The following is a 113,541-nucleotide window of genomic DNA, read 5'->3' as shown; positions in this document are numbered from 1 at the left end:
TGCAACCTGACTCCCTAATTTACACATATGTAAGACATAGCCACTGACTCCTCTCTAAAGCATGCTACGTTTTTGACATCTTTAGACAGAAATCTAGATCCTTACTAACGATTAGCAAACAAGGAAAGGTGCTGCTTTTATACAACTACGGGTTCTGTGGAAAAAAATGAGGTGCAAATGTGGTTTAACTGCAGATCCTCTGTGCATTCACAGTCTGGCCGTTGCTAAGGCAACATGTGATTGAGAGACGTACGAAGGATAAACAAGAATCTCTCCAAGATGCGATATTGAAAGAGAACGGTAAGGAAACAACCCAAGTTCATCCCAGAGCGGTTCTCTGACCTTCTCTTTAGGAATACAGTGAAGCATTTAGTCTGGCTAAACTAAAGCTGGAACCTGTTATCAAAATACTCTAAGGATAGTTTTACTAAATACCAGTTGTGCAAACATGAGCATTTGATTCGCGTAGACAGCTACCCGGCTTGTCCGTGCAGTTGCACATGTGCTTTTGCAAACAGCTCAGCCATGTGTTAGCTTCAGTGTTGGAACGAGAACAGACTTCTCGGGTATCACGAGCTTCATAACAACAAGCAGGGCAGAGACGGGATGTTACATCGATGCTCACAGTAGAGACCTTCCAGCCATTCTGTGAGCAACACAGAATATCTTTAAGGACCACACACAATTCCTGAAGCAGAAGTTTCTGCTGCCAAGAGCATACCTTTGCTTCTACCAATCGTTCAGCTCACTCTGGTTTCTGTTTTGAGCCGGTGGGTTTCGGACAGAGAAGTGGAGGCCTGCCACGTGTAGTAGAAAAGAGCATGTTCCGTGTATTCAGGAGCAGCAACTGCTTTATGGGACTGCCAGTCTCCTCTGCATTTTCGGCCGCCGTTGCTAGGTGACAATGTTTAAGGCAAGATAAGTCACCTACTAAGAGAGGTGTTTGCAGCCACAGGCAGGGATAATTATAAAAAAGGTGTCAAGACGGTATGGTGATAGCACCATGCCCAACAGATTTGTTTTCTTCTTATTACAGAAGAAGACAAACCACATAATCTTCTTTTGGAAATCCTTGGCTCTCTGGTTAAGGGAATGCTAGTTAAATACTGGAGCTATTTCTGTGCTGCCAAGATTTTAATTCTCAGCTTCAGCAGCAGCTTAGTGGCGTACGAAATACTCCACGCTGCGCTCTTTCGGTTCCGTGCTTTGTGGCTCCATATCAGCTAAGCAGAAAAATCAAACTCCTAGTGTCCTTTAGCACAGATTTTTAGATGGAATAAACAGTCATATCTCTATTGAATTTGGGGGGGGGGGGGGGGGGGAAGGCGTGGGGGGAAGTTTCTTCAACTTTGGTTTAATTTACACCATCACACCAGCCTGAACAAGCTGCTGCAGAAATCTGCGCCGTGCCCCTGTGGAACCTGCAGGCTGGTGTGAGGGCTCTGGGAGCGCAGCGACTCTTTTACCCTGCCGCAAGGTAGGAGCCTTATTTTAATAACTGAAAGATTGCTGGAACAATGTCATAGGAGGTCCAAGCAGTACCAAGCTCTGCTGGATATCAGGCCATGGTGTTTACCAAGAGAAGGAAGTCCTTGCAGCTGTAGCAGGATTTGCACTGACTGGGTTTTTTTTTTTTGAAAACACAGTTGCACTAATTTTCATTCATCTATTTTGTTTCATTTTCTGTTTTAAAAAGAGAGCTGGAACATATTTGCCGGTTGGCTAGAAATGATATAAATGACTTCTGGTTCAGTCAGTAGGCTAAATAATCCATTATTTGCATGGGATAAACAGGGTGTAAAAGATTCTTTAGAACAAAAATCCTATTTAGATCTTTGTGACAGCAAATGGAGGAGAGAGGAGATTTATGAAAGAAATAGTGTTTTCTTTGCTGTCTTAGTGCTTAGTTCTTAGTTCACTTTGCTTTAGGCCCTCTCCCCCTAGGATCCTTATTATACAACTCCAGAAACATTATTCCTTGAAATTGCCACTGGCTTAAATTCTTTAGTTATTGCTGTTACTGCAGTGCTACGAGGAGGATCTTCCCACATCGCAATACTGCAGGCGTTCCAGGATGGGAATAGGCTGCGGGTCATCCAGTTCTCACTGGGCTCCTGTTCCTAAACACAGCCCCAGAGAGTGGTAAACACCGTTTCGTTCCCTAGCACAGGAAAGCACAGAACAGCATTTTAGACGCCGTAAGTTTTGACTGTCCTCACCTTTCTCAGTACTTTTCGCTTAGTGTCACATTTAGGATTGCTTTACATCTGAAAGCATTTCGCACTGATCTTGAAGAACCACGCAATTATTTTGGGGCTAATGGCAATGGAGATGACAGTGTATTGCCATCTGTTCGTCTACTGGGGTCAATATCAGCCGCCACCACCCACAAGAGGGATCATATTTGAGAGCATTACTCAGGAGCACTTGGATGATGGGTTACTCAGCCGTGTCAAATATTTTGTCAGCTACTGTTTTTCCAAATTTGGATTGGAGGTGAGAAAACATAACAAGAGGAGGAGTCTTCCTGGGAAGTGGATACCAGCAACAGTGTGCTGAGGCATTAAAACACCAGCAGTAAACTCAGTTAAAGAGAAGCCAATTTCTGATGCCGTAAGCGTACACAACAGCAGCAACATACAGATGTCTTGTCTTCCCTTGCTCCCTCCCTGTATGGTATCAGTGATATCAGACACTGCAGGTGCACACTGCCCTCAGAGGGTTGCACAACACAGCAGGAGGAGGATTACAGTATCTGGGGGTTCCCATCAGTTATCAGGGCTGTCACCCTCTTGTACAGAAAAGCAGAATATTCCTTTTAATGTTTCACTCTGTAAATAACAACATTGGTTTCTGACTTCTCTAAGCACAGGTCTCATCAATATGGCAAAATTTTGTCTGTATAGTTATACGGCTGTATTTATACAAGTAAACTCCAAGTAGAGACACTATAATTGCAGGAGTCTTTTTTTTTTTCTTAAGTGTCTCTTAAAACTGTTCTCAAGCTGCACAAGCCAAGTCAGGATAATTTTCTAAAGGACAGTACATTGTAACGTACAAAGCATGCCTTCTTGTTTACTTGGCTCGCTGTGTTCTTGCAGATGCGCCTTGCTGCTGCCATCAATGTTATACAGCACCATATGGATTTCTATGTGCCGCTCCATGTATTTCGGGCAATCTTTCTGCTGTGGCGCCAGAGGAGGAAAGCAGTGGCTGAAGTCTGGCCAAGGCATTGCTGTTTCCTGGCCACTGTCATGGCCTTCCAGTATTTGCTGTGTCTTGGCCCTTCTCCTGCTCTCTGCAAAGCTTTGTGCAGTGCAATTTTTAGGTTTAGAAAACTGAGACTGTAGAAAAGACCTAAGAAAGAACTGGGCAAAGCGTGGCAGAGAAGGGCTGGAGAGTTACTGCCCTTCCAATCCTGCAAGAGGAGAGCACCTACATGGCAAAGCAAGAGCAGGAGGTGGGATCGCAGTCACTAGTGCCCCTCGCTGTTCCTTGAGCTCCTGCAGGATGCTCATTCAAGAGCAGTGGTAGGCTGGTGAGAGGGCCCCACCAGCAAGCGGATGCAAACAGCCCTCCAAGCCTCAGGTCACCAGGGCTGTTTCCTCAGGGTTGGTTTTTATCTGCCCAACAGCCAGAAGAGCAATCAACTGTGTGCTGCACGATAATCACCAAAACCCAGTCATGCCCTTCAGGCAGCCTCCCCTCCCTTTCTCCTCTGCATCCTAAGCCCCCATGATTACAGAGGGGCTAATGCCTCATGGTAGAAAATCACCATCCAAATCAAAAGTTTCCAAAGCCAACGGCTAAGGTGCCCTCATACAAAAAAATGAATCAACGACACAGTATTACGCTCCTGACAACTTTATGGCCACAATTAAAAAGTCTCTTTGCACAGCACGTTCTGCTGGAAGCAAAGGACACATGGTGCATTTTGGAAACCTGTAACCCAAGTGTATAAAATAGCGATCACTGCTGTAAACCACTTTCCCATCAGTGGCTTTTCTTTCTCTCTACAAAGCAAAATGAAGAGCATGGGACTAAGTTCTGACTGTAGCACAGCTGACACCCTAAGTCCTCTCCTTGCCTACAGGCAGCCCGGACACCAGCATTCAATCACCGCTCCACAGAGCCCAGAGTGGCAGAAAGTGGCAGCCACTGCAATGAAATATTTAAACCAAGGAAGAATAAAGGGGGAAAGGATATCCCAGAGCTCAGTTAGCAATCAGCAGAGTTCAGCTAGTGCTAACTAATGACAAGAAGGGACCAGAAAGCATCTTGGAATAGGCCCCGATGAGCTCCTTCTGTTATATACCTAAATCACCAGTTGCTAAGCACCAAACCACACTCAGAGTATGCAGCTGTAAACATCCGTCTTCCATTACAAAGGCTCCTGTTGACTTTTCCCAGGGCTGAAGTTAACTCACATAGCATCTCCCATCACTTGTCACCAGCATTAGAGTCCTGTGAAGGTAGGTGCGTGTTTACGGGCAGCTCTGCATGTCTCGGACACATCTTTTTCCTTTAGCGAAATGTCTGTGTTCCTACACTACAAGTACCGAAACTGGTTTGAGGCATCGTGTGTGATGAGTGTCACCCCTCTGCTAATAGCTTACCCACCAAGGGGCTCTCACTGGCCCGTCCATTGCAACCTGGTTGAATAGCTTTACCTGCCTGATGTTGCAGAGAGACCCGAAACCACCTAGTGCGATCCTACAGCCCAAGCTAAACTGTGACATAATTTTCTGGCTCTTCAATCTTTCCAGACGGCTTCTGCTTTCTGCCTCCCTCCAGTGGCAAGTGCTCAAGGACAAGAGTAAAGCTCGAGTGAGAACACGGGCGCAAGGCAATGTGGAGATCAGTCATGATTTAGACCCGGCTGCTCTCAGCCACTGCAGTCCTGCACGTAACGCGGTGCCAGGGAGCTAGTACAGGTGGAGGGAAAGGATCTTTTGATACTGACTGAGGAGGCTGCAGAAGAGAAAGGCAAATGCTACCAGCTCAGCCAGGACTAACTCAGAGACTGCTGTTCTGCACAGCAAATGCATGGACTCTTCCATCTTCCATTCTCTCTCATAACATGTTTTTAGGCTAATTTTACATATTTTTGTGATTTTGTGTGGGCTTTTTTTTTTATTTATCCTGGATAACTCACCACATCATTTCCAGGGAAAAAAAAAAAATCAAGAACTGACCAATTTTCTTGAGATATTACCTTACATTTGACAGCTGTATTTTCAACATACAGTCTTAGCCTGAAGAAACTGGGAGACACTCCCATTTCTCTTGACAGCTCGCTCTACCATCTAATGGCTTTTCTCCCTCTAAATAATAAGGTAACCCAGAGTTGTCAAGCTCTTCTCCCAGACCACAATCCTAGTATTAATAACTCAGTAGGATGCCTGTGTCTTTCTTACTTTGGAAACAGAAAAATCACCATCTAATTATGTGAAGCCATAATATCAGAAAATGGGCTACCAAAGAATCCCCAATGATACATCAAAACAATAGACTGCACAAAAATTTTGAGGATTTTTTAGGTATAGTTCATGCTGCACGGGAAGTTTCCAAACAGCACTTTTCTCTATATGGGATGTCTACAATGAGTAGATAAAAATGTTTATGACATTTAAGCCATCTTTAAAAGCAGCATGCAAATCTTTGAACTCCTTTTGCTTGATGGTGATGCTGTCTTGGGATCACAATTCTGTAACTCTGAAAGGTGGAAGGGCTTGGCAAGCACATTGTGACAATCAGGAGTATATTTATGCATTTAGAAAACAGCAGAATTTAAAAAAAGGAAAACCTACTTCTGGGGACTGTTGGGGAACATCATCTGAGCCCTTCTACTCCTACTCCTGTGATTTACCACAACTTGTGCAACTTACTACAGGTCTGGTTCTTCCCTCTCTCCTCCTCCTACTCTGTCTTATTGGTAAAATCCTACCTGCTTGCTTCTTAGAGTGTAGCTGGCTCATCCCTGGTCCCATTTGTCCCTCTGACCTATCCCCACGCCGCAAGCTCTTAAGCTGGCATGGCAGCTCCTACCCCAGAAGTGCCTGTGCTCACCAGCGCCGTGTTTCTCTGCTGGGAGACACCTGTCTGTTCTGTCCAAAGGGACTGTGGTTTCTCCAGTGTTTTGCATCTAAGGGCGAATGACTCGGTGATCAGCTCGAAGCCATCTGCACCTTAAGGCTTTAGTTGATACCCTAACTGCACTGGTGCCAACAGCTAGCAACAACTCGCTGCATGAGCACAAACTGGGATTGATCCCTGTATTTTCTGTCACAGGCTCTCCAAAAAGCCCTGGCAATAGGACAGTAGGTTCTGTAGACATACCAGTGTGAAAGCCTCACAATAAACAGAGCTCATTAGAGTCCTCCACTGGAGATGTCTCTCTACAGATGAAGAGAAGCCAAAGTAGCAGAACTTCCCTTGAAGAGCGAGGGGAAGAGTGTTATATCTGCATAGTGACCCTGATCCATGGCCCAGCAGGGATGGAACTGGGCTGTCCTGACCTGTGTTTATCTGCCTGGGTGCTACACCGCCATTTCTTGGTGGACCACCACTAGGGACAGCACGTGGGCCTTCCACCTTGGAATAAAGAGGTACATTTTGATTTTACAGTTAAGACAGAGTGAAGCCTTCTCACTGCCTTTCTAGGTGAATAAAGATTGACCAAACATTTCACATTATCTGCTGCAGCATCTCACAGATGTTTCCTTGCAGAAACCCTAAGCAGAATACCAAATGTTTCAACATCACATACAAAGCTGGTCCAGAGCCAAGCCTTTACGATGCTGTTTTGTGTTTGCCTATAGTATTGCATGTGCCTGTCAAATCCGCTTCCTGTTTTGGATATTAGATCTTGGGATGGAGAGCTTCCAAATACCAGCCAGGTCCAAAGTAAGCCATGCTCCGCAAAAATAAAAACAATAATATCAGAAGAAGTATAAATACTCAGATGAATAATTGCCTCTATTATTTCCTGGCTTGCAAGCTTACATGTGTTCATAGGAGGGGGGCAATTTTAAAAGACATATGCTAAATTCCTGCTGTCCAAAGATATGAAAGCCTCTATTGCTCTCACAGCCTTTATATCTTACATGTCAAAGCGATATCCAAGAAAATATGCATTTAAGACCAATCCCGTCCCTTACGGTATTCATACAATGGGCTTTGGATTAGGTTTGTGAGTTTGTCCACTGTTAAGTCTGCTGAAGACAAAGGGAATGCTGTTTTGCTCTCACCGGCAGTATTTCCAACAGATACAAAGAGCAGCTAAATGTTATGAAATGGCTTGTGAAGTACAATTCAGAAAGAAGCGTGTTGGTGGGATACCCAGTCTTGTGAGAAAGAGTGTGACAGTCCGATGGGGAAGAAATTCATGTGTGTGAATGCGAATGCCTGTAACAAGCAACTGGTATTTTAACCATCAGACCTAGAGCCCATGTCTCCTTGGCTTTAGTCTTTGTCTTACATCTTTGGGAAAAATACTTTCAGATTTGCAGTCAGATTATTTATTAGGATTGGTTTGACAGGAAGTAAATACATTTGTAAAATATAGTAACACTATATCAATATAATAGAACTATTTAGTTAAAAATTAGAATAAAAATGAACATTTCTTATTTCTTAGGTAATTTGTAAATAAAATCTGAGTTTTCTGATCATTTCTATAGCACTGAAGTTGCAGACTCTATGCCGCAGAGTTGTCATGAAGAGCGAGTTTGCAAGATGCCTGTTTGGGGTTGGACTAGATGACCTCTAAAGGTCCCTTCCAACCCAAACCATTCTATGATTCTAAGATACTGAATTCAGATAAAGTGCACCCTTAATTTAGAGCAGTTATTGCCTTAGTTTTGTTTTCAACCAGTAGGATGAAACTAATCAAAATAAGAGAGAAGAAATGCGGGAGTTTGAAGCAAACCGCTAGCCCTGTGATCCCACCAGAGGAAGAGCAGCAGCTCCAAGATGCAGGTAGAACAGCAGCATCACGTGTCTCTGTCCCTGTTCTCTCCTTGGGCTCTGCATCAAAATGATGGCAAAGAGAAATGGTGGCAACCCTGGCTGAACCACACCTCCGGGAAGTTAAAAGCCGAGAGGCATTACTAGTAGGAAAGGGGATGTGTAAAAGTGGAAACACCACATCCTGCCAGAGACATGTCTGCACACAGCCACGACCTGCAGGAACAAAACCCTGCTGCTCTCCGATCGCTGCACCGAGAGCTTCCCTTGTGTAAGGGGAGTGTGTGTGCCTTAGCAAGACGCGTATGATTTTACACTCCGTCCCCCCCAAACACAACCATTGCCCAGCATACTTCAACGTATGTGGAAAATTATTTTCTTCCCAGATGTTCCCGTGCAGAGCTCAATAGCTGCCTTAAACTATATTAAAATTACATTAAAAATACTAATAAAGATAACAAAACCATTAACTGTATGTTCCATTATGCTATAGTTAACTTGTACTAAAAAGTTAAGCATATGCACTAGGATGTCCAACAGCACAGGCATAATTTACAGGCACAGTTCCTCTGGATTTTGAGGAGAATTGTCTAAGTCACGTACACAACTCTGAACTTCCCTGTTTTCAAATTGTTTCAGTGTGTTGAGCTGGTGGTTAACACCTCTTTGAGGTTGAGCGTGAAGAGGAGGACGACCCAGGGCACACAGGAAAGCGCGGGTGAGATAGTTGCCACTTGGCAAGAGCATTCTGTTGTCTCTGTCTAAAATTATCACCGCCTATTAATTTTTTTCTGATAGGTTCAGGGATGCTCGAAAGAACACATCTGAGCCACGATGCTGAAGTAGTAAGGGGAAGTGAAGCAGCAGAAAAGATGATTCTGTCTTCAGCAACCAAAGGCAAGATGCCAGAGATGAATTCTTCACCTGCTTCCTCTGCTCAGTTTCCCAGCCCAGAGAACTGTTCATTAGCTGCAGCAGATCATAGCCTTTCCCCATCAACTCAGAAGAGTGAAGAAGCAGGCAGGCCGCTAAATGGAGTTCCTGTTACGATCACTGCCAGTGAACTGTTCCTGAACAGGCAAGAGAAAACTAAAAGCAAACCCACCTGTTACAATAAGCAATCGGTGCAAGACATCTTAAAAAGAAAAACAAAACACTTAATAGTTTCCAGGCCTCCAAGAAGGACTTGACTCACATGTGGACAAAGAAGGTGGTGTAAATCACTTGGGCTAAATCAGCATTACTGCATTGACAGAGTGCGCGTGCCAGTCGTGAGTGCACCTGCCTCTCGGGATTACAGTCTCTGCCAGGGCGATCCGCGGTGCCACGTGCGGGAGCTGATGCTCCTTTTCACGCAACACGTTGTCTCTGTGGCCTTTTAAAGAAAATTAAAGTTTTGGCAAAGTAATCTGGCAACTGTTTAGTGCCTGTTTGATGTGTAGGTGTAAAGACAGCCTTGCAACTTACTGACCAGGTGCAATTTAGATGATCTAGCTCGTATATATATACATCTATATAAATCAGCCTAGTACGAATCAAGTATCCTGGATGGGATTATCAGCGACTGAGTGAGCAAAGGCTTTTGTGAAAGGCTTGGTTAACATGCTGTTCCCACCTCGCACCTGCAGTTCTTCAGAGGGTCCATTATGCCATCCCCTGGTATGACTCATTTACTCATCTGGGTTAAAAATGCTGTTTAGCAGTCTCACACCCTTCTTCCTAGAAAGCAAAAATTATTCGTTTGAACTCCCCCGCCGCCGCCGTGGTTCGGGCTATTTCACGACAATGACCTGGAGGAGTCAGAGAAGTATTATCGGTCTGCCTTGTGCTTTGCTTTGCGCAATGCTACGGTGGCCAAGGCAGAAAGACTTCGCTATTTCACAATCATTCTGAATCACAGGATTTCTGCTTCAGTTCTCACTTTGGTTCTGCCTCGGTTTTTTCTGTTGTTTTTTTTTTTTTTCTTTTTTTTTTTTTTTCTCTGGGTAATTTTATCTGTTCCAAGACAAACAAAATCCTTCTGCATGACAGCTATTATTTATACACAGGTAGGTTTTTCTTACTGCTGCTGAAGTTTTTCTTAGTATTGAAGTGAGTAACTCTGCAAACAAGACATTTTTTAAAGTACAATGGATGTCCTTTAGGACCAATGTTAGAGTGGATTAGCAAGGATATGACTTAAAATATTTTGTTCATGAACTGTAGACAATTCATTGACTTGAAAATGACAACTAAATTGAGTAAAAAGGGAAAATATTTATCCACCCTAGGTTTCACTGGCTTTCAGAGCAAGACTTGTTCTCCAGAGTTGCAAACCATTAAGAATGTCTGTTGGAACCATCCCCTATACTTAAAAGATCTGCATATCCCTCTGAGAATAATTATACTCCAAAATTCCAGCTCATTCCCCCCCCCCGCCCCCAAGATAACAGCAGTTGTCAAATATTTACAGGGCTTGGGTTTTTTTCCTGGACCACTAAATTGTATGTGCCATCAATGCAGAGGAACCATTCGTTCTGCCAGATATCGTTGGGATTGAGAAGGCGGCTGGCTACGTGCACTTTGATCTCATCCAGCTGCTTGCTTTGTTATTTCACAGGTCATTCCTGAAAGTAAATTTTTGTACATACAGAGAGGATTTTTTTTTTTCTTAACTCTGATGGATGTTTGCAGTTAAATTAAGGGTTCCTGAATGTATTTTGTCTTAATTTTTGTTATAAATCCAAGATTTTCTTCTTTTTTTTTTTTTGCTTGAAGGAACAGGGCCTCAGCATCCAAACTTGGATTTGAAGGTGAATTTAAGATCTGTCCCTCAGCTTTGTAAAAGGCTAAATCACACACCTGAGCACCGTTACCCCTACCTCTCATACTACATCACAGAGAGGCCTGAGTAAGGGATAACTAAAGGGAATAAAGTGTGACTGCTTTGCTTTACCACTAGGGACATGATGGGAGCTTCCTTCGATCCGCAGCCACTCTTTGTCTGCTTGATTTTTGATTCAGCCTTTACAAAGAGGCTGAATCTGTTACTTTTAAGTAGTCACATTTTTTTTTTTCTTCAAAATGAAATTCTCCAGAATACTCCAGAGAATCCTAGGCTCTGCTCGTTTCCAGGAGGTTTAACAGAAACCTTGTAGCTCAGCTTTGGTACTTGGTCAAATGCATCTATTTTGGTTTGTCAGACTATCAGATCAAGCGTGGCTCCAGCTCAGTCCAGTCCTAGGCAACATTCTGATGGAGATAAAATTGCATCAACCCTATTTCAGGGGTACGCACAGCAGTGACATTCAGCTTTTATAACAGAGTATGAAAACTGCAAGCCCAGTCCTACCCGCAAAGGAGCCCCCAGCACAGTCCTGCCGTGGTTTAGCCCAGGACATCTGCCATTTACAGAAACTACACCAGAAATTCTTTGCAGAAAACAAAACCAACGTCTGAATGCTGTCGTCTGACCCCTATATAACAACCACGTTTCTTACTGCTATGGTAAGCATCCCCCTTTCCTTCATGGAGGACCGGTCCAATTCTAAAGAACTCCTCCATTAATATTTCAGCCACATGGTCTCATTTCTGGCAGCCTCCCCTATGCTAAATTCTCTCTGGTGCCTGGAACAGCCGCTTATTCCTCCAGCTTGGGCCTTTGAGATGTAAATAGTGTAATCCGACTTCAAGAGGCAAGGAAATATTAGCAGAATTTAATGTAAATATTGTATAAATCATCCCAAAATAGCATGGCCATGGGATGAGCCAAAGACACTAACTGAAAGTTAAACAGACTAAGTAAATATAGACTAAATATATTCCCCTCCTGGAATTGCCGCTGGAATGAATCCAGAGAGGAAATAGGTTAAAATGCAGTCTTGTGGCAGTGATATTAAAAAGCCATTGGCTCATTTGGTGACATTTATAACAAATTTTATACTCTATACATTTTAAACACATGCTGAGTTAAATATTATCAAATCTATAAAAAGATTATGGAAAAAAAATGACTGGTTTCATATGGGTGGACACTGCCTGGAACTCTGTGGGTTTTGCATAAGAGACATGTTTGAAAGAAAACATGAAAGGGAAAGGGGGGGGGAGGAAACAGAAACCCCCAAAACCCCCCGCAGTACAGTTTTCAAAAACTGCTCCTTGCCCATTTGGAGCCTAGAAGTCATCACACATAGAGGCAACAGAATTTCCAGGGCACGAACCACAATTGGGACCAAGGAATGAGATGTATTAATTCCATCCCTTACACGTGCAAATGGAGAAAAATCAGTTTGTCTAGTGTGGCTTTGTGCAGCTTCTGACTCAGTGTAGTGCAAGTATAAAAGGACCCTTTTCTTGTAGGGATGCTTTTACAGCAGGCCCCCAGCCACTGCTGTAGCAAACGTGATTAATAGTAGTTCTGTGCACGGGCACTAGAAGATGAACAGATGCCCTGACTCACCTGGGATACAGGTGCTCGTCTTCATGACCCAGAGACTATTTTTCAGAAAGCTGCTTTGTCCAAATTACAGACAGGACGGCATTTCCATGCCTCCCGCTCTCGTACTGCGCCCAAAGAACGCAGTAACCCCCAGACACCCAGCGTGGCTCAGCTACCCAGCAGAATTCACACCAGAAGCTACAGGGGAAGTCCAACACACCCAATGGGAACCAAGATGAGTCTGAACTGACACAACCTTCAGCTCCTCTGGCTGGATCTGTATTGATATGATTTATACGCTAACATTTTCATTATGAAAGGCTGGAGAGACTCCAAGAAGATGAGCAACTCCTGTTGTACAATCTCTTTTCGCACAGACTGCTGAAACAGCTGTGGCAAATTAACTAAAATTTCCTTTCTTTGTGGAAATACCCTCAGCCTCCAGGGCAGGAGAGTAAAATGACTTTGAAATGTGGAATGGGGGAACTGCGTTATCCTCATACTGATCTGTACCATGTGGCTGCTTACACCATCAGTCCATGGCAGAGGAAGGCAACCAACCAGCCCCTGGAGGTCTCCGTCAGACTGACAAGGAGTAGTTCCAAGGTAAGGGGCTCCTCTGGCCGAAGCGTGACACACAACTATGAGTTCAAAATTCAACAGCTAAAAGACAACACAGGAGACAGTCCTTTACACTTCCTGTTAACTGCAGGCTGTTCAGTCCTACGTATCAAGCAACAGGGAGGAAAGTTTTAGAAAAAAGGCAAGGGAGAATGAGAAACGGGGATGCAGTGAGTCCCACGTAAGCTTCTCTCTGCCTTCCAACAATACAGATTTTGTTTGCTTTAGTAAATGCTGTCCCAGATGCAGGAGGAGGCATTTGCAAACACTCAACAAACAAGTTTACCAGAGAGGGCTTATCCTCATTGGCAGTCAGACCACAGCATCCTCCAGACTAGCTCTTTTCTCTGTATTTCTGGTAAGGGACTAGGCTAATTCACCTCCTCAAGCTACATGTAGCCCTCATGCTATAAAGGCTGCGCTTAGAGCACCCTGTCAGACTCTTCTCCAAGTCATCATTTGCCACAAGTTCTCAGCAGAGGACTTTGATGCCTGTTACTCAAGCAGCAACTCCCTGACAAATCACTACACCCTTCACCCAGTAAGTGCTGTCCAAGAACACGATACACATAACACACAAGTGCAGGACCCCTGCGTGATTTGAAGATGGGCACAGCACATCTCTGGTATTTGTGCATGGCACTGCTCTTGCTCCTCTACCAGAGCTCTTGCAGGTACATTGGTCCCGTACTCGACCTGGCTAACACGTTGCATCCAGCAGTGTACGAGACGCTGTGAGGTGCTGCAGCGGTGCATCAGAGGGAGCACACGTCTCTACGGCACCTTGTAAATGCTCTCCCAGGGTCAGTACTGCCCAGCAAGAGTTAATCCCTAAGCAGTGTTTTGGGTAGTTCCATCTTTCCTCTAGGGATTGAGCCCTCAGTAAAATTCTGGTGGCATGCCTGTCCCCAGTTCCCAATTCAGAGAGCATTTAGTACTACCAAAATGTGGTAAAATACACTGTTAGCTTAATTTGCTCCAAACAAAATGCAGCACAGCCCTGTGGTAAGCATTACAAGTTGAAGATAAATCAAAACATCACAGACAAGTCTTTCCCTGACCGAGCACATTGGTCTGGGACAATCTGTAAAGCACCAACTCCTCTTCACTTTAGCAAGAGAACCAGCTCCCTTATCCTTACCCTCCCTTCCCAAGCCTGCTGCACAAAGCGAACTACCCGGAGGACGTTGCTGTAACCAAGATAAAGAGCAGCACTGGTCTGCTGTGGACCATCAGCCCCCAGAGCCAGGTGGTCACAGCGGAGGAGTTTGCTGACTCACCTACTGCCTACCTCAGCCTCTACGGGGCCATCCTCAGGTATCGGCAGCCCAGCTCCAAGGAGGACATGAGGAAATTTCCTGGGGGTTGTATTAGCTTGTGCCTAATTGTCGAGCTCCTCTTAAAAGTGCTGGGCCCACAGCTGTAGTAATTTAAGCTCTAATTCCTAGAAAACAATGTAGAGAGGTGCCTCCCTGGCTTTGTCCTGCATGACCCTGCTCCATGTCCTGTGGTTGCCCAGGAGGCGGCCAAGGAACGGGAGGACATCTGGGAACCCGGAGCGTGGCAGCCCCCAAGTTTTAGTTCTCTGCTTAGATACCAAGGTGACCTTCAGCAGCTCACTGAGCCCTGTGCTGCTTCGTTATCTTTGAGGGGCTGGCCTGGGGTCCCTGGCAGCGTGGAGGTCACAGGCCCTCACAGAGATTTACAAAACGATGCAGGTGCACGCTGCCCACCGTAGCAGCATTTCTAGTTAAAGTTGCTTAAGTAGTGCCAGAGGATGCTTCAGGTGTAGTCACCCACATCCACTGAGGTCAGCCTCTGGTGTCTGGAACTGTTTCCCATGAATAACCGTGCTGCTTTGTCACACGGAGGGCACTGTAAAGCTAAACGTGGTGGTAATTGTGGAGCACTTGGTGAGGATGGCCACAGAGGCAGTAAGAACATCACACAGCTTTTGCAACGTGCTCCTTTCAGGCTGCACAGTGACGAGCAGAAGTGGAAAGCAGCTGCAGAGACCAAATCCCAGCTTTGCTGCTTGATGCAGGCTTATTTCTTTGGTAACCATCTCACATATTAAATTCTGACGTTGAGTCTCTGCTAATTCTAAGGCAGTTTTGGAATTGCGCCTTTTGCAGATCGCCTTCAGGTCTCATGCCAAGATGCCTCAGGGCAAACCCTGCAGCAGAAGCTAGAATTGCCCTTTCCCTGAAAGTAGGTAAGTAAATCCAGGTGACAGAAGCTGGTCTTGGAGGAACTGAAATTCTGCTCGCTGGGGGCTGTGAGCTTAATGGGAACGATGCCAGCACAAGCTCTGTGAAACACAGAGGACAGTCAGTCATTTATTTGGTAATTACAGCTCACAAATCACTGCCTTGTGTAGGTGCTCTCTGCTGTAGAGAACAGACCTCTTATCTAAACAGAAGGAAATATTAATGTACATCAGGAACAGCAAGAGATTTTATTATGGAATGGAAGTAAAAAAGCCTTCATTTTTATTTTTTATCTCAGAAACAGAGGAAGCATCAGACCTTTTCACTATTAGGTGTTGGACTGATTTATTTTACTCTGCTTAAGCGAACTTAAGCCAGTTTTCAGTTTTTTATTTCCTAAATATTTATCCTGTTTGCTTTTCAGGTATTTTGTATGAGATTTAATTAAAGACTTACTTAAATAAAGGCTTCTGTTAAGTGCCTTCCAAATTAAATCCAGCAGAATGATATGCTTTGAGACACAGCAAAATCAAAGAATGTGACGATCAGTCATCAAAAACTAATTTTCTCTTTATCTGGGCTTGCTGCATTCAGTGAATAACGTTCGGATTTAGCCTTATGCCACAAAACTGTAGGCTACTTTTTACGTAAATATCTGCCTCATGTTGGCAAAACACTAAATTTCAAAATTAGAATTGATTAATTTGAAGAGTTTCTACAGGATGGAGATTGAAGACTTGATTTCAGAGCACTGAAATGAGAGCATCTTGCTGTTAGCTCTGGTGGTCGGACTGAGTCTGTAACGACGATAACTCTTCATCAACACATTTCCCACAACAGTTTTTGGTACCAGTGTTTTAGACAGAGTCTAAATGACCAAAGGCAGAGCTTGTTTATGGGTGGTTGTCCCAAAACTGTGATCATGTGGAACAGGGAACCAAAACGGCAAGGGAGAAGCAAATCTAGGAAATAATGAAGTTCTGTTTTCTTTATAAAAAAAAAAAAGTTACATTTTGCCTAAGAATCAAATATAGCCACAAAACCAAAATGAAAAATGTTGTTTCTTTTCCCTTCTGTGTTAAGCTTTCCCTAAGGTCTTTAATCAAAAAGACTCATGCCTAAACCAGATGTGTACCTCACCGTTGGAACCCCATCTAAAACCTAGCGCCAGTTCTCTCCGGAGATCACCTCTGACACAGGGAAAGGTGTAATTCATCACAACTCAGCTTGACTTTATCTGCAGAGCAGCCAAAAGTGTGTGCAGGGTGGGATTTTTCACCAGCAATACTCTGGCTGAGACAAGACGTGTTTCCAGGGGCTGATGCTTGCACCACCGGGCAGGGCCCGGCGCCGATTACAGCTTGGTTGCTCCGTCCCCAGGTCTGCCCCCGACATTACATAAATGGGCAAGTCATCTTCCACAGGTGTCCAAACCAAACTAGCGCCCGAAAGCTTGTGACCGGCTAATGCAGAGCCTAATCCTGTGCATCCCTCATTACTGTTGAATCAAACAAATTAAGTGAATCAGCATAAGTGCTTCAGAACTGCCCCAAACCATTCCTGGAAGCTGTAACTCCATTAGGTCTGCTTTCAGATGTACGAGAGCTGGGAAAAGGAACTGCAACAGAGCAATGTCGCGCACAAACTTTGAGTACTCAAGTGATGTCAGAAATGTAAATAACACCAAGAAGAGCCACATGGGATACGTAAGCTGCTTTAATAATAATAAATTTATTAAGTGGCAAGAAGCCACTCTGCTTTGTAAACCGATTTTACTTAATCACAGTCCCTCTATTTTTTTCCTCATTTAACATGAATACATTCTGTAATTTGTATGTGAAAGATTTATGTAGAGATATGTTCTGGACCATTCTTGCTGACTTTACTGGTCAGAAAAACATTAAACATGCGGAAACAGCACCTTATTAAAACTATAGGCCCTTTCTCATTACATCCCCTTCGCTGCTATGCTAAACCATCACTGAATAAGCCAAGTCTACAGAGTTTTTTTCCCTTGTCCTGTGTTTGGAGATGTAGTGGGGCCTGTAGAAACGTCTGATAAAACCTCAATATGGTAAGTAATTCAGAAGGCTTTGTAAGCAATAGCTGCAGTTGCTTCTTCAGACTAGAGAGAGCTTCCCATGCATTAATGCACTTAGGTTTTGTGAGGAGCTCAGAGGATGTGCCCTCTTCCTGATACAGTTAGTTGAGCCTGGACTCTGCACCAGTGATACTGTTCAGCAACTGTGTGCACCAATAATTTAAGAACAAAAAAAAAAAAAAAAAGAAATCTGGCTGTTTTTATCAGAAACAAGTAATAAATCTTATGATGATAGTAAAAAAAAATGGCAATTTCTGATGTGTGACATTTTCATTGCTTGAGAATGAATCAGTGCAAAGTGAGGTAACCCATGCACCCCGTCACTTTGGGCTGGGGCGCGTTAAACCAGGCGCCGCCTTTTGGAATCCCTCTCCATGTCCTCAGTGGGAGAGTCTCCGTTGCAACCTAGAGGGGACACCATGTTTAGCAAAGGGTCTTCAGATGCCCCTCCAAACAGGGACAGCAACAAAGCCACGCCATAGCCAGTAGCTCGTTCACCCTAGAAAAACAAAACAACACACAATTCACACTTCATAATGTACAACTTTAACCTAGTTTTATTTTACCTGCTCACTCAAAAAGCACTGATGGCGCATGGGTGCAGCGAATACTCGGGGTCCCCGTCAGGCCTGCTCAGCTTGTGCTTCTGTACCCTTACTGCTACTGGAATCCATCCCAGTTACATTAGATCAACACATTGGTTGATTCACATGAGAACTGAGCTCACGCTGACTCGAGGGAGAATTTATACCAGCATTGTTCAGGGCAGGGAATGTTTCATCCAGCATGAGTGTGGATTTGGAGTATGAGGTAAGTTGGGTTTAAAAAAAAAAAAAAAAAAAAAAAGAGGAGACGAGGATGTAAACTGGCTTGTTTTTAGGAAAAGAGAATATACACAAGTTCCGTCAAAGGGGGAAACCCCCAAGAAGAAACAAAGGTTTTCTCTGCAGCAGGTCAACAGGCAGGATGATCAACTCTGGTCAATCATCTTAAAACAGTATAGGTGAAAATGGAAGGCTAGGATTATTGCCACGAACAGAAAGCAAGACAGACGTTGAAGTTTACCACGATAAAGATGTCGCTGATTAAAGTGACCATTAGAATATTTTAAAATCAAAATGAAAAACATGAACAGATGAAGCTACCAGAACAAAGAAATTCCCAACACAGATGAAGAGCCAATAGTCTTCAGAAGAACTCTTCACCTCATTCTCTCACTTTGAATTTGATGGCACAGAATTCAGAGTACCTGCAGGCACAAGCAGCTTTCTTTATCCAGCTTGCTCGCCCAGGAAAATGTCAGAAGTCATACGAACATACTCACTGCATGAACAGGTGCAGCAATGTCTATGTGGACCCAGACTCCAGGCCAGTCAAAGCCAATGTGAGAAGCAATGAAGAGCCCAGCACAGGAGCTTGGAGTATTGTCTCGGTCCTGCAGAAATGATAAAAATAAAGTTGGTCTTGCATGAAAAGAAAATGCCAATGTTTTATTTTTGCCTACAGAAAAGACAGTTGTGCAATTCTAGTTCAGAGCTTAGTGAATGCCCCTAAAACAGTCTTGCAAACCAACTATACGGTTAATCCTTTGACTTAATCCCTGGCCCTGCTCAATTCCTCTTCTGCCCAAGCTCCTTTCTGCAGTGTTTTTGCAACTTAATGACATTGTAACTCTCAAACGCAGCAAAAGCAGCTGCAGCAATCCCCGAGGCCTCCGTCCTCAATTTCCTGGTTTCTGTATTCCCACTTACTGTCTCTGTTGATTATATATGATCTAAGGAATATTTGTCTTCACTTCTTAAACGGTGCCCATCCAGGAATTTAGCATTCATCTTAGGGCCACGCTTAGAAGGCAAGCAGCCTAAGGATACCCTTGCAGCAAGCTACCCTGTTTAAAATTGATGCTAAATATCAACGTAGTGACACATAGTCCCCAAAACCCCCAGGTAAAAGACCCTGAAGACCATTACTATATGGCCCATTTCTAGGAGATTACAGCCCACATGGGGAGCTTTCAGCCAGCTATCAACAGGCCAGCACACTATCTAGAAAACACATATTTTTATGTAATAAATGAAATTTAAATGAAAAAAAAAATCTTACTGCCACAGAGTTCTTCATATCAGCTACAGCAGAGGTAAATTCACTGAAGTGGAGCTCAGGGCAATACACAAGAGGATGGACCAAGTCTCCGCAGTTCCTGCCAGCTTTAACGCAAGCCTTTTCCCACTCTTCATTATTGGTAAGGACAGCAGCATGATACTTCCCTGTAGCAACTCCCTAGTGAGGTATAAGACAAAATCAGCAAGGGCTCATCTTAACTGTGCCGGATAATTCTGTACTACTCCCTCTCAGCATTAACAGCTGCTTTCCATCTAACAAAACCACCAAGAAAAAAACATGCCTCAAACCCACTCCACAAGAAGGTAGTGTTACAAATGTAGACAAAGACATTGTAGCTACTGCTGAATCTTTAAAAATTTCTGAAAGTCCATTCTGCAATGAAATAGTCTGCATTGTCTGGCCTGTTCATACCACTGTTCCACAAAAATATTTCCTTATAGTTACTGAGCAAGCAAACTATAACACTTTACAATTACTTATCCTTAGATATAAAATTAAATCAGCAATGAATTATAAATAAAACATTTCACACACACACACAGAGGATACCCCAGCAACGCGTGTCAATCACACACAGTCTGAATATAACATCCGCAGGCTTTGGGAAGGTTGCTTCCTTCCAAATATACAAAACCCAGAAGCCACCATCACACCAGTTTTCCAGTAGGACAATGATGGAAAACTTTCGAAGGCCTGATGTTTACACCAACATATGCAACATTCATGCTTCTGAAATATGCCACCGTTTCTCCTCCTATTACAAAGACCAATGCATCTTCTACAAAATTAAACCACAAGAATCATGGCTCGTCAATATAACCTTCTATAAAACAGGAATAGATTTCAAAAACAATAGTGTTAAATTTGTACCCTTGTGTCATTCTGTGTATAACTTACAATGTAAGCCATTTTAAGGACAAGAAAATTTCTAATTCCTATCGTCAGATCAGTTTTGCTAATTATAAAGCTGATGAATTGCAGACACTGACTACTGGATCATTTACATCAGCCGCTAATGCCATCAGAAGAATTAAATTTTTTCTTTAAGTACACAAAAGCATAAAAGTTGCATAAAGAACAAAAAAAACCCCACTTGAGTAATGCAGTTATAAATGTAACACATTCACAGCACGTATCACGTGCACAGAGGATTACAGTTTACTGGTGTTGCTGCTGGCAGCTTTCTCTTGCACAACTTTTGGAAGCCACCATCAGTCACAATAGTTCACAGTATCTACCTTCCACCAAAGACTAGCAGGACAGAGCCAAAGAGGTCTACAATGTGCAGACAGTAGAAGGATGCACCCCGTCTGCCAGCAGATCTGTATCAGTACCTGAGCTCCAGTAAGAGTGGCCATATCAAGAATGATATCAGCTCCAAGATCTTTGCACGCATAAGCTACTCCATCAGCCAGTATCAGTCTACCTTCTGCATCAGTGTTATTGATTTCCACAGTTCTAGGGAGAAGAGAGGGCATTTAGTACAACAGTGCTTCAGGCTGCAAGTTAAGGCTCATCTGTCTGGACTAGAATACGGGATGAGAAAGCGGACTGAAACCTAACGTGCTTTCTCATTTGACCTTGCCAGTCTGTATGGCTGCTTGTTCCCCAGCTGCAAGCATCCAGAGCACACACGGAGGCGGGTTATAACAGTACTGTCCTCATGGTTAGGTCTACTTGTTGGGCCTGTACAACACCGAGCGTGTCAAGCTGGGATTATACAAATTACTGCCATACAAAAAGGTATGATGCTCTGCTTAAAACAAGAACAGATGGCATATATACATGTGTATATATATACATATATGTATACATATATTTATAAGATGGTAGCCTGACTCTGCGACTGAGACAACATAGACTGCAGAAAACCGGCTGTACTGGAAAAAACACCTAAACCTGAGTGGTTTAAGGAAACTTCAGCTGATGAATGATATGTATTTTGACGTCTATTTACATACCTGACAGGAAACTCTAAGCACACTTAAAAGTCACTATGATGGCTGGCTGAAATACTATTATCAATATTCAGGGAAGCTGATGAGGGACAGGTTCACAGTTTGCATGGTACTCAGATAAACAGAATCAAAGATGATGTTTCCTCTCAATGTTTCCGTGAGAAGGATAGATACAATCTTACTTTCCAGAGTAAAGAACATGAATGTCATCAGGTCTTGTTGCACGTGGTCCGACTGCATTCTCAGCCAAACAAAAAACAGCATGAAGATTGTCTTTAAAACCCTGTAACAACAATGGGAGAGAAATTAGCTTGATGTGAATCAAAAGCTAATTTATTGGGACTGAAATCAATGAGGGATTATGACTTCTTGAAAGCAATGCCACTAATTAGATGGGAAATCTGAGAGGAATGTCTTGTACCTTGAAGCTGAGGCCAAGAACTATAGAAAATGGGTGAGGAGGTAACATCTAATACTGGTTTTGAGTTCTCACTGGAGAGTGAGTACAAGCCTATATATGCATATGACAGACAAATGGGGAAGGGATCTAGAAATCCCTTGTCAATTAAGCAGTGATCAGTACAATCTCTCAGTGGCAGGGTATCCGAATTAAAACATCTTTTATATGCAGCGCACAGGTGTAACTGGAGGTTATGTTTAGTCAAACCTGATTCCCTAGGAAGAGCACTTTGAGCTCTCTACAGCCAGCTCCAGTAAGGTCTTCACAAGCACAACTCCAAAGCCCACTGAACTCGCCACAAATAATAAATGCTAATATGCAGCCATTTCTGAACTCTATACTTTCCCTAGAAAACCAACCCCAGGCAAACAGATTCCACCTCTGAGAATTTTGATGGAAAGTAACTTTGACCGTGACCATCCTGGAACGTGGTGGTACTCCATGTCCCAGTGGATCTCCCAGCTGCCAACAGCACATCGTGCTGCCTTTCAGCATCCCGCCTGCACCACAGGCCAGCTACATGCCACCAGGATCTATCCTCTCTCTTTCCATGTAAAACCAACAATATCCATGGTTAAGACAAATTTGGGTTGGGGGTTTTTTGGGGGGTGGGGTGGGTGTTTGTTGGATTTTTTTTTTAATGTATCATTCCTGCTGGGAGGCACACGGTATTTTCAAACTCTTTTCTTCCCTTAGCCTCCTTTCTTCTGGCATATCCCATTGTGGTTTACTTTGGTTTAAAATCAAGTGTTTGTATGGTTATGGATGATATTTTACAACGTAGGATAATTGTTATTTATACAGTGGCTGTATTGCATGGAGGGATCCTAGGAACAGAAAGGGAGACAGCAGCATTTAACAAATAAAAACATTGTTCCTCCTCAACTGGGGTATCTAGCCTTAAGAACATTAAATTCCTAGGGAAAACAGGGTCAGTTTTACTGTTAATCTCTTGATAAAAGTCCAGAAATCTGGGCTTGCTGAATCAGCTCATGTTCCGAAGTCTAAAGGGCAAATGCATCAATCAAAACCTTTCAAAGCAACAGGCAGCATCCAGAAGCCATAAAGTAACTCGCAGTTTCTAGTCCAGTCAGTGGGCAAACAGCATTGTTGATGAGATAACCCTTCATCTGTGACCCTTTGCTCTTCCAAAATCGTCTGTGCAGCAAAAACCCCACGCTCTTCACAATCTCTCAGATAGACTCTACCAAATTTTCCTCATTCAAGTGGGAGATGCAGTTAACCTACTGTCAAAGAGTGAAAACCCGCTTCCAGAATCAGTTGCCTTTTCCTGAATCTCATTCCATCTGTAGCTCTTCAAAAGCAGGACTCACTATGTTAACGTGCAGGATCAAGAAGGATTTCAACAACTTAAGTCAATTTTTTTCTCTTTTCGCTTGCGTTGGAAAGCTCATCACAGATGAAATGAATCTTTCTAGGAAAAAATCACTTGCTTAATTTTGCTGTCCAAAGCCTTTTTAAATTAACATTGTAAAATTGTTGAACAGCATGCGGGCAAATATTTTCTGAAGACTGGTAATAACCTCTGCCCCTCTTCCCACGGAGCTTTCTATGCAACACACGTTTCCAACTTCAGTCTCTGTGACAAAGCATAGCTAATTTAAACACCTTCCAGCTTTATATTATTCTTAGAAGCATTTAAATGGGAAAAAAACCAAAAAGACATCTTGAAACAGTAACGACAAATTCTTTCCACTGAATATCTGAATATATTTTCTACAGGGATTTCATTAACAGGTCTTCTTAGACGAGGTTGTAAAATTAAACAGCTAGATCATTCTTTTGTTTTTATATATAAAGGTACAGATTTCTTGTCAGGTATGACAGCTTCTTCAGGCTCAGATTGTCCAAATACATTACTGCCAGTTGCATTGTTACAATGAATACGAAATGACATGATATGCGTATGAAATGACAGATCACTTACATTCACACCTGCTGTGACTGTGAATGCAACTTCTCTTGTTGCAGATAATTACACAAAAAGCTACTTTGGAAACAAGGACTGAATCACTGAAAGAAAGTACCATATCCATGGCCTTCCCAGACTGCCAAAGCACTGTTTAAGTTCTAGCTCTTGTCCTTTGCAAACACGTGATCTAACTTTCCGAAGGACTCAGCTGTGGAAAGCTAGCCGTTTTGCCATAGATGCAGCTCACAAATCTGTTTTCAATTTTAAGTCTCTGCAGATAGCTGTGAAGTTTACAATCTTTCCACATCAAACATGCTGCTAGGGCCAAGGCACAGAGCTAAACTGTTGAGAAATGGGAATTTGGCACCAATCATCCCCTGGACAAAGCTTCCATCAGATCTATGCATTAATCTGCAGCAGTAAATGTTCTTTGTACTTTGGATATTCCTTGGAGGCAAGAGCTGCTCTGTCAGCAAGACTCAGTCACTGGATTTGTGGAGAGGGCAGAGTTTTGCTGGCAGTGGCCACTTCTTTTCCCCAGTTCGTACTGTTAAAGAACAATATGCATTTTTTTAATTCTTCATATTTCAATACCTGGCTTCCTCTCAGCTCCCCTACTACTTTCAGACCACAGGGGCAAACCAACAAGCAGCTCCTGATGAGACTAGAGCTGCCACTTCCCCAGTAGGTTAATATTAGAACTAGCACAGGATTTGGAACACGGACAGACTTCATATCCCAGCATCACTCATCCCCTTCTTTGCTAAGGGGACGACAGCTGCCCCAAATCCCACAGCTTAAACAAAATCAGCGCTGGATAACTCAAGCATAAATCTGATTCAAGGAACTAGAAACCACTCAGTCCACAAAACAAATCCTGAAATTCAAGAAAGACTCAAAAAAGAAATTAGCACTCAAGGAATTTCTCACAATTCTCAAGATCCTGGTAAAGATTTGAAACATTTTCCTGAAATAGCAGAAAGAGCAGAGTGGCTCAAGATCACTAACAGCAATGGCAGGTCAGAACTTCAGGATTAGTCTGGCCCCCATATCTGGGAAAATATCCAAAAGCCAGACTGCTCCTTGGCAATACTGGGCTACGTGATATCAATTAACACGTTTTACTTACTTGCTTTACAGTGGCTTTGAAGGCACCCAAAATAGCAGCTGCTCCACCACAGTCTCGTTTCATTCCAGGCATAGTAGTCTGTTTAAACAGAACCACAGGATTTTTTTTTCTTTAAAGAGAATTTCACAGTAATGCCTGCTAAAACTAGTATTTCTGATGCTTCTGTAACCCTGATCTTGACAGTGCTCAGCTGTAACAGAAACACAGAACACGTGCATCTGCTTATTGGTGGATCTTGCCTTAGAGCTGGAAAGTCCTAAACCGCTGCTGCTCATTTGTTAGAAAAATAAAAAGGTTGTTTACAAGATTCACACTGAGGCCAACGCAAACGGGTTTTGGATCTGTCTCCAAAAATCAGAAATTAAACATCTTTGCTTCTAGCATTCTCCCAGCAGTGGGCAACACTTAAAGGGCAAACTATCAGGCAGCTATTTAACTGCTCTGTAAAGGGTTCCTTCAATCCTATTTGGTCTTCCCCTTGCCCCCTGGTAGTTTATGTCCATATGGATGAGAGTAGATCAAGTGTTTACTCAAATAAATATGCTTTGGTTTCCTACAGACATTAACGGCATTATTTCCATCAGAAAAACAACACTGTAAGCAAAGGCAGCAGAAGAACAAGTATTTATGTACCTTTCCCTTAATGCTGAGTCCTCCAGTGTCATACACAATACCTTTGCCCACCCATGCAATGGTCTGTGTAGCACCGTCTGGAGTGTGACTGAGAACCGCTAGAGCTGGAGGATGCAGAGCTGCCTTGCCAACTCCATAGATACCTGGAAAACAGAATTAAGCCACTTGTGGGAAAGACTGCAGGGAGCAACCTGTGGCTATGTTCTGTAAAACATCTTGGAACACTACAGGCAATAAAACAGTTTCAAAAATGCACAGATAAAACATTACATTACAATGGAGACGACAAAACGTTCCAATTAACTGCTAGGGAAAAAGTTGAATTTTCAACAAAATGTACCTCCAAAGCCTCTCTCTTTCAGCTCCTCATCTCGAATAATGGTAGGAGTAATCCCAAGATCCTTGCCAACTTTTTTGATTTCCTTAATTATTAAAAGAAAAAGGAGGACACTGTCAGTCGGTCGTCAAAAGAACGCATTTGTGTCTTTCCACACATATGGGCACCCACTTCAGGGTTTTGCGTGATTTTTGCATGCACACAGACAAACATTCACAATTTTGGGAGTGGTGCTGGTTTTCCAATGGTCTAATTCCACTGAGACATCCTTGACTTACTATGGCATGAAATGCAAACATGACCTTTAAGCTCCACCAATAAAAGAAGTCTGCAGAGGTGAAGGCCAGCTGTTTGCTCCGTTGGATCATGATGTAATAGGACAGGAATACTTTCATTCTCAACAGCCTTCCAGACCTTTATGATAAAACTAAGTTGGCAACACATCAACTTCTATCCCAGAATTTCAGAAATTCTTGTCACCATCGGGCTTAAGACAACACTAGCACTGGCAAAGCAGCCAGTGTCATGATCAAATCAAGAACTCATGTCTCCTGACTCCCAGTGCCTTACCCCAAGCTGTACACTCTGCCTCCTTCCAACTTATCAAAGTTTTACAAAATATTAAAGGCTGAAGAAATAGCCTCAGCATCCTTGGACAGGTTTTCTGATGTACCTCCCCCTAGCTGACATACAGGCTTTGCTAAGAGATGGCAATGCTAGCTCTTGATTACTGTAGTCTAGACTTACAGTTAGTAACTCTTACTCATCAGGTGTATTACCTACCTCCAGGAAGGTATCTGTGTTCATCTCATTGCATGGGGTGTCCACAATTCGAGCAGCCAGCCTGACTCCTTCTGTAGCACTTGCCAGGCACTGTGAAAAGAAGTGAGGACACCTGAGAACTGGCCTTGGTTTGGCTGGTTTTCTGCATAGCTTTGCATTTAGTCTTGTGCAGCCTACACCAGGTGTGCAGTTCCTCTGCAGCACATTAATGCTTCACTGCAACCGATCACAGGCAGTTGTACAGTATTAAATAACATCAAACAAGTTAACCATTATTTTTTGTATGTGTTAAGCTTAAGTTATTTCTCCCTATGCTCTAATTTCTAAGCAACTGTGTTCCTTCCCCCAGTGAACTGGTATTGCAAAATTAGTAGCCTTCTCCACTGTCAAAGTGAGACCAGGAAGGCAATGTGAGGCAGAGGAAAGAAAGATAAGAGGAAGCCAACTCAGAAAGTCACCACGAGTTTGTAGGCTGCTCGCGTTGGAAATCTGCAGAGATTACACCATCTACAAGATGGGAAACCACAAAGTTTATATATGGCAGGCAGAGTGGCCGAGTGCAATAAAGATTACTACCATAAGACATTCTATATGGCAGGCCCATGTGGAATGTGTAATATTTCATATTTGTGTAAAACATGCATGCATCTCTTTCTTCATTCCTGTGGCAAAACGGACTGACCTTCACCTGGACTGAGTAAAAACTTATCTAAGCAAGAGTGGATAGCATCAACGTGGTTGACAGTGAGCATGCCAGTGCTGTTTCCTTAAAGAAGAATCCTCCTGGCAAAAAGGACAATGAGGGCACCAGACACTTCACCTTTTCAATCCTGTGTATCAACAACTTGAAACAAAAAGACTAGGTGGAAGGAAACTCTATTCAAGCTTTCCAGTAGCCATACTACACTGAAGACCACACACAGCAGACGGGTGAGTCAAGACGGGTCTCAAAGGAATGCGATGTGCTGGATAATCATTTGTGCTGAGGTATCTGAAGTTTGGCTTGGCCAGACTGACCCAAGGACTCTATACGTTTTGTATCCCAGCAGACTCGTAAACCTTGGCTTGCTCTGGAATGGTGCCCGATTCCCTACAATTACTTTGATTGCTTTACTTCCCTTAAAGGGATAAGGACCTCCTTGGGAGCCAAGCTAGGTTTGGAGTGATTCACCATTAGGGCTGTGCAGGTGAATGGAGGCGCTCTGACCCAAAGGCTAAGCCTGAGGGAAACAACATGACTTACAGAAATAATCTGTGCCTGGGTTTGGCTTCCAGGGTACCCAAGAGAACCTGGATAACGGCAGCCTTCAGTAAGTGCCCTGTAAAACTATGACAGTCCCTGATAGTCCTCACCATAAAATAACCTGGACAATGCAGTAGGTGCAAAACACAGCAACTTGCCGAGGGAGAGGTTTAGCTAAAAAAGAATCCTACCACATGCTCTTCCATGCTCTGCAATAGCTGTCTGGTGCTGGCTGAATTTAAGGGGTGAAAACTTAGCTTGGAGGAAGCCAGTAATAGCTCTGGCGGTGACATCAAGGAGAAGAACAGGAGGTATAAATAATTTCAGCTTTGTTTTTCAGTTATAAATAACCCAAGTGGTTTGGAATCTACCTATCTGAAGGAACTATTTTTGACACCAGTTATGTTTTTTCTGATTTGGGGCATGGAAAAAATTGAGTGATCAGCAGTTGTGCTCATAGCACATCCGCCACTTTCCCGAAAACTGGACTGGTATAATTTGCTGTGGCCAAATCAGTTCACAGAGTAAGGCCAAAGTATGGAGGAAGAGATACTGAAAGACAAAACACCCCGTACCCTAAAGCTGCAATTCTGTGAATTTCAGATGCAGTAACACTGTATCCTTTGTCAAATCCATCATCAAAATTTTTAAAGGGAGTTGTATAATCTCACTGACTGATCAGCTAAGTGAGTGTCCACCCATACTGAAGCACAGAACCTGGAGAACTGAACGGGAAGTTGCCTAAGTGCAAGTCTTGGAATAGCTTTTACATTAGGATCTCCAAGAGTCTGAATAACCTAGCATACTGAGAGTTACCTGATACGGAGTTTCCTCTCTGTAACAGTCGGGCACAAGCAAAACAGCCTTTGATTATCTGCTATTGAAAGATGACTCAGACATATTTAACTGTTATGTATAGCTCATCTCCAAGTTGCGTTATTTCTTAGGGCCTTGTTTCTGGCTACAGTTCTGCTAGAAAAACTCAGCCAAAGAGGTACATCAGACAGAAATATTGGAGGCTGTATGTGATCCCAGAATAAGCAACTTTTAGTGACTTCACTTGAATATTCACCTGCACAGCCACATGGAGATTTCGCCCAGATAACAAAGTTAGAAGCCCACACACCAAAGGCAATCTAATATTAAAGGCTAAAAATACATCATTTGCATCTATGATAAACATGAGAAAAGAGCATTTTTCTCTGTGCTACCTGTTTGATGCTTTCTACCCCCAAAATCTAAATTCCGAGTAACATCTTCAGCCTCTGCTGCAGTAATATGTTCAATATTTTTACTCACAGGTGCTGTGAACTGACCAATCTCAGGGAACTTTGACCTAAGATAACTTATTTTAGATACAGCACCTATTCCATGCGTAGCCTGAGACAGATGTAATTGCACACGCAACTAATAGAAGAAAAAAAAAATTCAGGGAATAATGGAAAAAACTGATGATGGAAAAATCCAAAATCTTACTTTAAGTGTTGCCACTTCTATTGGTCCATTGTTTTGTCCAACGAGGAAAAACTCTACCGTGACAGTTTTCTTCTCTGTGCGTCTTGATGCGCTGGACCGATGTGTGAACAATGGGAAAGCCCTGGCCAACGCACAGGCAGAAGCGAAGACTTCAGACCGCTCGCAGACCATCTGAAACACGAGCCGGAAGAGGAGGAGTCAGACAACATTAGGGATGTGGAAGACTACATTTAAAAGGATCTGTTACCTGTGATATTATTGGCAAAGGGGGGGGGAACCCAGTGGGTGAGTGGGAAATAACTGATGTCTGACTCAAGACATACCGTACGTCACTGTTTGCATGGACGGAGCGGCAGTACGAACAGTGCTACGTTGAACTAGCTCAGTTCATTTCCCATATGGAAATGAATTACACTGCTGGACTTGACTGTGTGGGAATCAGTACATCCTTAAAAGGGAGCTGGACTGCTTTAATTATACTAGTGCAATTAACACAGGTTAGCATACAGATCAAGACAAAAAAAAAAAAAGCATGGGAACCATCAGCATGTGTTCAAAACAAACGAAACAAAGAGAGAAATGATATAAGAATGTGGCTAATATTAATCCAAAAGCTTTTCAAGATGTAGAATGTTTTTCTGTAGCTCATTACAGAAATTACCAATGGAAAACAGTTTTAGCTAAACATTTTCAAAGTTAACTATCAGGGAAAAGATTAAGTAGAGCTATTACTGTTGCAAGTAAGTTTTCCAAGTGAAGAATATAATTAATTTTGTTACCAACTCTGACTATATGAGACTTCTCTAACAACCTAGAAATCTGAATTAATCTGGAGAAGCCACAGAAACAAATAACAAATTCATCAGGCATGACCAAAGCAGTCCAAGACCATGTCCCACAAAGGACTTGTGTTGGAGCATTAGTTTGCATTAAGGCTTTTAAAATTCACTGAATAACACAAACAAGGCACCTTAAATGGGTTACGGGATATAGACATAGCACCCTGCGTGCAGGCTACATCAGTCTCCTAAAGCATGTGTTGATGTTGTAAATCCTGTTTCGGAAAAAAGCCACTACTGGTTCCATTTGCACAGATATTCCTCACTGAAGACACTCCATACATATCCAACCTTAATTCCCCTCCACCTGCTTGAGCACACATAAGCTATTATAGTTAGGTCTTGTTTACATGTCAGCACAAAGGCACTTATAAATGTCAGTATAATTATATCGGTAAAACTTGCCCACCTCCAGTCTCCTTGGATACAGCTAAAATCCTGAAAAGTCGAGAAAATACTTGACTACACATTTTACCAGAAGCATTTTCAAGCAGCCACTTACAACAATACATCTATTGACACCTCCTGGAAGGCAATTTCTAACCAGGCGGGTGATGAACTGAGCTGCAGATGGACTGTTGTGTCGGCTGACCCTGGAAGGCAAAGCGGCCACAGTGGCGTAATTCAGGTAGAGAGGACAGCTGTCGGTGGGGTTTGGATTCAGAGTGCTTAAAGCCGACTGCCATATCTGGGGAGAAAAGAAGAATTTAAACAACTGTATCAGACTGTTCTTTCCATCTCATTCCCACTCTATTTAGGCAGTCTTTAATGACGGGATTTTAGGTGTTGAGTAGAAAGAAATCGTGCAAACACGTTTAAATGCAATAACCTCTGGAGTGAAAAGAAACAGGAAATATGATGAGCCTATTTATTAACCAGAAAATACAAACGTGCTTCCCATTACAAGCATCTCTTTTAGGCCACGTGAATTACAGCTTGAAAACACGCCATATAGTGCAAAGGCTGCTTCAGAGCTTTTTTAAGTCCAGAGTTCCTAGCAATAAATAGATGGATTGATTTACTAGTCCTGGTTTATTGTTTCACATAGCAATTAAATTAAAAACAAACAAAAGAAAGCAAAAATACTGTCAAAAAAAGACTCGGGAGTCAAGCAAAAAAAAAAAAAACAAAAAAAAACCAAAAAACCCAACCTGCCAAACACCTAGCGACCTAAAAGCTGCGATGCAAAACATTTAACATTTTAGCACAAGCCATCACCACCATCTAAATAAAAATAGCTCGGCACACGGCGGGGCAGCGGGGAGGGGGCAGCCCTGCAGGGAGCCCCCCTGCTTCGCTAGTTAGCGCTAATTGCCGCCGGTCCCCGCCTCACCTCAGAGGGCAAAGCACTTCCCACCCGTGGGGTGGGCGCGGGAGCGAAGCCGCGCTGCCTCACCCGCGGGCGGGGAAGGGCTGGGCCGGTCCCCCCGCCGCAGCAACAGGCTCCCGCCGCCCCGGTTCCCCTCCGTGTTCCCGTTAAGGGCCGCTCCGAGGGGGTAAAACCCGGCCCCGAGGCCGGGTTACCCCTGCGCCGGCCCGCGGGCCCCGTCCCCCCCCGCCGGCCGCGGCAGGCCCCGGCGCCGGGCCGGCAGCCGCAGGCCGGCCCAGCCCCCGCCTCCCCCGCACCACGAGGCCGCCGGGGCCGGGCGGGAAGCGGCGGCCTCGGAGGGGGCCCCGCGGGGCGGTGTCTGTGGGGGACACTCGGGGACACGGCGGCCCGGCCTCACCTCTTCGGTGACCCGCGGCTGCAGCTTGCCCCGCAGCTGGGCCCAGGGCAGGCGGTGGAGGTTGTGGAGCTGCCCCAGGACGAGCAGCGGGCGGCTCTGCGGGTCCGCCTCGCCGGCGCTGGCCTGGAACTCCAGCTGCACGTTCGCCATCTTCCGGCTCGGCTCGGCTTGGCCCGGCTCGGCTCGGCCCGGCCCGTCCGCACGGCTCCGCCCCGGCCCCGGCGCCGGCTCGGCGGGGCGGGCGGCCCCCGGCGGCCGCGGCGGGCAGGGCAGGGCGGGCGGGCGGCGGGACCCGGATGGGGCGGAGGGAGGCGGCCCGGCCCGCCCCGAGATGGCGGCGGCGCGCCCGGGGCTGCCCCGCGGCCGGCACGGCGCTGCCCGCCTCGCCGGGGCCGCTGGGCTAGGGAGGGGGAAAAGGCCGTGCGGCAGGGCTCTGCGTTTGGCCCGCGTTCCCGGAAACTGACGGGTAGATCGGGGGGGTGTTACAGTTTCGCAGGTTACGGAGGAAAATAGGGGAAAAAAAAATAGCTGCGGGGAACGCTGCTGTGCAAAGCGTGAGGCGCCCCGTGTGCGTGCATCGAGGCGTGCGGGGCGTTTGCGGAGGGGAAAGGAGTCGGTACCAATGCGGCTACCTGGCGTACAACCGAAAGGCAATGTTACCGAGCCAAAAGTCAGTATTTCCCCTACGTAATGCCATTTTAGGATGGAAATGCTTCATTTTGAAAGTGTGAAGTTACATACGGATAAAAATGGAAAAAGCCGAATTCCTCTTTTCCTCATGAAGTTTTGGATAAAATGTATTGCTAAAAAATGTTCCAGAAACAGAAAAAAGCCAAAATATTCTCCAAGGTACAGTGTGGGGACCCTCTAAAAGGAAACGTTTTCCAAACACCACCTTTGATAGTAAATTTAAATGTTTGTTTTAAACATAATAGGGTATTTATCCTCATCTCTTTGTATTTGCCAATCGCCTCCTGTTAATGTTAGGGCAGTAGGGGATTGGTACTTGTTAATCTGCGGCTAGGAAAATCTAAACATCACTAAGGGAGCACACTTCCACCGGAAACGTGAATCCTGATGCATATGATGGAAATACATCTAAAAAGAAAAAAAAATGGTTGGATTGCAGAAAAAGCTTCCATAGAGTAAGGTCGTACTTGGTCTCTGAAGGCTTATTATAGAAACTTTATTGCCTGATACATTTAAAACTAGCCTGAATAAAAGATCTAGCAAAATGTGCTGCAGAGGTCAGTCACGCACCCTCGCAGACCGGACAGAACTCAGTAAACAAGCTCCAACTCCAACTTCTGTGAATCTCTTTGCTGAGCCACAGAACATAAAACTGTTTAGGGGCTCACCATTATTCCAGGACATATCGTCAGTGCGGCAGATACGAAAGACAGTAACACACAGCAGTTGTTTCAGCACTGAGGAATTCAGGAGATTGAAGCAGGCAGTCAGCTCCTAGTCACCGAGTACAAATTCTGCTATTCCCGCTACTGCAAGAATTCCCATTCGGCGCTGCCCCCGAATCCACATCATCTGAACGGTAGACAAAGCAGCAGGAAAGACTCACGGGAAAGTTAAGGGCAGCAGAGGAGGGCCCTAGTCAAGGCAATACACTGAGATCGTCCGTTCTAGCTAGAGGACAGAAACTTTCTACGTACGTTCCACTAACAGTAGCTGCAAACATTTTTACTCGTACGAGCCACAGGAGAAGCTGCAGCATGGACCAATCTGCCACGGCCACACCAATTATTGGTCCTCTACAAGTATTTATGGAATTCAGCCACTCCAGCATAATCTTACATAATCCCTCATCATTAATATGCAACATCAGAATGGATTCCCTGTTTTAATGAATTTTAATTTATCCAGGAAGGCTGTTGAGTTTGCAGTCTGGGGGATTTTTTTTTAAACTAGTAAATAGACATTTTTCCCCAGCAAAATCAGTTTCGCTGTCACCTATCCACCACCTTACATTCTGCAAGGCCGTACCAAAAGCAAGGCTTCCAAGGATAAGACTCATTTGCATTGTGATAAGTGTTTCATAAAAGCAAACCTTAAATTAATACAATCTAGGCAGTCTCAGTGAACGCTGAATCAATTATATTCATCCAAATTTTTAGCACATTCCAAAACAATCACCAAGCAAGAAACTAATTATTCCATTTTAGTTTTCAGTTTCCAGAGAAGGTTTGCAATAGAAATAAATTTGCTATTACAGTGCTTTTAATACTGTCATTTTCACATACCACTAGAATTAACTTTTGTTAACAAGGAGTAGCAGCTCATTTTTGCACACTTGCATGTATTTTAATGGAGCAATTCCATACAAGCCAACAGCTTTGCAAGTCACTCCCACCAGGTGAGGAGCCATGGATTCTTGAGAGAAGCTCTAGCAATGCTGCTCTGTTCCTTTGTAAGGAATCAGAGGTTCAGCGCAAGCCAAGAAGAAGAATCTGGCAATGATGAAGAGGCCACAATCTGCAGAACAGAGTGTGCCAGCTTCCTCTGCAGCTGAATAGACACGATTACAGGGCTGGACAGAAGTGCCGTCAGAAGGTTCAGGCAGCTCTTGCTCCTCGAACACCCGAGAAGGCAGCAGCCACTTATTAAAGCCAAGCTATTCCTCAGCTGCAGTGGCTTTTTTGGCCTTTCCCTGCCCAATGGCAAAGACAGCACCCCTTCTGTAACATGCCAGGTAGAGATATTCTTACAAAGCACAGCATAAGGGTTTGATTTGATTTAGGCTCACTCCTAATAAACTAGACACCCTCAAAGATTTAGAAGCCTGTTGCTGTGGGTTTGGGTTTCTTTTTTTTCCGTGATATAATCAATTTCAATAAATTCCAACTCAAGTTACACAGGAAAATTGACATCTGAGTTTAACCTCTTGTCCGATGCATATTAAAATATCCTTTTACAGGATTTGGATAGAAAATATATAAATATGTAGCCCATTACTGCAGTGGAGTTAAGATACCATGGGCATAACCCATGGGAAATAACTCTTGACAATGCAAGTTACTTTGTGCTACAGAAAGTTAATTTTTTTTTCCCCCCAAAACATTTCATGTCACTGCTGCTTTCATTTAATTATGAAGGATATATAGAGACGCATTAACATCACACAAGTATGTTTCAGTTTATACTTTTTGAAAACAAAACAAACAAACAAAAAAAAGTAATTGCCCAGTTAGGTTGGAAGTGTTTTATTACTTCTTTGAATTCATTAGCCATGATAAAATGTCAAAAGCACCGGTCAAGACAGAAATAAATAACACAATCTCATGTTAGAGAGAAAGTTGCAAATACAGTATATTAAATTATAGCAATATGCTGCTTCACACCAACCGATGTAGACAGCACACTAGGGAGACAGTAGTTTTACTCATGATCATTGAAAAGATCTATTACCAGAACAGGGGAGCTGCACATCCAACTACAAGCATCATTCTTTCTTCTACCAATTTACTTCATGAATTTAGTCAAGGGTTTGAACGGGCAGCTTTGGCAGTTCAACATCCCCTTTGTCTAGAGGTAAAGAGTGGTACAAAGCTTTTCACAATAAGCCACACAAAAACCCAAGGCTTTCACATTTTGTAGTCTTCGCTTTCGGGTCTGTTCGTGCACCAAGTCAGTTAAAAGCCACATCTTAAGTCCTCCTTCGGTACATAGTGAAGATAAACTCAGGGCAGGCAACATATGCATCATTAATATCATAGTATTATGAAACTGCGCTTCAGGGGCTTTGAGCAGAGCATCTCTGCAAGTTTATGGGGAGCACTATATCAGCCAGAAAATGAAGGAAATAAGTTACAGTCCCTTTGGGGAAATAAAAAAATCCATACAGAAAAGCCATATTAAAAATATTAAGGCAAGGCCTCTACAATTGCACACCACTTCAGGCCTGAATTAAATCATGAGTACTCTATTACTTAGATGTTTCCCTAATTTCTCTTTTATGGCCTACAGCAAAGTTTTCCACTGAAAAAAATAGTGAAAAAAATCCCAAGTTCTTTACTGAAGGCCCAGTAACATGTCACTTGCATGACATCTCTCATGGTCAGTCAGAGAGCATAAATACGTCCTCTTCCAGGCAGGCATTTGAAAGAAAAAAAAAAATCTGCCAGAGAAAATGGATGTAATATATACTGTAGTGAAGTCACTTCTTACACAAAAAAACATAACACACAGGGACAGATGCACTGTAAAATAAACAGTTTAGTTGTTGTATAAAGTTTGTCACACCTGAGACCCACTACAGCAGGTCAGGTGGAGTAGAAAGCCAAAAGGAGTATCTCTGGGTTTTAGGTTTAACTTCATCACTGCTTCAACATGATGTCTGTACTTTAAACTACAGAAATTGTACATGAAAAAAAAAAAAAAAGATCATTTTGGTGAGGAAAAACATTCCTGTGATTACTCAAGCTCAGAAAATTTTTTAATTAACTGAACGTGTTAAATTATGCCACTGATTAAATCTTGTTATTTACAAGATCAAGTACTACTCTGATTCTTAGTAATGGTGCAGTATCTAAATTAAGATCACAGGGGTTGGATTACATTCTGGTTGCTAAAAGCTTGCTTGCTTAGCTGTCTATCCAGTTCTTTGGAGTTTTTCAGTCTGGAAGAGAGGAGGTGAAGTCAAACATTTTTGTGCCTCAACATATTTTACATCTAGATCAATTTTTGTTATCTAGTCCCATGACTCAATAACATGGTTTAAATTTGAAGCCCGTAACAACTGTGACATAAGAATACAGAAGACAACATGTCTTTGTTCACAGTAACACACTAATTACTGTACTTACTGGTAAACTTCAGTTTTGTAATTATTTTTAATTACTGTGTTTCCAAATACCTCTGCATAGAGTGCCAAATTATTTGTGCGGGGGCATCAAGTTTCCTGACATTTTCCATATAATCCTTACAAACACCTCACAGAGCAACAAACTCGTACTTTGAGGAATTCTACAGAAACATTGCACAGACTTTGCACCACAAGGGCTCATACATTCAATGGCAGCTTTCCGGAGTGCAGGTCCATCCATTCACATTGGGGAAAAAAGTTCACGTAAACTCCAAAAATGAGAAAATGAAGTGAAACCTAGTGTGACTTTACGCCAATAAGAACAACAATAAGGACAATTACTATAACAAACAAAATTAAAATAACAAGCATCTTCCGATTCTTCTTTTGATATTGCTCCGCCTATAGAAACAGAAAAGACAAAAAGTCAATACTTAGATTTCTGCAAAGCTACAAAGCACAGACTCTTGTTTAGTGTAAGTGAAGTACAAGCATCTGGGAATTGTTCTTTGGTAACCTGACATTTCATACAACGTATATTGCAAGCAACTCCCACAAAATAACCCTGGTCTGCACCGCAGACGTCAGTGAAGGGAAGTGTACGCTGAAGTCGCGTTTATCTGTATTGAACAGCGGGCTCGGAGAAGACTGCACCCTCGTGTCGGTTAAGCAAGCTTACTGCGACTTCTTGTCAGCAGCCTCTGAGAGGGCCCCAGGCCTCCAGAGGACGCATGAGCTACGCAGAAGAACGATACCTCACTTGGAAGGACACTTGGCTATGAAGACCGTGGAAACAAGATCAGGCAACTGGGTATGTGAAAGTCTGAGCAGTAAAAGTTGGTAAGATGTTTTAACTCATTTTGCTGATAGAAGATTCCTGTATTATATTTGAAGGACATTAAAATTCACAACAAAGCTTCATTTTCTTAATAGGCATTTTTGTTGTACCTAATTCAGCTGTGCATTTTCATTTAATTTCAATTAGAACTGAAAGCTTTCTTTTTTGTTTGGTTCTCAGTTTTCTTCTTCATTCCTTCTTTCTTCTAACCACATTTTCTCATCCCTTTCCTCTTTTTCCCAGGGGAACTAAAAGGAGGCAACGTGGAGAAAACTCTCCAAAAGCCAAATGAAAGTCTGCTAATAGAAGCTAAACAAAACAAAACTTGCGTTTAATTCTTTTTTAAATTAATAAACCTTCAAAATTTAAAAGGGAAAATGATATTAATTCCTCTCCTTTATAGTCCCTGGAAAGTAATTACTTATTATCAGATCAGCTAAAGAGGACTTTTTGACCTGAAACTATGTAACATGTAACCACTGTGATTATTTACTTAATTAGGCTTTAAGTATCAAAGCCTGACAAAGTATCACAATAGATTCCAGTTTTCATGTGAAGCAGGAATCAGTAACTAGTGATTCGTATCACCAGACTTCTGCAGTGAATTAATGCAATTTCTGTGAAAGTGCTCAGTAGTTTGTAGTAATTATGCCAATTAAAACAGAAAGGAAAACAGACATTATAGATATTAAATCTGAACAAAGCTACCAACAGTATTAGGAACAGCAAGGTACCTCTGATATTACTGTTCAGACCTCTGTGCGTCTGTCTTCCATGACAGGTGACAGAACGCCTATGCTGTACTGAAAACAGGTACGTTGCATCAAAAACACGTACTCAAAGTCAGCAATCCAAAGAGGGGTTTGCTGACAAGTCATTAACTAGAAAGATTTCTAATCACTAGACTAGAAATACCATTGATTCCAGCCGGTTCATTTATTTCCAGTTTGGTTTGTGCAAATTGCTTGCAATAACGTTAGGCCTTGTTCACCAATGGTCAATGCCTTATTTTAGCAATCTCCAATTTAGTTTTGTGTATAACAAGAATAAACCTATAACGAATTTCTTTTGCTTTTCCTCAAATGGCACTTTTTTGCTGCCCATATATTAGAAGTCTACCATAATACAAAGAAGTTGAGTGTGTAGTAATAAGATGTCCACGTTTCCAAACCAGAATGTTTTACTTAAGAGGCTTTTGCATAAATCTCTCATTCTACTTTATTTCCAGCAATGGAAGGACTGAACTGAGCTGACAAGTCAGAACTTAGCTTCAAATCAAACCAAAAAAAGCCAGCAAAACAAAACAACCAGAAAACTCTGTTCTGCTGCCAATTCAAACTTTCAGATGTTCACAGTAAAAGCTTTGCATTAAAAGCACAAGGTTGGACCTAACTTCTAACAAGTGTCAGATAGTAATAGAAAACATATAGAAATTATTCTTGCTGATCACACTATTGAGATAATGTTTTCAAACTAGGATATATCAACTAACTTAAATCTATAGTGAGGTAGCCAATAACCAGTTGTATTTCATGAACGCTGGGCTCTCCAGAGACAGAATTGCAGGTAGGTCCCACCAGGTCAGCAATACGACGATCAAAGCACATTGCTTGGAAGCCCAGAAAGCTAATTAAGAAATTAACACTAGGCACCAAGCATGACATTAACAGAAGTTACATGGAATGTTCCTACTACAGAGTACAGTTGGACATTTTATACTGTACAGCAATCATTTTTAAAGGGGACGATGTCCAACTGACAGTGACTAACTTAATGGCTATTAAATTATAAAAGATTATTGGATATGCAAAGCAGCCCAAGTATTCCATCAGCTTACCTTATGTAGCTGTTTTAGACCCTCTTCTGTCTTCATACATGACTGTTCAACATTGTAGTCAATTCTGTCTAGAACCGTTCCCTAAATAAAATGGAGGGAATGAGCACCAAATCTAACCTCAATGAACTCCATAAAGCAATTATTATTATGAACAGCAGAGTAATTAACAACTTTCAGAGCAGACAGCTAATGAACTACATAAACTATGAACTTTTACAGAAGAACTAGTTGGGACTTCATTAAACAACCTCCTTGCTCAATATCTAACTGACAGCTCTGTCACCATCTCACATCCCTTAATAACCACCTTACTTCCAGTTCAGGTGCTTCTGGCTGACACATTTAACCTAAGTTGAATCTCTGGGACAAATAACCAACAGAACTTTGGCATTCTATTTATTTTTTTTTTTAAGTCTAACACCCATAACCAGTTGAATTTTTATTTGTTTATTTTCATTAACTCATCTTCTGGCAGATTTCAAGCAAAGGAAACCTTAGCCTGAAGAGGTACGTTAGGAAAAGCGAGAAGCATGTAAAAACAGGATGTTACAACAGGAAGTGTTTGGAAGCCTTAACACTATGTGGAATCTCCTATTTTTTTTACTGCCACTGCAATGTCAATGTACCTGTTCTACTATCATTGCTCCCAGGTCCCTGAATATTTCATTGAGATCGGAGATCGACTGTACAATCTGACGGATTTCTCGTTCCCGCTCTTCCACCATTAATGTGTTTTGCTCCACCAGCGCCAGCTGGTCATCTGTAAAACCCTGTGGAAATAAGAGATGTAGATGTTGAACTAATATTAACAGCATGAAAACACTAGAAACAGTTATACAGATTATGAGATTTCATAACACAACAGTCCTTTTGGAATTTCTTCAGCAGACAAGTACCTACGGAAAAAAAAATTACTGTATTTTAAAAACAGAGTTTTGGGGTCTCTAAAATAACTTGGACAGCTATTTATAGTTTGAGCAGAGAAAATGTAAATCTTTCATCCTGCCCAAACACGCAAACAACTTTTTATAATAATATCTGTCCTAAAACGATGGTTTTATTGGTGTACAAAACCTATACATGCAAGAGTCCACCAGTTATGGAATATCTGCTGACTGTTCAGCATTACTGGAAGTCCCATACTGCCAACGTGCAAAGACACAACAGCACTTCTGGTTTTGTTTTTTTTTTAATAAGCTAGAGAGACCTCACTGGTTTTGTCTACCCAGGCCACTCACAACCGAACACTATCTTTTCCCATTCGCTCTTATATAGAGAAAAGTGAAAAATCTCTTATACACAAGATCAGCTAGGAAGCTGCCTTGATTTTTTTCTGTAAGTTTTCAGTTAAACACTAAGCATTACAGTTAAGTCTATTCTGCAGCACTATTAGATGGGACACAATAGAACAGATCCCAACGTTGCTTAGAAATGCAGTATCTCCAAACTCCGTAACACAGTAAAACAAAGAAGTGGGTCTGGTACAGCTCTACAACATAACCACTTCACTGTGCGGAAACAAATCATTACACCTTTATTTTCAACAATTTGTAATACTGAAAACCTTCAGCTACACTTTAAAGTTCTCTTTAAAGAGTGCCACCTTCCACCCAAACTCAGAATCACAGTTACTCCTGCATCTACCCAGAAAGGTGGTATGACAAAGGCCAGCACTGTACTTACAGACCTAGTCCCTGTCAGTCACATAAGGAGAATTCAGCAGTGAAACTGAGTTCCCTCACACTGCAACACTGAGGCAGACGGCACAATCACCTGAGCATCGCAACAGCAATCCTAATTAGGAAAATGCATCACAAATCTCCAGAAATAGTATTTCCAGGTAGCTTGGTGCTCATGGCATACCCTCTTGATGTTTTCTTACTAAAATTAAAGGTACATTAAGGAGTTTCTTTGTATTGGTTTTGCGTAATAATAACTTAACTTACTCTATCATAAAGCGTATCATCCTCCCCATCATCCATCAGTGGGACTGAGGTGTCAAAGAAGTGTTTGGATCTTTCTTCTCTATTCTTCATACCTGTAAAAAACAAACTATGTTTGAGCTTAATATTTACACACGCTAAAATCAGAGAAGAGTAAGGTCTGAGGCACCAGATAGAAAACCTGGCTAATAAGCGACATAAATAGCAGTATGTAAATTTAAATTGTCACACAGGTTTACTATTTAACAAAGCATAACAAATTCTACCAGACTTGCAAGACTCCAATTAAATAAATGGTTTTAAGTCATTATGTTCTATGAAGTTAAAAAAAAAAAAAGTAAGTTAAGAGCCTTAAAGTGTGGTCACTCTATTTTCTAACAAATTCTCTTGGGAACATCCCTTGTCTGAATTGCAATCTTTAAGTTCCACCTATGCCATTCATACCATAGGAAGAAGAAATATTATATCAGTCTTAAATTTGAAGATCAAATTTTTTGTGGGTTTATTCTAAGATTATTTTAATCTTACTTAGCTGAAAACAGAATTGCACACAATTTTAGAGTTATAAACAGAGGATATTCCACTTCCGATCTGTTTATGGATGCAGAATTTTAATTTATCACAGACCACCTTTTGAAGTTTTATCTATCACAGACTACTGACATAGCTTTGCAGACCACAATTTGAGAAGCAATGATGCATTAAAAATGTGAATGGATTAAATACACTGGTTTTGTTGATATATTTAACCATGAGATTTCTTCTTTAGCAATATGAAAGAGGTAGAATAAAGCACTTTGAACACGGGCTGTGAACCAGAAACTCCCAAATTCTAACCTCCACTCTAATATACTTCTGGTATTCCTGTGTGCATCACTTCACCCTTCTGTGCTTCAGTCTTCCCAACCAAGCAAATAAGCGCATCTTAATTAGTGCTTTCCACAGAAGGTGCCCATGTATTACTGTCTCTCTTATGCTTACGTTTGAGATAGTCAGACTGTGCATGCCTAAAGTTGGTGGATAGATCCTGAAGGGACTGTGCTAAGGAAGACACTACATTCCTGAGAACACGTGCTTCTTGTTCTGTACAACTACGTGACCTGCTCTGCAAGACCTGGACCGCTCTCTGACATCTGTGAAATAACTGAGAAAACAATTCCATTAGTAAAAAACATACAGCAACACACACTTCAAATACCACATCGCAGACTAATGCTTTGATTTCTAGATTTAAAAAATTAATTTCTTATTGCCCAGTGCAATGTTTAAAAAGGTATGGAAACAGAACACAGGGGAACAAACCACTCAAAGCTAACAGGGTAGCAGAGTAACACAACTACTTCTGACTAAAGAGATTTGCGTCGTTATAACTGCTTGGACCGGACACCTTAAAATATATAGATGTGTTTCTCTGAGATATCTGTAAATGTGATTTCATTAAGTCTCTCAATCCTATTCCAAGTAGAAAAGCAAACAGGTAAGTAAAAGAACAGGGAGGTTGAGTGACTTGTTGAGAAGCTCACTGACAGTGACTACAGTACCAAGCACAGAGCCCGAGACTTCTGGCTTGCTAATACTGATTACAAAAGAAATGCTTTACACAAAGGAAACCACTGCTGCCTCATGATGCGTTACAGGTGCTTCAAACAGTAGGTTTAGATTGAAAGCTGTCCGTACCTGTGTGATCTCTTGGGTTGTTATTTCTATTGCCCGTTCTTCTTCACTGCTGTCATCCAGTGTTGGTCTGTTCAGATGTTTATCATGAAGACTGGCTAATTCTTTCATCTTCTGTTTAACCCTGGCAATATCATACTGAATCTGAAACAGAAAACCCAACAATGAAGAAAGGGAAGTGACTAATGTTTCAGAGGAAAAGGTTCTGACAAATGATAGACAAAAATCACAGAAAAAAAATCCGTGTAACATAAAAAGCAGATCAAAGATAATTTAAAAAAAACCCAACACATAAAAAGCTAAGTAGTAACTGAATACTCTCACATACTTTGAGTTTGCTACTTTTTAAACCTAGTCTTGTTAGTCATAGGCAAGGCTGCTGTTTTCAGATATGCTTCATTAAGTTGGAATAATATTTTCATCATTATATAATTAATATCATAGTAAGAAGGTTTAGGCAACTTCCAAAAATATAAATGAAAATTCATGTCACACCTTCAATTCTGTCAAGCACTGAATAGCCTGAACTTAACAGCAGAAGTTAAATGACATGCTTTCAAACAAGTCATTAAAAATAAATCTGTAAGGATGATTATTATCGTACTAAAAAGGAGGCTGATCACCTTTCTGTGCAATGGGTCCTGTAAGCACAAACTGATGAGCCAACATGTGTTCTGAGTGTATGATTTAAACAGATTTTCTGAAAGTCAAGAATAGCTTCACACTCCAAATACTCGAAAAGGTTTTTAATTGGATGCCTCCAGCCATTCCCTCACATTTGCCCAAATACTTCCATAACTTGCAAGGCATCAGTACTGCATAGGCAGGAGCAATCCTCCTGCTAGAAGACACTAATTCTTTCTGTTTTCAAATAATGAACTGCTAATGCCCACCATTTTAGGGTCTATTCAATTGGACCCCTCAATGGGTTCAAACAGAGAGTCTACTGGAGCGCCAGGTTTTTTTGTACCCTTCCTTCTAAGTTTCAAACTGAGAACGGACTTTGCTTTGCTAAGAGCTTTAGGACCTTCCTGCAGTCTCAAGTCTAAATGCTCAGCTACAGCATGTCTATCCTAATAGTCCCAGCGTACTGTTAATACTGGGCTCCCTTTATTTCACTTGCAATATATCCTTCAAGATAATAAGTCACAGCTTGCCTGGTATTTTCCTCTAAACAAGGGTGTCAATTTAGAAAACACTTATTTTAATCTTCCTTCTAATTCTACTTCTATCATAAAACTTGAAGCATTGAGAATGTAACTGAGAACACCAATAAATCCCTAGATGAGAAATCAACTCCGTGTTGGATTTGCCACACAACTTACTTCGTCTGCGCCATCGACCCATTTGGGAGGTAAGCGTTTTGTTACTCCAATTGCTGCCTCTGGATCTAAACTTATTCCCGATACCAGTGCCATACGATCATCAGCAAGCTACAAAGACAAGAAGAGACAGCGAATTAATTTTACTTAAATTAGATCCAAATTCTTGAGCATTAGGAGAAATTTTATGGGAAGGCATATGTGCACATTAACCTCAAAAAAGGGTTTGTGCATGATGCACACCTTGTTTGTCCCCATATGCTAATGGCCTACAAACTCCCACTTCCTACAGGGCCTGAAAGATGAAAGTTACTCTTAGAATAAATTCTTAGTAGATCTTCAAGGAGAAAATACGGTATTGAGGTGAGAACTCAGGTAATTCTCATGTTGGTACATTTCATATTAGACAACAATTCACGGCCAAGGGTTCCTTAATCCATGATGTAGCATGGCCTATATTGAGCCAGGCAAGCCTGAAAATCTCATTTGGGAAAATCTCCAAATAAAAATGTTATTATACCTCCAAGAAATAAAAATAATATCCTGTGATTGTTCTCAAACGACGTTGTGTTTCGCCAGACACCCCCCTACTAGGCAGCCGAGGAGCAAACACTCTTGCAAACTGACATGCAACTAAAATCGTTATATTATTTATTTAATGGAAATGAAAAGGTACTAAACAAAAACAGCCAAGGCAGCGACCAATCCACACTTCACTGTATCACAATGATACATGCTTACTGCTTTGGCTATACTTTTTGAGGCCAAGAAACTTGCAGGAAAATGGGTGGAACGATTCTCCAGAAAATTCTGAAGATTGTCAGAGAATAAATAAGACAATGTGCCGGCTGGCTTATCACAGCTTTCCACAGGCCCATGGGAGGGCTGGAGGTAGGGAAAGAGTAAAAGAAACCCTTTATCACAATTAATAGTTATAATTTGAATAATTCAGGTGCAACAAACCAGGGGTTTACATTAATGCAGACTGGTGCAGACTGAGGTACAGCAGCACAGTCGTAGTTGCAGAAGGGTATGATACACTTTTTGGAGACTAATTCTGGGAATAGAATCCAGTTTGTAGGGTTGAATTATTAAAAGGTTTTAGGAAAAAACTCACATAACTAATTAAAAGTATTTTTTTAGAGTCACAAAATGCCTGTGATAAATCTATCAGAATCTTATTTTTCAAATAAAACTTTTGGACACATGTTGAATAACTTCAACCTCAAGAAAGCTTAAAATATGACAACTATGAAGGAATAAGAACATAATGTGTGGGGTGTTTGTTTCGGTTTTGTTCGTTTTTTTTTTTTTAAAGCTCAGTTTGGCAGAAACCAAAAACCACAGCCTGCTTTGATATCACTACCGCTAAAATGTGCTGTTCACCCTCAGTGAGAATTCTTTTGTTGAAGACAGTATTAGTGCTACTGACCTTTAAACAGGTCGGAAGATTTTTCTTCACGGGGCTTAGAAACTTATGTAAATGGACTCATTGCTATAATGCAGCATACAAAGAAGCCTATTTATGCAATGGCACAGTGTTGGATGAGGTTGTCCAGAGAAAGTACGGTGTCTTTGTTCTTAGAGGTTTTCAGGCGTTTGTTAAACGAAGCCACAGATGACCCTATCTAGATTACCAATAGTCCTGTTTTGAGCAGGAGCTTCAAACAGAAGTAGTCCAAAGGTTCCTTCCAACAAACATGTCTACGATTCTCCAGTTTAAGGCTGAGTATGATGCACACCTAGGTGTGTGGGGCCACAGAGCAACATTTAGCACTGGGTCCATAGATGCTGCAAGTCACCTTCCTCCTCTGTGAGGAAGGCAGGGGAATGGATGGAACTGGAAGACAAATATAGATCTTGTTGTCAGCTGAACCAGGCTTTGTAATTTCAGAGATAAAATGATCTTCCTTTACTGGAGGTAGAAAGAGGTGGCATCATCAGTGATACCACCTGAAACTTACCTAATTACTACAGTATTTGTTCTCAGGGAAAGATTTCATACAAAACCATCACTTCCTAGTTTCCCCCGGATTTTAAATTTTCCTTTATTAGGACTGGTCAGCTTTGTAGCTCCCTACCCCCTCCCATTTTAGAAAACAATCCCTCTTCCTTCCTGGGCAATTCTTTCCTGAAAGCCTGTATTTTTTTTATCCCTGACCAATAAAGTTCGTACAATTTATGCATAGCATAAAAAATAGTTAATAGCTTCATTGTACAAAGTCACCATATCCCATATGTGTACAATAAGTCAGACTAGTTTATACATCTATTAACAATGTAACATTATATCACAAAACACACTTCTTCTCTATGCAGCCTTGCCCTTCTACTGTGCCTCATCCTATATAATGAAATTTAATAAACTAGCAGAATAAAGAAAGGAACATTTTAGCTCAACGACATATGCTTGATGCATCACGGCAGAATAAAATGTGAAAAGCAATACCTCATCCAGCTCCTGAAGTGATTTGTGGATCCCATCAGCCCCATCCAGTTAGAGACAGCAAAAGATAAAAGGGAAAAAAGAGACATAGGACAGATATAGGGTATGGTCAGTTGAGAAAATACTAATTTAGTCTTTAAGCATGATGGTTTACCAAGAACAAAACAAACTGGCTTTTAAAACATGACTATTCAATAAATACATCATGATATTGTACTTTTTAAGTCAGCATTTTGCTTGATGCACAAACTTTTTAAAAAATATTTCAGTTGCTTGGTAAACAGAAAGCACGTAAGAGATCAAGGTAAGAGCTTGGCTTGTTTTCCAAAGTAACAGCACAGTAAAGTTTCTAGGTACTAAAATTTCAGGTAGAAAAACTGTCATAGAATATATTGAAGTGTGACAGCAAGGGCAATTTGACTGTGGTATTCAACATCCACCGGCAAGTTAGAAGGTTTGATTCTGATTGGAGGATGCACATACAAGCTTTTGTAAGACATTTATTGACAAGCACCCCAGTTATCACAGGATATAACAGACGGCAAAAGACAAAAAGCGAAAGCAAATGTAGTATGTGCTCACTTATGTACACACTTCAATTATGCTCTAGTTTCAGGTAACATTAATCCTGTGTGCATCTGGAAAAAAATACAAAAGGCTAGTATCTGCAACATGTCTGCACCTTCTCTATTCATCAGTCTTCGCACTGTAGCGGGCATGTGGGAGCAATAGGATATTTCACTGAAAGATTAATAAAGCAAGCATATCAGATCTAAAACAAGGACAAAATAGTTGTGGTTTAACAAAGCAGCAGGATTCAACTAATGATCTCTTTTATCCTATACCAAGCTTTTGAAATAGGACTATACTGTTAAGATTGCTACTTTGATGATCTGAGTTTAATGAGTGGTTGACTGTCCACGTGAGAATGCATCTTCCAGGGCAGAATGCAATTTTTGACAGAGACCTCTCATAGTAAAGGATTTCTTCAGGAGAGGCCTGGAGCGTGAACTAAGGTAAGCCAAAGTACTATGAGCTAGAATCTGCAACACTGCCCTGCTGGCATGCAGCAGCTCTGCTCTGGGGATACCACGCAAAAGAAAAGGTAATTTTGAATTAGGTTCAAGAAAAAGGTAAATAAGGCAACTCTGACAGCAACAGGCACCTTAGAAACATGAAAAGTGAATAGCTTGCACTACCATCTTTACATTTCTTGCTAAAATAGCTACAGAACTCTCAGCTGTCCTCCAGGATCAAAACTGAGCCACTGACTAACTTCATCCACTGCACAAGAACAACGATTTCCAATCACTATTAGCTCTGATTACATTTGAATGAGCATCCTAGAAGATAGATTCAGTTAACATTAACAAACACTGTAAATAAATATCTTGTGCAAGTGCTAAGTGTTGCCGCACTCGCTGTGGAGTAAAAGCATAGTTTCACCTCTCAGTAGCCTGTATGCAAGTTTGAACTATCACTAACTTTTCTCTACGATATTTAGAAAAAATCCAAGGCTCTAAAAGAAGTGATATTTGCAAAAAACCATGTTAACAAGAACTAGGTGCAGTGCCAAATTAAACACATAGAATACACATTAATACTGACATTTCCTGTGCTGCAGATGCAATTTAACACGTAGCTTGTTAGACACAAGTGTAACAGAGTTAACAATGAACACAGACCATTCAACAGCAACTCTGCAGTTGAAATAAAATTCGCAGCACAAAGTACTGCTTTCCCTAACAAAAATGCATTAATGCAAAGCAATTTAGAATGATGAGACTGCCAGCAGATGTTTACTTGTGCTTATTACAAATACATGATAAGTTTGAACAGAAAGTGTAAAAACCTCAGCAGAGCTGAGCTGCCAAGCAGTCCGTCACAGTCTGACTAGCTCAAAACTTAGATGACTTTCAGTATTATTTGTATTTGGGGGGGGGGGGGGGAAGAAAAAGGACAACGGACATCAGAGCAAGTTATGGAAAAATTCAAGCAATGGGAACAATCTACACTAGTGTACTTAATAGTGCCCACACTGAAGTGAATAGAAGAGTTCTGCTCTAAGAAATAATTTGAATTCTTTTCTCTGGGGAAAGGAGACATCAAAAGCCACAATGGATGGAAAACCTCATGTCAATGTTAACATGAAGTTATTAGAACAATGACTGCATTTATTATTTGTGAAGCAAATAGAGGCATGATCAGCACAAAGACAGATCTCTTCTATTCATTTTACGTGAAGTAGTAGGGACAAGGGATCACCAAGGTGGGGAGGGAGAGGCAAAGGACGGAGGACGGTGGGGTTTTGAGGAGGGGGCCCGGAGGAAGGGGGCCGGGGAGGGCCGGGGGCGTCGCGGGGGTACCGGGGAGGGCCGGGGGCGGGCGGAGCGGGGCACACAGCAGGGCCGGCGGGCACCCCGGGGCGCGGCGAGGTACGGTAGGATGAAGGGAGGAGACTCACCGCAGCAGCCATGCTACGTGAACTCAGAGGGCTGGAGGAGCCGTAACTACTCACTTGCTCGGCCAGCAGCTGCCGGCTCTGCACCGCGTTGTTCCGCAACAACAAGAACGCGTCCGTTAGACGCCGGGTGGCCATGGCCTACCTCCCGGGCCCCTCGCCCCGCGGCCGCTCGGCGCCTCGCTGCCGGGCCCTCGGCCCTAGCTCAGCCCGGGGCCCGTGGGCAGGCGGCGGCCGCCCCCCGGCGACGCCCGCTGGCGGCTCACAGGGCCCGGGCGGGGACCCCCAGCGCCGAGAGCCCCAGCGCCGGGCGCCGCCGGGCGCCGGACCCCGCCATCCCCCCGGATCCGACCGCGGCACCGGCAACGGCACGGCTCACTTCCGCGTTGTGCATCGCCCGCCGCCTTCCGCCCCGTTCGCCGCCCCGGTCCCCCCGGGCCCGCCGTCCGCCGCAACAACGTTCCGGCCTTCCTGCGGCCGGGGCGGGTGGCGTAGCAAAACGCCACATTCACCCCAAACAGCTGTGGAACCCCCTCCCTCAGTGCTGGCAGACCCAGCCCTCCGCCTGTCCCGGCCGTAGCGGGGCCGGGCGTGGTGTTAGCGCCGTATCTCGGTTGCCCATAATGGCAGCCAGGTGCGGGGCTGTGCGGGATGGCGCCTCCCTGTCCCAACACCTGCCCGGGGCTCCCTCGCTGGTGGTCGGGCTGCAGCCCTGCCTGTCCCTGGCGAGGAGACTTGGCCAAACGGCTTCGTACAAAGAAGCCCTAACGTTTCCGTAGCTTTTTCAGTTAACGTCCTCCTTCTGTGAAGCATCCTCAAACCAAAAGTTTGGTTCAAAGCACAACACTGTAGTATGACCATTTTGATTCGATGGCTTCTCCTTCCCATGTTTTTTTCTTCTGAACCCCCCTCACGTTATCCCCCACAATTTTCTTTCAGTGTATTTTCAGTTTTCCCAAAAACCTTGCACAGCTCTTTTTGCTGGCTCCAACCATTCAAAAATCAGGACGTTCCCTGAAAATGAACAAGCCGTTTGAAACAGCCATATTGAGTTTGACTTTCTGAAAGAGGCTTTTTAATAAGGCAAACTGAAACCATTTTTCCCCTGCTCCTGTCAGGCCTGTCCAGGTCCCCCCTGCGCAGGGGTTGACAGGAGTTGGGCTTGGGCTCCCTCCTGCACACCCCAAGCCAGGTCTGCACCTCCCGCTCGCACCTCGAGGGACGTCCAGCATGTCCCTGTGAAAACAGCAGCAGCCGCTGCCCAGCAAGGCCAGGGCGGCTGCACACCAGTCGTCAGGAGACTCTTAGCTTAAACTTTCAAAAAAACCCACCCAAAACAACTGGTATTTACACATATGGTGGGAACAGTGACTATAATCAAAACCACATTTTCTGGAAATGTTACCCTGTTTTATCTAACCGCCTGGGCAAACTTGTACAGTGAGAAATAGAAAAAAATACTCCTTTGCTATTATAAGACATTTGGGGAGTTTTCTGGAGCAGCCCTTCTGCCTCAGCGGGAGAGACCCAAAACTTGGAATTTAGCAAGGAAATAAGCTCCAGTCATACAAGGGCTAACGCACGCGTTTCATTTTTCGTGGTCTGGTGAAATCTGTTTTCATTTTGGCTGCCTGACAGAAGCTTTAAAAATATATGTACGTACTTCATTTCTTCATGCTAATTTTTAATCTACTGTAACAATTTTTTATTCTATGAGAACAGTTTCGGCTAAAGGCCTTCCAGCTTTCTCTTGGCACTGCTGCTGTGGCTGTAGGTTGAGAGGAATTTCTCCCACCATCAGCGGTCTCCCCATGATCTTTTAGCTCTCGACGTGTGCGTGGAGAAAACCAGTTGGATTATCTCACATGGTGGCATGGTGACCATGAACCCAATGGGATGTCTAATGTGCTGGAAGTTGGTATAAGCCAGCAATTAACGTCCTTTACTTCCTGATTTTTGACAGCTTTAAAGGGTTTGAATGTTGGGCAGGCTTGGAATTCAAGCAGAGGGTATAAAAGTATTTGGGACTTGTGCACAGAGGGATAAAACTCTGTAAGGAAGAGGTCCAGACCTAACTTGGTGAATAACCACTTCAAAGTGGATATTAGGAATAAGCAAAGGGAGTAGAAGGAATGGAAAAAAGGGATTAATCAAAGTAAACTACGTCTCAGAAGTTAGGAAGTATAGGCATAAAGTGAAATGTGCCAGAAGCAAAGACGAGTCAGACCTCGCAAAGGAAATTAAAACAAATAGCAAAATGTTCTTCAGGAGTACATACCATGAGACGAAGGAGAGAGGAGGTAGGGGTGATGAAAGCGAGAGAGGCAGGATACAAATGAATGCATAATGTATAGTGGAAATGTACACAGAGGAAATGAATGCATGGAGATAGACATTATCTCATCCACGTGGAACAAATCAGAGAGATCATAATGTGATGATAGTTTGGACTAGATGATTATTATAGGTCCCTTTTAACTGAAATATTCTAATTTCTGACCCAGACATCTAACTGCACTGGCCTATCAAGATTGTACCTGGCTGTGTAACGGCATCACTGCATGGGCAACACAACACAATTTGAGAGCTGGAAAAATTGTTCCAGCATTTGAAATTTCCTACAGGCATGGCAAGGGTAAACAAATGCATTGTAAGGCAGCAGTCAATCTGTTCATAAAAAGGATCATACTTTTCCCTCCTAAGACAGTACATATCCCTACGTATATCTTTCTAAGCATATACTGTTAATATTTTGGGCTCTTGCTTCTTGATGTTAAAGCACACTGCCATAGGTTTGCAGCCTGTGTCTTCCTGTGCCCTTTTATCTGCTTTTTTAATGCCTGCTCTTTTCTGCTGTTCTTAATGAGCAATGAGATAGCAATGCTGCCTGCACTTGCACATTCCTGCACCCACTGCCTCCCACAGCCAGGGCCTGATCCAAAATGGTAGGAACTTTCCAGTTACTACCGTGGCATTTGGATCAGGCTTCTGGAGGAAGGCAACTATACTTCATATTTCAGAAGAACATTCTATTTTGAGGTGAATAGCAAAGCTTTTTTTTTTTTTAAATGGGAAGATAATCAGAGCCATATTTCAAAAGCCAGCTTTCAAACTGTGCTTGCAACCTCCTTTCTCACAGCCCAGTCCCTGTATCACCACTGTTAACTACCCAGGCTAAGTCAAGGGCAAACAGACCTTACGCTTCAGTAATCAGATGAAGGTCAGTCTCCACGACATTTTATCTTGTGTAATTGAGTAGATACACGGAGGAGGTGAAATATTGCAGTCTTTTGAAGCCTGAACAATCAGCTTGTGCCAAAGGTAGGATTAATGGACCATTAAGTGCATTTTGCCCTGGAAAATCCCACCATCTCTTTGCAGCTGGGACACTTGGCTGCCAGAAAAGTTCTTCTGCAGGAAAGTTTCTAAAAAAACCCAAAATTCAGCAAAGTGGCTGGGTTAGCTCTGTCATTGCTAGAGTTGCATTTTCTGCATGGGAATTGAGGGGCTTTTGGGAAAATAGACCATATTCTTGCCTTTATCCTGTAGCAGAAGATTTTCAGGCTTCAGGGCTGTCAAACTCACAGTTTCCAGAGCGTGCTAATCACTGAACCAGGATTTGTTTGGCCAGCGATCTGGGAGCTTCCCGAGTTTTGGCAGTGGGTGTGATTCCGTCAGCCTCTCTGTAGGTGGTGCTGCAAGGCAGTGAGATGTCAGTAAGAATCGGCTAAGCCGGTTTTCAAATTCAGTCCCTTGGTTTCTTAACCAGCTCTTGGTTTTCCAACTTTATTAAAAGAAAATTAGGCGTAGTTGCCCATAATGTCTTTCTTTTGATGAGCTATAATCTGAATGCACCCATTGGAAATATAAACAGAGGAGAACTGTTATTTTCTCTGGGTTCAAACCGTTGGCATTACATGCTTTTCCTGGAAAACTACAGTTGAACAAACTGTCTTTTCATATCGATCTAACTTTACCAGAACTGTAGCAGAAGATTGTAGAATCTAATGAATTAGAGAAGAACATCTGAAAAAGAATAATCAGTTGGTCATGCAAAGACCCTAAGTTATGTATGTTTAAATTATAAAGAGAAATGAATTCTCATCTCTAAGTGGGCTCTGTCCTCTTTTGGTCTACGCTAAAATGTTGTCTTGAGTTCAGCTGCTCTTCTGCACGCTGAAAAATGGTAGAATGGATCCTGCAAACGTGTCTGTACTCCTCCCCTGCTGCTGAGATGCAATCAATCCAGGTGGAATCGAGTTCTACTTCAAGCTGGGTAGGCAGTGAAGACTGCTGTGTCTGCTTGGAGGGGTGTGAGGAATTTTTTAATCAAAATTCAGCTGCAAAAATTTGGTGTTTACAGGCAGACATAATTCACACACGTAATTAGACAGGCAACCTTGTCCAAAGGCAAATGTAAGAGTTACAGTTTATGAGCTCATACCCCAGTCTTGTGACAGGCTAATAATGCCTATGGTACTTAAACAATGGAACAAGTTTGTCATCTAATATTGTGCAAAATTGCTTTCTTCAGCTGGGCACTATATTAAATCTTCTGTGTCACCATGGTGTTAGGTCACCACTACAGCAAAGAGAAAATATTGCACATTGTGGGCATTAATATCTCTGCTTACCCTAATTACCTCTCCAGTAGTCATGTGAAGATATTCTGTATTTAAACTGATGTATCAAATGTAAAAATTTGTCGCTGGTATCTTTCTTGTAAGATACATATACAAAGATTTTAGCTGAAGATGGGATGCCTGGCCAGCATGGACATACGGTTTAGCTGAGCAAAAGTTTTAGAGCTGGATGTACAGCAGTGGTCAGATGTTCGTCCACAGAAACAGCAGTGTGAATTCAAGACGTTTCTGTCCCCTGGCTGCTTGCTATTGACCATAGCAATGATGTTACCCTGCAATTTAGCTAGCCCAGTACACTCTGTGAGTGCTTCTCGTGTGCTTTAGTGCAAGCTGATCAGTTTAGTTACCAATATAGCAGCTTTCCCTGAGAGGTGAAGCCACCGCTGCTGACACACTGGAGTGCTGAGGGGAGTGAGCTGAAAGCCACTCTGCAAACCCACATTCAAGGGTCGAACAGTACCATGTCTGGAATACGAGAGGAGGGAAATGTGTTGTTGGCATAATGTGGCAGCATCCCACAGTACTTCAGGTACATGCATACATGAAGAGGTTGTAATCAAAATAAGTAGACAAAGGAAGTATTATTATTCCTTTTTTAGAAACAAGGAACCAAGCCATGAAGAGATTCAGTGAGCAGTTCCCCTGCAGATATGCATAATGTAAGAGCTGGAAATAGAACACAGGATTCATCATTCCTGCCATTTTACAGATGGAAAAACCAAGTTACAGAACAACAGTGGCTTGCTCAAGGTCACACGGGGTATTTATAGCAAACCCAGGACCTGAATCTGGAGCTGCTGAGTCCTGGTCAGCATTTTCCCCCAGGGAATCAAGGATAAGAAGATTAATGTCAATAGTTTCCACAAAAGTAGCAGAATTTCAGAAAGAGAAGGAAGACTGTTCCAGAAAAAGATGCCCGTGCTTGTGTTAGAAAAAAGAAGCTTAGACTCCAGTACCCCCAGCGACTCATACCTATGTTCTTCTTATCCTAATTAGTGGCAATGTTCCACTTCCAGAAGGTTTTATCTCTTTAAATTAGGTGGTGTTTTTTTCAACTAATAAAATTAGAGAAGGCAATTCAGAATGATATATTACAGTAGATCACAGTCTGACATTGTTCCAGCAATAACAACTGTTATCAAAGAAAGATCTTTTTCATAAATGTAGGAAACAAGTCAGGCTAATAAAGACATGAATAGATTTTTGCACATTACAATGTAAAAATAATCAATGAAATTGCGAAAAAAATCTAGACAGAAAGTCTGCATAATGAGCATTATCTTGCACAGAAGTAGTCTGACTCTGCTTTAAAATTAATAGCATTTAGCCATAAATCATTCCAAAACCAGAGGGAAAGAAGGAATGATCCTGGTAATTTCAATGCCATTTGGGAGCAGCAGAGGGCACATAAGAGCAGGTTCCTACTTAACAAATATTCACTTTTTTAGCCTGGCTTTTCCTGTAGAATCAGGAGCTGTGAATACTGATTTTCTTATTGAATGGGTGCTAAGTTGGTAGCAAGTGGGTATCCTCTAACGAAGGAATCGTAGATTTCCAGACTGGTTTTCTGTCACTTAGGACTGCTGCTTGCAGCTGACGTATTATGCCAAGATACTGCTATACACAGTGTTTATTGCTATTCTCAGAGGTGCTTAGAAATGGGAAATGCTAGAATCTGAGATAAGTACAAAGATGATGTAAGAGCGCAAGGAAGGAAACTAGACCAAGCAAGAAAAAAAAGTTTATTAGACCAAGTGGAGCATGGCGGGGAGGGGAGGGTCAGAGCTGCAGCTGAGAATGGCCATGGGGAGATGATGAAATCCCTTTTCTGCCTTAAATAGCATCACAGTTAAAAAAAAAAAAAAAAGAAAAAAGCACAAACCATCCATCTGAAATCATAACAAAGGGGTTGCAAGGAACAGCAGAACAGCAGCTCCAAGAAAGGAACTGCTCTAATTTCTTCTCTTTTCTTCCTGTTGCTCAGATAAAAGAATTACAGTGTCTCTAGAAACACCTTTACCACCATCTGTGAACTTCCACTCCACAGAGGAAGGCCTCACGGGATCACATTTTATTGTCCCCAGTTTATACATGAAGAAACTGAGGCAACGGAGTGTGATGCTGGTTTGACACTCTGATTTTCTCCAAGCTATCCTTGTTTGATCCCTCTGAAGATATGGATGTCCGACCTTGGATGACTCATGCAGCCTAGACTCAACTAGTTTAACTCCCACTGATGTCCCAGTGGCTGGCTTTAGGCCAGGACCCTTCAGCTGTGCCTGTGGGCTCCAGCTGGTCTGCAGCAGTAGTGAATATCCCCTTCAATCACCTGTGCCCTGAACTCCCCACTCACACCCATTGCTGGGAGAGGATCATCCGGAGCACTGTGAACGATGGCAGCAGTGGTCGGAGTGGGCAGGGGGTTATTTTGATCTCCCATCTCAGTGCTGCCGTGTATAGGCTGATCTGGGAGGCTCTGTGGTCCCCAGGGTGTATGGCCCCATGTCTGTGATCTGATGTCCTTGTTGTATCCCTGCTGGGAAAAATAGTCCAGTGCCCTTTGGCTGCGCTTTGCAGGGATGGTCACGTCTTCCCATGCTTGGAGTACATCCACCATTGACCACAGAGGGTTTGAGATCCTTGGAGCCCTGAGCTGAGTTGCAGGAAAAAAAAAGAGAGAGACCCATGCCTGAATTGTTGTACCTGAAGGAGGGATGGATCTAGCCTGTGCCAGCCCAGGCTGGCTGGTTTACCTGACGCAGCCACCCTGTTTTCCTTGCATAGGAATGTCTGCCCTGGCTTCTGTCCACTCTGTCCCCCTTAAACGCTGTAGAAGGGGCCATCAGGAGCACTCAGCCAGCAGGAAACACTGAGCACAAGGACCACAGTGGGATTTGGGGTGCCTGAATCTGGGTTATTCTTGGTGCTCCAGTGTCCCAGGTAACAGCAGTGGCTTTCTCCACCACTGCGAACGAGAGCACGTTAGAGACCGGGAGGTGTTCAGTAGCAGGGGCCAAGGTAATGGTCCAAATGCTGACCTCCTTTCCCTGCAGCATAGCTGTGGAAGATGGTGGGCTGGGAGAAGTTAATGGGACATAATTTGGCTCTGCATGTTTTCCTGAGGTATTCTGTCTAAGTAGGCTCAGCAGCTTTGCCTATCCCCATCTCGGTTTCCTGACCAAAGATGAGGTGTGAGGAACTGAACCGCATTCCCTGGGAAGAGCTGATAGAGCCTCCCCCACTTCTCCCCCTCCTCTGGTGCTTCAAACCAAAACAGCTGCAAACTTCTTGTGGCTGGAGATGTGTTGAGTGGCCTGGCAGGAGTTCAGGGAGAGGTAAAGGAATCCCACCCACCAGTAGCAAGGGCTCTGCGCCACCACCAGCCCTTGCGTGCCCTAAATCCTGGCTTCCTAGTAATTGCTATCTCCATAAATACCAGTTGGCCAGCAAGAGAAAGGACTTGCATCACTGGACTGTGTTGTATCGTGTGAAATATGAGGTGACACGCAATACACTGGCATTAGGCAAAAGAGTTGTCTGCTGATGTGGTGACACGCTTGAGGCAAAACTGGAAAATTTGATCCCTTCCTGCCCGCGGTCTCCCAGGCGCTGTGGTAAGGCACGCTTGACTCGCTTTGCTCAGGGATGTCGAGGGAAATGGGAAAATGAAACACGCGGGCCAGCACCATCTGCAGTTCGTGAACTCAGACGTGTCAGGTTGGCAAGTGCCCGCGAGGCTGGTTTGCTGAGCTTGGGTCCTACCATAGCTGGATTATCCAGGCTGAGCACAGCCCGGCCAGGTTTGTCCCTGGTGAAGCTCAAGGGAGGTGAAGAATGCTGAGCTGCTTTTGGCAGTGTTATATCAGAGACAACTTTGGCCAATAGTTAGTCTGGCTCCAGATCCAGCTCAAAATGTCTCCCTGCTGCTTGGATTGCCAGTTACCCCGTCCTCCACTCGGCAGGACCAGCCGCCTGCTTTCCTATTGAAGCGAAGAATGACAGAGCAGCGTTTGTGTTTGATTCTCGTAAATATGTGGTCCAAGGGCAACAGAGACCTGTGAACACCCTTCTGTGCTCCCTGCATTTGCTTCTCCACCTTTGTCTCCCTTATTTCTATTTCCAGATAACTTTTATTTTAAGGAAGATGGCAGCTGCATTACAGAAATTAAAGCCCCAAAGAAAGAAATTCACCCTCTCCTGCAGCTCTGTTGTTAGTTTCTTTTTGTTTTCATGGCCCCAGCTCCAGAATGATGCTGTCTATGGAGCGATGGTGAAACCTTATCACTGTGGTGAGCACTAATATTTGGAGACCCAGGACTGCATGTCTAATCCGTGCATGGTCTGACAGCAGAGCAAGTGCAGGGGGTGGCAGACACAAACAGGTGGGTGAGAGGAGGAATCTCCCTCCTTCCAGGGACTGTGTTATGAACCACACCTTGGTGACATGACTCCTGTACCTCAGAACAGTCCTGCAAATACCTGCCTCCCTCCAAGTGCCACTCCTGAGAGCACCTCTGCTCCTAACGTAACCACGAGCTACGCAATTTTCTTTGGGGTCCCATGTGGACTTTGTAAAACCAGTTTCCAAAACAGTCCAACAAAGCCACAAAACGAATACTAAGTTCTGTCAGTTCTAGCACAGCACTTGCACAGGGAAATGAGAATCTCCGACACGTCTGTGACGCTCCCTTGGGTGGATGTGTACACACACACTCATCCAGAAGGGTTTCTGGTTGTTTATGTAACACAAGTGTCTTGAAACAGATCTGTTTGCTCTGAAGAGCAAAGGATTAATGAATAATGTGCAATTAAAGCCTGCACAGGAGGTAGCACATAAGAATAGCTCCAGCTCTGCTCCCTTTCAGGGCTTCTATCACGTGCATGTTACGGAGTGCTTGTTTAAGCTAATACCTCTCTTTCTATTCTTTGGGACAGATTTTTCAACAGGGCTTTAGAAAGGCAGCTACAGAATAACGCTCCTCATAATGCACATGCCAGCCCTTCACAAGGCAGCTTGACAGGCGCCTGGCAGGCAGCAGCGGTGGTAACCGAAGGGCTCGGGGTTGATGCTTGCAGCCAGTCCCTGCTCAGAGGAAAAGGTTAGTCTCATGGTGGGGTGTTTGCCTGGGCCTCCAGAGATGCAAATCCAACAGCCTGCATGACAGTCTGTGCCGACACACATTTCCTGCGTGACCTCCAGCGAGCTGCTTGGGACTCTGACAGACAAACCGTGCCAAACCTTCCCGGGACGGCAGAGGTATAAGCCTCTATTTTCATAATGGAAGGGGAGAGAGGCACAAATGTCTGCCAGGTCCTCGGCCTCTGCAATTCCCAGTCGGCTGTATTACCTTACGCTGGTGATTTAATTTATGGCAATGAACTCTGAACTGCAGTGGCTGCTAGCTGTGATTTTTGCGATAGCTGCCGGCTGTGACAGCAGCTTCCAGCGGAGGAGCAGTGACGGGCTTTGGTGCCACCACCTCAGACTGCCACAGCCGAACCTGACAGATCCTTTCCCACCCAGTGGGACCCCTCTGCTGTACACCCAGGCCCCTGGCAAGAAAGGCTGCATTCCCGCACTGGTTTTGGACTCCTTTGAATATGATTCAGTCATCCTGGGTTCGGGAGTTCAGGCTCACATTGGTGCTATTTTGAGACGGAAGAAAGAAGCAGGGATAATCTTATGGGAGAAAAATAAACTCTGTGCTGCTGTTGACTGCAGAGAGGAGCAAACCCCAGGGAGTTTGGAGCCAGGTTTTCCAGCCCAGCTCATTGCTCAAATGGTAAACCCGTGGACATGAACTTTGTTTCCATTTTGCAGGTGGGAAAACCCTGGCACACGGAGGCTGAGTGATTGTGAGTGATGCAGAAGTGAACTTTTGGCTGTGTCGGTGATACAAATAACGTCTCGAGTCTGAGCCCTCACCAGCAGATCAAGGCCTCCATATGACTAGAAGAATGTGCTGCAGTATTCAGTGCACATATTGTTCTTCCTCAAAGGGGCAGAAGTGTGCACGTCATTAAAAGGAAATATTTTATGCTGATCATTCCCACATGCCTGCTCTGTATCTATCGGAGTTCTTAAGCAGCACCCATTCTGCACATAATGTCATGCATCTACATCTCATAAGGAAGATCAGCCCTCCTCAGGCTAAGAAACTGTGTTTTGGGCCCCTGATAGAACTATTTTATGGAGATGAATAACTTGTGTGGTTTCATGCTTCCTTTCCCTGAAATGCCATTAGATGAACATCAAGTGCTTTTGTATTTATTTGAGGGAATTTCCTTTTAGACTTTGCAGGCAGGGAAAAAAATGGGGATGGGGAGGGAGTGGGACTGAATTATGCCGCTAACTGGCAGCGCCTCAGTGAGAGCCGAAGGACACGGCTTGCTGCCTCATTTATATCCATTGGAGGTGCCATGGGCTGCAGACTAGGATAAGTTACCTTGTCTGAAGGACTGAAATACCACATCAAAGCACCACGTGGATCAAAGGTGAAAGCAACAGGCATTCCTGGCTGGCTCATCTTTCAGACCTTTCTCTCTCTTTAGTTTCCACTTTGAATCTGATAATGCAGCCTGAACGCAGCCTTTCATATGCCTTCATTCCTCAAAGCACAGGTGGTGTGGAGCATGTATTTCCTTGTCAGCGGGCTTCATGGGGCATAGGATTTCCAGGGCTTAGCTCTCAGGCATCAGTGATGGAAAAGATCTATCATTTTGAACAAGGCAGAGCAAGACTGATGTGAGTTGCTGCAGTGGAGCAGGGGCTTTCCTGCCCCAGGTACAGAACAGGGTGCAAATCTACAAAGAGCTGCTCAAGAGTTAAGTACCAGAATTGATCTGTAACACGCAGTGCTCAGGGCCTTCCCAGAGAATCAAACCCATGATTCAAGACTTTATATGAAGACAGACAAAAGCGTCTGTGAGCCTTGGAGAGACACACTGAAACACACAGGGTAAAACTGTCTACTGGCCACGTCTACTGATGCACAGGTTCCAAAGGCACTTCAAAGCACATTCGAAATTTTTATGCTAAATAGAGTAAATGTAAAAGTAAACGACTTCAGGGACTCAGAAAGAAGACTGTAACCCCACAGGTATGTGACTTCTGTCACAGAGAAGATGGTAGGAGGCAGATGAAGCTGTTTTGATCAGCATCTATGAAAATCTGGATGTTAACTCTTCTGTACTGTAGGTTCGTCCTGCAGTACTACTTGTCAGAGAGGATCAGAGTCATCACAGCATGAAGGAACGGCCTCATGACCTGAAAAAATATTGATTCTGGCATTTTCTGTCCTTCGGACCCTTTCATTTATGTCAGCAGACTTTTACTGAGTCCGTAGTGGCTCACTCTGGGTGGAAGTCTCCCTCTGATAGATGTTCTCAGCTGTGCATTCACTGCTGCAGTTTGGTGTCAGAGTCAATATATGTGCTTAAGTGAGATTTGTGGAGATGTCATCTTCTGGATTCAGGGCTCTGTATTAGTACATAGGGCCTTAGCAAGTAGCTTTTGAAATCTAGATCCTCCTATATCTGTGGGCTCATATAATATGAAATATTACCTTATGTTAAAGCTGAACTGGATTCATTTATGTCAGGGTTGATCTCCAGGTTTATAAAGCCATTCAGACTGGCAGCGAGATGAACAAGGCAATTGTATAGCTCTTTCCCCTACTCCAATGTGCGAAAGGAAAACATTGTGACTCATCAGCCAGAGAAGCTGTGTTTTCTTCAGCAGGAAGCTTTGCAGATTCTTTGCTCCCAGATCTCGTTACTCTCTTCCATCCCACCATTCTGGAAAAACTCCCACAGAAAGACAGGCAGATATTTTAATCAAGAAATGGTCCTTATTTCCATTAGCAACAGCTGTTCTCCTTTTAATTTAATTCTCCATTCTGGAGTCTGTTTATGAAAGCTGCCATTAATTACGTTTTTCATCAGTCAACGTTCAGAGATGGCTAATGGCCCAGCACACCTAATTAGTCCTTCATGTATGATAATGTTTCAGCAAGTCTATAGTTAGTATATAGGGCTGATATCTGCTGCGTCGTGGAGTTGTGAGTGGGGCTGTGCAAACTCTCCTGGTGTGTGTCAGATAGTGTTACAGCTGCGTTCCTCCGCTGCTGCCAACATGTGGCTAGCTGGGGGCTGCAGTTACCAGGATGTGATAACAGCCAGTGCCAGAAGTGGCTTCTAATGTCACTCCGAGCATGCCAGCACAAGGGTGAAGAATTCAAGCTGCCTTTGGAAGCTCTTTGAAGACAGGGAGTGCAGAGACTGGGATTACAGCAACTTTTATTTTTGTTTCAAAAGATGCACTTGATAAGTGTTAGTGATGGCTAAATGCACTGTGCTAGGGTGCTTTTCTTTAGCTTCTTCTGTGCAGAAATCTTCTGGTCGTCCCTGCCTGGGCATTCCCAGCTGACCCACAAAGCCTCAAGCCATGAAGGTAGCTGCTTGTGATGCAAAGAGCATTGCTCTCTTTAACATCACTGCGGAGGCACTGGCATGACGTAACCTCACTAACCTAGGGATGTGGGGTTAGGTGAGCCTTTGGCTAGGTATAGCAAAAAATTTGACACAACTGTCCAGAACCTATGGGCATGAAAAACAACTCATCTTTGTTCAACAAGGCGCATGGATAGGTTGACTGAATTCTTCACATACCTAAAAACTGGAGCTGGAGTTTGAACATCAGGCTCAGTTGGAACTTTGCCTTCATTTTGAAGGTGTTTGCAGCTGCAAAGAATAGTAATAGTTATTGGCAGGTAGCCTCAGGTAAGAAACATTTCAAATCCTCCAGTACACAGATAGCTTTGAAAAATATCCACATCTGTCACAATTGTGTATTGAAATCCAGTCAGCGTGTGTGCAGAGAGCTGGCTCTGTTCCCTTGCCCAGGCTGTCACCTGCAGAGTTCATGGCACTGTGGAAAATGGCACGCGCTGAGTAGGGGCATGTTTTGTTTATCTTGGTAGAGAAGTGGCAAATGACCGGCTCAGGTTTTGTAGTCATGTATTACATAAAACAGTCAGTCACCTTCAGCCTTTCCTTCGCCTGAAGGAGTCTGGTGCCCGCGATCATTCTTCGCTCACTTCATTTGCTTTTGCTGTGAGCCCCACGGGAGGCTGCACGAAAGCACAACTGATGTAGCAACATTGGCTGTATATAATAGCAATGTACTGCAGTGAAGTGACTTCACTGTGTTTCAATAATGAGAGATGCTCTCATATTCTGCCTGATGCTGAAGGTACTTCTCTGTCCTGTAGAATCACATCAGACTTATGCAGAGATTCTTCAGTGAGTATTCAACTGGCCAGTTTCTGAGTGTGTGACCTCACTGAACTTAAAACCTTTTGATTGTAGGAGGAATGAATCTGCCATGCTGCTAAACAGACAGAGGCTTTTTTCACAAGGCATCTGCTTCCAAAGCAAATGAAATTTGCTTTGATTTTCATGGCCTGTTGAGGGATGAGAGCAGCACTGCAAGGAGTCATGCAGGATTGGCTCAGAAACAATTCAAAGGAGGATCCAAGAGTATCCAAGGTACTGTCATTTCAGAAGAAGAAAAAGCCTCCAGCTCTTATGATGTGAAGGGCTGTAATTGCAGACAAAATAGGTTTAGACACAGAATAACTCTGCATTTAGTATTACTCTAACTTAACACATTTTTTGGACAGGGGAAGGAAGGTGAGTGTCCTGTTGTTACTCATTGTTTGGTCACCTCTTTGCTAGCTGTTTGATCACCTCAACTTTGAGCTCTCGTCTGAAACGTCTCAGCTGGAAAGTGCTGGATTTACAGAGCTCTTGCAATGGTGATAGAAGAAATGTTCTAGCAGGGTGTTATGGTCCTGCTGTCAAGTCCTTCCCTGGAAACGCAGAGTAATTCCCGTGCAGCTGATGGGTTACTGTCATGTAAGAGAAGGCGGTGTTCATCTCTTGGACATCACCTTTTGGCCTCTTCTGTTGGCAAATGAACGTGATGTTATATTGCACAAACACATCCTTTGAATGAAAGTGATAAGAAAGACAAATGTTTGACTTTAGCCAGAGAACTTAAAACTCAGAGTCCTTTGAAGATTGCCGAGTTCTGCGCTGTGTTAGCCATCCATATCTATCTAAGAAAACACTCATTTCATCACAGCTGATGACATAAACTCAGACTTGTGAGCAAATGGCTAGGTTGAGTTAAATCACCTCTCTATCTGCTAATGGCATTTTTGCCTTTGCTTGATGATGAAGGTTATCTTGCTGTTTGGAAATTATAACCTACAACTGTTAGACGGCATTATCTGCAGACTTGGGTGAGATAATTTGTATGAAAAATCCAGGGAATCTGAAGCTTATTGGCTTCCACTCACATGAAGCTGAAATGCTTCAAGACTCCAGCTGCCTTCACACACCATGTGCCTCCTGCTATATGGTGGGGAAGGAATAGCAGCTGGCAGATGATGGATAGCAACGCCGCAGCCCGCTATAAGGTTAGGAGTGACATCACTGATAGAAAGGGGAGCAGCTCGAGCTGTTTATAGAACTGCAGTTGGGAAGTTTGCCCCAGACTGCATTAGCCTCTGTTTGCTGCCTACCCTGCTTTTCCCAACTCAAATTCCAAGCTCCTTCAAGGGAAACAAACATCTGCAGAGACGCAATGTTAATTGTTGTACTTAGTGCTCCTGTTTACATTTTTGGTGCAGGCGAGTCAAAGCATGTCAAGGCTATCCTGATGGCTAAAACAAGCCAGAAATCTTGTTCTGGCTGAAATAACAAGGGGCCAGATTCTGATCTCACATACCAAGGCATTCTGCATTGGCCCCAGAGGATGGAAATCAGAACCTGGAGAAATCAGAGGGTGTAAAAAAAGTAGCAGAGAGGCTTGTAAGAGGGTGAATGTGACAGAGTCAGCAGGGAAGCATTAGAAGGTTAATGCAGTTTTCCATTATCTGAAAACAGTTGGGGATTACACTGCATTTGTAAGCTTAGAAAGGCCGGCTTCCCCAGGTTCTGCTCCATCAAAACCCAGCCTAATGGCTCCTTATCAGGAATGATGAATCGCTTTTGTGCCTACGCTTTGGTCCCTAATTTCCACTTTTCTTGCATCTGCTTAAAGTCCTTTTTAATTTTAACATGTACAGCAGTCTCTGAGCCAAGCGTGGCCCTGGTGTTCATAGTCATTCTGGTAATTACTGCACTCGCCAGGTCCCTTTAGGATGCAATTTCAATGGGGTGTGACTTTCACAATATTTTTTTTCTTGTTGTTGCTCGAGCCACTCCAGGAAGGAGCTGTTAAACACGAGTCTCAGCAGGATCCATCATGACTGAGGACAGAACAGAATGTAATGAAACAGGGTGAATACGTGTCTCGCTGAGCAGGATATGTTCTCTTAGTTATATGGTTGATAAAGCTCTGGCTGAGGTTCAAAAAGGTGTTCAGCTTTCATCTCTCTGTCTTCCTTCCTCCACTCCCCTAAATATTAATGGCTGCACTCATACCTCCCATATTTGTGGCTACTTTAATTGTTTACAGGTTTTTTCAATAAAAGATTTGACCTTTTGCCTGTGCAGTTATACAAACCTTTCTCTGTCTTCGCGGTGATGCCCCTTTCATCGCAGCTTGTCCTTGGCTTCCCTGCGCCCCGGCTGGCTTCGTCTGATGCAGTGCAAGGGAATAGACACTAAATCACTGCAGTCAGAAACACTGCGGTGGAGTCTTCCTGCCGAAGAGGAGGGACGGAGCCGCACTGTGCTCTGCTCAGTTTGTGACCCCCGTTGCACAAAGCCGTGTGCGGGCAGCAGTGTGTTGGTGTCACTGGTGCCAGGTCTTTAGATGACTGGTGGGTTTGGCACCCTGGGCTTGCTGTTTGAAATCATGCTTGCTCCGTTACTCTCCTTTCACCTTGGGTGGTTGTGACAAGGCTATGTGGGAAGCTAAGGTCGCACAGGAAGCGTGTGGCAGCGCTGGGAACTGAAGTCACATCTCCTGAGTCCCCACCTGGTCCATTAACCACAAAACCATTTTCCCTCAGTAACTGAATACAAAGAGACCAGTCTTTTTTACATTATTTACATGCTGGGAGAGCAGAGGCAGCTCTATGAGAAAGTAATGTGGCAAAGGAAAGCTAGCAGGCTTGTGAAGCACCAGGTGACAGTGGGTTGAAGATTTTGGGGGGGGTGGGATGTGCCTGTTTAACCCTGAGCATCTCTGTAACTGCAGGTTAGCAGCTGGGTTCCAAGATCATGAGGAAATGACAGGGCATCCAGGAGTGCAGTGACTGTCTATCCAGATGTATAGCCATGCCAGGAGGTGAGGGAGGTTGTGTATCCCCTTTCATGCTGGCTGCTTCTTCCCAGCACCAATTGCTCCCTTTGTGGAATCCCATTGTCTCGAGACAGATTTCACACAAATCACAGCAGCTGGGAGTGAAGGAAGAGAAAAATCAATCACACTGTTCTGCTTTGGTCACGTCGCTGTGCTATGTTTCTTATCAGCCAACCTCTGATCGTTAAATTCTCCTTTATCTCATTTTTTGGCTATGTTTGCTGTGTATAATTATGAGACTTGAATTAGGGCCCGTGTTTATGAAAAGAGACAAGAATGATTAATACTAATGTAAGCACGAATTAAACCAGTATTTTTAATCCTACAGCAATTAATTAAATCAGGGCAGTGACAAATAAGAGCATAGATGCCCAATTAGGGACTGTTGCACAGGCAACTGAAGAAAAGAAAAAGTTCGTCTGACATAATGTGATTTGGATCAGGCCCTTAAGAAGGAGGAGCCCTTCTGCTCCAAATAATTATTAGTTTGATTGCTATCAGAACAGGAATTTACCACAGGGTCTGTGGCCAGCCTGTCCTCTTGATCTGAAGAGACTTGGGTTCCTATCCTCTCCAGAAATGACTGTGCTTACACACAATGCAGTTGTAAAAAGCTGTGAATGAAGAAATATTAGTCAAGTGTAACATCGTTAATAGTTGGTAGTTGGGAAGGAGTGAGTTAGTGGTGAGAGACAATGTTTATTTTCCCTCTGAGTTAAGCACGTTTAGGGCTGTCCCCAATGTGCAGGGGGATGAACCGGCCGGTGAGCCGCTGTGCCCCTGCTGCTGCAAGGGACCAGACAACAGAGCAAGCCTGTGAGCAGCCCCTGCTCCTGGTTCCGCATCTGCTCAAGTCAGAAGGGACTCGGGTTATTTCCTTTCCCTTAGCCCACCTCACACCACCCGTCTCCGCCTCGGGGGCTGATATGTTCCAAAAGCAATTCCAGAGGCAGGAGGGCATGGGTGCCCGTGGAGCTGGGGCAGGTGCCAGCGAGGAGGGCCGCAGCTGGACCACAGGCACTGCGGTCATGGCTGAAGCGCGTTGGCAAAGGGCGAGAGCAGGGGCCCCGCGGTGGGACGGCAGCGGCTCCTGCCGCAAGGGAAGCCCGCTGGCAGAGCTGCGGGCGTGTGGGCAGGCACACCGCCTGCCAAGGTTCAAGCTGGCCCTGTGTGCTGAGATTAGTCCTTGAGCACTAACTTTACCCACAAAGTATTCAGGAAAATGAAAGGAAACCGTGCTTACGTTTGGGCTTTAATGGCTGGCTTTTTGCATCTCTCTTTCTTATTCTTGGTCATGAAAGCAGTCAGTCTGCCTAGCAATTCAGATGTGAATTCTTTAACCTGGAAGGCATTTTGTGTAATGTAACGTCTCCCAGGCTAAGACCAAGTCAAGCATCATGCGTCAGTGATCTTCATTTTCCAGGCTGGTAATTCTGGCTTACCAGAATCAAGAACAAAGGCCCTGAATAAGTAAAAGGAATAAGGGAAAAAACCACCCCAAATGGAATGGACACATTGGTTGAAACATCCCATTTCTTGAAAAACTGATGTTGAGGTATCTGTCAAAGCAATCCCTGTATTTCTTATGATTATTTTATCACATGGCCTTGGCGTGGTTTTCTGGTATTTTGTGAGGACCACCCAGAAGTGGGCCAGGTTTGGTTATTGGATTTACTAAACAGAACAAGAAACACAGAGCTCCTGCCTGCTGTTCAAAAATAATATCGCAAGGGAAGCAAACCACAGTGAGACCACAGGGAGGTGAAGCCCATTTTCCACTTGCTGAGGGAACTGCCCTCGCTTGCTGCAGAATGCAGTCTCCATATGCTGGGAATGATTCCCAAAAGCACTCCGTCCTTGCCGACTCTGCTTCCTTTCAGAAGCTGCATCCACTGGGATGTAGGGTAAGGAAGTGGCTCTGAACAGGATACTCTGGGTGTTTTCTCTGTGCAGTGAGGTGGAGAGAACAGCCTGTAAGAGAAAACACCAAATGGTGTTGGACTAGAACAGAGAAAGCCTGTTTCTCCGTCTCAGTGTTTCTCAAATTATGGATCTTGGACCACCCGATGGCTGGAGAGAGCTTTCTGGGGCGTAGCACTGTGCAGAAAGGGCTGCCTCTGTGCCACATGTAGCTCTGTGCTCACTCTGCTGTCAGCCCCCTGCTCCCATCCTGCCTCGGCTAGTGGGATGAGGAAGACTGTGTGCTGATGGAGGGAAAAAAAAGCATTTGCCCCTCCCTAAGAAGTCATTGAAATGGCACGCAGAAAATAGGGGAGGAAAAGGATAGGTGACCTGCAGTGACTGGGAGTTTAGGAGGGCTCTGGAAAGCCAGGCTTCTCTTTGTGATCTTCAGGAAGAAACATTATCAGAAAGATAGACGGTGGTGAAGTAACTATGGCAGGGTGTTTCAGAAACAGAGATAACTCATCACACTGAGGGCCTGAGGGCACTTGGATCTGGAACGAGAAAGGCATTGGCTGTATGTGAAGCTTTGCCTTGTAACCCAAGCTCAAAAGGACATCAGGCTTCCCTAGCGACACTGCCCAAACAGTGGCTTAGCAGATTGCACACAGGTAGATGTTGGTGGAGCAAACCCTGAGGGCTCTGCAGGAATCAGCGGGCAGGCCAGGGCCGCTCACCGTGTGCATGCGATGGGCAAGGTTTCACCCAGCAAAGCACACGCTCATCCTTTGTGGGTCATTTACCTAAGACACCGGCTGAATTAAATCATGCATATACTAATAGAGGCGTGATAGTGCTACACCTCTGCTGTATAGTATGGCTCAGTGGCAGAAGCTAAAGCTATCACCAGCAGGCCGGGATGTTTCAGACCTTGACTATTGCAGGTAGGGATCTCAGTGATTCCTGCCTATGCTAAGACACAAAACATTTTGCAGTGTCAGAAATCCCTGCATACAGATGCTGGTATGGGTGGGAAGGAAGAAGGCAATGCAGACCTTTAGCTCTCCATACACTAAACGACTACTCTTTTCAACTTCTCAGTAGTTAAAGGGTTAATGAGAAAAGCTCCCTCTGGTGACCTTTAATTTCCCTAATGTGTTTGTTGATTTCTAGTTCTCCTAGGCAGGATTTTTGTTTGGGAATGAAATGTGCTTACTCACTCACATGCATTTATTACATAGACACCATGTTTGGGTACATCATCCATCAGTGGAAATGTCACACTGTGTAACAGCCCTGTATCCAGAGTGACAAGTGAGTTAGTGCTTGTGTTGTGGAGCAGCCCCCTTGCCAAGTTTCTGCAGCTGGATGGTTTTAAGCAGAACTCATTTACGAATAGATCCACCAGCAAAAAGAATCTGCAGTCGGATGTTGCTCTTGTGGAAGCTGCCAGCTTCTGCGGGCCACTGGCCTTCTCACGGGGGACACCGAGGCGAGCCGGTGGATCACGGCCAGGGAAGGGCCACAGAAGGGATTGTGATCAAAAGCTGTTCTCAGCTGATCAGTTTTTGACTTCTCCTGCGAAATGACTCATTGCTCTCTGTTCTGCTAAATCGATTTCAAAGGTGCTGGTGCTAATTCTGCTGCTGAGCTCGAGGCTGAGGATTAAATGGCACAAGAACTCGGCACTGCCATTTCTCTTCTTGGATGGAGCTCAGGTTGGAGGAGCAGTCTTTGGTCTATAGCAGTGATGGCACGCTTACTTGGGCATATTCATTTCTCAGCATGTTATTTGCAACTTCTGCCTTTATTCTGCTGTACAGACATCTATTTTTTTTATAATGATTTGGAGTTTTCATGGCAACAGCTGTGAAAGCCAATGGCAGTCATACAGTTCAAACTTCAAGCAACACTTTGCAAAAAACACAGCAATCTATTTTAGTGCACCACATCATTAATTAGACGAGACAGACTGGGCAGGTTTGGAAAATATGATCTCTAGCATTCAATTTTTAAAAAGGATTCTGAAATGGACATTGAAATTCTGTGCATTTTCTACCCATAGAAGAAAACGCAGCTAGAAAAATTAGGCCATATATTGATTAATCTCAGAATTGAAATAAATTATTTGTATTACTTACCAGCAGATTCTGTCTGTGACAGTTCTTCTGTCTATAGGCTTATTAAATTAATATGGTAATAATGGGAGAAGCAGAGAGAGGGATTAGTGCCACAGGACTACTGAAAATCCAAAAATTGTTTCTAAATTTATCCCTGTAATTTTGTGCTTACAGTAGGAAGGGATTTTGATTTTCATCCATCTAATTTATAAGACACAGGCATTGTGCATGATAGCAATCATTTGCTTAACTCACATGGTGAGGCATTAACACTGCGGTACACCAGTATGTCACCAGTCCGGTTTAGCAATGACCGTAGTTGCGGTCGTACTGGTGACAAGATGTTGGACTCACACATTCAAAGGCTAGGTTGATGTCTGCTTAAAATCTGTGCTTTTATAAATAAAATATTTATTATATTTTTATTATATTTTTATTTATTATAAATGTTTTTATTATATTTATTTATTATAAAATAAAAGTTAATCCTATTTTTATGAATTTAGAAGCTTAGTTTTCTCCAGTTATGCTTTTTTTTTTTGTTTTATTTCTTTTGAGCCTGTGTTTTTTCTTGTAAAATTTCTTAACTGAACATTTTCTGCTTACAATTTTTTTCGCTTGAATTTTTTGGTGGGAGATTTCTACGGGTAACAAAATGTCAAGGTTACCTCTGTTTCAAGTGAAACTATAATTAATACAAAAATCCACATTATGCCTGGAAATTTCTAAATTTTTTTTACCAATTAAAATATAATATTTTCCTAAAATTGTATTTGAGCCAACTCTCATTTTTACTTTGGAAATGCTTTCAGTGAAAAGATTCTAACCAGCCTGATTTATTTTTAAAGCAGCAATGATTGTTGCAGTAGGGTGTAATTTTCTTTAGTTCCAAGATCTTTGATGACAGTATGTTCACATCCAAATCTGAGCTGCGATCTAGATCTCTTTTTTATGCCTTAGGCTATAATTTGTGGGGCTTCTTTGACAAAAGAATTTCTTTTATAAGATACACACACACAGGAGCAGCACCATGTTTTCGCTCACTATGTGAGAGTATACAACCTTATAAAAGTGTATTGTGATTCCCTTTAGTGGGAAGGGAGAAGGAAGAGGTCACGTACTCCAGTCCTGGGGTTTTGGTAAGTCGGAGGCAGCATCAGGTGAGCATCACCTGTGCGAGGTTAATGGCTGCACTGGGGAAGCCCATGTGCTATGGGAGTAATTTTTTTCTTGCATAAAGAATAACACAAACCGGGGATTTAAAAAGAGGAGTGGTCTAAGAGCAGTGCCATGGGGTTGACTGAGTTCATTGCTGCGCTGCTGGGATAGGTGTCGACGTGTATGTGTTTATATGCATATCTCACTTGAATTTGCAAAACAACTGAGGCTGTATCGAAGTGGAAAATACACAGAAATGGTCCAGTTGCTCAACCACTCTTTGCAAAATAAATTGCGGTATCTGTAGGAGTATTCTCTCCTGCTTAGCTTTAATTTGAGTCCCTAAAATAGGCGCCTTATCTTGCCAGGCTCCCACAGAGGGAGACTGGGGCTCCTCCGGAGGGTGAGCCAGAAGGACAGAGCAGTCCCTGCCTGCTGGATCCACAGCATCAACATGAGGCTCCTACAGCATATTATGAAAAACCTCCATCAATTCTTTATAGCCTCTCAAGGATGGAAATGAACCTTTTCTCATGCCAGTTTGACTGGCAAACCCATAACATTCCCAGTGAAAACTGCTTATTTGAATGCAATTGAGACTGGGGCTCCCAGGTCTTTACTGAGACCCAAGGTTTCTCTGAACTATTAGGTATATCTGTACGGCCATATTTCAGCCAACAGACTGCAACAGGAAAACCTTTATTTCTGAGTTCCCAAATTTTATTATAGTACTTCAGTATTAAAACTTACTTTTCTGAGTAAATAGCTTAAGCGTGGCTAATACATCTTTTCATCATCACCATTATCATGATGATGGATGATGAAAGCAACTGTGTTCTTCAGTTGTTAAGTTTGGGGAAAAAAGGAAGCAAGTTTTAGATGTATGGTACATTTTCATGTTAAATTGGTATAATCAAGATTGCACAGCCTCAGAGCTTACCATCCTCTACCAGGCAAAATGATTTCATTTCTGCTGAGATTTTAAATCATTATCTATTTATACAAAAATGTCAGATGACAGAAGCAGCAAGAGGTAAATGGCAGTATGCTGGATGCTGTCAGTTTTGACTGAGAAGGCTCAATAAATGTGTTTCTAGCAAGATGAAAATCGTACCGCCAGTGAAAGGGTATTATCCTGCCTCTTCCAATATGTTTTTACCTGATGGATCAGGGAAGAAAACACCAGTATTAGTGTACAACATATTTCCACTCGGAGTGAAAGTGACTTTATATCAGAAACACATACTAAAAATGTCTTTTGCTAATTTCTCAGATCCAGCACTGGACATATGCTCCTTATCTAATCTTGATTGCTGCATTAAACCAATGCATGCTCTTCTACTTTATCCTTTGTGTAATTTCAGACATGGTTTCTATTTTCTTTGCACTTCACCAAGGTAGCATATAACTGCTTGGAAAATGTTAACATCTGCAAAGGAAAAAAAAAATAAAGGAAAGGAATTAATCAAAGCCCTGAGATTTATGGGCTAAATCCTTGGACTTTGGTTCAGGTAGTAGGTTTCTTTCTCTGCTGAGGCAGCAGAGCAGCCAAGGCGCTGCCCGTGCAGAGTGATGGGGGATCCTCCTGCACAGGAGCCCCGGGGCAGGGCAGAGCTGCCCTGGCTGGCTCTCTGCTGCCTGTCCCCTGTCCCTGCCTTCACACAGGGGTGACAGCCCCCAGTATTTAGCTGGCCGCTCTGCTGGGCCAGCATCTGCTGCAGCTGGGGTGTGCTGCAGCAGCCCCAAGGCCATCCTGAAGTATGCTGGAAACTCTTTCAGCCCAACTTTTGCTCAGGCTTGGGGAAACAGAAACAGAGTTTACAGCATGAACCCGGTGCAGCGAAGAGCTGAGCCAGGTTTTGTGACGATGGCTGTTCTTTACCTGCGAGTTTTGATGAACTGAATCTGCCAGCTCCCAGCCAGCGTGGCAGGGATCATTTGCCTTGGTAGGAACATCATTGTGATGCAAAAAAAAATGGGTAAACGTGGATCCCCACGGCAGAATTATTGTCCTGCTGAGGCCAATGTGACCTGCAAAATCCCAGGGGTGAAAGCGGCCACACTGGGAGAGGTGGGCATGCCGGGGTTCATTTGTCTTCAGGCACCATCATATCTTTGCAGCCAGGCTTTACCTCTGATGCAATCCCAGCAGAGCATTGTGAGCCTTGCCTGTGATGTTGTTAACTGTCCTGACATATCTAAGAAGGTAATTAAAAGCTCGAATCAGTGGTGCTTGAAAGAAATGTGGTCCTGACATGCAGTCTGTATGTTCCTCTTAAATGTTCCCCTGAGGCTTGCAGTGCTCCCTGAGATAGCAGTGCTGTGGGAACCTCTTCGTTCCTCATAGGCAGCTGGGAGGATTTACCTCTGGTATAAACAGTTAGTAAAGAAAGGATAAAACTTCCTAATGGAGAAGGAGGCCTCAGGAAAAGCCAGAACTTGAACAAATCTAAACTTGCAGTTGAGTTGTGTGAGGTGGAGCGGGTGGGGCTATCTTTATTTGAACTTTTTTCTAAATTTCAACAATCATATTTTCAAAAGCTACCCCTCATTTTTCTTTTCTTACATTTTCAGGTATTAGTGCAGCTGCAGGCAGAACAGGAACATCATGCATGCAGACGCCTGAGCTATTTCTGGTGAGGTAAAAAGGAGGCTCTGATAAGGCTTGAAACCCCGAAGGCACGAACCTCCACCAAGCATATGGTGGAAGGGTCACTTATTGGGAAGGTAGCAATGCTTGCATAAACCTGGTGGCACAGAGGGAAGTGAGAAACCCTTTGAGATCTTCAAGACATAAAGTGAAAATTGCCTTTTGATGACATCTGTGGTTTAGTCATCAGATTCTTGGGCCTTTCTGGACAGGATTGGCAGGGTGAAGTGCTCTGCCACGTACAGAAATTTGGTTTTGCACTGATGTATTACTGGAAAACACAGTTTCTCTGCCATTGACTGCTAGTATTAGTATAATCGTGATTATTGTTGTTATTATGATGTATTTTGGGGGAATAACAAGAAATTAAGGCTTGAAATGGAAAAGTCAAAGTTCTTGGAAATGTTTTACCATTCACAGAAGATTACCTGCGTATTTGTGGTTTCACAAGCACCACTGGTACTTTAACGGTCATACTGTTATAGTCTGCTAGAAACATACATTCAGTCTGGATACCCATTACTGGAAATGATAGTGGGTGTCTGGAATGGAAATCGTATGTTCTTTTGAAAGTTTCGGTTGTTACTATATGTTACTTGCGGCATTAATATTTCAGATTGGAATACAATGTAGAAACATAAAGGGATTTACTACTACAGAACTGGATGTGTTATGTGATGTAGTGCTGTGATATTAGACAACGTGACATTTCATGAATAAAACAAAAGATCTTACAGCACGCCTTACAAAGGGAAAAAAGGGCTCGAAGCCTGTCACATTTACAGGGTGACTCTCTGAGGACTATTTCAAATGCTAGAAATGTAATGATGGCGCTTGAAAATCTAATCATATACTGACTAAAATTAATAAAATCTGCAGGAGCAAAGATAGGAATTCATTAAATCAGATCCGTGTGAATATACTGATGAACAACAGGATTTATGTTAACATTTAAAAATCATAATGAAACACCATCTAAAGGCACACAAAACAGTGCTAATGGAACTTGAAAGAAAAATGATACCACAAACTAATAACGATACTTTACCTCCTTAGATTAACCTTATTCTATCAGTCCAATCGTTTGCTCAGCACCCTGCAGAGAGGAGGGGAAGCAGTAAATAGCTACTCTTGGTTCTTCAGGATGGCTATTTGATCTATAGTGTGACTGAGCACCCTCAGGGGCAGTGGCCACTCAGCCAGAGATGAGCCACGGCCAGCAGAGCCTCTCTTGGCCACCCCTTCTCCTTCACCATGTCCCAGCCAAGCCTTTTGCCTGCATGGTGTTTGGGAATGGTGATGTGCAACCCCTTACGCCAACTGCTCCCCTCCTTTGTGCTGCTGGAGGACAGGAACCGGCCAGAGTGGACGCCACAATCCATCCTATAGATCTAGAGAGAAGTGGTCTCTATGGCTACCTCAAAGTTTAACTGGTTAGTCTGGGGCTGTCCTGAAGTCTGGGATATCTCCTAAATCCCAGAACCGTGCCTTCATTATTGTCCTTGTATGCAGGTTGGATTCCGCCTGAAATGCCTAGAAAGGCCATCTGCCCTGGTAGGCAGTTAATATTGTGGCCCTCTAGGAAAGATTTCAGGTGGTCTTGTCTGGCTGATGCTGATGACATGGCATCAGCACACAGGCAGAGAGGGCAGAGGGAAGCTGCAGAGCCAGGCATGGAGCTCGGGGCCCCATGTACACTGTGGGCGTGCTGTAGAGTGCAGAGAGCACGTCAGATTCTCCCCTTCTCGAACTGCCAGATGGCTCACCCCAAAGCTGAGTCAGGTTGCTACAGCAGCAAAGAAGTGTAGGTGAACAGCAGAGCTGGCTTTGAGCCCAGACTGGGGTTTATTTTTACATAGATGCAACCACTGTCCTTATTTGCCATTTCCCATGCAGTACTGTGCAAGTGCAGTGCATTATTACCTGTTATTTTATTACCAGAGAATCATGGTTCTTCACTGAGGGAATATTCTCATGGCTGAACTCAAGAGTATTTTGGCCTCTAAACTTTCACTGGTGTTGACATGGAGTAATTTCCCCCTTATTAATCTCTGGGCTTTGTGATTCTGCAGTTGCATATGGAAAATATTAAATGTGGTGGCCTGCCTATGCTTTCTATTATTTATTTTTTGTTTTGAAAAGTTTATCCACATTTCTCTGAAGCCACCTGTTAGTCCTGGACCTTCCATTTGCACATTATGATTTGTATGTGCCGTCTGGTGGCACGCAAGCCTAAGTACACATCTTTTTACACAACTATTAGCCTGTTGATACTTGATTGCTGTTATTGTTATCAGCAGAACCCAATGGAAAATGGTTTTCATTATTAATAAGCAATATCAAGAACATGATCAATTTTCAGCATTATCAGCATCTGAACCCTATAATATCATGATAATGCTATTCAGATTATAACTTTCCCTCTTGAACCTTTCTTTATTAATTAGCTGAAGACTTACTGCACTGAAAATATTTGGTGTTACCACAGACAGCATGTCCACTGCAGACTCTAGCCTCGATACGCGCCGTTCTCCACCCAAATCACGGGGCTATGCTGAGGGGCCTGTGTTCTAGAACACATCTACCAGACCAACTCCTCACGCACTCCGCCTTGCTTGTGCTTAATTAGAATTTGATGTAGGTTCATTTGTAAAGACAAACTGCATTGTGTATTAGCATCCCTGGTTTTATTATCAGCTCATAAGCCGTGATACCTCAGCTCACTGCACTAAATTGCTTCAGAAACAGTTGTGGGAACCTGCAAATATTTCTCATGTTTATACTTTACGCCTAAGTAACCCCATGGCAACTAGTGTTATCGTCCCCAGCAGTAAATGCTACTAGTGCTTGTGCTAGTAATATGATTAATATGATCAGCAGCACACGTTTGCAAAACTAGGATTTCTCCAGTCTCCTCCACTATTAGTGAGCTGTGGGGATAGAATGTGTTTGGAGTGACTAAAGCAGCAATAACAGAGCTGAAGAAGCCCTCAGGCTTTGGCATCAGAAAAATCTGTACAGCCTCAAGTTCCACTTTGGAAGTTTACTACACATCGAAACATAATTAATGAGACATCTACTAATTTTTGATTTTGAGGTTCATTTTAACCATGTTCAGGAGTTCAAAAAATTGAGATGATGAACATTTGATGTCGCAGAATGGTGCCAAAAATGTAAGTTTCGAGCATTCCTACTCCTGATTTGTTTTGACAGATATTTCATTTTTCTGAAGCTGCAGTTAGAGCAATAAAAACAAAATTCACCACAGAAAAACAAACACCAGCTCCCCTTCCAGCAAAAGTGATATATTTTTCGAATGCTGGAAAATTGTACAGCTAGAGCCCATTGAATTTCCACAGGAGGTAAAGCTCATTAGCAAACACATGAAAGACAGTGAGCAGATTACTGTGAAAAAGATATTTGTACAAGTTACTTCAGTAACACTTTATTTAAAGTTTCTGGTTGCTGGCACTTAGACAGTGTGTGTGACCTCAGCTAGGGAATGGTTATTGCTGAAAAACAGACATTCTAAGAACCCTTAGCGTGAGAGCTGGAGGGATGGAGGTCAGTGAAAAGGAGGAAAACCGGGTGTTTCTCTTTTTATTCCACCAACCGAATTTATTCCTCCACCATCTATTTAAGGAGGTAAATGGAAGAGGAAAAGCATCCCTGGAGTGGGAAAAGGAGCGATTGAATGGAGCATGCCTGGGTTTGTGGGCTGCTAATGGGAAGGATCTCTGATTTACCCCCAATCAAAGGGGATTTGTGCTAAGCCGGTTGCCTAAGGATGCCGGTCGCCGTGTGCCTACGGAGCACAGAGGAGCTTTCTGTTATAACTTCCTGTTCTTTGTTTAAGAAAATACATTAACTGGAGGAAGAGAGTTCTCACTACAACTCTGATTACTATTTCCTTTAATTCCATCAAAATGACTTCTTCCCAACCCAGCCTCCCCAGCCAGACGCTCTCCCCAGCCTGTGGAGTGTTCGAAACCCCTTCATCTTTGCTGCCGTTAATGTTTTGCAGATTTCAGCAAGACTCCTGGGCTGTGTGTATAAAAATACAGTTTAAGCAGTGACAAATAGAAAGCACATGCTTATTAAAGCTACATTACACAACTCCGTACCACTTTAATGTCATCTGCTCCTGAAACAACAAACCTGTGGGGACTTGTGCCTGCGTGCGTGTCTTGGAAAAGGAAGGTAGGTCTGAGGTTATGATGACTCATGAGGACAAGCTGGTATATAGATTTGGGTCCACACTGAGTATGCCAGGACCATTATTAGCTCGAGGACACATGGGGGCTCGATCATCATCTGACACATATATAGTTTATACATGTCAGGCTCTAGGCAGGACAGCCTCTGGCTTGTCTAAACACATAACAATGCCCTCACCATGAAAAATGAGGCAGAAATACGGGATGCTGGGCTGGGCTGACAGCTGGTACTTGCTTGATTTACTTGCTAGGGCTGTATGAAAAACCTACATGTTTGAACTCTGGGTTAAGCTGGATGCAGACATGCAAGCCCAGATTCTACGGATCAGGTTCACCCTTAATTAATATTTCCTTCTACAGCGAGCACTATCCCCTTGCCTGGTGGCAGTGCATCCTGGCAAGACCGGCTTCCAGGACAGAGAGGACAGAGGTTACCCCCACAGTGGTGGATCCTCCTTTGCTTTCGCCCCGGGGTAAGGGAGAGCTGCTGGGGAGGTGGGTGGATCTGCAAAAGCAGCAAAGAGCCTGGACACCTTCCTCCTCGGCTCTGTTCCTTCCTCCGAGCTTTCTCGGTCAGTGCCTAGCAGTCCTTGAATATTTTCAAGTCTAACTTTGTTTTACTTAGAGTCTGAGGCAGGCTTCACAAGCCAAACTTGTAATCTTTTTGATTTGAGTCCCTGCGTGCTCAGCAGCACACAGCACATCGTTGGTATGCAGCACTGGTAGCATTTGACTGAGACAAATGTTCTCTATGTGAACTCAGAGGCTGTGTCTTATTTAATTTTGTCATTTTCAATTAAACTTTGCCTGTCCTTCCATTACCGTTTTGAGTCCTGTTTAGTGCTAATATTTAATATATATGCACTTCAAAGTGGTTGTTTTTTTAATTTCAGCTACATTTTCACACATTCTTTCAAAGATAAAAATAATGTTTGATTTTAGGTTCTTGATTTCTTCTGTAACTTTTGTCACTACAGAAATGTTGATGTTTCAGTTCAATTAGGGACATATCAGTATTTTCATGTTTGGAATGGGAAGGGAGAAGGACAGAAAAACAGCCCGTGAAGGCACTGAACAGTGCTACATGTAAAACTAATAGAAGGAAAGTGAAATGGGATATTATCACAGCTTTTTTTCAAAAATGCTTTCTGAAGTTATCTGTATATTTTAAGTTTCCCACAGTGATACACTTCAAGTTTTTAAAACAACACAAACATTTGCCTTGGCTAACAGCCTAGTGTGAAGAATAAAAATTATCAACAGAACTAAACGGCTTAAAAAGACAAGGTATTGTCCCCAAGGAGAAGCAGAGAATGTAAAAGTAATCTGTATAGGCGCAATCCTATTCACGTGTGGCCAGCAAAAACAAACTGGTTAAGTCAGCTATCTCTTTTAAATGGAGAGATTTCTTTCGTTACCTGTCCATCATCTCTCTAGGATGTGCATGTACCATCTAACTGGAATACTTTAAGTACAATTTATATTTGTGCTGTGTCTTGTAGGTGCTTTTTTCAGTAATGACATGACATTTATTTATTGCTTTTCTTCAAGAATTAATAAAAAAGCCAGAGGGGCTATGGATCTCATGATCCACTGGCAGAAAGTTGTGAGCAGGTTATCTGAACTGTATAATGCCCCAAAGGTCATATTTTTTTCGTGGTTTGGGGCCTACTGCGTTCACACAGGTCATTGAAATCCATTTTTTCCATCTCTGTTTTTTGTTCTTCAGCCTTTTTTGTGAAAAGCAGCAATAAAGTTCAAACCTCTGCCACACTGAATTCTTTGGCAGCTTTTTAAAGTGCCCGGAAACAATTGTGAAAGCTTCCATAATCAGATAATGACTGATATACAGTGCGTGGCGATAGAAGTGTTTGAAAATAAAATGCAGGGTGCTATAAAATGGGGTTACTAAATGGTAAATAACATTTCAAATATGCAAGGGAATCACATTCCAGTCCTGCTTTCTCTCTGCTGCCTTCCTTCCCTCCAGGATCTGCTCTTCTTGTGGGAAGTCCAGCACAAACTCAAGCAGTTATAACTTTACGGAATATTTGCACCACTTCATACGAGAAAATTTTGGTGTCTCTGTTGGCTGGCCAGTCTCCCTGCGTGGCTTTCACAGCCGATGGAAAGAGACAGACCCTCCGAAGCCTGACACAAAGCAGGAGCCTCACTCAGGTTCCTCATCACCCTTGGCACGAGGCTCTCACTGAGCACTGGAAAACCCCAAAAGACCAGCAGCTGCCCTGTCCCGAGTAGGAGGGGAGGCCATCCAACCCCTTATGTCATGCTGTGGTCCACCGCCTGCTGTTGCCCTCCTCTGTGCACTTCTAGCCTAGAAAATCAGCAGAGGAGAGAGGACGAAAGGGTTGCATTTGTAGGGCGACTGGCCGGCTCCGAACTGTGGCTTCCCATCAGCACCCCCCACTATCAGCTGTCTCTCCATCCGCAGGGTGTCTCTTCTCCAAAACTGCAGCCCTAAGCTCTCCAGGGTCTGAATTTATACTCTCTGTTTGGACCAGGCCAAGTATAATACGCCTGGACTATAATTAATTTGTGCGTGCTACCTCATTTTGCAATTTCCGGGTAAGCCTGGAGATAACCAGTTGCATCAAGATGATTTAAGAGAGGCCAGGGGAGGGAGGGGATGCAGAAAATCGCTGTGACCCAGCCCTGGCACCAGGGTGCTGGGTGAAACTGGGGCATGGGTGCCAGGTCCACTTGATCCTGTAGCTGCTGGCTCTGATAAATATGAAGTGATTTGTGAGAGCTTAGTCCTAATGAAAGATGAGTGCATGGAGATACTGTCAAAGGTCTTGAGAGGCTGTTTTGCTGCCGAAAAGGAAAAAAAAATCCAATATATGCAATGCAAAAGAAATGTCTGCTCAAAATGAAACTGTGAGAGTGACCCTCCTGATGAAAAGTTCTGCATTGCATGGAGTTGTAGATGCATGAATGACCAGTAAGGGGAAAATATTGTTTGTATGGGAAAGCTTAACATTTGAATAAGGAAAAAGGACTGCTTCTTATCTGTAGTAGATCACTGTGCCCTATTGAAAACACTGCAATGAATTTTTCTCTCCCTCTTTCTGAAGCTGTTCTTTTTCAGATCAGGCAAAAGGGAAACAAATGTGTAATTGTCTCATACATAATCTCTAATCTCAGTTTCAGCACAAATATGTAGCAGTCCTTAACAGAGGAAGAGAAAAATGTGATTGTTTGAATGAATGTTTGGTCGTCTGAACACAGAGACCATGGCATACTGTTTGCATCTTGGGCAAAAGATTCTTGTGACTTCTAACTCATTGATAAATCTGACTTTAAATGTTTTTTAACCAGCAATAAAAATTCATGGGGCCATCTTAGAGGCTGGAGCATAAGAAAAAAAGGGCAAATTCCATGGGAATCTTGCACAGAGATGCAGGCAATGCTTGTTAATTGCTAGTGTAGCTATTTGTGCATTGAGGTGCATGCGCTCATTTCTGACCCATGACAAATCATTTGAAATTAATGAGAATACTCTGAGCTTTAAATAGAAACGTGCTTAGCTACCTTCCTGGGGCATTAAATGGCTGCCCAATGTTGGCTGAGTTCTGGTAATGCTGAAGTCAGCCTACTTGATGCATTTTGCCCTCTTAGCGTGAAATCAGATGTGGTTTGCAAGAGAATTTTGTGAGTGCTTCTGAATGCAAAATCCAGCTTGTAGATGTGTGGATGAAAGGCTCTGTATAAATGTCAGCCTTTATTATTGTTACGAATTTCCGGCTTCTGTTATTAAGACGTTTTATATGGATCTTTGCGTGTCTCTCCGTCTGTGAGTTTGGATTAAATGCCTGCCACAAATCTCCCTGGCATCCTGTGGAGGGGATTGCTTTAACTTGGTGCTCTTCTAACCTTTCCTTCTGTTCGGGGAATAAACCTCCTTTTAAAAAATGACCTCATAAAAATGGAGTAAACTCTGAGCTCTTTGTTTTTCTCAGGTCTAACCTCCAGGAAGACTGTAAATTCATTTATTCTATAAAACACAGAGAAGTAAATCTTCAGCATAATGTGTGGGGAATTAGCCACTTAACTCCCATTAACATTAATGGGAACTGAATATTTATTTACCCCACAGCACATAAATCTTCGCCTTGTAACTTCTACAGTTTCTAACTAAAATGTTTCCATTGTTCTAAGGATCATGGTTATCCTGCTGGAGTGTTTACTAGGCTGTCAGCCTAGGAGATATATTGGATGTTTCAGTCCTTTCCCTTCAAGTAAGCTGTAAAACGCATTGGGGCTCTGTAACGTGAACTTTCTGAAACCTCTGTGTGATAAGCTCAGATGATTCAAACCTCCTCTGCTTGGTGCTGGTCCCATCATCCCTGCTGGGAACTGGAATCATTTGACGTGAACAAACTGTTGTGACTGATGGACTCTTGGTCTGTGCCTGGGGTGATGGATGGATGGAGCTGAGGCTGTCGGTGCTTTGCCACGAGTCTCCATCTCTTCTAGAATCTTTCTTCCTTTCTTCCTTCAGACCTGTGTTCTCATTGTAAGAGAACACTCTCAGTTCTTTCTTCTCTACTTAAAGTCAAGATCAGGCAAATCAATCAAGCACCATATGACTCTGCTTTAAGAAGGTCTTTTCTCTCCCATGGGGGGAGGTGAAGGGGCCATAGCACAGCAAGACCCATTGGAGGCTTCACAGTGGTTACGTGTTGCCTGGAAGATACTGAGATGCTCTCAGGATGGATGAGCCGTGGACCCTAACAAATATATGAATATGAAAGCTGCCAGTCCCTGGCTGAAATCCAGGCTCTGTCATCCTCCACAGCAAAACTTCCCATGACTTCAGGACATCAGGTTTAACTAGCTCATGAAACTACTTTTCCCTAAAGCACTCTGTAGAAAGCTATTGCTCTTCTGTGTGGTTTATTTGAACTACTCTGAGGAAGCTAATAAATCCTCCAAATTTCTGATTAAAAATAAATAAGTAACAATGGAAACAGAAAGGCTCCATCTTGATTTCTATTGATTTATGAAGTATTAGAAAAAAAGCCTTTCTCTGCACCTAAGTGGACTGGGCAAAAAGCAATGGGTTTAAACTGCAGCTAGAGAGTTTCAGGCAAGCATCAGAAAAAGCCTCCCAGGAGTGAGGGCTGAGAAGCACAGCTGCAGACTGTGCCGGCTGCTGGGTCTAGAAGCAGGCTAGATAAATTGTGAGGAAGGACCTAGGCAGTCTAACCTAGACTGGACAGTTGAAGAGGAAGAGATGTGTTGCTACTTTAGACACTCCCTTCCACCTCTGTCACTCTGCTGGAGCAAGAGGAGATCCATTGGTTTTCAAGGTCGTTGGATCAAGTTTATTTAGTCTGTAAGATTTTTCAATGAACTAAGAAAACTCTATGCAGTGCTGCCCTCCAAATGCCAGAGAATCTGGGTGTGGGGCTGAAATTACTGTGGAGAGTGGTGTTAAGAGAGCAGAAACCTTGGGCTGTGACTGACCCATGGCTGAATTCATGTTGACAGGCCTAGTAAGCTATAAAAGCACTGCAAAGAAGAAAATGCATAGACACCAAATCCCCAGGTACGTGTTTCCTATGTGAGCAGTTCACCTCATCTTCTGATCTGACTTGCCCCCATTCCGTGTCGCTGTGATCCTGGGGAGTCACACCTCGTGCCACGTAATGGAGAACCTGACTTCCTTCCCCATTCTCGACGTTTCTGAGGGAGTTGAGCACATGCACACATTGCACACACCAGCAGTGCAGGACCTCTCCTCTTATGGCAGATTTACAGACAGCCCTTAACTGAGCTAAGTGTCCGAGCTGCGCATAACGCCTTTTTTAATAGCGTACTGAACCTGTGGCTTTTATTATCCCGACCAGCTTGCTCACTGCACCTGTCAGGTTCCTCACGAGACTGAAATGAGAGCAGTCTCTGCATCTGTTTTCACAGCTCCAAAGCAGAGACAGGGATTTGTCAGGAAACCATTAAGCAATACTACACCGTTTGTTGTGGATTCTTTTTCTTTTCCTGAAATCAAAGTATTTCTTTTCAAGGTTCAGGGAACAGGATTCTGGTGTGAGTTATGCCAATATAAATGCACAGGACCCCTCCAGGCAATTAGTAGAAAGACTTCTGGGTCACACACTTTGCTGCACACTGAAGCGCACGCATGAGAACCATGCCTATCTCTGGAGCTTTCAAGCCACAGAGACTGGATGCATGGTTAGGCTCAGGGATGCGAGACCTATGACATATTAAAACATCAAATGGTTGCTGTTATTAGGTATTTTAAACACCATAGTCATAAAAAATGGACAAACAGGCAAACTCATGTACAATGTGCTAACAGCATGTTAAGCACAGATCCAGGAGACAGCTGTGATTTCAGGTTTAGCTCCTGTGAGACATATTTATTCAAGAAATCTTTACTCAGGTATTATTTGGTTTTTGTTTCCTCAAATGTGGCACTATTCATCAAAATCTTAAAAAAATATCGAACCAATGTTAACTGTGAACACATACTATTAATATATGTTTCATTGTACCTCACATTTAGTGTCTTCCTTCCTGAATGATCCATTAGCAAACCGTACTCTGTACTGGGAATCAGTTCCAGAAATGCAAATATCTCAAACAGAAGTTGCTTAACAATGTTCAGCATCTTCCTGCAATAAGGTTAGGAAATGACCAAAGGGAAAACTAGAGCAAAAACCAGATGGGAAATCGCAATTACCCAATCTTAACTCAAGTGTTTCCTATGGAAAAGAACGTGGCGTCTTTAATCATGAAAATATGAGATTCCCATGAACTGTTTTTCCTGTTACCCACATTACAGTGCACTAGCCCTGGTCACAACGGCTCCATCCAGCACAGCGGTCACAGACAACTCTTCCAGTTGCAATGGGTCGTAATCCATCCATTTCCTTGGGGAGAAGGATCGTCCACCTGCACTGAACCACCAGAGCATCCCTCTGGATCAGCCTGGGTTGCACAGGTGCGCAGCTCTAGCCTGACCTGGCTGATTAAGTCCTAGCTGATGGTGGCATGGCCGCATCGTTACACGGTGAGGCAGGAGTATGGTTACGCTATTGGGCAATATCGCTGAACTAGTCAGGATGATATATGTTCAACCAGTGGAGAAATAAATGCGGGTATCAGATATAACCATATTTATCTCCGTTTTTTTTTCTTTCCCTAAAGTGCTGGAGGGGTTTCCAGCAATAGATAAAATCAATTTTACAAAAATGAAATGCAACATTTGTCCTGGAGCTTGTTAGATCCTGAAATCTGTAGGTGGGGTTGGGAAAATGACACTCTCAGCTCTTCGCCAGCAGCGAAGCTATTAGAGCCTTTATAAATTTTATCCCATTCAGTGCTGCTGCTTGTGCCATATTCCCAACAGCAAATGCAGGCATCATCAGGATCCAACAGGCTCCCAAGAATAAGCCCAGCAATTCGACTAAAAATAAATATAATTAAGCCATAAAAAGAAAAATGTCTGTAAGATTATCATCCTTGCAGCTAGTTGGAATGTACTTGGGAAATATTTTTGTAGTTAGCTGCAAATAAAAGATGTGTTACATGGAGAGAATGTTGCCAAAATATCGCAGAATAGATTTATTAACTAAAAAATGAAAGTGGAAAAAGATAAAATAAAAAATGGAAATAGCTTTTTCACATGGTTAGACAAGTAGTTTATAAATATTCTCGCCTTCTGTTAGAATCAACTAGTTGGTGTCTGGCCTTAAATTGTGTTTTGCAACCTGTCAGGCTGGGAGCTGTGAGAGCAGATAGCAAATATCACATGAGTGATCCAAGGGATTCACCCATTTTGAGTTTGTCAATCCTTCATTCTTGCAGTGTTTTAATAATTCATGACCTTTATCATAATCCACCATAATCCACCCCCTCCTAAAACTGCTGTTGCTGGGATACTCATGAACTTGTTCAGATTGACTATGTGGTATTTTGAATATACTGTCTAAATTGTATTATATTGTTTCTGTTAATATGTCTCGCTAAGTGAAACTTTTCAAACAGGACAGTAATGAGCATCACGCAGAGAATATTATATCACCTCCCCCAGTTTCCTAAATAACCGATCTTGGAGAATGAGTAGTAACGGGTTTACAACATTTCTGAAAACTGAAAAAGTTTTCATGCACATATCAGCTAACATTGTCTGAATACTGATGAGTAACTTCATAGAACACCCACAAATAATTTCAAAAGAAAACGAGTCAGTAAAGTGCTCAAAGTCTAAAGGATAGTGCCTCTGCCGCCAGTCTCTTCTCCTGCTAAAGATTTCTTTCTCGCACTGCTACGGGATGATGTCTGGACACACTCTCACTGACGTGCCCAACAACTTGTGTAAGGGCACATCCATACCCGTGCCTCCCGTCAGCGAGAATGAAAGAACTCTTGATTTTCAGCACAGTGACTGGTGGCACTGAGCACCTCTTATGAACTATCAAACACCTCACAGGTCTGGGCTCATTAGCAAGAACTGTAATTAGAGCTCCCATTGCTGATATTGATGCAGTTGTTACACTGTCACCCCAAGGGCTTCCGGTGTTTACTTGTCAGATAAACTTCTCAGTGCCCAGTATATTGAATTCTTCACTCGCTAAGAGCTCAGGTACGGGGCGACACTAATACATCAGGCCAAATTAAATGCACAGAACAGCAAAAGAAAAACCAATCGTCTGTCGGGTTTGGTGGGCAACTGGATGGGAATCTGACAGGGAATTAATTAAAAATCATGTCACATACGCCTGGTGCAGAGCCACAATTGGCAATTGGCTCCGTTGGAACGAAAAGGCTGCGCCCAAACTTTGCTGGAAAACTCCCTAAGGCCATTTCATTTACAGAAAGACCAAGCTTTTGAGAGCATATAATTATCCTTCATCCCTGCCATCTTATCCTGCATTAAATTTAATTGCTCACAAAACTTGGCAACATTCTCACACCCATTTAAAGAAATTAAGTGGTTCTGTCATTTTTTAGTGCTCTTGATATGAAAGCGTTTCAACTTTCACTCGGTGACAGGAGCCTCTGCCTCCTCCCCTTCCCCCAAAATATACATTCTTCCTGAGAGAACTGAGCTCAGAGGGAACAGATGGGCTAAAAATAGTTGATTTTGGCCAAGAGTGTCAAAAGTCACCAGTGGTTTCCAGTGCCTCTATTTTTAGAGGCGGGTGCTGACCACTTACTGGAAGTCACATTCCTTCACGTTTTCAGAGCTGGGCACCCCGTATCTTGCTCTGTCATTTCCAAAGTCATAGGTCACGAGCAACAGTCACCCAGGGCCTGTGGTGGGATTGTCACCCTGGGCCTTGACCCTTCACCGAGCTTTTCTATCCCAGCTCAGGGGACGCTCCCCAGAGGTGCTGCGCATAGTGTTGACCCATTGAGTCACCGGCCCACCAGTGCTGTTTCATCGTAAGAGCACCACATGCAATTTGACTTGCCTCTCCACCCTCCACTGTCAGTTGGATGTAATTTTAGGGCATGGTAGAGTCAAGCCTGTTACCTGGAAATGAAAGACTCCTAAAATGTAGTAGAGAGTAGTCCCAGTCGTACGAGCCATCCATACCCAGTCTTTGTTGCTGGGACCTGTACCAGGTAGTCCATTAATGCTGTCTTACCTCAGAGACTGATTTGATATCTACCTGCCTAGTATATTAAGACTTTTTTTTACAGGCCATGAAGAGGACAAATAATTTAAATATGTTTCAAAGATAAAAGATGAACGTTTCAATAAATGGAGCATGTCCTATGACAGTGCAATTAGAAATGGGGTGGAAATTTTGAGTTCACTAAGTGAATATCTGTAACATTTGCTTTTTACCTACAGGCTTACTTTTCAACTGTGAAATGCTGTTAACCCATCATGAAGTCTTGTCATGTGCTTGGTAATTATATGTTTTGTTGTCTTTCAAATGAAAACAAATGAATTCACGTTTTGGGGTGCAGGAGAAATTCCCAATGATCAAGTAAAAATATACTATTGACACATGAAACAATTAAAAGCCCTAACTAGGTTTACAAGAGCACTATTTTCAAAGGTACTGAGCACCTACAGCTCCTGTTGTCTCCAGTGTTATGTACTGACTTTGACTGGACCCAACACAGCTCTACATTACATAAATCTTGGGTTTTATGTCCAGTGTGAAAGAGAACCATCTGTGACGCAAAGGTCAATGAAGTCAGATTTTCTGCTGTGTTTATTGGCAATAAACATCTTGAGACAGAATGTGAGCATCTACAAACACTGGGTTATAATGTTAATATAGTCCCTTATCGCCTTATAAATGATCTGTATCCTGACACGGGAAGTGAGCTTCAGTCCCAGATGAATTACGAATGAGTGACTCCCTAATATAAATAAAAGCAGGAGGATGGGCCTTGTTGAGCAGTCTGAGCACAAGAGATGGAAATAAGAGCCAGGAAGTTATCTCAGCTTTGGAAAGTGAGCGGCTTTGGAGTCTGGTCCAAAGTTCGGTTAATTAAGTGGGAGTCTTTCCAGCAACATCAGAGTATTTTATCACTCTTTATTAGGGCTACCATATGTCCACTTTTTTCTTTTTTTTTTCACATTTGTCTTCTTTTTCTGCCCCCAAGTGATAGGTGCAGCCCATGTCTAAGTTTCCCCAAACCCCGAAGCACACATGTGTGTGTGTGTATAGGATTGGATTTGGTTTGCCACGGTGGGCAGAGGCAGGATGTCAGGGGATGCAAGTGGCTGACGGACGTGTGGAGGTGATGGAGGGTCAGGGCAGGACGAGATGTATCATGGGCTGGCAGAAAGACCTGTGCTGGGGAGGCTGATAAGGGGGAGAAGGGGGGATTTGAGGATGAGGAAATGGGGAAGAAGAAAAGCAATCCAGGTGGGATAGGTGAGAAAAGCAGATTGATCTGGGATAGGAGGCTCTGGGAAGCAAAAAGGGATATAGGGTGGGGTCCCTGGGGTTACTGCCCTGGCATTTCATCCTTAATTGGGACTTTGAGAGGGGATTCCCACAGACTAGAAGGCTGCCACTTCTCTTTCTCTGCCCCGTCTGCTCCCACCACCTTCCTGGGCTGGCGGAGAGGATGGCTCTGCTTTGTGGCCTTGGAAGTGTCACCAGCTTTCCTCCTTCAGTGTCCTACCTGCATGATGGCATGAGTGGCATAGTCACCTTCCAGCCTGGGGAGCTGTGAGGTTCACTTCATGTCTGTAAAGACTTAGGGAGAAAATCAAGTTGTGTTATTAAACTGCCCCCTTGGAACAAAAGAAATAAAGGTTTGAAGCCTGAAATTTGAGGAAAAAGTTGTCGGAATAAAACAGTTTAATAAAATTATATTTGGAGGTGAAGGTTTTTCTTGTCATAGCACTGCAGGTGACCGAGACAGTGTTGTTTAAGGCCTGGTTCCTTCTGCTCCTCAGGATGTCTGGCTGGGGTGTAAGATGTGCATTGCAGACTACTGTGTGGTGGGAGATGTCCAGGTAACTTCACCCTGCTGCTGGATTCACCCCAGGTGTGGGTGCACAGCACTCACCGGCACCAGGCGATGGCTCCTGGGGATTTCTCCCCGCTGCCATGCAGAGAGTCCCCGAGTGCTGCACCCGGCCGGCTCTGCAGGAGGGGAAGGTGTCTCACAGCCACGCTCCCCACTCCCTGCCACCGTTCATGTCCCTCTTCACTTTAGTTGGGGGCAAGATGTCCTATGACTTCATCCCTCCTCAAGGATTTCCACAGTGTCATGGCTGAAGGTGAACTCCAAATGCACACATGTCTGGAGCTGGGGCTATTCTTTCCTTTGACAAATTGTTCAGACCTCACACCTCTACAGCTAAACAAATGTAATCCAAGCATCAGATCATAAAATCTTGGAAAAAATTTATTTGAACTGCTGGCATGGCTTCTAGTAGTACACTGGGGGCAGCTCTCCTTTCACATCTCCCCAGAGGCGTGTAAAGCATTTCACTCCTAGTAACTGAGCTATAAATGTAGGTCTCAAGCAGTGCATGCTCCATGTTACAATGTGAGAAACCTGAGGGCTTTCGATTTTTGTGCAGGAGATTATCAAAGCACCTTTAAAGGGAGCCAGATTTCCTGCCTCACCTTTCCTCTCCCATTGCTCTGACATCCACTCTTGAAGAAACCAAAAGGTGTCAAACTTTCTTCAACACGTACAAACGAGCCACACTGCCTGGGCAAACAGAGAGGAAAGACTTCGGTCTCTTGAGGGCTCTTTGCTGGCTGCTCGCAGGCAGGTAGCAGCTCTCTGGCGACATGGTTCTGCACTCCTGTTACCAGTTACAGGAATGCGGAGACGAAGACACGCTGATAACCACGGGCAGACAGCCTTATTTCCTTAACCTGCTTATACTCCATCGCTATGAAACCCAATGTGCTGGAACAAACATGTCCCTTCATGTTTTAGGGGAAAGAATGTGATTTTGCAACTCCCTGTTCTGCTTTTCCCTCTAGTTACCAGCAGTGCACACTTGGTCTTGAAGGAGTAAGAGCTGAGGGCCGTCAGGGTAACACACGTGTGGGGCCGATCCTCACTTCTCACCCACGTCTCCCAGTGACCTGAACTGTTATTAATTAACTATGAGAAGCAGTTTATTACATGCAAGCTTTTGGATTGTCTTTGCAAATGACCTTGGGAGGTTCAGGTGTGCCAGGACTGATGGAGAGGGAGAAGCTGGTGGGTGTGAATGCGGGTCGCCATGGGCCCACTCCGCCACTCCAATGCCAGGGATAACCGCGGCACCAGCAGTTACCTGTTGTGAAATGTGCAGGTGTCAGCATTTGCTTTGTTCTGCAAAGGAATGAAGTAGAAAATTCTGTTTTGGTGTTGGTTGTTTTTTTTGTGTGTGTGTTTTGGTTTTGGTGTTTGATTTTTTTTAAAATGATTTTTGATCTTTTTTTCCAGAAAACTTAAGGGAATTGTTTTCTTATTCTGAATGCATGCTTGAGGCACCAAGCTATAGCATCCATCTCCCATGGTGTAGAAACCAGTGATTTCTTCGCTCCCTCATCCATTGGTTAGGGTACCAGGTGCAAGATTTTGCACCATTTCAAAAAAAGGACTTGACAATAACTTTCCATAGTGCAGGTGAGGGGCCTGGACACCAGGGACTCTCCTGGATGATTGGGGCAGGAGAGACAGAAAGGGGTATGCTCCTGCTCTGCCTCCTTGCTTCGCAGTTTCACACCTTGTCTTGAGTTAAATTTAGCAAAACCAATACATTTGCACAGAAAGCTTCAGTTCTAATTAACTGCCATTTTCCAACAACACAAAACCCCAATTCACTGAAAACTTGCTAGTGACTTGGATATAGCTGCCACCGGTTTGATGGTGCTCATGACATAAGGCAGGATCAAACTCCACAGTGGAAGGATAAATAATCAATTTTCGCATGCTGGAGGGGCAAAATTTCAGGCTTTTGATGTGAAAAGGCACCTGAACAACTAGACGCTGACATTCATAGCACTGGAAAATCCGACACTGAGAGAGGGCACTGAGCTTGAAGGAGCAAAAGAGAGGTCACGCCACATTTTTTGTGGGAAGAGAGTGACTGCACCTGCCAGCCAGCTCATCCTAACGAACTCTGCTGAGGCGGGTGGACGGAGCTCAAGGATGTGCCAGTTCTTTTCTGTGAGGTGGCTTTCTGCCCACTGCAATTATGGAAGGAGGAAAACAGCAGTTTTGTGAATAAAGCTGGCAGCCACCCAATACAGCCTGAAGAAATAACCGTACCTTGGAGAAGCCTTTCTTTTTCTTTCTGGGTTGGCTAAGCTCTTTGAAGGAGTTTAGCGTTCATGTAGGCATCTTCATTTCAAGATGCTCATTACTGATAAAATGTATCCTGGTCCCTGTGCAGTCACCAGCCTGGTTTCATGCCTGCTGGCATGAAATGCCTAAGACGCTTGTGTGGGAGGTTTGCCTGCTCTAGACACTTCTTCATCTGGAATGGTTGAAGGTTGGTTTCAGCTCAGAAGCATTAGGTTTAAAAATACTCCTAGGATTTAACAGTAACCATTGTAACTCTGGGCAAGTTTATTTATCCTATATGGTTGCTGAACGTAGCTTAATTCTTGACCACAAAGGCTTCCTCTGGTACTAAATTCTGACTTTTAATCAGGCTTCATGTGGAAAAAAAACCATCCTTGGATCAGTTTTGACTGCACTCCCTCTTACTGTGGCTGGATGCACGAGGACTTTGTTTTCTTAGCATGAGACGTCAAGCACAGAGCTCCTCAGCTCTGTGGATCACATTGCTTAAAAGCAATGGTTCTGAGCCATTACCCTCCCGGTCTGTATCGGAGCCATTACAGTACTTCTGCAGCATCCCCAGGTCTTCCCCCCGATTGCAGAGCTATGCTGAAGTCTCTCTGTAGCCATCGCTGGGGTTACAAACTAAGCCTATACACTTTGAGCTCCTCTCCATCATGTATTTTAGCAAGTACTTCTGCAGAGTGATGAGGCCATTGGCCACATCCCACACGTCTCCTGACACCAGGGAAGTGAAGTAAAACACCGCAAAGGAGCAATAATCCCCCACATGCTGAGGCTGGAGGGGGAGGAACAGCCCTGCAGTTATTACCGGATATCGGCAGCCTCCTGATAAGACCAAAGCCTCCTCCAATGAGTTCATGAACAAATCATATGTATGAACATTGACACCAGGTGGTTCTTTAAAGCAGATCTTTGTTCAATATGGTGGGGAACTATTACTGAAGTTTTACAAACTGAAAAGGTACAAATTCAGTCTTCTGGAAAAAGAGTTTTGGCTCATACTGAGCAAAAGCCAACATTCATTTGCTGACAGGTCCTAGAGGTTTTACCTATTGAAAACTAACAGCAAAAAAGACTCAAGAAAAGCAGAGGAGTCATTAAGAAGGGAAGATTAAATGAGAAGGAACAAGACAGAATGCAGAAAGTTAGAAAGAGTTCATTGGAAACAAGAATTGCATAAAGGTTAAAGCAAAACTGCAGACAATAAAACCTGCATTCCTGCAAATCCTTTTATGAAATGATGGCAGCAAGGCTAATGTAAAGAACATTATGCAAATAAAATAAATACTGGAGAGAAAAAAAGGTGAATCCAGGTTAAGGCAATGTAAATAGCTTTCGAGATACACACCCCCTGTGTGTCATTCGTTCCTTCTGAAGAAAAGTATTATATTTTAAAGTCAATAAATGTGTTTATCTAAGTCACTCCTAGCTCACTTCACAAGGAAGGCTTTGGGGTTTTTAATTTTTTGTTCCAGACAAAACGATTTTTCTTTCTCTCTCTTTTTTTCTTTTTTTTAGAAAAATGTAATATATTTTTCATATCGAGAAAATGAGATATTGAAACATTACTTTTGGCATTTCCCATCCATGACCCCATTTGCTGCTTATGTCAGGAAAATAGGCAGAAGGCGGTTCTTCTGGCTGAGACTGCAGCCCCTGCAGTTACCAGATGTAAGCACAGAAAGAACGGGGACCCGTTAGCCTGTCTAGATCTACCCTCACCCCATCGACCTCACTGTGTCTGAAGACGCCTGCATGAACATTTACACTTGAAGCATCGTCAGGGCCACCTCCTGCAGTCCCCGTTGCTTACTGCTGAATGTCATCATCCTGAGCACATGGCTGCTGCCTGGGGCGGTACGAGCATCCCTGCCAGCACACGTCTGCGTACACAGCCAACCCTGTGCCTCTGGTAATGAGTGCTCAACAGGAGCCACATCTCTTATTCTGGGACAGTTTGTGTCTTGTCTGCTTGCAACACTTCAGCAATATATTTTCTCGCTGTTTCCTTTGGCGCAAATCGCAGCCAGAGGCAGCCCTGCCTGAGGGAAGCGGTAGCACCCATCCCGAAGGCAGAGCAACGCGTCCCCTGCACTCTCGGATAAGCCCTTCAGGTGGTTTTATCCTATATTAGGAGGGGATTGCCTTTTGCTTTGCAAAACTGCTTGGCTGAGTGGGTCCTCCTAAAAGCAGCATCTCTCCTATCACAAGGCCTTTTTTTTTTTTTTTTAATCTCTTCTCCAGTGCAATTTATAAAGTCAATTGCATAACACCTATTACAGAATTCCTGATGTGGCCAGACAAGGGCAGCAGTTATCTCCTTCGCTTTGTAACCCAGTCCCCCACCCCTATATTCCCCAGCTCTATTTGACCACTTTGCAGCTACTGTTGCCAGCAGGTCTGTTTCCTCTTTAGTTTCCTCATGAACATTTCCATCCAAAGAATGTTTTGCATTTTTATTGGTCCTCCCCAGATGTGTGGCCTTTTATCTGTTGACATTGAATCCATATGCTGATCTCGGCAGAGCGTGCAGCCTGCAGCACCTTCCCATGCTGCACCTTCCATGCATCACTGCCCGTTTTCCAGGTCACATCCCTCCACAGTCCCGTGTTGCATGAGCAAGAGCATCCCCTTCCCTACGCCTGGACCGGGCTCTGCCCTACACACCACGCAGCCACCCCAAATCCAGCCTCCAACACTCCTGCCACGGCGCTGCATCGAGCCTCTCTGTGCTTTCCTTTCAAAAAAACCCTCTCATTTATGTGGCAACCGCTACTGCCTGTGCCTAATAACCCAGCATGTGTGTGGCCCCACTGACACCCGCAGCGGGGACGGTGCACCCTGCAGACCTCCATTCACCTGGACATGGCTCCAACCCCCACCAAAATCAACAGAGACTTTGTTAAACTGTGGGGCCGCTGCCCGCCGCCAGCTACCCCGACCCTGGCCCTCCCTGCTTGCCCAGTATCTGTACAAGGAGCTTCCTCCTGCCCTCAGCAACTGGGCTTCCCTTTTGTGGAAAGAGGGCTGCAAAGGGCTAGAGGAGATGGACCAGAGCCCAGAGATTTTCCCGTAGCGTGAATGGGCTCACCTAGGCTTTTTCACTGGCCCTAGAAAAGCTCTGATCCGTTTTGGCCAGGATTTTTATTAAAAAGTCAAATGAAGTGAGGAGCGCTGGAGAGGTGGCAGAGGTGTGGGAAGAGCTCAGCCCTGGCGTGGTGCCTCGGGTGTACCTGAGGCATGACGGTGTCTGGAAACATGTGCCTGGTCGTGCGTTAATGTCTGCCGCGGGGTCTGCTCCTCCGCTGTGGCATGTGAAGCTCCAGCTGACGTTAATAGGAGTCGCATGTGCATCTGGACAGAAGAATTATAGAGTCTGAAACAACACCTCAGCACGATGAAGCTCTCGCCATTTCAAGGCCTATTTCTTCCTTGTGCACAACAAAGCACAAAAAGAGTCCCTCCTGCTTGCGCTTCTCTTGATATTTTTCACAGACTCCAGCGCAGTAGGCAGCCTCGGCGCAGACCCCTAAAAAGGCTTTCTGCTTAGTTTGGATTGTGAACTCGTCGTCAGAGAAAATTGTGCTGTAATCCTGGGAGATACAATAAAGCTGTCCTGTAGGTTAGGCCCTTGCCAGTTGGAGGTGATTCTTAATGCAGATTTCACTCTCTGTGTGTCACATTTGCTAATTTTCCATGAATGATTCCTGATTTTCAATTGACCTTGGTCTTTAGGTTCATAAAACTTTGTTCTGCATTGAAGTCTTTTGGCAGTGCGGAGTTTTGCCTGAAATAAAGTAGGAAGACACATCCTGAAAAATAAATTCAGTAGGATTTTGCACAGGGTGCAGTGTTACCGTCAAATGGTACATTTTGTGCTGCTTCTACTGAAAGGGGAGATGTTCCTGTAGATAAGGTGCTAGGTTTTAAGAAATACGGATTCAGCTTGTACTTCTGAAAAGCCTTAGACTGAGCTTGTAAATGCTTTGGGACTGAACTCTTCCCCTACAAATACAGTCTTTATTTTTCCTGTTGTGTCTATTCAGACCGTGATTTTCAAAGGGACCCAGGGGAATTGCTGTATGAGTCCCATAGAACAATAAGTCTGTTCTACTTTCATTAAATGCCTCACTGAAGCCCTTTCCTGGGAGAGTAGATCATTCACCCTGCTTTCCTCCGCACCAACCTGGTCCTATTTACACAAGCTGACAGACTACCTGATGGAGCCATTATTCTCTTTTCACATATAGTCTAAACTATTTCCTCTTGCTGGGAACTGAGCAGTTTTAAATCAAGACGTCTTAGTTCATGGAGGTTAGGAATAGTCTAATAAAATGCCTTATTTCTTCCTTGCTCCTACGTAAATCTATTTTATTGGACAATTGGAAAACATAACACTTGGCTTGTGTGGATAACCCCCCACGTGCTTCCAAATACAATATACAGTATTTTTTCTTTTCCAGAATAAGCTTTTCATGAAAGCCTGTTGTTCCCTGCATTCAGGCTGAGCTTTTGAAGAGCAACCCACCCTCCTGCCTGAAATCACACCCAAAAAGCGACTCTCAGCTGGGAACTCCACACGAGAAGATATTTCAGAGCTGAAATTCAGGTCACATCGAGATGGTTTTGTGTGATTTTAAGCCTGAGAATACAGGTTAGACCAGTGCCGTAATCAATGGAAAAACCTCCAAGGGGTTTTAATAGTTTTCTGTTGCCTGCGCTGCCTTCTGCAAGGAGGTGCCTGACCAGACATTAACCCATGAGGCCCCTACGCCGGTTCCTCTGCCATGCAGCCTCTCGCCGCCCGTCCCTGCCGTCCCTCCCAAATGCGTTCTGGCACGCAGAGTTTGTTCTGGCCGGGAATTTGGTTTACAAAGATTAAAGAGACTCTGTGTGGTGGGCAGCGAGCCTCAGCAAGCGAGGAGATAAAGGCAGCATTGGAGGCAGTATGGGCACGGTGTGGACCGGGGCGATGGGGGAGCGGGCCGGCTGGGGACAGGGGAGGTTACACATCCTGAATACATATGAATTACCGATAAATGCACCAACCTCCACACTTTGACCAAGATGTGCTGGCCTGCTTGAAGCCCCCGTCCCTTATATTGCAATGTCTGGGTCTCTCTAGGCTCTGGTGTGATACAGTGCAACCGTTATGCTCTGCAAAGCTACCCGTCAGCTGCCCAGCGGCTATACAAACAAGGCAGAAAAACACCGCTTGAATATTTAAAATCTTCAACAGGCTCCTTTAACCCACTGGCTAATGCCTCTGCTTGACATTTAATACTCTACATTAAGAAAGAAATAGTTAACTGAAGCACCACCTCATTTTTACAGTCAGGCAATATCTTGCACTTATTGTCATTGACAAAAATTATTTTCACTTAAACTGCGCTACTGCAGCATAGGACACAGAAAAGGGGAAGGATTTACTGCTGAATGCTGAATTACCCATAGAGTAATGTACTATAGAGAGCACAGACCCAAATAAAAGTTCATATGTTACTGCCAACTCCAAGCAATTTAGTTCTGTGACTCAGGCAGCATAATTGTGAAATTGGCTTATAACTCATCACATTGTTTTCTTTTTATCTGTTTGTATGTTTAAATGCATGCTTGAGGTTTGTTGCATTTGCCTTAAGACCCAAAGGTTCGTCCCAGCTGCATATTGAAGATTTTCAGTGTAACCATGTGGGCTACAAGGCTATTTTTTATTGCTAAGAGCAGAGAGTCTCTCACAATTGTCTGTAAGGTTTGGACTGCAGGTAAAATGTTAAATGCAGCAAAACACAATAAAATTAAGAGGACATGGGAACCCTTAACACAGACACACTGTGGCTCTGCCCCATCTAGCCACCCACTGACCCCGTTCACCCACAGTTTGCAGAGGATACAGGGTGAAAGGGCTGTGCAAAATACCTTAAATGCATTTCCTGAAGTGACACTGAGTATAGACTTGGCTCAGTTTGTCTCCAAACCCAAAGACAAAACCATCTTAAATTCTACAACATTAATTACAAGGCGGAGGGCAACAATTTTGGATCGTGCTAGGGCGCTCTTCATAAGACACTCTCTGAGACTGCTTGCGGGTGCTGGGTGTTTTCAGATGTAAATCTGATCCCAGGCTGCAGCCCATGTGGTAGATAAACAAGCCGTATTTTTAAACGCAGTGTGAAATGTGGGGGCTGACGTGACCATTATCAGAGCCTAACGCATGAGTTATGAGGCATCATAAAATATTTTCATATTGCAACAATGAAAACTGAAGCTGCTCTGTGGTAGGCTTGTTTGATCTGATAGCACACCCGGCTCCCTTTACTGGCTCTAGCAGGAGGGAGCAATGTTTCTCAAGAGCCATACAGCTGAATGCTAAGCTGTTTTCTCACAAATTCCTTGCAAAGGAAAAACTTTCTTATGGAGTGAGTGATGAGGAATTGACTATTGAGACAAAGCAGGTGACATTTTCAGGGATTTAGGGACATTACGCCCTGCCCATGAAGCAGCTGAACTAGCCACCTTAATCAGGCTGAAACACAGTTGCGATGGGAGCGCAGAGTTAGGTCACCTCCTTTAATTAAATAGTTAATTAATATGTTTTGTTCTGAAAACTAGCATTCCTGGGGGTTCTTCAGACTAATGGTACATAGCTGAATGGATATAACAAATGCAGCCACTTCATCTCCTTCCAAATAACCTATCCCCACCCGACTTTGATCCTGTAAATTCTTGTCACAAATTCCCTTTTCCTTTGATAGATTTTCTTCTTCATTCATTCTATTGCATTCATTATATAACTGATTATTTTTATTCTTATTTGCATAGCCAGATTATATTTTAGAGAATCCCTGTCAGCTGAGTTTCTGTATGTCAGTATTAATGTCTGGGTATAGATCTTTGTAAGCATTAGGTTTCATGCCTCCCAGCGATATTGATTTCCTAAGTGATCTTGAGCTAATCATCTGATTTCGCTGTGTTTCGCTGCTGCTGTGGCAGGTATTCTGCAAATACAGAAGGTTTAGATGCCTCTGAACTTCTTCAGACTCCTGTGAAAACCCTAGTCCAGGTCATTCCTCCTAGCAGATGTAAATGCTTCTTTTCATAAAGTGAAAAGTGGGGGCAATCAGGGAAGGAAAGCCCAATGGTGCCATCACTGCTGCAAGCAGCAGGGCTGCAATGCCCTGACCGACAAAGGAGAAGCAGGGGATATGTCTCTGCAAGTGTCTCGGGGGCATTTTGCACTGAGGCCAGCAGCAACCAAGCATTGGCTTGCGGACTTGGCTTGGATCCGACCAACTTGGAGCCGTGGCAGCATGTGGCCGGGTCTGGAAGGGCCGTCGGTGCAGACATACCCTTCCAAGCAGCAAGTCCAGCTCTGTGGTTTCTGGCGCTGCAGAAACGACTTCAATGGCATGAACCCACGGGGAGAGCTGGACCTTGGAGGGTATTGCCGAGAGTCTAATTTGTCTTCCTGTCATGGGCATGAGGTTCAATTGCTTTTCCCCCCGTCGCTCTATTTATTGAAGAATATGATAAAAATGCATGCAAGCAGTTAAATATTCTGAACTGTCTCAGTTTGTCAGAGTATCCTTCTCTTCTTGTCTTCACATCATTTTACTTTGGGGACAAAAAGGCACACTGAATTCATGTCTGTGATGCCTTTGCATCGAGTTGATTCCAGTCAGCCTAATCACAAAGCTGGGCAAAGGAAAAACTGAATTTTCAAGCTGATGACACATTTATACCAGAATTGTAACTTTATAATATTAATGTATCATTTAACTTACATGTATACTTTGGAATGTTTATAACTACTGTAAATCATAGACAAGGGCGGCCAAAAGTGCCACGCAACATTCCTAGTACAACTCATAAAATAAATACAACAATCGCAGAAGAACAACATTCCCCGTTACAAAGGGGAAAGCGTAGCCGCTCTGCTGCAGGCGGGGAACGTGCTCAGGGAAATCGTCACGAAGCCCAGGCACACGCAGAGGCAGTGGTGCGGCGTTTTCCCTCTGCTGCCCCAGGTGCTACCGCTGCTGTGTTGGGCAGCGATTTCAAAGGACGAAACGCAGCACCGGCAGCGTGGTGTCGCTGGGGAATGCCACCAGACGTTCGCAGGCGGCGCCGCTCGGCATCACTGTTCGCTTCGGCACGGCAGCCCAGAGTTTGTGACGTGATCTTCCGCCCTCCCTGTGCGGCGACTGCCAAAAAGCCGTCCCCACGCAGCGTGCAACTCTCTGACCTCTGTCCACCTTGTCTTGCAGGGTACCTTGAAAAGAATAAACCCTTGCTGTTTCCTGACCCATAAAATTCTGCAGCTGATTTCTGACCTATTAACCTTCAGTTTTTGTTTTAAGGCTTATAGTACTTTTATGACTTAACCAGCGGACTGTAAAATACACATTTAAATGCATTCAACTCAGATAACAATCTCATCATTAAAACAGCCTGGCTTCTTTGTTTGAAGTTAATCACTCTCAAATTCTTCTGGATTCATCAGCACACTTACCAATACTTGTTTTTTCTCCCCGAAGCTGGCAACGTAACATGGCACAACGGCCTTCAGTTCTTAAAAGACAGCAGAAAAAGATGGCGTATCTTATTGAAAATTCCCCTCAACTTTAGAGCAAAAGCTACAGAAAAATCGAATCCCAGTTAGAATTCAGGACATCTTCAAACATTAGAAATTAATCAGCTTCTGAGATTCAGGTGAAAGGATGACTGTTTTTCTAGTTTTATTATGCTAAAAATACAGTTGAGCAGCAAGCACAATGTGGTAACATTGCACAGGCAGCAAAATACCAAAATAACACCAAGGACAGGAGACTGTTTTAATGTACTTTCTGGTAAGTTATTTAACATGCTTTTGTTGGCAGGGCAGATGGTTTGGGGCTTTGGATCAGGCCTGGATTACTTAGAGCAGGCAGTAGGCAGTGCCTCTCACGTAATGGTTGTTCCCAAATACAGCTGAAAGTCAGTGTAATGGGACACTCGGTTCTGTTTCTCTTCTCTAACACTGACACCATGAGTATCCCGGCGTGTCCTTAACTTTGGAAGGAAAAATACCTCACTATTTCATTGCGTCTGCAGATGCTGAACCGGGGTCCTCATCTTACCAAGAGGTCCCAACTGCCCCTATCACCGGCAAGAAGGATGGGACAGGACCCAGAGCTCTGTCCTGGACTGCTGAAGCCAAATGAATTATGTGGAAAGCAAAGCTGATGTCAGAAATGGGTTGGCAGAGCCCAGAGCAGGCAGGATTTTGGCACTGCTGTCTGCCAAGGGCAGGTGGAGAAGAAGACTTGTGTCCAGCAGAATCAGCCCCTCCATCTGCTTGATGTTGCTGCTTGGTAACTTCAGCCTGGAAACCTTCTGCCACGTTAATGACCCAAAAAATGTGTTTCCTAGTCTCCCTAGTTGGATCATTTCTTGTTATGGCCAACAATTGAAAGTTTTATTTTAATACATTTATAATGGGCTCTGTCCATCATAGGCAGAAATGCTCATTTTTTGAGTCAAATATAACTCTGCCTGTGTTCATACACTTCTTCTGTGCAATCCTTGGCCTCTGCATTTAAGAAATGTGACCCTAGGAGGTGTTTATAGAAGGCTAAATATAGGTTTATCTGTTCTAGTCTTTCCATGAAAGATCTTTTTCCTTCAACACATGGAGATTAAATACACGGAGCAATATTAGTTAACACTTAAGTTATGGCACGCTGCGAAAAACGCCAGGAAATTCCGTTTCAAAGTTGATGTTCCAGTCCTAACTCTTGTTGACTTAATATTTCTTTTCTCTCAAAGGCATGAACTGAGGATAGGGTGTCGCCTGAAGCTGAGTGACGCTGCTTCAGACAGGCGTTTGGAAAGACACCTCACATCAATCTCTTTAGGTGCGCTCTGCGGGTTCGTTCGGGCCATGGTGGAATGCAAGAGCAAAACTCCCACTGTTCTCAGCAGCCCAGAACCTACCGAAAGCAATATCTATGAGTCCAGTGTATTAACTCTGAGCTACATAAAAGAAAATGAACCAAACTTGAGGGAATTTACGTCAGAGCAGCTGTTTGGGTGCATCTTCTGCTGGTCTTAACTCTCACACTTTGGGCTTTCCTGTTAGCGTTTACAATAACATCATTGCATCATGGTCCTAGTGTTTAATATTCCCTCTTTCAAAATACGAAGCTGCAGCTGACTCCCTGTATCCTTCTGGGATAAATGCAGAAAAAGCTTTACTTAACAGCTGCTATATATTATTATTATTACCTATTACATCATATCTTATTACAGCTCTATTACAAGTTTCCCCTAAAATCTAATCACATTCTGAAATTGTTTACAGCGAAACTAGAAATGGGCTTGAGACATAAAGTTCACATCCCAGCATGAGTCTGAACTTTCCTGCAGTTCAGATTTATTCAGATGCAGCATTTAACTCTCTTGCTCCTGAAAGACGGGAGCAACAGCAAAGCCTGGGTGTGCGTCGCAGTACCGCAGCTACGGGTACACGTCAGGGGCACCGAGGTGCCTGTTCAGAGGGGATCGGCAGTGGTGGCAGCCGAGGCAGGGTTTTACTTTCTGGTGCGTCCTCTGAGACTGAAAGGCAGAGAGATAAGGAGTGAAATTCTGGTCCCGTATGCGTGAATAGCCAGACTTCCATTGATTTCAGCATAGCCAGAACTTCATTCAAGCTGAAGAGATGGGTGACAGATAGACGGACAGACAGAAACTCCTCTCAGCTAAGCTAGGCTTATTCCTATAAAATGCACATAAGCACTGGTAGAAGTGTGTCATCGTTCCCATTTTGAGCTGCTTATGGCACGTGTCCAGGAGCCCGAGATGGGGAAGGATGGAGGATTTGGTGTGGTGTGAAGCTCCCAAGATATAGAGAGAAGCTGTTCTGCTATCAGGTCTGCCTGCTGAAAAGGGTCCGGAGCCTGCCTGGACCTCCGGGGACCCAGCCCAGCCCCGCGGGAGCTTCACCGCAATGCTCAGGCTTCTCTTGCCTTCACTTCCCCCTCTCCAGCCTCGTGCAGACTGCGAAACAGCCCCTTGGCAAGACAGCAATGGTGTTGCTGCAGGGAAGCACCCACATGGCTTCTCTTACAGGAGCAACTGCTGCTACTGTGGATAAATCTTCACAGGATGGGTCCCTTAGCAGAAGTGTATGCTCATAAAGGTGGAATAAAAACAATCCAGGTCACCAGCCTCATCCACACACTGACATTTCTATAGGTCTTTGCTTTACAGCTATGATATTAAGTAGTTTGGCTAACTTTTTAGAAATGTTACTATTTTCTCGACAAAATGTCAAGTAAGTTTTCAGGGGGGAATACTTCATAACTGAAGTATGTTTTCCTAAGGGCAATAAACCACTAAGAAATGTACTTTTTTCCCACCCAGCCTTTGAGCCAAAACTTTCACATGTTTTTCAAAGAAATAAAATTATAGGTGTTTTTCTGTAGTAGGGTAAAGTACCACCTGGGTGGCAGTGGTAGAAAGCTGGGCAAACTTTATAAATCTAGAAGGGGGAGATTGTTTTGGCATGACTTAGGGCTACAGCCTGGGTTTCCTATGCATAATTTTAAAAGGAATTGCTCAAAGCATCAGGAAACTCTTGCTGGTACACTATATCCAGTGTACAACTGTTACCTTTTTAGACCTGTGGAAGATTGCCATGGCTGAAGAGGGGACTTTTTCAGTGTAACGAACAGTGGAGTCGAGAGGCAGGCGTTTATTTCTGTATCTGACAAACTCACACCCCATGCACGTGCTGGTTTGGGACCAGAAGAATGTAGAGTGAGTTGAAAATAATGAGTTGGTCAACACGGTTTAATTTGATTCCCCTTGTAAGGTCAAGGTGGGTTCCCATCGTCTGCTGGGCATGAGGACGGCAGCACTGAACTGGTGTCCAGGACACCTCCCGTCTACTCTCGGCTCCGCAAAACCCATGGGAGAGTGTGGGGGACTTTTATAATTGCAGGTAAATAGCTGAGCGGCTGGAAACACACTTTTGTTTTGGTCACTTTAATCTCTGGCTTCACAGTGCTCAGAATGTCAGCAAATACTTTTTCTGATTGAAATAGAGAAAATTGATCAGTTCATCCATGATCACTTTACAGCAGAGGGGGAAGGTGAGCAAAGGTAAGGACAAAGGAACTTCTGCTAAAATGTCTGACCGTGGTGCAAGACCACGAAGAGTTAAGCGCTTTGCTGGGCTGCCTGGCACCCTGACCGAGCAAGCTGGGCCCTGAGCATTTTTTAAAATATTAAAAAATAGGCAACATAAAATCGCTCTCCTGGAAATCAAACAGAAAGAAAACTAAAGTAAAGCTACAAAGGAAATCTCATTCTCTGGCCTGCTCTCTGTGCTGGCTTCCTACATGCAGGGCTGGGGAAACTCTGAATCCTGTGGAAGAAATCCATGGAGAGGAAGCAACAGCCATCACACAGTATGAAAGATGGGGCTGGTTTTAATCAGGGCTGACTCTTCACAAATAACAAACGGGAAGGAGAGGTTAAAGTGGGGCATAAGGCTAAGCCAATAAAGCCTTTTTTGAGACAAAATAAGAAAGGCGTATTTCAATATGCCACAGTGGAGAGCGTAGAAAGAACTAAAGTGTCTAGGATGTACAAACACTGTCTGACTCCAGGCTTACGCTGCCTGTCCAGCTCACATCGAGCAGCAGGCTCCTAATTTAGGAGCTCTGAGTAACCCTCATCGGAAGGCAAGTCTCTTTGACTATGTAACCAGGCCACATCTTAATTGAATTAGACATCTAAAATTAGAGAGTGTGAACGTCCACACTCCCCCTTCCCCTCCCCACCCCAACAACATGCACATGCATCACTTGCCTGGGAGCGTCCTAGCATTTTTCAAACTTTATTGGAGGAAAAATACTTTTTTTTTTTGGAATGTCAAATCAGTGAAAAAGGTGTGAACAAGAGCAGTGTTTGGCCCTGCCTGCATCCAGGATGTGGAGAGCTTTCCTCCTCGGGTAGAAGCCGTGGTCTCCTGCCTGAGTAGGGCGAGTGAAAGGTATTACTCATGCTGCTGGTGAAAGCAGTGAAGGTTTCCAGCAGATTTAAGTGTGATATGGATCCAGTGCACAGTTTTTAACAGTTTTCCTGCAGCCAGCATCTAAAGCGAGACCTTAAATTGCCATGCTTATTTTCCTGAAATTCTGGTGTGCTCAGAGACAGGATACCTAGGCTGGAAAGAAGGGGGTGCTGGTGACAGAAGGCAACATTTCAGAAGGAGATCTCGATCTGATGGCTACGTGGGGGGTTGGCACTAAATCATTCAGTGCTACAGCACCAAGGCTAAAAAATTATTCCAGTGAGCTGTGTAAATGCCTTGGGTACCAGCTGATGTTAGGGCCAAGGAAAAAAAAGCAGCTTTCTGGATTTCTGTAACAGATATTGGCAACACCTAGAGCAGAATCTTCCAAGACCACAATAAAATTTTCAGTGCTTAATGGATTTTTTTCAGCATAAAGCTGTGGTTTGTGTGGCTTGCTCCTTAGTGTCTTTCAAGTAACCAGCCTGCTGCTATGCAAACATTTGGGGTATGCAGTGGCCGGTGTGGATGCTGTCTTGATTTATAGTAAACCCTGGGAAGAAGTCCTATAGCACCTGAAAGCAATCTTTCAGCAACTCAAGGAAGCAGAGTTGACTTTTTAATTCTCCAGTGTTCAGTAAGAAAGCCGGAAACGATTTCATATATATATATATATACACACACACACACACATATATGAGATATAGTAGGGCAGGGGAGTTATGAAACCAGAGATATGTAAAATGCAAGCTATTAAAATGCACCTATTACTGACTATGAAATGGCAGGTGAGATCTTTTCTGGGTATTGCGGTATATTATTGGAAATTTATTCCACATTTTGCAACACTGGCTGCTCCATTAACTGATCTCACTAGGAAAAAATCATCTCATAAAATAAATATGACCCCATGGTGTGTGCTAGCCTTTCAAGGCCTGAAATCAGTTCCTAGAGATCAAATGGTTTTCATGAGCCTGGAATTTTAAGGTCCGTAAAGGGTGAATCTCAAGTCAATAATCTTAAATCAGGGTCAAAATTAGCATAAAATTTAAAAGGATTATTTTTTAAAAATCCACATTTGCTTGGTAAATTATCTGAAAGAAGTTGACTCCCCTAGCTATGCAGAGGTTTTAATAAAGCTGATCAGAGCATTTGCCTGGAAGGAATTATACGCCACACTTAAGCATAGGTGGTTAAACAACAGGAAATTCATAAAGCCAAGCAAAAAGTTAGCAATTGTGCAACTTTATACGGTCAGTTTAGTAACTTAGGTTTGCGTTGGACCAAATATACCAATGAACATATTTTTCCCAGAGTGGCTGAGAATAAAGGGATCAGTTTCTCATAATGCAGTTGCTCTTTGCTGAAGTTGATTTGGAACAGATCTTCCTAAGTATAAATCTTTTATTAAAAAGGAAATAATAAAAAAATCATCAAATACAAGCTAGAAGTCTTGCAGTGAAGCGGTGTTGCCTGTGATTTCCAGGACACCAGAGATCACCCTGGTCACCTCCCCCTTGGTGACTGTCCAGTCTGCCAGAGCCCAAAGGCTTGACTCAAGAGAGCAACAACAGGGATGAAAACTATTCGTGCAGAACACTCACTGGTGTAAGATTGTTTCCTTCAAACAAAATAACTTTTCCAAGTCTGGGTTTCATGATTCTTCACTCCTGAAGCAAACAATTTTCAGCAATAAAGGGAGGGAAAACCAAGTTGTTCTGGAATATAATTTTCATTCCTAGGAGTGAAGGATGGACTTGGCCAAAAGAAAAAAGACTAAATCTGTCCTGGAAGTAGGAGGAAAGTGTGCAAGTGACACAAGCCAGTGCCCCACCTGCTCGCCGGCAGTGGCGTGCACATGCTGCCGAGAGAGAAATCACAGATGTGCTGTGAACCTACCCTGCGGAAGGTGGGTTCCCAGAGCCCTTGAGGACACATCTGAGCCTCGGTTGCAGCTGAACCAAGCCATGTCCTCAGTCTGAGAAACTGCGCTGTATTCATTCCTATCATTAATCTTTCTCTGCATCTCATGTCTCAAGTGGTTTCTGAGGAGGTTTGGTTTGGGGTTTTTTTTCCCCCCCAAAAAATACAACTTTGCACAGCACTAAGGAAAACATTCATCCAGCAACACCAGGAATTGTGACAGTGGCTCATACAACTCCAGCCCTTCCAGCCTCTACCTGCCGCAACACAGAGGGAAGCGGTGCTTCCTTGGAGGCAGTGGCTCTCCACAGAGTTACAGGTGCTTCTCTTCCCCCTGGCTGGGAAATCTGCAGTATAGTCTCCGAGACCCAGGTATTAAATTAAGTTCTTGGGTTTTTTGTGAGCTCAGGTGTCCAGCTCACATTTGAGCCCAGGTTCTGTACATGAAGAGCCGACTGGGGTTTGCACGAGGGAGAGCGAGGAAATGTGGGTGCAGGAGAGAGGACCCAGGGTTTGAATCACCCCTTTGCTCACCCGGGGACCAAGAGATGCTCCCCACAGACCTGAGGACACCCTGCGGTACAAGTAGTGGTTCAGTTAAGGTGTTGTTGAAGGAGGGAGACCATTTGATTTTTATGCTTTGGGTGCTTGCACTGGAATGATTTATCAAAAAAAACATGGAAACCAGCTAATCTCTACACCCTGAATAAAAAAATCCCTTGCACTGCTTCTTCCCTCAGTGAAACATGACATGTGGCCCGGTCATTTGGTTTTCCATCCAAAAACCCTGACCTCAAGTTCTATTTTCTTGGGCACGCTTACATTTAATTAAAAGGAAACTATCAGACGTAAAAGTAACCCTCTTAGATATGCTGTATCCAGTCCCAGGTTAGGCCTGTTCATGACTTCTCCATGTACAGTTTCCTCCAGGATTCCACCCTGAACCGAGACCCCGTGTGATGCAACACCACTTCAGCACAGAAGATAGGGTAATGCTGGCTTGACAAGTGAAATTAATTATTGCATTCCATTAATTTTGAGTCATGCACCCAGCCCATGGAAGCTAGGAGAACCTTGTGAAAAACAAACTCACTACATTGTACTGTAATATTATTCTTGGCTGGAGCCTCAGGCAGCCTGCTGGGGTACTCCTGAGCAGCCCAGCTCCGCAGCGGTTTCTCCACTAGCATCAGCAGAGCAGCTGCTGTCTTCAGAGAGAGAAAGAGAGGCTCAGTCTTCATCTGGGACTATAATAAGGACAGCAAGGGCCTCCTCGGGATCTTTAAATGCAAGCATGACTCGGGAGGGTGGTGATATTGCCTCCTGACGCTCTTGAGTGTTGAGCTCCAATTGCATATTTACTTGCAATTGCCAAGTGACTGCTTTGAGCATTTCCTGTGCAAACCTTAACTCCTGGAGTGTGCCATGGGAATGGCCGTGGCAGCGAAGGGACTTTGACCCTCCTAAGAGCAAAGTTACCTCCAAAAAGGCTCCATGACAACTGCGTGAAATCTTCTGCATACTGTAGCGTTCAGCTGAAACCCCACGGTAGCATCTTTCCAGTCATAAGAGGAATGGCTTAGTGTGACTCAGAGCAGAAACACTGCCCATCCCAAATGGTGTATTTAAATTTTGAGCGTGAGTCAGCCCAGTTCCTTCTGGGGAATACAGTTACTGTCAGTGAGTGTCTGCTAAGCAAGACCCTGCTCGAGACTCATGTGCATGGGTTTCTCCCATGAGAACCGATGCTGGGGACACCCAGGTACGGTGCTGGCCTGGCATCATGTCGGTAAGTCTGTGACTCACGGCGGTGGCTGTCTTGCAATACTGACTTCATCAAACCACAGGGTGCTGATGCAGATCTCCCAGACTTCAGGGGAATAAGATAAAGCAGAGCTTCCCAGGCTCGTCCACAGGCTGACCTCACATTATGATGGAAAGATGGTTGGACCCCTTCTCCTTCAGTAACGACAGTGGCTAGGCACTGAGGAGACAAAACTAATGGATAAGCCTTTTGCACCATCAGAGCAAGGAGCAGATACCATGTCCATAGTCTGCAGGCCAGGGCAACAGTCCCCATCCCAGTCCCTGCTCTTTTCTCTTCAGTCTTTTTTCCTGGCCGACTGAACTGGGATGAGCCTCTGTATTAACTGACTTAACTTACTTTGGTAAACAAAGTAAATCTTTTGCCCCAGCTGTACAATGGCCTGTGCTTAGCAGACCTTTGGGTCCCTTGCATATGTGCCACTGGGTTGAGGAGACATAAGCCTTGCCGCTCTCAGAGATGCGATGGTGGCTCCCCCATGGCCACCCAGGAGCCTCCATGCACACCTCTTCACTACCAATATCAACAGAGCACCTCCCACCCCACCTCTTTCTCTTATCAACTATTTTCCATCTCTCTCTGACAGATAATGAAGTATGTAAGTGCTGTCTTGTTCAGGTATCTGTCTGGGGCATCGAAAAATCCTCCCTGCAGTGAACAGAGGTGCTTTGACACAGTTCAGGTGGTGGCTGTTTGCACGCTACGGGCCACTGGCACGCACTGCTTCTGGCTCTCCTCCTGATTAGCTTTTTCTGCTGTCAGGCTGCTCGTTTTGTGTGGGAAGAGAAACGAGGAGGCTGGCAATGGAGATAAAATTAACTGTGCAGGCAATCTGAAAAGCCTTTCACTGAGCATAAGGACAAAGCCAGGAGGATTTATCAGTGGGAAGGCAGCAGTTGTGAGATGGCAGAGTGATAAAGCATCTCCATTTGCCCCAGAGCAGCCTCCTCGCATGTGCCCCCACTCCGACCTTTCAGGACAAGCAGAGGAGACGAGGAGGAGATCTGTCTCCCCAGCACACCCCAGCCTTGCTGCCCTACTGCCCACGCCAGGCGCTTGGCACCTTCACTCCAGGGGTTCCTCAAGGCAGCAAAAAGGAGGTGCTGTCCCAGGGATGTGGGGCGCTTGGAAGGGATGCTGTCACTGTTGGTTTTCAGTGGATAAATTTTCAGTTAGTAGTTTTGTTTTAAGGACAAAAGTTCTCTTCTCAACAAGGTCCCACCTTTCTGAGAACTGAAAAAATCTTTAGTCCTGTTTCTTCATTTTTTGAGTATGAAAATTCTCTGCAAGACTATTTCCTCCTTCACTGGTGGTTTCTGTGACTCTGGCTGCTTTTGTCTGCTTGTCCTTGAAGGAAGAAGAAACAGAAGGACAACTTCCAGAAAGACAGCTTCCCTTCTGGTGAGCACAGGAGCTTCTTTTTGCTTTCAGTGTCCCAAAACAGGCTCTGCACTTCTGACTGTAGAAGATGCTACATTTGCACACTGGTTCAGACCCTGCTCCTCAGGAGAAGCTGAAGTACCATGGTAAAGGCAATTCAGTGCACACAGATGTCAACCGCACGCCAGCAGGATGCACAGATCAATGGACCCTCTATCTTTTGTAGACAAACCTTCCACTGCACCACAGCAAATGATACAAAAGTCATCCTCATTTCTTGGCTTTTCAGCTGAGCATCTCAAAGAAAATTTCACATCTGGATAAATAAAATTGCATGCATTTTCTTCCAGTTTGCAGCCAAGAATCTGAAGCTGACAAACCCAAACCACGTGGAAGGCTAAAGCCTGGCTCTTCTCATCCCTGTGCTAACCATGGAGTTTGCAACGGCCAGCCTGATTGCACAGCCCCGATAGGAAATTCAAAGTTATAGTAGCTCACTGACAGTAGGGAGCAACCTAATCTTCCAGGTGTGGAATCATAGGTAATAAATATTAATAGATCAAGGCTCTTAGAATAGCCAGGGAAAAGCAAATCAGAAACATTTTGCAGAATCTCACTGATTAAAGTGAAATCTCATTCAAGATAGTCGATAGCGATAGTGGTAATTCTGCCTTCATCATTTCATTTTAGTCACATCAAAATGTTTCAGTTTGGTAAGAAAAAGCAGCTTTATTTTAACAGTCTCAGTTGGATTAGTTCTGATTTATGTTACATGTCAACCTTAGAACAGGTACTTCTTTTTTTTTTTTTTTAGGAAGACCTGCAATTTTCAATATCCTGAGAGAAATGTCTTTTTCTGAGCCAGGACTCTGCAAGCTCATACTTTGTCCAGGGAGAAGCCAGGACCACATTTATGCTGGTAATTATAGACCCGCGACCATCCTGCCCGGGGCTGGAGCAGGGTTTTGCAGAATGTGCTGATGGATTTGGTAGATATTTCTCCACATGCTGTGCAAACCACTGCAACCATGTGCAACCACGCTGTGCAGAGAACGAACCTGGGGAACAACCATGATGGAGTGGCTGCCTGTCCTCTGAGGACTCCACATAAATCTCTGCAGCCTCTGTAATCACCAACCCAGATGGTGCCCAAGTCTAATTAAGGCCTTGGAAGACTTTTTGGGGCGTACAGTGGGATGTCCCGTAATGGTTCCTGCAGTGAAACCCCAGGCTCTGTCTTGTCAACCTCCCTCATTTGACTTCCCACTGAAGTAAGTAGGAATTTAGCTTGCAAGGGTCTTGTAAGGTCAAGGCTAATAGGGATTTTGATCCATCCTGGTCCCAGTTTTCAGGATGGAGGAGTCCAGCATCCATGTAAAGGCACTAGCTCACTGCCCTGGACTGTTAAACACGCATGTATGAGGCAGCACTTTACTGCAAAATGTTCATAGAGGTACCCACAGTGATATGCTGCTGACTCTTTTATGGCATATAATCATATTACACTGTTGTGCACGTGTAACTGATAGCAATAAAACTTGATGTATTGGAAGGACAAATAATTTCACAACAGCCTGCGAGAAACAAATTTTAGAATGACACAGATTTTACCAAAAGACTTGTTCTTGCTAAGTCTTGCAGAGATAAATGAATGGTTATAAAAGCTCTGAAATGGACAGTATGTACTCTTTAATTTTAAAAAGGCAGGCGATCATAAACTACATTTTAAAACCTATCAGTACAACAGCATCTTTGGTGCCAAATGCCATGTTATATTCATTAGCAGGTAGTTTCCTGGGATCACTCATCCAGGGACTGGGCATTTGATGTAAATCTTTGACTGTAACATACTGTCTCTCAGACTGCTTCCTCATGTATATTAAGCTTGAAAACACAGCTAATAAAGGCCAGATGGCTGCAGGCTGCTTCTCACACCCATAATATTGATGGGAACATTCTGGAGGGAGTGGATTCTGCCTGAGTCTTTGCCTTGTGCATGACATGACGATAACCACATTTCAGCCTCTGCACTGTTTGGTCCTAACTGGATTCAAATGTTTCCTGGATTTTGAGCAATGAAGTGCAGCTCAAAAGAAAATATATCCAGCCCTTATTAGAAAAGGTTGTACTCATCACGAATCATCTAAATACCTCATTTCTGACAGCGGGGAAATCCTTTTATTGCTGGGTTTGTTTGGAAAGATTTTGTATACTTTGTTATAAAATTGCATTCATCTCTGCCAGAACATACAGGAACCAGCCAAAGTCCAAACTCAAGACCATGGGATCTGGCATAAAATGGCAGAACCACTGGGCAGGATACTTTGATCTGGAATAGAGTAGTACATCTTTCCTGCTAACGTAACCCACTGAAGTGTGCTCTCCAACACTGCAAAGGCCTTGCAGTTAAGTTCTGTCTGACTACACTAATTAAGAAGACTAATTAATGCCAAAATATAATTCTCTGGAATGCTGCAGATATCACAGATATTGCACGATTGCACAGGATATTGCACAGGATTAGATACTGTCTCTGTTGGTAAATTCCTCGTGGTTAGTAACCTCATCTTTTATATTTAGTTTTTAATAAGGAGCTGCCTTCATTCTGAAGCCAGCTCTGTTTAAAGCTGCAAGAAAAAGGTAATTAAACCTGACAGGACTCACTTTTGTGGCATATATTGCAGGCTATCTCGTGACACAGAGACCTGGTCATATTTTTATTAGAAGGAGCTGATTTATTTTCACCAAGTATCTCCTCTAGAATCAGGGTTTTCCTGAATTCTGTATTTCTTTGCCTAACCGAGACCTGCTGCCTGCCTCTCGCTTTGTGCTCTGCAGCACTGCTGGCTGCACACACTGTATATGTTGACATGTAATGGTTTGAACATTTGACATTTATATGTAGCTGGCATTCGTTTTGTTGCCTTGCAACCATCTGGTTCCAGAAGAAACTCATAAACTGATCTTGAATCATGCAACCACCAGACAGCAAACAGATAGAGCTGTAAGACTCTGACAGCACATTTATCACACTTCTGTGATAGCTGACACAAATACTGCACTGCACTGTCTTCTCCTATCTCTGTCATACAGACCAGCAAGGGCTGCACTTTAAAAAGATTTGATTCTTCACAGCAGTGGGAGCTAATGGTTTGCACTGACTTTGGCACATCCCGTGTTTAGGCTCTCTGTTAGCCCGTGAAAGCTCTGAATGACCCAGCATGTGCAACTGGGTGCCTGCATCTGGCATTGGGTAACAAGTC

The 113,541-nt window shown here is 43.7% G+C and overlaps 2 protein-coding genes and 2 long non-coding RNA genes across 7 annotated transcripts; 1 reads left to right on the top strand and 3 right to left on the bottom strand.

The window, feature by feature from the left end:
- Window positions 1-16,914: 16,914 nt before the first annotated feature.
- On the bottom strand, window positions 16,915-32,225 carry NPEPL1 (aminopeptidase like 1). The gene is made up of 12 exons (XM_064465311.1): window positions 31,960-32,225; window positions 30,735-30,920; window positions 29,394-29,564; window positions 26,675-26,764; window positions 25,895-25,976; window positions 25,555-25,697; window positions 24,922-24,999; window positions 21,582-21,682; window positions 20,776-20,899; window positions 19,421-19,597; window positions 18,642-18,752; window positions 16,915-17,816 (listed from the first exon to the last, which is right to left on the bottom strand). Exons 1-12 carry the CDS (start codon window positions 32,107-32,109, stop codon window positions 17,658-17,660), a joined length of 1,572 nt encoding a protein of 523 aa, XP_064321381.1. The 5' UTR covers window positions 32,110-32,225; the 3' UTR covers window positions 16,915-17,657.
- Window positions 32,226-35,150: 2,925 nt separating this feature from the next.
- Window positions 35,151-49,693, bottom strand: STX16 (syntaxin 16). Of its 4 annotated transcripts, none has more exons than XM_064465307.1 (8): window positions 49,300-49,693; window positions 44,393-44,500; window positions 43,071-43,211; window positions 42,375-42,537; window positions 41,397-41,488; window positions 40,077-40,220; window positions 39,451-39,531; window positions 35,151-37,177 (listed from the first exon to the last, which is right to left on the bottom strand). In XM_064465307.1, exons 1-8 carry the CDS (start codon window positions 49,432-49,434, stop codon window positions 37,073-37,075), a joined length of 969 nt encoding a protein of 322 aa, XP_064321377.1. In that variant the 5' UTR covers window positions 49,435-49,693; the 3' UTR covers window positions 35,151-37,072. The 4 variants fall into 4 exon arrangements, with proteins under 4 accessions (XP_064321377.1, XP_064321378.1, XP_064321380.1 ...); XM_064465308.1 differs by having other exon boundaries at window positions 49,354-49,693; XM_064465310.1 differs by lacking the exon at window positions 49,300-49,693 and adding an exon at window positions 46,839-47,558.
- A 5,972-nt stretch (window positions 49,694-55,665) lies between these two features.
- On the bottom strand, window positions 55,666-65,743 carry LOC135315698 (uncharacterized). The gene is made up of 2 exons (XR_010375195.1): window positions 65,515-65,743; window positions 55,666-63,947 (listed from the first exon to the last, which is right to left on the bottom strand). It is a non-coding gene; the product is annotated as an uncharacterized LOC135315698 (long non-coding RNA).
- LOC135315697 (uncharacterized) lies at window positions 58,753-59,983 on the top strand. The gene is made up of 2 exons (XR_010375194.1): window positions 58,753-59,038; window positions 59,761-59,983. It is a non-coding gene; the product is annotated as an uncharacterized LOC135315697 (long non-coding RNA).
- Window positions 65,744-113,541: the final 47,798 nt, after the last annotated feature.

Source organism: Phalacrocorax carbo, chromosome 14, assembly GCF_963921805.1.
Source record: "Phalacrocorax carbo chromosome 14, bPhaCar2.1, whole genome shotgun sequence".
Taxonomy (NCBI): domain Eukaryota; kingdom Metazoa; phylum Chordata; class Aves; order Suliformes; family Phalacrocoracidae; genus Phalacrocorax; species Phalacrocorax carbo.
Note: the sequence above shows the minus strand (reverse complement) of the source record. Positions and strands in the feature narration are given on the sequence as shown.

What these genes read in the sequence shown, in the direction of transcription:
- NPEPL1 (XM_064465311.1), bottom strand. Translation starts at nt 32,109, where the DNA reads ATGGCGAACGTGCAGCTGGAGTTCCAGGCCAGCGCCGGCGAGGCGGAC. An exon ending in GTGTCAATAGATGTATTGTT is followed by an intron (nt 29,565 to 30,734) that starts GTAAGTGGCTGC and finishes CTCGTGTTTCAG; the next exon opens with ATGGTCTGCGAGCGGTCTGA. An exon ending in GAAAGAGAGAGGCTTTGGAG is followed by an intron (nt 25,698 to 25,894) that starts GTACATTTTGTT and finishes TCTGTTTTCCAG; the next exon opens with GTATCTATGGAGTTGGCAAG.
- STX16 (XM_064465307.1), bottom strand. Translation starts at nt 49,434, where the DNA reads ATGGCCACCCGGCGTCTAACGGACGCGTTCTTGTTGTTGCGGAACAAC. An exon ending in CACGTAGCATGGCTGCTGCG is followed by an intron (nt 44,501 to 49,299) that starts GTGAGTCTCCTC and finishes TTGTCTTTGTAG; the next exon opens with CTTGCTGATGATCGTATGGC. An exon ending in CAACCCAAGAGATCACACAG is followed by an intron (nt 42,538 to 43,070) that starts GTACGGACAGCT and finishes TTGTTTTCTCAG; the next exon opens with TTATTTCACAGATGTCAGAG.